This window comes from Leptodactylus fuscus, chromosome 5, assembly GCF_031893055.1.
Source record: "Leptodactylus fuscus isolate aLepFus1 chromosome 5, aLepFus1.hap2, whole genome shotgun sequence".
NCBI lineage: Eukaryota > Metazoa > Chordata > Amphibia > Anura > Leptodactylidae > Leptodactylus > Leptodactylus fuscus.
This window is the reverse complement of record NC_134269.1, coordinates 186,196,863-186,324,255: the sequence shown is the minus strand read 5'-3', so window position 1 is coordinate 186,324,255 and position 127,393 is coordinate 186,196,863. Positions and strand designations below refer to the sequence as shown.

Sequence of the window (127,393 nt, the reverse complement as noted above, 5' to 3'; positions counted from 1 at the left end):
GGTTCAGTTGCTGTGATGAGGGTAAATAACATTGTGTGTCCTAAAATCTATACACAATATACTACCTGAAAGAAGGCTGAAGACAACAAGAGCAACAAGATACAGTGTGTGGGGGGGGGTATATAAACATAGGAAATAAACTAAAGAGGTGGCAGTCTAGGTAGCCATGGGAGCCCCTAACACCCTGGACCACTATTACCAGACAATGGCCACATCTACTAACACTGGTGGATTATATGCCAGGCTAAATAAAGGGGATTCTTGGAGTGATTTCTGCCACATTTATTGAAAGACGCAGGACTCTACATAAATGCGGTGTATATATAAGAATCTCATACACATCTAATATGAGCCAGTGAATGGGACTGAGCTTGCAGTACATTTTTCAGCCACTACACAGCTCTGGTACACTACGGATCGGTGCGAGTGTCAGAAGACATCTTCAATTATTGATGCCCTTGAATACTCCTTTAAGGCTAAACAAGTAGCTGCAATTACACTACAATGATTGCCTGCCTGAAAAGCGTGCGTCCTGTATCAAGTAGTCAGGACTGCAGGAAGGCGTGTTATGTGACTGCTCTTGCTTCTTTTGAACAGCTTAGAGGCCTACTACAGGGGAGGAGCTTAGGTGAAGCGCCCCCTGGTGGGCCATGTGTAAGAAGGGCTCCAGTGCAAGACACAACTTTATTGGAAACACATTGCAGAACTACAGTATAATGAGACTGGAGATCTCAACCTATGAAGGAGTTTGCACCAAAGTGGGTCTATACCATGTGGCCATACAGCTATGAGAAATAAAAGTGCTATACCCCAGGTACACCAGGACTGTCACATACACCTCCATTTTAGCCAAGATATACATATTTTGTCTCTGGCCTTTGGTTTGTTAAGCACATTTCACGTTCATTTTTATTTTCACTATATGAGGTTCAAATGCATATTTCATTTGGTTTTCCCTAGGAAGTGAGAGATTAGCAAGATCTGCGCAGTAACATCTGTATTTATTTCCATCCCAAACATTTTTGCTTGATTTTTTCATCAATACAACCAGGGGTGTAACTGCAGATGGTGCAGTGGTAGCAGGAGCACCATGGCCATGTGTCCTAGAAGGCCCTTTGCCACATAAGAAGACTCCAGTATAAATGGCACATTGTCCTTCTGCCTGTCCAGAGAGTCAACAGTGTAACATAGAACAAGAGTAGAACACAGGAGAAACACAGAACATCACCAATACAGAATATACAGTATGTGAATGCACCATAAGACATAGAGAACTTCCAAATTAGGTTGTCTTCTGCTGGACCTTTGAACCATTATTGAATCAGAGCCTTAGTCCACCAGTGGATTCTCCATTTCTCTGGTGTCCTACTGTCATGTTTTTGCAACAACAGAGAATTATGTAAAAGTGGGTCATTGACATCATTGGAGTGTCAGAGATGGAGAGGACTGGGGCCCCATCATTGGAATGGCAGGAAGAAGAAGAAGAGACAAGGAACGCTTTATTTTACACTATTTTCTGTTGACCCCAAATTAGTTCTTCCTTGGAAAATCCTTAATCATAGAAAATATCTTCATATCAAAAAATCCGAGGCAGACTGTCACCTTGTAGAGAAAAAGAGGGAAAGCCTCGGGGTGCGCACTGCAGCAAATCTTTGTTAAGCAACACCCCTAAACATAATACTTATGACTTGCAGTACTGCTTTTTACCACCATCATTAGTTAGCGCTCTTCATAGGTACCAATGCAACAGCTCCACCAGTTCTACAATCATTAGCAAAGACAAAGTTATGACTATAAAGTATCCACCGGCCTACAAGGAATGATGTGAATGCTCAGAGGAAATATAACCCATGGTACTGGGAATATTGTTATGCAAAATATAAAAATGGGACAATTCGGATGAGGTTACGACACTGGACTTATGAAGTCTTTCATACTCCGATCCAAAAAAGCACTCAAAAATTACAAGTTTGTGCCAATGGTAGTTTACATTATGTTTCATATTAAGACTCAAGCGGCTACAAGTCAGCTTCATTATGTAGATAGAATATGACGGCAGATGCCAACCTCCGACCCCTCTTACACTGCCCTTTACTGGAAAGGATCTCTTATATTCCCAGACAGGAGCATTACCATCTGTCCATGGCTTAATGTCAGTAAGATGGCCTTAGTGTGACTGTCGCTATGGACAGCAGAAAGCCCTAATATCGATGACCCTATGATAAAGATGTTATGATCCCGCATTGGGGCAAATGCAGCTACCGGAATGAAAAAACATGTAATAGAAAAATTGGAAATTGCAATTGCCAAATTGGATGTGAATAATAAAAAAAGATGCCGAGATACTATGATACTGGAAGTTTTATAGGAAACTTCTCATCTTCATCCACCACAGCTTCTCACAAGACGTCCCCGTTTCTATTCCTAAATGTTACTGGAAATTTAGGATAGCAGGTAAGATATCAGTGCCATGCGGGTATAGTAAGCAAGTACGCAAAATAATGTCACTAAATACACACACGAGTTACCCTGTACACACCAGATCCCATAGCACAATGTCTCCTTGGTGATGAATATTCCTAAAGAGACCATTTTGGATGAGGTATAGATGTCAACGTTACTACTAGAGATGGGCGAACCTCCCAAGTCCGCCCAACTCCAATATAAGCTGAAGTTGCCCATGGATTTACACTAGTGTTGTTATTCAATACCCATATTCTTGTTTTTGATACACTACAGCAATACACCACATCTGTCTTTTGGTTGTGTCTATTGCAGCACACCTCTATTAATGGAGTGGAAAAGAGTTGCAATTCCATGCACAACCTGTGGACAGGGGTGGCACTGTTTTCAGGGGAAAAAAAACACCATGTTTAGTAGAGATGAGCGAGTACTGTTCGGATCAGCCGATCCGAACAGCACGCTCCATAGAAATGAATGGATGCACCTGGTACTTCCGCTTTGACGGCAGCTGGCCGCTTAACCCCCCACGTGCCGGCTACGTCCATTCATTTCTATGCGAGTGTGCTGTTCGGATCGGCTGATCCAAACAGTACTTGCTCATCTCTAATGTTTAGTAATCCTATACCACCCCTTAAAAAACACATAAATAATGAACTTTATCTTCATGAGACATAGTAATCATTGCCACAATAAAAATGAGCATTCCAGCAAGGATTTGGTTAAATCATTAAGAAAATTTTAATGAATGAATTTGCCAGTAGCAGATCGTTAGCTCATTAATTGAAATGAAGACGTTATCTCAACAACAACCTCCATAACAAAGTATAGCATTCACCAGGTAAAAAAATGCCCCACCCCTCCCCAACCCCAACATCTCCCCAAGCAAAAAATGACAAGTGTCCCTCTACAGTCGAATATGTCATTAGCTGTGCAAGCTCAAATGTTTAGAAGACCACTAACTGAAAACACAACTCTCATACCGCTCATATGGGTACTTTGTGCCATGGATGGCAGTGATTATAATATTCTGTATATTATTATCTCTATGTGGAACAGGGCAGATTGACCACATTCATTGGTTCCAATCATCCTCATACAAAACCCCACAGCGGTACCTCAGTGCTCGAGGAACACAAGGTCATTGATATCAATGGTATCACCAGTGCCAAACTCGATGGTTGACGATGAGGTGTAATATTGTGGTTCCCTATCAGCCCAACATCTGAGGGTCATAGCTTCGAGAAGCGGGGATTCATTAAAGGGGATGACAGTCTTTAAAATTGACTTTTCACTACTACCAACACTTACAAGTTTGCACCCTCTAATAGGCGCTACTCCACTGATTTTGGCACAGTTGAATTTTTTTCTCTAGTCCCCCACCGTTCCTGAGCAATTAGTGCTCTTAATTAGGCTCTCTACTATCAAGTGGGCAGTCCTCGGCTAATACAGTCAAGGACTGCCCACTTGACAGAAGACAGCCCAATTAGAATATTAGGTGCTGGAACTAACAGCACTTAAGGCTCAGGAATGGTGGGGATTAGAGAAAAACTTCCAACTGCAATGGAATCAGTGGAGCGCCACCTATTGAGGAAACAAAGAGTTGGAGTTCATGGAGGTGGTGATAGGTCCTCTTTAAATACAAGTTCTGTAGGTCATATATTTAAAATTTTAAGTAGACAAGGGTATTTTGCAAATTTTTCCTGCCTTTCCAACGTACTAACCAAGAGGTTCACAACCTATACTAGTTTGCAACCTCGTAAGAACCACAAACTATCAAGAGAAAAAAAACTTATACCGATGGCCTACTAATGTGACCCTTAAGGTGACCATACAGATCAGCCAATCACACTACTGAGTATTGGGGCCCCCTGACTCCACAACCAAATAGCAGATGTTTGGGGAAAAACGGGGACTGGGTAGAGTTGGATTTCAACATGCCCAATCCTTTGTTCTCATGGGAACTAAGCCTGTGGGCAGACGGCAGATTTACCCTTCTCACAGCCACCATGCTCAGCCACCATTTATATGGCGGTATTTGGAAGAATAGCTGTTACCTAAAGAAGTGGTGTCAGCTAGCTCAAGTGCATTGCTGGTGTTATCTGCCAGATATATTGCATTGACTTTGGTAGATAATAATATGACATCCTTCATGGTACAGTGTACAATATTAGCCAGATTCAGAATCCCTAGAGCCATATGTAGCTCCCTTCTACGGGCTGGGGAACACTGTGTTCACCTATAGATCCTTTTGTGCTACCTAAAATTCCAAAAGTAACCATGGAGCATAGGTTATGGTTTTGTATGAGTAATTGGAGAATTTGGTCCTTGTTTCTACAATTTGTAGACATTCACGCTGTCTATCAATGACTTTCTCCTTAGGGATTCTTAAATTTGATGATAATGGCTCATGCACATGAATTTTTTGTCTTGGGCTATAAAAGGAGATTCGTAGAGGGGCGTGAACTGTCCAATTTCATATACTACAATGTAAGTTCAATGGAATATTTTAATGCACAGGGAATCCATTGGCAGTGTTGGACTGGGAATCCTTGGACCCACCATATAAAATGATTCTAGAGGCCACCCCCCAAAAAACACTATGAAAAAGACCATAGTCCTCTCAAATGTGGCACTATAGAAAACTAGCTTGACACTATCTTACGGAGCCTGTACAGTAGTGCATGGAGACCTATGTAGAGGAAGTGTACAAGCTATGTGTGCTGCTATATAGGTGTCTCTACCTTATTGGTGAGCCCTATGAGTGTGACTAAGTGGTTACCCCAGTAGTGTGATTTACTTAGTTGTCTAGCTATAGGGGGAGCAGCGGTAGCAGTCGCTGCCATGCCCTAGACCCAGAAGGGGCCCCTAAGGTTCCTCTGTTACATAAAATATCCCATTATTCTAAATGCCACAAGGTAAGATGAGGCCCCATTACAGATGATGCATTGAGGCTCAAGAGCGTCACGTTACACCTCTGTACTTACTATATTAAGGGGGCGTTCACACTACCGTCGGTGTCCGACATGTAGTGTCCGCTCCTAGTGTCCGCTCAAAATCTGGCACGGACATTAGGAGCGGACACTAGCTGTGTCCGTGACACCTGTCATGTATTTAAATGGGCATCGGGTGCGTTCTTTTGCACTCCGTGCCCTTCCTTCCCTGTCCGCAAGTGAAGATGTCCGACTTCTCAAGCGGACAGAAAAACCCAACATGTAGGGTTCTTCTGTCCGCTTGAGAAGTCGGACATCTTCACTTGCGGACAGGGAAGGAAGGGCACGGAGTGAAAAAGAACGCATCCGATTGCCATTTAAATAAATGACAGGTGTCACGGACACAGCTAGTGTCCGCTCCTAATGTCCGTGACAGATTTTGAGCGGACACTAGGAGCGGACACTACCTGTCGGACACCGACGGTAGTGTGAACGCCCCCTACGTTGAATGGATAATAATTAGCACTTCAGGTCCTGACTGTCAAAGTGAGGATAGCACAGTGCCCATTTCGATGGGGGTGTCTCACTTTTCTTTAAAATTTTGAGGTCATAAAAATACAAACGGGTAGGCAATGTGTATGTTTTCACTTTATGGTATCACTTTAGGCTTTAATATTCTTCTGTTCTGTTTTATTAAACACATTAGACAGTTCTCACCTTATTAATGAATTAATGAAACCGGGAACCTTTTCAGAGTGTTTCGTTATTACAATGAAAATCCATGACCATTTTTGTAATTTGTAACCAGGACCATCCTACATGGTTGCTTCTACAGTAGTAATTTAAAGAGAACTCACCACCTTCCTCACCTCCAACTGTTTGCATCCTGTACCCTAATTCTGGTGCAGTTTGACATTTTTCTGTAGCCCACACCATTCCTGAGCAATCTTTGTTGTTACTTTCAGCATCATTATGCTCTCTGCTGTCATTTGAGGGGGGATCCTTGTCTTTCTGCTCCAGTCTAGGACCACCCACCTTGCACTGGAGATTATTATTGTGCTGAAATTAATAGAACTTATTGCTCAGGAACGGTGTGGGTGAAGGAAAAAATTCCAACAGTGTTGGAATCAGTGGAGTGAAGCTTATTTAATGATGCAAATAGTCAACGCTGTTGGAGATGGTGATAGGTCCCCTTTAAGCCATTAAAATAGACCTAAACAACTTATAGATGAATTTATAACACCAGTGGGAACTTATCCTTTTCTATATTAATCTGTAAGAATGCAGACACTCAGTACACACAATATAAACATACATTCACTCAGAATTAGTATCAAACATGTATACAAACATCCATATATAATAGTAAAACAATATTCTAATGCGTTTAGATAGGACTAGATCTTAGCTGTAAAAAATCATGAAATCCAGGATCTTTTTGTGTCATTTTACTGACAATTTTATATTCTTTATGGATACAGTAATAGAATTTTTTTTTTTTTACAATTTAGTAACAAGGCTTCAACTTCAATAGCCTATAAAATATTATACAAAGTACTCTTTACATTGAAGCAAACCCAGTTCCTTCAGAAATCTTGAATACTATTTCTGTAATGAAATCACATATAATAATCAGATATAAAGATGCACTTGTGCATATAAAGTACTCGAATTCTTGGCAGCTCTTAAAGTTCCATAATATTCTTATTACACTTATTATTTTTTGCAATCGGTCAATATATGTTATTCTTTGTTCAGTTACGGCTTCGAGAGGTCGCTGATGATATCACTGCCACAAAATCAACTGCAGAATGAAAGAATTAGAACTAAAATGACATGAAGATTTCTCTTTTCTGATAAAATCCAGAGGTAAAGCAAAAAAAAAAAAAAAAAAAGAAACACCGTAATAGAGATTACAAGAAAAAATCATCAAAAAATAGAGGATTCCTTTTCTTGGCAGTATTGTGTTGTTAGTGAAAAGAATCTTCCGTTGCTGCTGTACAGTCCGTGTCGACAACTGTTTCTTCTGTAGTAAAGAGGCGACCGAGGCTTGAGTGATGGACTCATGTAGGAGAGTGTACAAAGGCACACCAAGTAGATGGGGCGAGTCAGTATTAGAATATTGTGGTTTCGTACTTGGTGCTAATCCCCCTTTTTGTTTCTTGCCCTGGTTCAACGATCCAAGGGAGATTGGCGAGAGTCTTTTGATCAGGCTGATCTATCTGTAGGAGTGAAGAAGAACAGAGGTTATGTAGGTGATGGCGGTATTACATGTGGATTATTTGCATCGGGAGACAATCTAATCTAGAAATTGAAGAAAATTGTGGTTTGACCTCAATGGGTCTGACTCCATGGGCGGACTGAGGCATAAGGCTTTGGTTAGTTTTTTCCAACTAAAGTTCCATGAAGATCTAAAAATTCTTCATCCTGGTCAGAGATTTATCAGAAGACCACAGCAGCAAGAGCTGTGTTACTTATCTACCTACACTCCAGTGATGAGTGCAAATAAGACCCAGACTTGGCTCCATTGCTTTCCTCAACATGGCTATGCCTTGCCTGCAGATTGAGGTTACCTGACACTCATTCTTGTGCTCCTCACCGTAATCTTGACATTTTATTGACCTTAATCTTAGTCTTGTTACTGGACTTTGCTCCCCACTCACCCTCTGATCCTTGATTCCAATCCTTGACTCCATTCTTGCCTATACTCCTGTCTCATCCTCTGGCCTTTTACATACCAACTTCTCTCCTTGTCATGACCCTGTGCTCCTCGCCTGGCTATGCTGTGGCTTCCGTTGCTACTGCCCCTAACTGGTCAGAGGTTTCTCAGAAAACAACAGCAGAAAAAGCTGTGATATTCATCTCCCCAAACTCAAGCAATAAGCCCCAGTAAGCAGCCATGGCTCCACAGCCTTCCTCAACATGGCTATGCTTTGCCTGCAGATTGAAGTTCATTATTGTCTTGTGTTCTTCTGCTATTGATTCTAATTTTGATATCTAAGTGACCATAATCTTGGTCTTGTTCCTGGCCACTGCTCCTGCTTCACTTTGGGGTTGTTTGCCTGGTTCTACACCTGACTCTCATCCTTGACTCCATTCCTGACTCACATCTTGTCTGCTGGCCGTTTACATCCTATTGCCACAAATTGGTCACTAACAGTAAAGTCCATTCCATCTTGCAGGGTTTAAAGGTGAAGAACAGGGATATGTTAGAGCAGAGCAAAGCAGGCAAACTATCTCAGAATGATTGTTGGATGTTTCTTTGAAGTGGTTTCAAAAGAATTTTTTTCTGTGGTTCTACTATGGTAATACAACTTAGGAAACCAACCTTAGTACAAATCTTATTCTTGGACATAATCCAACCATGGCACTACCTGCCTACTTGGCCTAGATTCATTGGTATATTTTAGGGTTCTTCATGTGCCTGGGTACTTACCGTTGCCTTTCGAATGCTGACTCTGGGTTTTGGGATAGGTTTGGTGGGCTTGCTGTCAAAACTTTCTGGAAGTGTTGAGGAATGTCCTCCTTTTCTGGCCTGTAGTGCAAGCTGATATGCGACTTCAAATGCCTGTCCTAATGTCAAGATGATCTCGTATGCTAAATTCTAAAGAGAAAAAATATATAAACAATGATATATACAACATATAAAGTCATTTCACTTTCACAAAATCTGTTTAGCAAATTTCCAGAAAATGAAAAACCCTTAACTTAGAAATTCAGGTATGGGCTGAAGGGCAACTAGTCTGTGTAACTTACCCCACCTTAATATACATCTTTACATACAGTAGTTATACACTACTTGGAACTCGGATACAGCAAAAAGTGGGTTCGTGGGGAACATTGTGTGATCATGTTATGAGAGACTTACCCTCGGTTCACATCTGCGTTTGGTAATCCGTTCGGGGAATCCGCCTGGGGACCCTCTGAATGGACTACCGAACGAATTGGCAAGCAGCGTGCAGTGAAAGCACACGGACCCCATAGATTACAAGGGGGTCGTGTGCTTGCTGCGAGATCTCTGCATGAGTCATGCGGACAGGAAAGTAGATTGTGAAGTACTTTCATGTCCACATGTTCTGTGTGGAGATCTCGCGGCAAGCACACGGACCCCATTATAGTCTGTGAGGATCTGTGTACTTTCACTGCACACCACTTGCAAATGTGTTTGGTATTCCATTCCATGCGGACTCCCCTACACGGAATACCAATGCAGATGTGAACGAGGCTTTACTGGTCTAATAGGCCATCCTTGAGCATCTTTCTAACTGATGGAAGTCCCAATGGTCAGAGCACAACTGATCAGACATTTTTGCTGTAGCATAAATATGCCCAATAGAGATGAGCGAGTAGTATTCGATCAAATACCTCCCCGCCATAGGTATCCTTGTAAGCGGCCGAACACCAAGGGGTTAAACGCATCAAATATTCAATGCACTTAACCCCTTGGTGTTCAGCCGCTTACACGGATAGCTATGGCCGGGAGGTATTCAATAGAATACTACTCGCTCATCTCTAATGCCCAAAATAATAGAAAAAGAATTCTAAAAATAGAACTAACCACATCAAAAGCTGTGAAGACATGACAGTAATGGAGGTTAGATTTCAAGTCTTTTGTGATATATGCAAAAGTAGAGAGGTCTTCAGGATCCTGGGCAGCACATGATATATTGCGGATTTCATGTTCAGCGATGATCGTCTGGAGACAGTAAAACAAAAGTCATTACCGTACTTGCACAATCTAAAATCCTAATGTAAAATAACACCGAAAAAGAATTGCAGGCAAGATTTGCAAGGTAAAGAAAATTATCCAGTTTATAAAATTGATGGCCTGTCTTAAAGGGGATGGGACATGAAGGACACTTATCCTCTATCCACAGGATAGGGAATATGTTGGATCACTGGGGAGACGACTTCTGGAACTCCCAGCAATCTGTAGAATGGGGGAATGAAAGTTCACGGTCCCTGCAGCCCCATAGCAGTGAATGGAATGGTAGTCGCACAAGTTGCTCCATTCATATAGAGTCTTTAGGGGAACTTTTGGTCTCCTTCTTCTAATCGCTCAAGTATCTGGTGGTCGGAGCCCTGCTGATCTGACTCTTATTCTTATCCTGTATCCTCATTTTACATTGATGCGAATCCGACTGTCTGATCCCCAAAAATCAGTGAGCAGCAGCATTACTAAAAGTACCACAAATGAGCAGTACAGTGTCTGGCATATAAATAATGCTGGAAGCTGCGTGGTTGAGGGAACAGCTGATCTGTGGGGGTCCCGCCAATCAAAAATTTGAGGCCTATCTTAGGCTAAAGCCCCACATTGTGGAAATGCAGCTTTTTTTGTTGCAGATTTTGTTGCAGTTTTTTGAGCCAAAGCCAGGAGTGGATTGAGCAGAGGGTAGAAGTATAAGAACTTCCTCTATATTTCCCATTCCTTTAGTAGCCATTCTTGGCTTTGGCTTAAAAAACCGCAACAAAATCTGCAACAAAAAAAGCTGCATTTCCGCAACGTTGGGCCTTAGCCTTAAGGCCAGGGTCCGACAGGACGGAAACACAGCGAATTGCTCAAGGCGTAAACGCCACGGGAAAAATCGCGGCGTTTTACAGTACGAGCAAAGTGGATGGGATTCCAGCAAATCCCAGGCCCACTTTGCGATAAAAACCACCATGCTGACACACCGTGTTTCCAAAACTGCTGCAGTTTTGGAAATTGCAGCATGTCAATTATACCTACAGAAATACCGGCGGTTTCCCCATAGATATAATTGTAACAAAGTCTGCAGAGGAAAATTTTGTGAACTTTCTGTTTAAAGCGCTGGAGGAAGAACTGCAATGCGTTCACGTTTTTTTTTACCTATTGCTTTCAATGTGTTATGCGCGTTTGCATTAACACATTGAAAGTAATAGCCTCCCATTGAGTTCAATGGGCAGCACGCGTAAGACGGAACCCATTGAAGTCAATGGGATTCAGTTTTACAGCGCTTCTTTTTTACACGAGTTTTGAGGCCGAATCAGCGCCACAAAACTCCATGTGAATGGACCCTTCAAGGTTTTTTTTTATACAAATCTGGGGATATAAAAGCTACTGCAGTGGATGGGGAACCCATGTAGCCTGTTTGTATTTAAAGGGATTCTACCATTAAAAAACTATTTTTTCTAGGTAACACGTCGGAATAGCCTTTAGAAAGGCTATTCGTCTCCTACCTTTGGAAGTGCTCTCCGCCGCGCCGTTTGTTCGAAATACCGGTTTGTACCGGTATGCTAATTAGTTCTCTCGCAGCGATGGGGGCATCCCCCAGCGCAGATGATGCGATGGGGGCGTTCCCATTGCTGCTCGAAAACCGACTGCAGCACCACCTCTATGTTCTTCTGTAACCTCCCCTTCCTTCTTCAGCTTGATGTGTGACGCCTGCGCAGTACGCTCTGTTTGGCGAAGACTTCAAGGAACGTACTGCGCATGCGTGAAATTGCGGTGTCGGCACTATGAATGCGGGCATGCGCAGTACATTCGGCAACGTTCACCGAACAGAGCGTACTGCGCAGGCGTCCGACATCAAGCTGAAGAAGGAAGGGGAGGATGCAGAAGAACATAGAGGCGGCGCTGTAGTCGGTTTTCGAGCAGCATCGCTGCGAGAGAACTAATTAACATATCGGTACAAACCGGTATTTCGAAGGAACGGCGCGGCGGAGAGCACTTCCAAAGGTAGGAGACGAATAGCCTTTCTAAAGGCTATTCCGACGTGTTACCTAGAAAAAATAGTTTTTTAATGGTAGAATCCCTTTAATGTAATAGAAGTGCAGCTGCAGTTCCCCAGAGCCACCACTATGTGGGGGCTGCAGCCTTTCTCCTATTACATGTATAGCAGGAGACTGTTTCTGACCCCCATCTAATGCAGCAGTTTCCAGTAACTAGAAGCTGTTGGAACAACTGATCTATGCAGGATCCAAGTGTCAGACCCCCACAGACCACATACTGTCCTGTAGAATGGTCATCAGTATGAAAAAATTGTTTGGTGCCAGGAAACCCCTTTAAGGATAGGCCATCAACATTACAAAGTGGAGAACCCCTTTAAGGCTATGGAATCAGTAATAGTATAGTGCCAATGTAACGTCATTTGAAGATCTCATTGGTAACTAGTGGTATTGGGTCCACAACTAGCCTAGGACAAGAGAAAGGGGTCTAATTATTTACAATAAATAGCACCCCTCTTGTCTAAAACTGTTTCTGATATTGCAGTTGAGCCTCAGTTAAGTCAATGGAGAAGAGAGGTAATACCTGACACAGACCATGGACAAAAGTGGCGCTGTTTCAGAAAAAAAATTCTAATTCCAAACAATCCTTACAGCAATGTCAGTGGGAAACATATGACATAAATCCACAGGATCTGATAGATATTGGGACATAATGCAGTTGACTGGAGAACGGCGCCTGTTCATTGTGTTCCATGATCATAATAAATGCCATTTGAAGGTTGGAAGATTCTACTGATCTGATGCAGAGATTTTATGTCCCAGGAGGGAATGTTTCCGTGACTCACAACCTGGTTTACAGCGTACAAGGCAGGTTTGGAGCTGTGTGCTGCGTGATAGCATTTGTATGCTGCCTGTAATGGGCTCCGTGTGACGCTCCCTCACCTTGAGGGGCTCAGTCAGGCATTTACGCAATGACAAATTATTTCATATTCCCTGTGTGCACAAGGCTCGTCTGCAGAGCTGTGATGTTTAATGAAGCGTATTGGTGATCTGTGGATATTATGATAATGCATTTACCTCATTATGAATAATAATATGGTGGCAGCACAGGCTGAGAAAAATGGGATACGATATATGGCATACCCTAGAGGATGCTCTGGTAGTCAGTCATATTATTAAAGAGGAGCTGTCACCCGATCTGTAAAGCCCAATGACATAAATCATAGGATCGGTGCTGACACCTCGAGTATTTTGGCATTTTGTTTATCCAAATCCATTCAGCCATTCCAAAGATATAAGCCCTGTGTTGATCCAAATTATTGAGCAGTAGCACTGCATAACATACAGCATACAGAGAACCCACCCCCACACATACCGCAATGTTACCACCCACTTGGTTAGTAGACCCTAAATTTGCATTAACACTAAAAGGGCTTATATCTTTGGAATAGCAGAACGGATTTGGATAACCAAAATGCTCAGGGTAACAATGCCTATCAGATGATGTATGTCATTGGGCTGCTCAGATCTGATGACAGGTCCTCTTTAAGGAGTTTGTCTCACCCCAACAATCCACTGCCATATTGGAGGTTATTTATTATACATAAAAAACACCATAAACATTAAAATTCAGACTTCATGTTTTCTGTTCATCTCACCTCTCAAGAACAAAGAGAAATAAGAAAATGATCAAAAAATCTCATGTACCCACAAAATACAAGGCGTCGTAAAGCTATATTGAACTAAAATATATAAAGTTATGACCGCAGGAAAGCAAAAAGAGTTAAAATGCCCATAATGCACCGAAGTTATATGGCAGTAATATTTATGTCAGCCATACATTCAATGACTATAATAAAAAAAGTGACAATTTCAGGAGGGTGTTTGCAATTTTAATGTGATTATTAGGGGTTAATGCATATTTTTATTTGTAGGATAGAGGATTTCTCTCACCTTATTAGCAGCGTCCATAAACTTCACTCCTTTATAAGAAACCGATAGAATAATTGTTGGAACTTTCTTCATTTGTTCTGTTGATTTCTGAAAATACAGAAATTGGGGTTAAATTTTGTAGAAACATCTTTTGTAAAACTGATTCTGAAATTGTAGATAATGGGATGTCCATATATACTATTCAGTAGATGAAACACGACATTAGTAGGAATATGATATATGCATACCCTGTCACCAAAGCACAGAGGATGGACAGACTATGGGAAAACAACCAAAGCATACTGTATATCAATTTTAATGGATACATGGATATCGTCTGCCATGTTCCAGTATTGCAGGATATGTTTGTACCAGTAATAATAACCATTATAATGTGAATTATCATTACAGATTAGAGAGTATAAGAAGGGGTTAAATCATTGTGTTCAGTATGTATCACTGCTATGTCAGTAAACACTATATCACAGGATACACTTTGTTGTTCATTTGATGAAAAAGCGAAAAATGCATAGGGTAATAGGGAATACTTGGGGAAGGAAGAGGGGAAGCAAGTATAGGAATCCCAGAACCCCCACATAAGTGGACACTACTCACTATTACATGATTGGTTCCTGCTAGTTATACTATTGATCAGAATATTATTTTTAATGTATATTTATCAATATTAATGTGTATCTTTGCTGACTTCTCCAAACACTCTGCAGCGATTGTGAGTTTACGGTATTCCTTCGGTGATCCATTTAAAGGATTTGCTCCTCAGTGTGTAAATTCAAGAATATAATCTGGAATCATAGAAAGGAGCGCTCTATATTTATTATTACCTTCATTATTACACACATTCACTTCAATATGTGGTTATAAGTAGAGCACAAGAAGTCTTAAGTTACTTCATCCCTTTACTTCCTCCTTGCCAATGTAAGCTACAGAAGTATAGTGTGAGAGTAAGGGAGAGATTGCTAAAATAACTTGAATATACGGTTAGGGCCAGAAATATTTGGACAGTGACACAATTTTTGCGAGTTGGGCTCTGCATGCCACCACATTGGTTTTGAAATGAAACCTCTACAACAGAATTCAAGTGCAGATTGTAACGTTTAATTTGAAGGGTTGAACAAAAATATCTGATAGAAAATGTAGGAATTGTACACATTTCTTTACAAACACTCCACATTTTAGGAGCTCAAAAGTAATTGGACAAATAAACATAACCCAAACAAAATATTTTTATTTTCAATATTTTGTTGCGAATCCTTTGGAGGCAATCACTGCCTTAAGTCTGGAACCCATGGACATCACCAAACGCTGGGTTTCCTCCTTCTTAATGCTTTGCCAGGCCTTTACAGCCGCAGCCTTCAGGTCTTGCTTGTTTGTGGGTCTTTCCGCCTTAAGTCTGGATTTGAGCAAGTGAAATGCATGCTCAATTGGGTTAAGATCTGGTGATTGACTTGGCCATTGCAGAATGTTCCACTTTTTTGCCCTCATGAACTCCTGGGTAGCTTTGGCTGTATGCTTGGGGTCATTGTCCATCTGTACTATGAAGCGCCGTCCGATCAACTTGGCAGCATTTGGCTGAATCTGGGCTGAAAGTATATCCCGGTACACTTCAGAATTCATCCGGCTACTCTTGTCTGCTGTTATGTCATCAATAAACACAAGTGACCCAGTGCCATTGAAAGCCATGCATGCCCATGCCATCACGTTGCCTCCACCATGTTTTACAGAGGATGTGGTGTGCCTTGGATCATGTGCCGTTCCCTTTCTTCTCCAAACTTTTTTCTTCCCATCATTTTGGTACAGGTTGATCTTTGTCTCATCTGTCCATAGAATACTTTTCCAGAACTGAGCTGGCTTCTTGAGGTGTTTTTCAGCAAATTTAACTCTGGCCTGTCTATTTTTGGAATTGATGAATGGTTTGCATCTAGATGTGAACCCTTTGTATTTACTTTCATGGAGTCTTCTCTTTACTGTTGACTTAGAGACAGATACACCTACTTCACTGAGAGTGTTCTGGACTTCAGTTGATGTTGTGAACGGGTTCTTCTTGACCAAAGAAAGTATGCGGCGATCATCCACCACTGTTGTCATCCGTGGATGCCCAGGCCTTTTTGAGTTCCCAAGCTCACCAGTCAATTCCTTTTTTCTTAGAATGTACCCGACTGTTGATTTTGCTACTCCAAGCATGTCTGCTATCTCTCTGATGGATTTTTTCTTTTTTTTTTCAGCCTCAGGATGTTCTGCTTCACCTCAATTGAGAGTTCCTTTGACTGCATGTTGTCTGGTCACAGCAACAGCTTCCAAATGCAAAACCACACACCTGCAATCAACCCCAGACCTTTTAACTACTTCATTGATTACAGGTTTACGAGGGAGACGCCTTCAGAGTTAATTGCAGCCCTTAGAGTCCATTGTCCAATTACTTTTGGTCCCTTGAAAAAGAGGAGGCTATGCATTACAGAGCTATGATTCCTAAACCCTTTCTCCGATTTGGATGTGGAAACTCTCATATTGCAGCTGGGAGTGTGCACTTTCAGCCCATATTATATATATAATTGTATTTCTGAACATGTTTTAGTAAACAGCTAAAATAACAAAACTTGTGTCACTGTCCAAATATTTCTGGCCCTAACTGTATTAGCCAAAACAAGACTCACAAATTATTATTAATTAAGAGGACCCATTAATATTTATGTATGAGTGGACATACTTGGTAATGATGTCCTGAGATTACAGCAGCCTCTGCACAGATATCAGCAGTAGAGATGAGCGAACACTGTTCGGATCAGCTGTTCCAAACAGCACGCTCCCATAGAAAAGAATGGAAGCACCTGGCACGTACACTTTGCCGGCGGCCGGTCGCTGTGCCAGATGCTTCCATTCATTTCTATGGGAGCGTGCTGTTTGGAACAGCTGATCCAAACAGTGTTCGCTCATCTCTAATCAGCAGTACAAATGTGGATCAATAAATACTTGACAAAAAGAATTGCAAATTTTGCATACTGGAGCAAACAGAGAACGTTGTGGCATAGCCAAAGCCAAACATCCTATATAAATTCTCCATTTTTATTATAATTTTTTTATTACTATAGTACCAACATAATCTAATTCTAGATTGTGATCACTCACATTGGTCCTTGTACCCATCAATGCTCATAATCTTAATTCCAAATTAACCTACTAGTATGTTTTTGGAGTATGGGAGGAAACCAGAGTACCTGGAGGAAAACCATACAAACAAACAGTGGCGTAACTAGAAATGGCTGGGCCCCATGGTGAACATTTGACATGCCTCTCCCTCCCCCCCCCCGACCGACGCTGAAGACCCTGCCAGGCCCCTCCCCCACATTCCTGCACACACTATTATGCCCCATAGTAGCTCCTGCACAAAGTATTATTTCCCTTAGTGGCCTCTGCACACAGTATTATTTTCCCTAGTAGCCCTTGCACACAGTATTATGCCCCATTGTGGACACCCATGAACAATTATTATACTCTGGGGTCTTTACAGACCACTATTATGCCCCATAGTAGCCCTTGCACGCAGTATTTTTCCCCATAGCAGTTCCTTCACATAATATTATGCCCCTGCACACAGTATTATGCCCCATAGTTGCCCCTGCACACAGTATTATGCCCCACAGTGGCCCCTGCACACTGTATTATGTCTCATAGTGGTCCCTGCACACAGTATTATTTTCCCTAGTGGCCCTTGCACACAGTATTATGCCCCACTGTGGACACCCATGAACAATTATTATACTCTGTGGTCTTTTCAAACCCCAGAATATAATGATCGGAAACCTAGGGGAGAATAAAACATAAAAAACACTGTAACTTATCTATCTCTGGCTCCGGTGCGGTTCCTGCTGATGTCAGCCATCTTCAATGACATATGGGACATCACTTGACCCGGGATTCCATTGTGTTGCACACATGGTGGTTCAGTGGTTAGCACTGCAGCCTTGCAGCGCTGGAGCCCTGGGTTCGAATCCTGCCATGGGCAAAAACCATCTGCAAGGAGTTTGTATGTTCTCCCTGTGTTTATATGGATTTCCATCCCATACTCCAAAAGACATACTGATAGGGACAAATGTACATTGTGAGCTCTATGTGGGGCTCACAATCTACATTGAAAAACTGGTCCCTGCTGGTTATACTTATCAGTATACTTACTCTTAATGCATATTTATCGAAATTAGAGTTTAACTCTTTGCTGACTACTCCACACTCTCTGTGATTGTAAATTTAAGGTGTTCCTTCAGTGATACAGTTAAAGAATTGCACTTTAGTGTGCAAATTCAAGAATATAATCTAGAGTTTAGAAAGAAGAGCGCTCTATATTATAATTAGCTTCAATATGGGATAGACTGTAGAGTACAAGAAAAAGACTGTTTGTTTGCTCCAGTATGCAACGTCTGTAACTCTTTCTGCCAAATATTTAGGCCACTTGAATTAGTGCAGAGGCTGCTGTAATCCCAAGACATTAGTGAGCTTGTTCTCTCATACATTGACTTAGTAAATAAGGGGGTGTTCACACTACCGTCAGTGTCCGACAGGTAGTGTCCGCTCCTAGTGTCCGTTCAAAATCTCGCACAGACATTAGCAGCGGACACTAGCTGTGTCCGTGACACTTGTCATTCATTTAAATGGCGATTGGGTGCGTTCTTTTGCACTCCGTGCCTGTCCTTAAGTGTCTGTTTGTAAAGATGTCCGACTTTTCAAGCGGACAGAAAAAACCTATATGTCGGTGCACTCGGAAATCGGATTTCCCATCATTTTCCCCTGCTGAAGAGCTATCGGTGCTGTTATCATAGCTCTTTAGTGTCAGAAGGGCGTTTCTGATAGTCTGTCAGGTACGCCCCTCCTAACAGTACTGTCCATAGCTCTGTACTGTGAGCGGTGAGGAACGCCACCCCAGTACTAGACTATGGGCGAGTACTACTGTCAAGAGGAGGAGGGGGCAATCCTCACCGCTCAGGGTCATGGCTGGTGGTTAGGAATGCCCCCCTACAGTACAGAGCTATGGACAATACTGCGACGAGGGGCGTTCCTGACAGACTATCAGAAACACCCTTCTGACACTGAAGAGCTAGAGTAATGGCACCGATAGCTCTTCAGCAGAGGCACATAATGGGAAAGCTTTCTAGTGGTACATTACACCCAAGAACATGAAAGGTCCTCTTTAAGAAAAACTAACGGCACCGATATTTCAAGCACTGGGGTGCACACTGGGAAAACTAACATGCGCTGAATTCAGTGCACTGTCGGATTTCTAGCAGTATGTAAAACCTCACATCTATGAGGACATGACATGAAAGGTCCTGATTAACCACAATACCACAATGTAAATCACATGCTAACTTGAATATCCTACCCAAGCCAGGAATCGCAAGGTATTTATTATTCTATGTGAGAGAACATACTTGCTATTGAAGTCCTGAGCTTACAGCAGCCTCTGCACTGTTATGAGCAGCCTGGAGTGCACTAACATGGGAGAGGTACTACAGTATATTGGTGAAGTGGACAAGGATGACCGCGCTTCTTTTGGATCTTTGAATACATAGGAGTTTCTTACGTCACAGGAGCATATATATGTACTTATCGGTATACCGAGTATATTTGGCAGCGTTAAACTTGGACGACCGTAGGTAGATATTTATTTACTTATTTCAGATCAATCTGAAATAAGTAAATAAATATCTACCTTTTGATTTCAGTCCCGAGTGAGCATGTTTAACCACCACCTATTGGTATATCCAATACTTACCTGTAACATGGGAGAGGGGATGAGTGGCAAATATGAAGTCGGAAGCTTGCAGAACCATTGACAGGACTGGACTATAGGTCTATAGTATGCGTAACATGGCAAACAAGCTAATAACTTGCAGAACCATTGAATGGACTGGACTATAGGTGTATAGTATGCGTAACATGGCAAACAAGCTAATAACCTATTTTAGTGAGGTCTACACAAATGACTGCGCTCTATACAGACTTGGTCCAGTAAGGTACGGTACATAAGGATGTAAATGTACCTTACTGTCTTTGATTCAAAAATGGACGGATTCTTTTAGTCAGCCTCTTGTTTTATTAAAACATATAGTTACGAGGCCAAAAACTACCTTGCGTTTCAGTGACTGTAATTTATACAGTCTGATATTCTGCAGGCGTTGCGCTCACGCTGGTATCTTTTCCCAGTGGGATGCAGTTTAATTTGCCTGACTCCAATATACATGCACAAAATCTATTTTAACAAGAAGCCAATTAATTTACAAGTATATTTTTGGAATTGGGGAGGAATAAGGAAATAATAACATTAGCCACATTGTATCACTCCGGGCTGTTTAGCTTCATGGGTCGCCATTTCTTGTGTTTTACCAAATGTCATAAAGTGTTCCACCTGCTTTTATTAAGGACCTATTTCCCACTCACAGGACATTAGCTGGTCCTTTTTGCTCAGCTAAGAACTACTGTATGGCGTTATGCATATGGCCGAGTGCGCTGTCTGAGAGGGACTCCGGTGTTCCGTATTGATAATTATAGAGGTGGTTCTTTCCTGCTTCATGAAATCGGAACATAATCCCCCATAAAAGTGACTGTAGCACAGAAGGTACTCGGATGACGCTTGGAGGTCATCTGAGTGTGATCAAAGCGCCTTACTTTAAAGAAATCAGCACCCATTCAGCCTGCATACTCTGTCATGTGCAAGAGTCCTAACAAGGCCAACAGAAGCTGCCTAAAGGATTTGCCTAGAGAGAAGAATCCCAAGAGTTATGCTTTTTTCACCCTTATCCCTGCAAGAGAATATAGACTTTCCCACCAGTAATCCATAGGTCAGTAGAACAGCTGGCATGTAGATATACAAGTCACCACATCATGGTATCAAATCAATAAGTAGGAATTGTATTCAGACAGTGCACTGGTCAAGTCAGGCAGAGTTCGGTCAGGAGCGATAGGCAGGATGGGCAACAGACAAGTAGATGTCAGTAACACAAGCCACATCAATAGAAACAAATACACCTTTGCAGAGATAAGAACCAAAAGGACCTTATTGCTCAGGCGAGGAGCCCTTAAGAAGCCTTGGGCAAATAGTATTCACTGGCCCATGAGAGCAAGGCAAAAGAAGAATGTCAGTGGAAATCAGGAAGCCAACCATTTGGATACTCCCAGTAAAAACATTTTAGCAGCTATTTTAGAGCTGAGATTTACCTGTTAAAAAAAAGTCACACACATACAAAAAAAATAACTAAATCACATTTGGATTTGTTTTTTCATTAGCATCCCCGGGGTCAGGGGTCATTGTCCTAACACAACCACACAAACAATTGTTAGGTGCAATATCTCAATGCAACCTTGTGATGTTTATGTTACATCACACATGTTACTGTGTTGCCTTAGGTCTTGTGCACACATCTGTTTTTAGAACAATGGAAGGCAGTGGATACATACACAAGTCAATTAAAAAAAAAATAGGACATGTCTTATTTTTTGTCTACCCTTCCCAATACTTTTTTAATGGTTACTGCTTTTCATCCAATGTATCCATTTCACAGACATAAAAAGCAGATTTGAGGGGTGGGTCAAAAAAAAAAAAAAGTTGTGTTTTTGGAAATCACAGCATGTCAATCATACATAGGTAAACGCCAGCGGTTTCCCTATAGGTACAATGGAAGCAGAATGTCCACAAAGGTTTCTTCTGTGGACTTTCTGTGAAACGCACTGCTTGAGAAACAGAAATGCGTTGTCACCATGGTTTTTCCCATAGCATGTTTTTGCGGTGGTCTTCTACATGGGGCTTTTACCCTATGAAGGGTCAGACATTGACTTATATTCCAGTTACCTTCCAGCTTTCCTCTCTTTGCATACGGCAAGCTAATTTGCATAGCTTTTTCCCAGATGAGCGCTGCATGGTCTAAGATGTCTTGTCACTCTCCCCAAGGTGAAACAATCCCCCCAGCTACACCATGAAGAATAGTTTTTTTCATTTTTTATGCCATTAATAGTATAACAAATTCCCAATCCACCATGACTATAACTCTAACTCTATATAACAGTGAATGTTAAAAATACTAAAGATTAGAAGAAAAAACTAATTCTCTTCGCAGCGAACAAAGCCAAGTGTATTGGGAATGCGGCTCCATCTTTAATGCACAAGGACTAATCAAGATCATTTGTCTGAATTAATCTTTTGAAAAGAAAAACAGAGCGCCCCCCGGGGGTTGGTATTATGGGACGTCACCTGCTTAAACCTCCAGCGAATCTTGTTTCTATTCAATCTCTGGCTTTAATAAACCCACCGGATACTTTTCCCTCAAAGGAGCGAAGAATGAAAGTAATAGTATACAGCACCATAATGAAAATCAATGCGTCTATAGTGCTTTGAAAGGAGAGGGCCTGCGCTTGAACCCCGTTTGGGAATTGTCATAAGATACATTGATTTTTTTTTTTTTCACCGCGGCGGCCAATTGTCTCCATTTCTCAAAGTCAACGGAGAACTGAGCCTGCTCTTCACATCAGTCTATCCATAATACTGGCAGCTGGCTGTGTATGCATTATGTAAGACAAGACGTCTGGATAATATAACATGATAATGGGACAGGGCCATACAGAAAGCAGACTCTTCCCTTTCTTTCTATTTATAGATATGGATCTCTTTACCTGTAAGGCCTCAAGCACGTGACCATGCCCATTGTCAGTGTGCTAGCCAGGTTTTTCACATATGGGTCACATATATTCTATGGCCGCATACACATGCCCATGTATCATCACAGATCTGTGTATGGGGTAAAACTCAACAGGCCCTATTCCTGTCAGTGAAGTAAATTAATGGGTCCATGAAGGCACCATCGTACGATCCATGTGCCGTTCGTGGTGCTCAGACATACACGCAGGCGCTGAAAAACCACCCTGCGATAGCCATTTTGAAATGTGTTGTATCTGCACTAGTTTTCACGTATCCCTCATAAACTTGACTCTATAAAATAATATATATATATATATATATATATATATATATATTCATTCAATTTTATTTCAATTTCTTATTTTTCTATTCCATTTTAATTTTAATTTCAATTTTCTTCATTAATTCATATTACCGGTAATTGATTTTAATACAACCGTGAGATAGGGGCTTAAAAAAAGGGCCATAAAACATCCTTCATCTGAGAAGAGTCCAGGTATATTCACTTGTCTCTTTTTGGATGGAGAGAGAAAACGGTCAGTTAAAAAAATTGGACACGATCTATCTTCATCCGTTATGATGGACCCAATATAAATAAATGATTTGTAACGTAAAATGGATTGACGTCCCAGCGATGGATCAGTCAGTTGGGTCAAATAAGAACAACAAATGACATTCGGCCATCAAAAATGAAAAAAAAAACAAAAACGGATAGAAGCTAAATAGATGCTCAATGGCCACCAAAAAACAGATGTGTACGTCCATTTTTCTTAGACATTAGGTCTGTTAAAAACAGAATCACCATGTGTCCTGCCTTAAGTAGTTTTATTTTATCTCCTAGTAGTTGCACAGACCGAGCCAGATATAAAGGCCAAATCATGAAGTCCATGCAGAATCTATGGGAGCCCTGGAGAGAATGGATCATACCTGGTTGGCCAGAAAACTAGCACTGGGATATACTCTCCACTTGTTGAATTACTAAAATTCCAAATTCCAAAAATTTGCAGCTTGTACCTTTACATAAAGATATTTTGAGTAAATATGAGCAAGCTTCAGATTTCCAAATCCCAAGCATGTTCAATATATTGTGGGAAAAGTCTTATGAATTGAAAGGGTGAAATACTTGGCAAATCTGAAGTACAATTCATGGCAAAATCATCATGTCACATGCCTAAGATTTGGCCAAACTTTATGTTTGGACTTAGCCCAAGCTCTGTTTCACACTGATGCATTTTTTTGCCCCTATATTATGGCCAGATCTATGATGCTGGTAGTTGGACGTACAACATGGATTTATGATACTGCATACCTCCCAACTTTTGAAGAACCGAAAGAGGGACAAAATGTGCAAATTTAGCCCCACCCACTTTTGTGTTGACTCCGCCCACTCGTTAATTTTTCATGTGCCCGCACACAGTATAATCCTCATACAGTCACCCGTAAATTATATGTCCCCCCTCTATCTCTTCCCCAGTTTCATATACACCCTTCATCTGCCCCAGTTTCATGTCCCCCTTCCATCTCTGCCCCCAGATTCATGTCCCCACATCTCTGCCCCCAGTTTCATGTCCCCTCCATCTCTGCCCCCAGATTCATGTCCCTCCATCTCTGCCCCAGATTCATGTCCCCCCAGATTCATGTCCCCCCTCCATCTCTGCCCCCAGATTCATGTCCCCCCATCTCTGCCCCCAGATTCATGTCCCCCCTCCATCTCTGCCCCCAGATTCATGTCCCCCATCTCTGCCCTCAGATTCATGTCCCCTTCATCTCTGCCCCCCCCATTCATGTCCCCCATCTCTGCCCCCAGATTCATGTCTCCACATCTCTGCCCCCAGATTCATGTCCTCTCCATCTCTGCCCCCAGATTCATGTCCCCACATCTCTGCCCCCAGTGTCATGCCATCCTCTCCATCTCTGCCCCCAGTGTCATGCCGTCCCCTCCTTCATCTGCCCCCAGTGTCATGCCGTCCCCTCCTTCATCTGCCCCCAGTGTCATGCCGTCCCCTCCTTCATCTGCCCCCAGTGTCATGCCGTCCTCTCCATCTCTCCTCCTTCATCTGCTCCCAGTGTCATGCCGTCCTCTTCATCTCTGCCCCCAGTGTCATGCCGTCCTCTCCATCTCTGCCCCCAGTGTCATGCCGTCCTCTCCATCTCTCCTCCTTCATCTGCCCCCAGTGTCATGCTGTCCTCTCCATCTCTGCCCCCAGTGTCATGCCGTCCTCTCCTTCATCTGCCCCCAGATTCACGTTCCACGTCCACATTAAACTTACCTTCTCCTCCGCTCCCTCGCTGCTCTCTGCGCGCCTCTCTCGCTGACACATGCGGCTGAAGGAAGGAGCTGACACAGGTCAGCTCCTCGCTTCTCCGCTGCGTGTCTCTCTCGCTGACACGTATGCAGCGAGAGAGACACGCAGCAGTGAAGCGAGGAGCTGACACGCTCCTTCCTTCAGCCGCATGTGTCAGCGAGAAAGGCGCGCAGCGGCGAAGCGAGGAGCTGACCTGTGTCAGCTCCTTGCTTCAGCCGCATATGTGTTCAACTCAGATCTGCGTCCTCTGGACGCAGATCTGAGTTGAAATCGGGACATACCTCCCTCCAACCGGGACCATGGGACATGTCACCCAAATCGTGACTGTCCCGCGGAAATCGGAACGGTTGGGAGGTATGATACTGGTAGTCTGGGCACAGTTTACAGCTGACATACAGGTGCTCATATTACACTTGCATGAAAATTGATTGTAGCAAAGAAGGAAGTGTAGAATGTAATCCTGCTGTAAAAATCGGATGGGGACATCCGGACCTCCTGTATCCTGTGATACGACTATACTATATCTTGGAACTGCCACTTTGAGGAATTCTGGTCTCCATGTTTCAGGGTGCTCTGCATGGACCTTAGCATAGTCATTGTTTGTGAGGCCATTATGGCTGACATTATATAGGCCGGGGATATTGAACATTTCTGACGGCGATGATGATAAATCTAGTTGTCACTTGCTGTGTGGGTCTCATGGGGACATTGGCTTTGAGGTTGATTCCTATACTTAAAAACGTGTATGTTTTTCTAGCACAGTATAAATTCGCTGCTTTCCTGTTCATACTTGACCTCTGATATTTTGGTCTAACACCTTTATTTTCAGAAAAGAGCATAAAAAGGTGCGAAACACAACACACTTGTCAAACCATCAAACCAGAAACCAGGTCATCCATTTTCTGTAAAATATTTTCAGCACTTTTTCTACCACAAATCATGAGTTATTGCTAAGCAACCAAAGTGGCTGCAATTTTTTTAGGCATATTTATATTTGGACGGGGGTACTCTGTGCCAACAGCCTATCCATCACAGCTCCAGACAAACAACGCTTAAAGCTACAACCATCTTCATTTATGTAATATATGTATGCAGAGGTATAGCTAGACTTTTCCTTATCTGGGATAGATATTTAGTTTGTTGCCCTAGTCTTGTGTCTTAATAAAATGGCCAATGTAGATTGACTCGCTGTCACTCTCCTGGCATTGAGCACCAAGGTGCACTAGTGATGAAGACATGAATGTGACGCGGGAGAAGAGGTGGTCCAGAGAAGAAGATGGAGGCGTTGCTGGAAAGTTTTCGAACAGCACAGGGGAAGCCCCCTGTGCTGTTTGAGCGCAGGAGAACACCCCTAGTGCTGTCTGAAAACTCATTTACATATGGAAAGAAGATATTTCTCAGGAATGGCGCAGATCAGAATAATAAAGGTAAGAGAAGAATAGCCTTTCTTAAAGGGATCCTATCATTAAAACACAATTTTTTTCTGGTTGACATGGAGGAATAGCCTTAAGAAAGGCTATTCTTCTCCTACCTTTAGATGTCTTCTCCGCGCCGCCGTTCCGTAGAAATCCCGTTTTTTGTCGGTATGCAAATGAGTTTTCTTCCAGAACTGGGGGCGGTCTCCAGAGCTCAAACAGCACTGGGGGCGTCCCAAATGCTGTGAGAGAACTCTCCATCTTCTTCAGAAGCGTCCTCTTCACATGTCTTCTTCCGGCACAGGCGGCCAAACTTGTAGGCCTCGGGCAGAGCTAACTGGAGAGTTTTCTCGCAGCATTGGGAACGCCCCCATTGCTGTTTGAGCACTGGGGACTGCCCCCAGAGCTGCAAGAGAACTCATTTGCATAACGACGAAAACTGGATTATATACCGAACGGCAGCATGGAGAAGACATCTAAAGGTAGGAGAAGAATAGCCTTTCTTAAGGCTATTGCTCCGTGTCAACCAGAAAAAAATTGTGTTTTAGTGATAGGATCCCTTTAAGACTATTCCTACGTGTACTTAGTTAAAAAAGGGAATTCTAATGATAGAATCCCTTTAAAGGGGTTGTCCTGGGCGTAATAATTTATCAGGTTCAGGGATTGCTGATGATGGACCCAGGGTTTCCATTAACATCACGACCCCTGGGTCATGTGATCTGAAGCAGTGCTCTGCCCCCAGGTCGCTCCTCCTTGGGATAGATTTTGTTTTTACAGATGCATATTCGATTTATATTCATCCTCATTGCAAAGAAAATCAACTATTTCCCCGGCAACAAAATTCTAGTAATAATGAGCAAAATATCAACTGATTTCAGCAGTCAAGGAAAATAAGTGCCCCCCTGCTGGTTTATTTTATATTGACTTTGCAATGCTAATTGTGTTAGTTCATTTCCGGTAAAAGGCAGAAAGGAGAACACAAATGGTACTTTCCTGACATGCTGAAACGGGTACAATGCCCCATCGTACTGACTGCAGAATATAGTCAGATGTGTCCATATTATACACAAAGGTATCATCGTTTTTAGGTAAAAACTGCATACTTGTGAACAATACAAAGATCTGGATCTCAGCTGAGGTGGGATTTGGGCAAATCTGTAATAAATGTTTATCAGGTTGGATGCATTGGGTGATGGAATGAGGGTGGGGATTACAAAACCAGTAAATTCCAGAGCATGGCTACTCAACTGGTTACAGTGGCCAACCCGGCCCCCTTGCCACTTCTTAATGACGATGGTCGGTAGAAAAACTAATCTCCCAACCGCTGCCCCTTTTGCACTGTTGTATCACAGTAGGAGCAGAGCAGGGATTGGCATTTGTCTCTGCTACCTAGTCAGTAGCAGTGTGAATGTGTCTATGCTGCTGTATAGGCAGAAGGGGCAACTGCAGAAGACGTAATGGTGCTATAGCAGTGTAGAAGGGATAGTGATTGGGAGATCAGTCTTTCTTATGACCTCTGTCAGTGTCACTATGAAGAACCAAGGAGGCAGTTTTGTGTTGACCCTCTACACCCAGGCACATGGTTTAGTAGAGGGGGGATTAATGGAGTGTTAAACTGAGTGGGGAAACAAATGAAGCAATATACTGTGCAGGGGCACCAACTGGGCACTATACCATGCGGAAGCACAAGGTGCACAATGGAAATTATCTGGGGCTAGTATGGGGGTATTATATTATATAGGGGGCACAAAGGAACATAAAACTGTGTTAGGGCACTAATAAGGTAAGAAACTGTGTAGGGGTCCCAATAGGACATTACACCATATTGAGGACACTAAGGTGGCATTATCCAGTTTCAGGAAACTATGGGGCTATATACAGTGTGAGGGCAACAATGAGGCATTATACCATATTGAGGCCACTAACCAGGAATCTTAATGTGTTGAGACACTGAAGGGACATTATGCTGTGTGGGGGCACTAAGAGGGCATTATACTTTGTGTGGGCACCAAGGAGGGCTCTATTATTGTATGGGGCATGAGTGGAACTGGGTGGGTTTTAAAGGGACCTGGGCAGGACTTAGACAGGGTTAGAGGTGTAGCAATTGCACATTCATCACCTATGCTGTAAATATTGGTAATGACTCCTTGTTGTCCAATACCAATATGACTCTACATATGGAATCACAGTACAATGGAGATATTGACAGCATTACTTTGCTGTATTAAAGTACCATAAGATAATACAAGGAATACCCATAGCCCAATAATATAAAACCCAGGGGACTTTTTTATTTTTTAAATGCTCAGAATATACTCACTTTACTTATCACAAGTCACTTTGATTTTTGATACTTTCCAGTCCCTGCTGGTCTCTGTTTTCCAGCTTTGATGAGCCAAAGCTGCATTTGGAGCGGGGACTACTGTTGTGTTGAGATGTCCCTGCTACAGCCAGTGCTTGGCTACAGCAGTCCCATGTCCAAATGTCATTGATGGAGGCCAGGATACAGAGACCAGCAGGGGACTGGGAAGTGTTAGAACAGAACAAGCGGGGAATCACTAAGGTGTATGTTACTTATTTTATCATTTCATAGCATATGTAGAGGTATTAAAAAGTGTTTTGCATGTCTGGATAACCCATTTAAAACCCAATCAGAATCAAATCCACCACAATTCATGAATGCAGGCAATGGACAGTGCTTTGTAGCCATATTTACAAAATTGATTTTGACGTGCTCGGTAGCATATTACCAAATTACCAAAAAGTGTGTACACGTGGTAGGTGCATCATGAAGCTGACAAAATGTATGATTGTGATCTTGTTAAGGCCCAACCAATATAATAATTGACGCAATAATTGGATAATTGTCAGGTTAAAAAACTATATATAATATACAGTATATATATATATATATATATATATATATATATATATATAAAATATATAAATATATATATATATATATATATATATATATATATATATATATATATATTTCTATTAAAATAAATCATGTTTGATGTAACCTACCCTCATTTTCGAGCAGGCATCTTGTGTTGATTCTGTTCCTCTTAATTCCTTTATCAGCATTGATCCTAAATACTAAAAAAGAAATAAATTTAGGTGGATGATGAAAACATGCAGCAGAACATATAATGGAGTTGTCCGTGTAAGACAGAGTGCTAGCACGTCAATATATTGCGAAATAAATATGGTGAATGGAATGACGCAATCACTGGAGAAAATCCAACTAACAACAAGACTAAAAAAAAAGTTAAAATACAACATACCACATCACGTTGTAGTTACAAAATATCGATCAACCCTGCCAGTCAGCAAGTCAACTACAGCGCAAACCAAATCTATTGATAGTTTCCTTGCTCCATAGAAATTATTATGCAGGGGAAAGATATAAAGAGGGGAGATTTATCAAATAAAAAGGACAAAAAGGACAAAACTAGTACAACCAAAAACAGTGGCGTGATCCATGATGACCAGTCAGATTCCCAGTATCATCTTTTTACGGTAAACTGCAAATGATAGCAGTGATCTGACTAGTTGCTATGGAAAACTTCCTATTTTTCTCTTGCACTAGTTTTTATAAATCTCCCCCATTATGTAGGTTACAGAACTGACATACGGGTATGTCATAAGTGAAGAAGAAAGACCAGTCTCTAACGATATGTTATCACCTAACACTAGTGATTGTGGCAAAATGCCCTAATATATAGGCTAGGTACAATTTATGTTACTCTACAATTCATTGCCACAATTCGTTTACCATATGTGAACCCCATTTTTGTAAAATATAATACTAAAGTAGTTGTAAATTATAATGGACAATTGTGAAATTACATGGTACCGCGATGGGGTCTGCATTCATCCCTTCTGTTTGATCAATGTAATATTTATGAAGGAAATTATGTTCCTATGATAACAGATAACATACAGTATAATAATGCCCATCAGCTTCGACAAAACTGTTGTACTTGGGGTCAATCTTAACAAGACATCTTCTGATTTTTTTTTTCTCTTTTTACCTAACACGTAACAAAGTGAAGTAAATATAAGTGCACTATATACCTTTATCATCTCAGACCAGGAACACTGGGGGTGAGCAACGGGTTTTAATATGGGTCCATACTTTCCCCCAAATGGCATGCTCTAAACAAAGAAAAACATACTAGACATTTTCTGAAACTAGACAAACAAAGGAATCCTTTTTATTTTTTTTGATGGATCAAACAAAATTTGTGTAGAAAAATAACAATTACCCTAGAGAAAAGGCCTTAAAGCATCTTGCCCCTGGCCATGATTAACATGCATTTCCAATGGTGTACAGTTACCGTTCCATGCTGTGTGATATGACCATCTCATGGGTTGACAAATTAGGAATTACTAAATGGCCACCGTTCAATTCAAAATTTTTTATTTTAATCATAGCAAAATTTTTAGCTCTAGGCGGGTCATCTCTAACAATGAACATTATGGAGGGGCAGTGCTTTAAAGGATACAATTTTTTTTACTCAAGTAAAAAAATAAACAAAGGATATTTTACTTTTATTTCTCTGGATCTGTATTTTAAATTTTTGCTTAAATTTTGATATATTGGTACTAATAGAATTGACAATTATTACTGATCTGCTCTGAACACCCAATTTCGGCAAAAGATTCAATCTTCCAGAGAAATAAGTTGGTGGTTAGGTTGACCCATCACAGCTGAGAAGTCAAGCAGTGAAAGGTGTCAAAGCAAGAACTTCACCCCGTTTTTGTGTTTTTAGTTTAAAAAATATTCATGTCTTTTCTAAATCCACATGGGTTTTGTGTGTCTAGGTGAAAATGGTGATCTTCAGTGCATCATATAAATGTGACGTGGGTAAAATGGTTTTCACATTGAAGTCACATTCCTTTTTATCATTGCCGGAGGACACTTGCATTGAAATAAAATTGACCGAGGAGAATAAAATTAAATACTAAGTACGGGAAAATGAATCAGTGAAATAAAAATTTTATACAATTTGAATCGTCTGGATTATTTTATTGTACTAACCTTTCCGACTCACAAGTAGTGGATTTACGGCAATGACGTAAAGCAATGTGGTCATCAATCATCATGATGTAGCCCATTTGGGAGTTTTTATGAAGTCTGGTGAAGGATATATAAGATGTAACCCATAGCAGTCAATCGAATTATGGTTGACATTTATCTTGAATGGCCAGTATCTATGGGTTACAGCTTTTTTTTTGTGGTTGACCATCAGTATTCATAAAAGCTCATGCTGTGTTAATGAATACCCGGCAGCTTGTGCTTCATTCCAAGAGTAGAGATAATGTAAAGGTTCTCAGTTCAAGCAGGGATGCACTGGCACTGGTGGTGCCTTCCCAGGATGAACCCAATGAGAATGACCCTTGAGGGTGAAGATCTGAAGGAGGTAATATGCATAACAGGGGATGGGAACAAGGAGTCTGTAGGAGCAAAGGAACTGGAGGATCACAAACGGAAGAGGAAAGTGAGGTTGGGTAACCAGAGTCCTGGACAGGAGAAGTCTAAAGATAAAGTGCCCAAAATGTTATCTACTATAAACTAATGTAAAAAACTTTTGGACGGAATAAAAAGACAATATTAATAAACAGCATTAATACACAAGGATCCATAGAATTTAGTAAATCTAATATAACTTTGCATGGATCCATCAAATAGACCCTCACCTTAAATGAATAGTCACCCTTGAGCTCCATTTTGTTTCTTTTTTTTAATCTAAATAGTCCAAAGTTTGGCAATGAATAAGTCCAAGTCCTTCACATAGACAAAAAATTAAAGGTAGTCTGTCACCAGTACCCAACCTTGCAGATTGGCTGGGGTCACCTGAATTGAACAGTGTTTTCCCCTTGTGAATCACTGCTTCTGTTGCTGAGATATCTGTTTTTATCAATACTCAAATGAGCTCTTTGGTGCAACGGGGGCGTTATCATTGCTCCAAAGAGGTAAGAGCCAACACCCTCATTGCTCCAAAGAGCTCATTTGCAGGGAAAAAACACCATTTGATTCAGGTCACCCGAACCTACCTACTTCCAGGACTAGGTTGATATGCTGGGATCTGGTGACAGACTCCCATTAAAGGGAAAGACCAATAACAAGCTATCCCATGTCCACTGGATAAGGGACAGCTGCTAGATTGGCAGGAGTCACAAATCTGTGACCATCACCAATCACGAGAATGAAATTCTCCAATTCTATGGAACTGCCACAGATAGATGTGTATAGTACCCAAATGCTCTTTGACAGTCTTATGGACAGCAATGAAGAGTTAGCACACACGCACCACCAATCAATTCAAATGGGAGGACTTGGGACCAGTGGATTTTGAGTTCCTCCCATGTGAATGGATCCATTGAACAAGGGATAACTTGTTATTAGTGGAATACCCGTTATATGAAAAGATTCCACATACCTGCAGCCACCATTAGAGGGAGTCAATGAGCACATAATAATACATAATAAAATAGTATGTGGAAAGCTCCCCCAAGCATTGGCCCATAGTAGTAGTTCTAACATTTAAAGGGGGTGTTATCATCTCACAGCTGCTGAGTGGAAAAGTGCATGCCCATTTACTCCTGTGGGACTTTCACAAATAGCTTTTTTTGAAATTCCCTTAGAAGTAAGTGGAGAGGGCCGAGAATGCACAACCTCATAGTGGGAGCAAGACCGTCAGACGATCCTTGTTTTTGGCCTAGGTGCCGATCTCAAAGGTGGGATTAAAGGTTTATCTGAGATGGGAATACCCTTTTAACTTTACGTCTAGACAGAGGAGTAAGGGTGAGTTCACACGGAGTAAAGTACCGCGTGATGTGGCACGTATACGCTGCGTGAGCTTTTGCGGGCCGTATACGCTCCCATTTCAATGGGAGCCGGGATCGTATACGCGGCGCTATTTTGCGGCCGCATAATCACGGCTGCAAAATAGCACCGCATATACCATCCCGGCTCCCATTGAAATCAATGGGAGCGTATACGGCCTGCAATATCTCACGCGGCGTCTATGTGCCACATCACGCAGCACTTTATTCCGTGTGAACTCACCCTAAGACAGAAAAAGGAAGCCCCAAAATGAATCAGAACAGAATGTTAAACAGTATCATGGTAGGTATTCACTTATATAGTGGGGGCAACATGATAAACCAGACTGATAACCATGACAGTATAGTCTTTCCACTTACTAGTGAACATCAATTATCTACTGGCATTCATTGTAACTTCCAAATGGCCACCATTACTGTCAGAAGACAACAGGTGGTCTCCTACAGGTCTTGTTGATTTAAGATTTAATTTAAGATGTATTAAATGTCACTACTGAAACTTGTCATTCATACCAGTTCTTGTCCATAGTCAAATCATTTTCTATATATTATATATAGCATACTTAGATAAAGCCATAGATAAGCATCATTCACATTACATGTTAAGACAAACCTCTTCTTGTTCCCTGTGCGACAGCTGTCACTTGTAAGCTCCTTATAAAAAACAGCTTCACTACAGGGAGAAAATCATCCTATTAAAGGCGTTGTCCAGGATTAGAAAACATGACTTGCTTTGTTCCAATAACAGTGCCAAACCTGTCCCCAGGTTGTGTGTGGTATTGTAATTTATTCACTTCAACAGAGTCAATCTGCAATACCAGACACAAGCTGTGGATAGGTGCAGCGCTGTTTCTGGAAGAAATTAAGCATTTTCATCTAATCCTAGAAATATACTTTAGTCATCTCCTGTTTTGACTTATGACAAGGAGACTTATGACAAGGAGAGAAAGACCTTATCTCTGTCTTATCATTTTAGGATCTTCCCTAGGTTGTCTCTTTGAGGAAGTCCTTGTAGAGTCTACTACATAATCGGAATACAATTATTATTTATCACACTGATAGCAAGAGTACACTCACCGGCCACTTTATTAGGTACACCTGTCCAACTGCTCATTAACACTTAATTTCTAATCAGCCAATCACATGGCAGCAACTCAGTGCATTTAGGCATGTACACATGGTCAAGACAATCTTCTGCAGTTCAAACCGAGCATCAGTATGGGGAAGAAAGGTGATTTGAGTGCCTTTGAACGTGGCATGGTTGTTGGTGCCAGAAGGGCTGGTCTGAGTATTTCAGAAACTGCTGATCTACTGGGATTTTCACGCACAACCATCTCTAGGGTTTACAGAGAATGGTCCGAAAAAGAAAAAACATCCAGTGAGCGGCAGTTCTGTGGGCGGAAATGCGTTGTTGATGCCAGAGGTCAGAGGAGAATGGCCAGACTGGTTCGAGCTGATAGAAAGGCAACAGTGACTCAAATAGCCACCCGTTACAACCAAGGTAGCCAGAAGAGCATCTCTGAACGCACAGTACGTCGAACTTTGAGGCAGATGGGCTACAGCAGCAGAAGACCACACCGGGTGCCACTCCTTTCAGCTAAGAACAGGAAACTGAGGCTACAATTTGCACAAGCTCATCGAAATTGGACAATTGAAGATTGGAAAAACGTTGCCTGGTCTGATGAGTCTCGATTTCTGCTGCGACATTCGGATGGTAGGGTCAGAATTTGGCGTCAACGACATGAAAGCATGGATCCATCCTGCCTTGTATCAACAGTTCAGGCTGGTGGTGGTGGTGTCATGGTGTGGGGAATATTTTCTTGGCACTCTTTGGGCCCCTTGGTACCAATTGAGCATCGTTGCAACGCCAAAGCCTACCTGAGTATTGTTGCTGACCATGTCCATCCCTTTATGACCACAATGTACCCAACATCTGATGGCTACTTTCAGCAGGATAATGCGCCATGTCATAAAGCTGGAATCATCTCAGACTGGTTTCTTGAACATGACAATGAGTTCACTGTACTCCAATGGCCTCCACAGTCACCAGATCTCAATCCAATAGAGCATCTTTGGGATGTGGTGGAACGGGAGATTCGCATCATGGATGTGCAGCCGACAAATCTGCGGCAACTGTGTGATGCCATCATGTCAATATGGACCAAAATCTCTGAGGAATGCTTCCAGCACCTTGTTGAATCTATGCCACGAAGAATTGAGGCAGTTCTGAAGGCAAAAGGGGGTCCAACCCGTTACTAGCATGGTGTACCTAATAAAGTGGCCGGTGAGTGTATATACCAAGAAAAATTAAAGCCAGATCTGAACAGGGAACAGTACGTTACATTGGAGAAACCTGGAGCTGTCTGCTCCATGTCCTGCCGGCAGCCGGGGCATTAGTACTTTGTACCTGCTGCTCCCTGAAGAGACCATAGTGGACAAGGCGGGAGCATTATAATATGGAGCCACATGTAGGGGGACATTATACTGTGGGGGCCATATTGAGGAAGGCATTATACTGTAGGGGCTACAAAAGGGGGAACATTATACTGTGAAGCCCATCATGAGAAGACATTATACAGTAGGAGCCATAATGAGGAGACGTTATACTGTGGGAACCATGATGAGGAGGACATTATACTATAGGGACTACAATAAGGGGGGCATTATACTGTGAAGGCAATGATGAGAAGACATTATACAGTATAAGGGGGTGTTATACTGTAGGAGCCATAATGAGTAGGACTTTATACTGTGGGGACCATAATGAGGAAGACTTTATACTGTGGGGACTACAATAAGGGGGGACATTATACTGTGGGGACTACAATAAGGGGTGACATTATACTGTAGGGACTATAATAAGGGGGACATTATACTGTGAAGGCAATGATGAGAAGACATTATACAGTAGGAGCCATTATGAGGGGTGTTATACTTTAGGAGACATAATGAGTGAGACAGTATACTGTGAAGGCCATAATGAGGGGTGAGCGGGATATTTTACTGTGATGCCATAATGAGGGGACATTATACTGTGGGGGACGAAATGAGGAAGAGATTATACTGTAGGGGCTACAATAAGTGGGACATTATACTGTGAAGGCCATAATGAAGGGACATTATACAGTAGAAGCCAGAATGAGGGGACATTATACTGTAGGGGACATCATACTGTTAGGGCCATAATGAGGAGAAATTATACTGTGGGGGGTCACAATAAGGGGACATTATACAATAGGAGTCTTAATGAGGGGACATTATACTGTGTTTGAGGGCAGCAATGAGGAGGATATTGTACTCTGGGTTTATAATGAGGGGGACATTATACTGTAGAGGCTACAAAAAGGGGGTCATTGTACTGTGTGTAGGCCACAAGAATGTATGATATAATGTCAAGATCACTAAAGGGGTTCTCTACTATGTGGGAGCACAAAGGGACATGGGTACAAGTGGGCAGGGTTTGAGGCAAGGCTTATGATACCATAATTCGCTGATTTTGTTCTTATCAGTCCTCTGAATTTTGAGAGGTTTGTCTTGAAAATATGGCTGATGTACACACGTATTTCCTGAAGTGCAACATTCCCTTTGCAGGGACCCTTAGGGACTTCTGTCATCATGCTCCTCAAAGCTGCAGTCAGAAGAATTTTAGGTGTGAATGGAGACAAGATTACTTATAAAAGAAGTAAAGCTATAGAGACGATGCAATGGAACTATAGGAAATGAAGGGGTTACTTTAGCTTTTGCTAAAAATATTCTTTAAATCCGCAAATCCACAGTCAGAGACAGTCATGTTGGTGCAGCGTAACCATTAAAGATAAAATGACAGGAAACCAGAACTGCATAGAGTGGCATCATTCCAGCCGGCAGGGTCAGACGGAAACATTAAAGCGAAGGGACCTGGACTACCAATTTCCGCGTGTTACAATCCCCTAATTATACGAATGGACATTCACGTATTCTATCTCTTTCTTAGGAGATTGCATCATTGACATTTAAGAATGAGCGCCATTCATTGGCTCTGAAAGCCTATTTATTTTCCGGAAACGCATCTGCAGCTGCGGAAAAAGAGCAGTCTGAAATAATTAGGTCACTTCTTTATGAAAACATACACAGCGTCGTGTGAAGACATCGCTGACTGAGCTCATGGGATCTTCACCGGCGTAGACAATACTTGGGATATGTACAAAAGAGCAAGACCTGCAAGACTCCCAGCTCTCCCAGACAGTCTCTGAGATGTGAGAGCAACAAATCTACCGCTACCCAGTAAAGTCTGAGAAATGCTGGTAGTTGTAGTGCAGATCGTCATAACTATATGCTTTAGTCATGAAGTGAGCTCCTCCTTTGCAGCAATTTTAGTTACATCAGAAAATTGCATAATGTCGTCTAATGGTGTCACTGGGATTATGTGATTAATCTGCTGACAATGCCTACAGAGTCTTAAAAAGGGAGTATTAATCTGCCACCACCTTGGTACAAAAACTCAGCTCACAACTGTCAGCTGTGACCAATCCATGTATTTTAGCAGCATTTCCATTTCCCTTCCCTTCTGTATCTGGCCCACACCACCATGAAGACTTGTTCACAACACGTCTATGCACACAAGCTTCCCATCATTCCCATCCGCTGTCAGTGCACCTGCATGGTAGTCAGGACCCTTTTTTGCCACCTCCTTCACTATATGCTTCTGACCAAATTATATATTTGTCATGAAATGGTTAATTTTTTTCTTTCTGACAGTGAAAGGATGTGTATCATAAATCTTCTCATTCCAGTGCACCAGAGAGCAGGGGGAATAAATTTACAATGCACAGACTGACAGCCATCAAAGAGAATCAGAAAGGAGATCAAATAAGTTTATTCAGCCCTTGTGTGGTGAGGGTGACCTGTGGGCCCTTCTGCCTTTTGGGCCCTGTTGTGACCCCAATAGTTATGCCAGTGCAGGGTTATTTTATGATAATTCTTGCTTGTATATGAAGTAATCTTGATAATGATATAGCACCGGCATACCAAAAACAGACATCTTAAAAACTATGAGAAAATATTACAGAGGTACGTTCATGTTGGATATTTCAGGAGCCACCTCTGCAAATATGTGGGGATAAATAAGTTGAAAATCAATTTCTACCCACTGGAGTAATCCAGGTAAAAAAAAAGTGGTGGGGTACTGTCCAGGTATACAGATGCTTTGGCAGTAGTTATTCCCTAATTGTTGGAACCCAATGGAAGTGAATGGAAATCGCCACACATTCACAAACGCCGTGAGTCCGAACTCCCCCATTCCCTTCATGGGTGTGATTCCTTCATCTATCACGCATATCCTATGGATATAAATAACTGTACAAAAGGGGAATACCCCATTTATTTTGACTTATATTTAAAAAATCCCTTTTAACACTGTATGGTATTAACTATTATTGTCATTAACCCCTTCTGTCAATGCACAGCAGTAACTTCTAACCTTAGGAATACTGTTGGCTGGAAAATGCAACACTCGTATAATCTTCAAAAACTACAAAAAAAAAAAAAAAAAAGTTTGGCGTGGAAAAAAATGTAAAAATGGGAAACGCATTTGGCTGCAGAATCCCTTTTGTTCCTGGGTTGGCAGAATTGCCTGGAGACTATATCAGCGCTGCCTTAAGGAGATTAGAAATACCTGGTATTTTTGGCTTTTTATTTTTAGACTTGCAAACGTCATCCTTGCTATGTGTGTCCAGGAACGATTACAGGTTTCGATGGGGGAGAAATCTCTGCACAGTAACCTAAATACCAGAAAGTGGGAAACCAGGGAACTCTACAACTACAAAACAATGTCACTTTGTTATGATGGAGTAAGGGGCACTGGAACCAAATAATGTGACACTCACAGACACCAATTTACTATACATCCCATTATAACTGATAGGTACCCATCAACTGAAAGATTACAGCTTAGGGGTCCTTTGATATGTGCACTTGGTTGCAATGGCGTGACTTGAGGGGGTGCAGAGGGTGCAGTCGGACTCGGGCCTAGAAACCTTAGAGACACAAAAGATGTCTTTTCCAAATATGAGGAGACCAGTACTATAAAAGTTAATTTATAGTTGAGGGGCCTTGCACAGATTTTGCATTGGGGCCCAGGAGCTTCATGTCACAACCAAAGCTCCCCCATATGGGTATCCTATCAGGGATCAAAGAGCATGGTTACTGAATCTGGACCCCACATTTGAGCCAGAAGAGAAGCTCCTGTGCTGAGGGACATGAGGTTATCCTTGTAATACGTATATAACAATTAATCTAGATTTGTCTACATGGCAGCCATTGGAGCAGAAATGACAGGCTGGTCATGGCTTTAACTAGACAAATGAGCTGTTTGGCAGGGATTTTGGGACAACTACTAGGGGTGTTCACCTGAGGCTCTACATTATAGTCTATGGGCTTCTTACTCAACTTAGAATAGCATTTTTCAAAAATAAGTGTCCTCCAATTCTAGAAAAACTGAAGCCCACTCTGTGAATATCAATGAAGGTGCATGATGCTTATGCTAATAAGTAATCTCAGAAAACAACCATACCTTAGAACACTTCACTAAATCAAAAGGTTATTAAAAATATGCTAAAGTGTCCTAGATTTACCCAATGTGCTTCTACATGATGAACGCTCCTGTTTTACATATGAATGGGAAACTGGCGGATTGTCTGAAAAAGAAGTTGTGCTATTATAGATAAAACTTGAGAGTCACTAAGTAAATGAAGTTAGAAATATACAGGTAACTGTGTAAAATCACTGAAATCGGTGCTCTAAATCTATCTATCTATCTATCTATCTATCTATCTGTCTGTCTGTCTGTCTGTCTGTCTGTCTGTCTGTCTGTCTGTCTGTCTGTCCGTTATTCTGTATTTAGCTCATATCTATTTGTATGTCCCTCTGTTTACACCCCTGCATTACTCTGCTTCATCCCCCTACCCCCTCAACTTTATCTACCACCCAGGCTCAATATTCTCCAAACAATTTAAAAGTAACCTCCTCCTGCATAATCTGTCTCCAAGACTTTTCTTGTGCTGCACCAGCTCTCTAGAATGTGTTACTCTGGACAATCAGATGAATTCCTAACATCCTCATTTTTAAGTATGGTGTGGGCCCCGAAAACACATTTTAGGCAGGCCTATCACATTCCCTAATCTGATTCCTTTCCTTTCACATCTTCTTCTACATTATTTCTAAGATCCTTATCCCTTCATTCCAAACTTTCCCCCATAATCCGACACTGGCTCATGCAGCTTTATGTGCATCGTTCCGTTTTCTAGAAAAGATGGCTGGACCATAGATAGATATAAATTTATTCTATGCATCTGTAAATTCACATGCTGCTGATTTTTATCCACATATACCAGAGCTTTGTTCCGAGCATCACCCCCAAACTGTGCTCCTCAGTTCCTCAGTATAGTTTCTTCCCTCTTGAACCTTATTGGAAGCTGATTGGGAATGGGAGATGATCTGCAGTAACCTGGCACAGCCACTACACAATGAATGGCGCTATCTGCTTCCAGTTCTCTGTACAGTTCCAGTGGCTTAGAGTCCCTATCATAACACTGTTTGTGGTTGTAATAAAAAAATAAAAAATCTTAATACTTTCCTAGAGATGATTCTGATGAACCACATTAGACTCATTCCTGGTGTTCACTGAAGCTGGAGAATACCCCGACTTCACTCCGCATGTACCTGAGGTCCTGCACATGCACAGTCAAATTGGCAAGTACAACAGCTTCAGTAAAGAAGTGCTCAGGCACCATGAGTAGGGGGCTTTTTGGGACACTAAGCTACCAGTACAGGCTAACTTTAAGGCCGGGTTCACACGAAGTGTTCTGGCTCGCCATTTGGTACGTAGACGCCACGGGAGGATTTGCGGGCCGTATACGCTCCCATTGTTTTCAATGGGAGCCGGTACCGTACACGCGGCGCTATTTTGCAGCCGTGATTTTGCAGCGGCCACAAAATAGCGCCGCGTGTACGGTACCGGCTCCCTTGAAAACAATGGGAGCGTATACGGCCCGCAAATCCTCCCGCGGCGTCTACGTACCAAATGACGAGCCAGAATACTCCATGTGAACCCGGCCTAACAGCTCTACAGTTTGTATATCTTCCACAATAACACCCATATGCACCACTACCACCAGAGGAACATCACAATAAGGTTCTCAGATCTAAAAACATTATGTTTCTTATGTACTTCCCTTCAACCAGCACTAACACTCAATCCATAATCTGCATGTACTATAGAAATAAGTGAATACAAGAAGTAAACATATGTACAATCACAATAGCCTCAAAAACAGCTTGAGAAAGTGCTAGTTGTCTTTTCAAAACCAGAAGCCAAGAACAATTTCGGCTATTCATTCTGACAGCCGCATAGTAAATAAACCCTGTTCCCACACCGCATTTAATGAGTCGCTTCAGGCCTACATATTGATGTCAACAAACACTGTACATTTTCTTTCTCCGTCTACCACACTAAGGTGGTGGGAGAAATATGCCGTACTGTACGAGATAAATCCTATTTAGTAGATGCTGGTCTTCACTTTTCTACTCAGGTCTTACCAGCCAGAACATGGTGAGGATTGATCTCACTATTGGTTACATTTCTTAAAATTTCCACAACTGATCTTAAAAGGAGTGTGTCACCAGTGATCGTAAAAGGAGTGTGTCACCAGAACCCAACATATCAACTTAGGGTCACTGTTTGTGTCTTTTGAATCGCTCCATTGCCGAGATATTGCTGGTTTTTCTGCCTTGCAAATGAACAATGAAGGTGTTGCCATTTCCCTACTCATGTTGCATATTCACAAAAAAACCGCAATATCTTCAGACAGGAGGCACAAAACAAAAACACTGTTTGATTCAGGTGACCCTAACCTATCTTTGTTGATATTCTGGGTCCTGGTGAATCCCAGGGGAGTTGGATATGTTTCTAAATGACAGATTTGTGCACACTAGAAGTATACTCATGAGGCCCACCAAATAGTTTGAGAAGTGGCCTGACCCAACAAAACTCCTTCAAAGGGAACCTGTCATGTTATACACGTGTCTGATCTGCAGGCAGCATGTTATAGAGCAGAAGGAGCTGAGCAGATTGATATGTAGATTTGTGGGAGAAGTTTGAGTAAAACTTATATTTCATAGAATTAAATACATGCTTAGGTTCCCTTTAAGGGCTAGTTGACACAGGGCAAAATGGTCAGGATTTTGACGCAGAACACGGGGCAAAATGCTCAGGATTTTGAGTCGGAATCTGTGGCAAAATCCTGCCGCCTCCCATTGAAATCAATGGGAGCCGGTCATTTCCTTCTTCCGTGAGCAGTTTGTTCCCGCTCATGGAAAAAAGAAGTGAGCTGCCCTTTCTTCAGGCGAATTCCGCAGTTGAGTCAGCCACGGCGTCCACCTCGCAACATCACCCTCCGGACTAGGCCCATTCATTTGGCCTAATCCGGAGCGGAAAGGCGCAACGGAATGCCAGTGCACTTCAACGGCATCCCGTCGCAGCAGGCAGAACCCTGTGTGAACTAGCCCAAAGGGATATGTCCTAGAGCAAATTTTTAAATACTTTTTTTTTATCAAAATGATTCAAAATTCCACATCTGGTTTACTAGTTCTAGGAAACAAAAACATCCACGCTCCATCTACCCTGATGAAAGTAAACGGGGTCCACTAAAAGAGTGCTAGACACATGATGTTAGGTAAAAATTTAGCACATATTAGGACAAAAAAATTGTCTAAAAAGCAATGGTACCAAAAGAATGCAAGATTTAAAGTTCTATATATTGACTATTCCACCTTAAACATTTGAACGTTTTCCTTCCTCATCTCAAAAGCCTGGAAAAAAAAGACTCACCATAGGAAATGCAATAGATTTTGTTTTTTGTCTCTCATACAGAGTTCAATTTAACCCACCTAAAGGAAATTTTTCCAGGATTACAGCATGAGATGAAATTAGTCTTTGGAAACCAAGACTTACCTAGTGTATACGGAGCTGTGGAATAAAGCAGCCATAGTTATTGTCAATTCCAAAAATTACGTAATTCCTGAGAATATTAATCTGGTGTCAAGGTACCTACTAAGGAGGAGAGAAAAAGAGCAGAAGATGTAGAAATACTTACATATGCTTTGTAATCACACGCTTGGAAGATGAGCTTTTCTGGATGATGTTGCCAGTACTGAAAGGGTATAGAGCCCGTGGTTTCATTGGGGGCTCGTAGGCTGATAGAAGGTTGATCTCCCCAATCTCCTGTCTGAAAATCATATTTACTCTAAAAGTAACAAGTGTCAGTTTAGTTCATTGTACAATTCTTAAGGTTCATACACGGAACACCACAGACTATGGCAGAGGTCAGCGGTTGTTGGGTCTACACAGAACCCAAGCACGAACCACATCTCAACCACAAGCTGAAGACCATAGGCTTTTGAAGACAAGTACAGAATGCTGCATGCAATACGTAAAGGGTTGTGAAAGTTTTTATCCAAGAACTGTATGAAGAACAAAGAGGGTTTTTATGATCGATAGAAAGCTTATCATTAATACTGGAAATGGTTCGGTAAAAGTAGCAAATCAGCAGAATGTCTAGGAAACATCAGGCAACAAAGGTCGAGATACTTAGTCATTTGTTAGTTCATCTAAAAAATTGGTTGTTTTTCATTTCTGATGGACTTTTCTAATCCCTGCAGTTAAACTATCTCCATATAATGTCCTACAAACTACTTTATTCATCTCAAAAGCCTTATATTTCTCAATGGATGGTCCTACAGTCTTTAGGTGCCTATATACAGCACAGACCAAAAGTTTGGACACACCTTCTCATTCAAAGAGTTTTCTGTATTTTCATGACTATGAGAATTGTAGATTCACACTGAAGGCATCAAAACTGTGAATTAACACATGTGGAATTATATACCGTATATACTCGAGTATAAGCCGACCTGAATATAAGCTGAGGTCCCTAATTTTACCACAAAAAACTGGGAAAACTTATTCACTCGTATATAAGCCGAGGAGGGGGGGAGGGGGGGAGATGCAGTAGCTACTGGAAAATTTCAAAAATTAAAATGGGCGGAGTTTTTGGGTGCAGTAGTTGCTGGGTGCTGAGGAAGGGGAGGGGGTGTTTTGGTTGTCTGTCTGCCCCTTCCCTGAGCTTGAGGACTGTTTTTTCTTCCCCCACTTGGAATTCAGTCTGGCTGAATATAGGGTATCTGCAGTGCTCCTATTGGTAGCCCTTGCACCGCATAGGGAAAAGGGCTGTGACTGCTGTGATGGGGGTTACTATGTGATTTTTTAAATCAGCTTGCCTCCGCCCCATGTTTTGATTAGGTCATATCATAAATAAAAGTGAATTTATAAATTGACTAGGGGGCACGTGGGTCAGGCACTCACCCTCCAGCAGTCGGTTGTGAGGAAACGGCTTTTCAGAACCCAGCGTTATGGCAGACCTGGAAAGGCTCATTTTCGAAAAAATGCAGGCAGGCGGCAGTGGATGGCTTCAGGAGGTCTTCAACCGGGCTTCTGCACAGCTGCGGCCTGGTGAAGATGTAGGGTCCCACGATCCCCTGGAGGCTCCTCGGCCTTCTACTAGGCCTCATCGTCGGGTTCGGCGGCCTGCCCGCCTCAGCCCCAGCCCGCCGGCGCGTGGTGGTAAGCGGAGTGTTCCGGCGGGGTCTGGGGCTGGGGGGGGAGCATCCTCCGGGCACGTTGGGAGCAGAGGCCGCCGTCCCCGTCACGCTGGGCCGCAGCCGCGGCCTACCTCTTTACCCGGCAGCCCTCCTGGGGCATGCCGGAGCCGTGTCCACAGCGCCACCGGAAGGTCTCCTGCAGGAGCAGGAGGCGAAGATCTACACACTGCCAGGCTGGAGCCTGGTAGTAGTTCTTACCGCCCCGTCGGCGTGCCGGCGGCCCTGCCGCGCGCGAGATCCCGGCCTCCTGCAGGAGCAGGAGGTGAAGCCGCGCCCCCTACCAGGCCGGAGCCTGGTAGTAGTACTTACCGCCCCGTCGGCGCGCCGGCGGCCCTGCCGCGCGCGAGATCCCGGCCTTCTGCTGGAGCAGGAGGTGAAGCCGCGCCCCCCAACAGGCTGGAGCCTGCTAACAGCGTCCGGCGCCATCTTGTTGGAGACCACGGGGACCCGTGTCATCCAGGGGGCGGAGCCTCCTCGGCAGCCGTGGCCACGCCCCCTGCTAGGCCCAGCCAGGTAGGCCGCAGGCCTGAAGATGCCGTCACAAATCACCGCGGGGATCGCCAGCCTCCCTCAGGAGTGGGAGGTGAAGCCCAGGTGCTGGAATCGGGTGAGCTGTGTTTACCCGGGGCAGGTGGTCAACAGCCCCTGCCTCCGGTTGGTGGGGATGGGCGGTCGGCAGGTCAGGGGGGGGGTGAGGCCTACTCCACTAGGGATACTGATGCGGGGAGCTTAGACATGATTCCCCCAACCCCTCCCCCCCCTGCCTTGTCTCTCCCCTCGTTGCCACCAATGCGACACACCAGTTCCCCCAGTCAGGGCCGTCTTGAACTTCACCATACGCACTCCCAGCCCCCTCGGTACCCACGCTCCCCAGGTTCAGAGGTTACCCGGGCGGGTTCGCCCTATAGGAGGAATCGCAGGCATTCTCGGGGTGGTGATACTGGAGGGCGTTTTTCGGCGGGGTCTGGGCGCAGGTCCCGTTCACATACCTCCTCTCGTTCTTCTCTTTCCTCAGGGACCAGCACTTTCCACCATCACCGTCGTCATAGGAGGGAGGATTCTCATCACCGTTGCCACAGCCGTTCCCGTTGCTGTTCTCACCGTTCTCCCAGATCGCGCAGCCGCCTTTCCCAGGGACATGGGAGGGCGCATTTCAGAGGTCCTTCTCACGCTTCACATCGAGGGGACAGAAGCCACGCTGCGTCCCGCAGCCCGCAGCTACCTCGTTCCTCTCCGTCAGCCACATCCAGATCTCGCCGCCCTGCTACCGCATCGGCTCAAGATTCGACGACTGGACCGCAGCAGCCTGGGACGGTCACGGGGACCAGATCCGACGGTGAGTTGACTTGTCTCCCAGCCTGGTTGTCCCTTGCTAACCCGTCCCCAGGAGAAGATCTCGCCTCCTTTCTACGGCGTATTCTAGCCACTGTAGAAAATTCCCCCTCAGATAGAGTCCCGGGGGAGGGTGTCGGCGGCCTTGCGCCTTCGCCGGCTCCCTTTCCCACGGGTTTAACGTTCAGGGATTCGATTTTCTGTGGGGTCTCCCCGCTCGGCACGCATGTGCCGGCAGAGACCCGGGAGAAAATCGTTTCGGGTGAATACATAGATATCTGGTCCCTGTTGTCTACTGACCATGGGACCGTTGATAAAGAACGGACTTTTGAGAGAGGTTCGGACAGGAAACCGAAAGTTGCAAAGACTTTCGGTAATTGGCTTCAGGCCTTTGCGATTTTTGCGCACATCATGTGTCAGCACCATCCGGGTAAAGGCCCAGAACTCTTTATCTATATGGATACTATCTATGGCGCCCACAAGCTGCACGGTGGTGCAGCTTGGTGGCGTTATGACGAGGAATTCAGACGTCGGTTGGCTATGTCCCCAGCCGTCGGCTGGGCATCTAAGGCTATGGACGTCTGGGTTCATCTCATCCTCTCTCAGAAGCCCCAGAAGTCCTTTCCAGCGGGTTCCGGAGGCTCTTCCTCCGGTCAGGGCTCCATTCCCCACAAGCCGACAGGATCCTGTTGGCTTTACAATGAAGGACACTGTAGGTTCTTCAACTCCTGCAGATTCCGGCACGATTGCTCGATCTGCGGGGGTAATCATGCGGCCCTTAAATGCTCACGTCGGGGAAAAAATCTATCCAAGCTGGGTTCTGCCGGCGCAGGCGAGAACTCCGGTGAGAGGCTCGGTGCTTCGGCAGTGGCTAAAGCTGTACCCGCAGAAGCGGGATGCAAGGATGCTTGAGGACGGCTTTAGTCTCGGTTTTGTCATCCCGTTTGAGGAGTCGCCTGTCTCCTCCTTTTCTGGTAACCTTCGTTCTGTTTTGGCTGACGAGCCTTTGGCTTGGGACAAGGTGATGAAGGAGGTTGCGTTTAACCGAATGGCTGGCCCGTTTGACGAGCCACCCTTTCCTAACTTCAGGGTTTCTCCATTGGGTTTAGTGCCCAAGCGGGAGCCCGGTAAGTTTCGCCTTATTCATCATTTGTCCTATCCCAAAGGGGAGTCGGTTAACGATGGTATCGGTAAGGAGTTGTCGGCGGTTTCTTACACGTCTTTTGACAGGGCCGTAGATTTTGTCCGTCAGGCCGGAAGGGGTGCTCTGTTAGCAAAATCGGATATCGAGTCTGCGTTCCGATTACTCCCCATTCATCCTGACTGTTTTCACCTCCTTGGCTGTTCATTACGCGAAAAATTTTTCGTAGACATGTGCTTGCCAATGGGGTGTTCTATTTCGTGTTCTTACTTTGAGCTTTTTTCCTCTTTTTTGGAATGGGTTGTGCGCTTTGAGACAGGATATCAATCCATTTTGCATTATTTGGATGATTTCCTTTTCGTTGGGCCGCCGGATTCTCCAGTTTGCGAATTTTTGTTGCGTTCTTTTCAGTCGTTAATGGCGTCGTGCGGGGTTCCCCTTTCCAAAGAAAAGACGGTCGGGCCTTTGACCTGCCTTTCTTTTCTCGGCATCGAGATAGATTCGGTCGCCATGGTTTTTCGTTTGCCCGTAGACAAGCTAGATCGCTTAGTGCATGAAGTTGATTCGGCCGTGCGTTCTAAGAAGGTCACTTTGCATCAAATGCAGGTCCTGTTAGGTCTCTTAAATTTTGCGTGCAAAGTGATCCCTATGGGACGTACCTTTTGCCGTCGTCTGTCCTTGGCTACTAAAGGGGTTGCGCAGCCGCACCATTTTATTAGAATTACTAGGACGTTGCGTGAGGATTTGAAGGTTTGGCAGCGTTTTTTGACGTCTTTTAACGGGCGTGCGGTTTGTCAATCTCAGTTCGTGGCTAATTCCGACCTTCCCCTTTTTACAGACGCCGCGGGGAGCGACGGTTTTGGGGCGGTTCTGGGCCGGAGGTGGTGTAGGGCCCAGTGGCCCCCCTCCTGGGTTGACAGGGGTCTAGTTAAAAATCTGGCACTCCTCGAGCTGTTTCCTATTGTAGTTGCCGTGGAGTTGTGGGGACGGGACATCAGCAATTGCCGTATATGTTTTTGGTCTGACAATATGTCGGCCGTGCAGGCAGTGAACAGCTTATCCTCCTCCTCTTTGGAGGTGTTAGCCCTTCTTAGGCATTTGGTTCTTCGTTGCCTGCAGGCCAACATCTGGTTCCGTGCCCGGCATGTTCCAGGTACTCAGAATGCCATTGCTGATGCCTTGTCCCGTTCTAACTTTCAGCTTTTTCGCTCTTTGCACCCATCAGCGGAGGAGGAGGGGACGCCATGCCCGTCGGCCTTGTGGACCTTGTTGGAGACGATTTGATGTCCCTGGTTCAGAAGTCAGTGGCCCCGTCCACTTGGCGGGGTCATGTTGGAGCTTGGCGGCAATTTTTGTCCACCTCTGGCGGTTCTTTACCCGCGGAGGATCACCTTTTGGCTCAGCTGGTCTTATCATTTTTAGCTTGTCTTCGCGATCAGGGGGTCTCGGCCGCCACGGCGGCGCGGAAGCTCGCGGGGATTGCCTTTATGTTTAAACTTTTGGGTCGTTGCGATGTTACGAAATCATTTTTAGTTAGGCAAATTCTGAAGGGATGGCGGAAGGAATCGGGCCGCCGCGATATGCGTCGTCCCGTTTCCTTTCAGTTGTTGGAAAAATTGTTGCATGTTCTTCCCAGTGTGTGTGTTGATGAGAGTGAAGTCCTTCTTTTTCGAGTCGCCTTTTCCTTGGCTTTCTTTTGTGCCTTGCGGATTGGTGAGCTCCTCCCTTCTAGTAAATCTTCCGGCGGGGGCCTGGCTATTGGGGACATTTTTTACTCGGAGTCAGAGGTTCGTATCTGTATCCGTCATTCCAAGACGGATGTGTATGGACAGGGGTCGTGGGTTCCCATTCGCCCTTCAGGGTCACTTTTTTGTCCCGTGCGTTTAGTTGGGGAATTTTTAGATCGCCGTTTTCGGTCTCCGGTGTTTTTGGTACATAGTTCGGGCCTTCCTCTAACGCGCTTTCAGTTTTCGGCGGTTTTTCGTTCCGCTCTACGTTTTTTGGGCTTTAATCCGGGAGAGTTCGGCACTCATTCATTCCGCATAGGGGCGGCCACTACGGCCGACCTTTGTGGTTTGGGTTCGGAATCCATTAAGAGATTGGGTAGGTGGAAATCCGATTGCTTCCGCCGTTATGTTAGGCCGGATTTGATGCTTGTGTGACCTTTTTTCGTTGTTCATTTTACGTCTGTTGTTTTTTGTTTTCTTTTTCAGGTCCGTCCCCTGTCTCTGTGTGGATCCTGGGCCATTCTTACGTTTTTTGGGCTGCGCGCAGAGCGGCGGTGCGTCCAATTGGCCTCTCCCTTGGCCTCACCGGTATTTCTGTACACTGGGTGGGCATTAGAGGCCTTAAATGGGTGCAGATCCTAGCGGAGGTTGCGAAGATTAGCTGTCAGGTCTCAGGGACGGTTGTTTTAGTTGTCCATGCAGGGGGGAACGATTTGGGGAAAGTGAAGCTCGGTGACCTAATTTCGGTCATCCGTCAAGATTTCACTCGTCTGTCGGAGTTTTTTCCTAGGGTCATTCCTGTGTGGTCTGAAGTTGTCCCCAGGGCTCGGTGGCGGGGCGCTCGCTCACATGCTGCGCTGGAGCGTTCCCGGAAGGTTTTGAACGTGCGAGTTGCCAAGCACGTATGTGCTTTGGGCGGTGTTGCTATTAGGCATGCTGAGCTCTCTGGGGACAATAGGGATTTGTTGCTGCCGGATGGGGTTCACTTGAACCCCATTGGTCTGGACATCTTCCTGTCTGCTTTGCAGGATGGTGTGGAGAGGGCCCTCCTTTTGGCTGGTGGGGTTGGTCAGAGCCAGTTGTAGGGGGTACACTGTCTCCTCTGTGGCGGGTGTGTCCCACATTCCGTGGGACGAACAGCAGTTTAGCAGTCCTGCTGTCTACCAGCGGACTGATTTGGAGGAAGACAAGAGGAAGACAGTATTGGGTTTATTTTTGTTAATTTACGTTAATAAAAGCTGTGGCCAACCCACTTAAACCACATTTAATTTGTCCTGGCCTTATTTGGGGGTTTTTAGGGGCGGAGGTTTTTTGTTCTTGTAAGGTTCATTCTCAGCAGTCTGGTAGCCCTTGCACCGCATAGGGAAAAGGGCTGTGACTGCTGTGATGGGGGTTACTATGTGATTTTTTAAATCAGCTTGCCTCCGCCCCATGTTTTGATTAGGTCATATCATAAATAAAAGTGAATTTATAAATTGACTAGGGGGCACGTGGGTCAGGCACTCACCCTCCAGCAGTCGGTTGTGAGGAAACGCCCGCCCACCCTTGCCCTCGCGGTATATTGTTTTCCTTGGTTTTTTCATTCTTTGTTGTCACAGCAGGCGGGTGTGTCCCACATTCCGTGGGACGAACAGCAGTTTAGCAGTCCTGCTGTCTACCAGCGGACTGATTTGGAGGAAGACAAGAGGAAGACAGTATTGGGTTTATTTTTGTTAATTTACGTTAATAAAAGCTGTGGCCAACCCACTTAAACCACATTTAATTTGTCCTGGCCTTATTTGGGGGTTTTTAGGGGCGGAGGTTTTTTGTTCTTGTAAGGTTCATTCTCAGCAGTCTAACTCCTTCCCGACGGAACAGGAGCACTGCAGATCCCCTATATTCAGTAGACCGGGCACTTTCAGCCACAAGGATACCTAATGTGTATGTGTTTCACAGTCATTTTCTACTTTTGTATGTATTCTAGGGAAAGGAGTGATTTAGAACTTTTATTTATTTATTTATTTTTTAATCTTCTTTTTTTTTTTTTTTTTGCTGCACTATTTTATGGGAGATTCTATACATTAATATTGTGGCTGGTCATAGACCCCCCCCCATCCTAAAAAAAATTAAATAAATAATAATTTTTTAAAAAAAATTTTTTGTTGACTCGAGTATAAGCCGAGGGGGGCTTTTTCAGCTCAAAAACTGGGCTGAAAAATTCGGCTTATACTCGAGTATATATGGTACTTAATAAAAAAGTGTGAAACAACTGAAAATTTGTCTTATTTTCCAGGTTCTTCAAAGTAGCCACCTTTTGCTTTGATTCCTGCTTTGCACAATCTCAGCATTCTCTTGATGAGCTTGAAGAGGTAGTCACCTGAAATGGTCTTCCAACAGTCTTGAAGATGGCATCCCAGCAATGCTTAGCTCTTGATGGCCCTTTTGCCTTCACTCTGCGGTCCAGCTCACCCCAAACCATCTTGATTGGGTTCAGGTCTGGTGACTGTGGAGGACAGGTCATCTGGCGTAGCACCCTATCACTCTCCTTCTTGGTCAATTAGCATTTACACAGCCTGGAGGTGTCTTTGGGGTCATTGCCGTGTTGAAAAACAAATAATGGTCCAACTAAACGCAAACCGGATGGAATAGCATTCCGCTGCAAGATGCTGTGGTAGTCATGCTGGTTCAGTATGCCTTCAATTTTGAATAAATCCCCAACAGTGTCACCAGCAAAGCACACCACACCATCACACCTCCTCCTCCAGGCTTCACGGTGGGAACCAGGTATGTGGAGTCCATCCGTTCACCTTTTCTGCGTCGCACAAAGACACGGTAGTTGGAACCAAAGATCTCAAATTTGGACCCATCAGACCAAAGCACAGATTTCCACTGGTCTAATGTCCATTCCTTGTGTTCTTCAGCCCAAACAAGTCGCTTCGCTTGTTGCCTGTTCTTAGCAGTGGTTTTCTAGCAGCTATTTTAGCATGAAGGCCTGCTGCACAAAGTCTCCTCTTAACAGTTGTTGTAGAGATGTGTCTGCTGCTAGAACTCTGTGTGGCATTGACCTGGTCTCTAATCTGAGCTGCTGTTAACCTGCGATTTCTGAGGCTGGTGACTCGGATGAACTTATCCTCCGCAGCAGAGGTGACTGTTGGTCTTCCTTTCCTGGGGTGGTCCTCATGTGAGCCAGTTTCTTTGTAGCACTTGATGGTTTTTGCAACTGCACTTGGGGACACTTTCAAAGTTTTCCCAATTTTTCGGACTGACTGACCTTAAATTCTTAAAGTAATGATGGCCACTCGTTTTTCTTTACTTAGATGCTTTTTTCTTACCATAATACAAATTCTAACAGTCTATTCAGTAGGACTATCAGCTGCATATCCACCTGACTTCTGCACAACACAACTGATGGTCCCAACCCTATTTATAAGGCAAGAAATCCCACTTATTAAACCTGACAGGGCGCACCTGTGAAGTGAAAACCATTTCTGTTGACTACCTCTTGAAGCTCATCAAGAGAATGCCAAGAGTGTGCAAAGCAGGAATCAAAGCAAAAGGTGGCTACTTTGAAGAACCGAGAATATAAGACATATTTTCAGTTGTTTCACGCTTTTTTGTTAAGTATATAATTCCACATGTGTTACTTCATAGTTTTGATGATGTGAATCTACAATTTTCATAGTCATGAAAATACAGAAAACTCTTTGAATGAGAAGGTGTGTCCAAACTTTTGGTCTGTACTGTAGTCAAATCAAGCTGTCCATTTTGTAACTATCTTACATATATATAGGGCTGTGCTATCTCTATCTGAACATATAAAATTGGGAGAAAGATGGATCAGGTACATACTCAGGTATATACTCGAGTACAAGCTGACCCGAATATAAGCCGAGCCCCTAATTTTACCACAAAAACTGGGAAAACTTATTGACTCGAGTATAAGCCTGGGGGGGGGGGGGATGCAGCAGCTTCTGGAAATTTTCAAAAATTAAAATGGTAGGAGTTTTTGGGTGCAGTAGTTGCTGGGGAAGGGGAGGGGATGTTTTGGTTGTCTGTCTGCCCCTTCCCTGAGCTTGAGGACTGTGTGATTTTCTCCCCCCTCACTTGTAATTCAGTCTGGCTGAATATAGGGGATCTGCAGTGCTCTTATTAACCCCTTCCCGACGGAACAGGAGCACTGCAGATCCCCTATATTCAGTAGACTGGGCACTTTCAGACACAGGGATACCTAATGTGTATGTGTTTCACAGTCATTTTCTACTTTTATATGTATTCTAGGGAAAGGAGGGATTTAGAACTTTTATTTATTCTATTTTTTAAAGCTTCTTTTTTTTAACTATTTTATGGGAGATTCTATACATTTATTGCGGCTGGTCATAGTTAAAAAAAATTTTTGTTTGACTCGAGTATAAGCCGAGGGGCGCTTTTTCAGCACAAAAACTGTGCTGAAAACTCAGTTTATACTCCAGTATATACGGTGTGTTAAATTTCAAGATGCCTAATCCTTTGTTCTCATGGGTGATAAGCTGCATAGGTGTATGGCAGTGACTTACTTGCCTCTCCACATTGAAAACACAAGCATGTTCGGCCAATGAATAGCTGTCAACCTAAACAGTGGTCAGCCAATAGCTAATGAAGATAGATGGGTGTCTGCTGTACTTGTATCCAATTCCTAACATGAGTAACTTCCCATCTGCTTCAACCCAAGAAAGTTCTGTATGAAAGGATGGCAAATGTATTACCAATGGATGAAGGGATTCTGTACAGTAAAAGTAGTGACTCTGTAGAATATCTGCCATGAGTGGTAAAATCTGTGCATTTTGTATCTCTCAAGCCATATTTATCTTAATAGATGGTGGTGTGGTGGATGTAAAATCTATTCTTAACCATATGCTGGTAGATACTTTCCTATGATACAACCAAGATTTTATACACCTTGTCCGCTGTCAGACAAAACATTACCAAGTTGGATCTTCATTTATACGGAGAGATACCTGTGTTTCTTTAACAAAGTCTCAGATTGCAGACAAATGTGTGTCTAATATTGAAGTTCATCCCCATTAAAGTCAATATAGTTGAGTTGTAATACCAGACATAGCCTATGGGTGAGAATGGTGCAATTTCTGGAAAAAAGTAGACTTTTTAATGTCTTTTGAACTCAAGAGGTGGAATTTAATTTTAAAAAAATCTTGTATTTTTTTGTGCCAAAAATCCACCAAAATAGGCTACTTTCTTCATGAAACACTTTATAGAAATTCATGGTCCATGGTCATGTGACTAGCACACAGGTGCACAGCACATTAATCAGACATCTGCCTGGTAATCAGCTGTGCACCCGTGTGCTCATCACATGACCATGGACCGTAAATCACATGACCATGGACTGTAAATCACATGACCATGGACCGTAAATCACATGACCATGGACCATAAATCACATGACCATGGACCATATATCACATGACCATGGTCAGAGTTTTATCCTCTAGAAGTAACAGAATGAATAACAGCAAGCCGAAATCTAGAAAACTGTGAGGAATTGATACAGAAAGTATATTGGAAAATTGTATATCTCTTTATTGTACATTTGTGTGTCAATATTGGTCTGAAAGTGGCCAACCCCTTTAAGGCTATTTTTAATGGACTGTTTTAACTATTTGTATCTGGTTGTACAGACGGACAGACCAATACAAGTCAATGGGTCTGTTTTTAACATTTGTCAAAATGGATCTGCATGCTTTTGAAAGTCATTAAAAACCAGATGAGTGAGTAGGGTTAAAAAATTTACAAAGTTCTTCCGTTTTTTTTCACTGCCATGTACATGTAAACGAAGTTTATGAAAGGCCCATGCTCAGACTACTTGGGGGAGATGTATGAAGACTGGCATTATTAGTGCCCGTCTTCATAACTCCTGAGCCAGCACCACCACGCAGAAGGCCAGCAGAGACATCAATACCATCTAATAGCTGGCTTAGATTTAAAGAATCATTTACACCAGATTTCCATACTCCCTAAGCTACAAAACTGGTGTACAAGGCATAATAAATCTGTCCTATAGCACAGACTTCAATTCAGTCTGATCAGCAAAATCGTAGTAACAGGCAGGTATATGATGTTTGGAGCCCTTCATAGTAATACTTTCCAGGCATTAATATTAAACACGCTTACATACATGTAAGCACATGGTTATTGCTGGGCTTTCTAAAACAATTGCACTGAAGCAGCAAATATCAGCATGCATCGTAAGCATCCTCCATAGTCGCACGCTCATTTCATGCTAGGCATTAGCATTCACCAGGACGTGATCAGGCAGTGAGATGTACGTAGCATTCCAGCGAGCGGAGAATAATTACACGGCAGCGTGATCGGGGCAGGCGGAGTTTTATCTCATTTACACATAGAAGCAAAACAAGATGACAAGCCAAGCCATTAATTATACCGTACATCTGCAAATATTCTAAGTGCACCAAGTCATTATGAGAAAAATATCTTAGAAAGCAGAATCTACCAGGGATCCAGGTATGTCAGGCCGCATGGCCCGCAGCAAGCTGTAGAAGAGCCGTCAGGCTGTTCTTGGAGGATTCTGCTGAGTATTACATTTATCGCTAGTACCAAAAAAAGCTATTGGACCCCATATTGATACTGGTTTAATAAAAAAAACAACTGCGCCATTACTAAAACTTAGTTTTATATCATATATATGTTCATTACGCTGCCAACCCAAAAGATGATATATCCAAGGAAGACACTGTACTGCTTAAGCCACTGCCTCCTTTATTTGTAACAGGAGGTTTTTCTCTTTTCAGTCTACAACATTGTACGCTTCTTACTGAAGTTTTGTAAGAGAAAAACCTTCCATCAAACAGTAGAGTGGCCCTGCCTGTAACATTGCTAGGTGTGATCCTGGGTAAAAAAACAGATGTGGGGATCCCCTAGAAACCTCCTTATTAGTAGTCACTTCAATGAGGTGACACCACAGTGAGACAGCCAGTTGAAAGCCAATATTAACTTACTGACTGGGTGAGGGGCCCTAAAAACCAGGAAAGCCAGTTAAGTTGACTTCTCTGTAAATCACCAGCAGGAGGTCATGCAACTGAGGTTAAGGATCCCAACACTGTCTGAGCTTTCATCCAGAATAGGTGGCTTTGATATCCCAAACCTGTCTTTTCGAAAACCACCCATCTCCGTGAAATGGCTTTAGCGCATCACAGCATGCACCACTGTCGTCAGTAAAGATGGGGACACTACAGCTCACTTTACTGCACAATAGGCCGAAACAGCGCTGTCCATAGCTGGGAATCTGTTCCTCTATAGGGTGGTGTACAGAGTGTACTGTTCTCCTAATTACATCCTGGAGAATAGATTTGCATATTTTTTACCCAGAATCCCTAGCGGAGCAGGAATGACTTGTAAGTCTCCGTACTGCTTATGTAGGCACACACTCTCCTTGATGTGTACGATTATCCCCTGACCCTGGTCTATAGTCTCTCACTCTGCCAAATCAGTATCCCTACGCTATGCTGAGGATGGCCCAATAGGCCGAAACAGCGCTGTCCATAGCTGGGAATCTGTTTCTTTTGGAATAGAAATACTAATTTGGCAATTAAATCCGCATCATGATTAAATAGACTTTTTAACTGAGTCATGCATGATGTTAAGGATGCTGCCCTCTAGAGGGCGGTGTACAGAGTGCATTGTTCTCCTAATTACATCCTGGAGAATAGATTTGCATATTTTTTACTGCACTCTTATTATCCGCACTGAGCACAAAATACAAGCGCTGATATGCAGTAGTGGACTCCCAGCAATGGGTGCCTTTCATAGAGACAGGTTTGAGACCCCAAACCCCAGTTGCATAATGGGATTGCTGGTGGTTTAGTGGTCACAAACGAGCTGACTGGTTCCCTTTAAGGATTAATCTATAAAGCATTAGGTAAAAGGGATTTTTACTAGATTACAAAAAAGGTGTACATTTATTCCAGAAACAGCACTGCCCTAGTCCATAGGCTGTGTCAGGTATTGCAACTCAGTCCCATTGACTTGAATAAAAATGAGCTTTACACTATTGGAAAGTATGGAAACCTACAAGTAGGTCTATTATGGGAAAACTTGTTTTAACGGGTGGTCCCATCTTATTCCACTTCCTTAAGCTAGGGGAAAGCTTGTGGATCAGTGGGGTCCAACACCGCAGACTACATCAATCTTAGAAAAAGTTACCCTCTATCAGCTATGAATAGGGAATAACTTGTTGAGATGAGAATACCCCTTTCTACTTGAAAAAACATTGTTACACTTGAGACTATGAGTCACAACGCCACGTAACCTAATCACAGGCCTCAGTGGTTCCTGAAATCAGACACAAGACCGAAACACAGCAGGGAGTCACGCTGGAGCCCAGGCAAGGTGAGTAACATTGTTCTTTATGTTTGATCACCATCCATGGGCCTTCACTCAATACGCATTGGGTCTGAAGAGACTTTCGGACATATTTGGTCCAAACAAGATTGCAGAGAGAACCTCCCAAATATATGTGAACCGAAACAACCAACGTGAGAGCAAACCATGAATGCCCGAATTTGGTAATTTTTCGATTAATCGCCCAGCCCTAATAGGAGTCCTACCTACTGTCCTCCCAGACATGGTGTAGGGCAAAGAAGGGGTAGGCAATGTTAAGGTTTATCACATCTGATCTTTTTTTTCCCCCAGGAGACAAGCCGCTTCCACTGAAAAAACACATACATGCTCAGGCGAACCGAGTGTGCATGTGTGTGGGAAAATGAGGAATAGCTCTCGGTCAAACAAGTGTTCCGACATCTATTGAAGGCGTATGAGCATCTTTAGTTTACGACAGACTATACAAATATTCTACCAGGCACATTGCCATAGCCCAACTATAGAACATTGCATCTGTACTGACTCAGTGTATATTATACCACTGCAGTGGAGCTGGAGGCTAAGCTCCAGATATATGATGATTTACATTAATTTCTCATTTGATTGTCATTTCCCAGAGATCATCAAAAAATATCCTCAGGAAAAATATCTGTGACCCATTTTATAATGTGTAATGACTTCTGTTAATAGCCGAGCATTATACTATATATTAAGTCCAATATAAATGGCATCCAGGAAACCATCGACTTATAATTAGACGGTCCATTAATAATATCGTCACAGATAATAGTCTAAACTTTTTGGCAAAGGAAAATAAGCTGCTGACAGACTCCTCTAGGGGGCACTCAGTTGAAATCGAACAATCTGATCCTTGTCCGCTCTGACATCTGCTACTAAAGGATTTTGGAAGGATCCAAAATATGTGCAGTGACCAGCTGTGGTAGGAATATCAAAATGTTAAAGGGAGTCTGTCAGTCGATCCCAGCATGTCAACCCAACCCTGCAGATCAATAGGTTAGGGTCACCTAAATGAAACGCTGTTTTTCCCATGTGAATCATTGGTCTATTCATGATCCCTATCATGAGAGTCATGAACACAGTGTTTGGGAATTTGAGGGTGTGCAGAAGGTTCAAGGCTCAGGAGTCTTAGGGACGCCATAAGATGTGTCCCACAAAAGGTAATAGTTAGAGATGAGCGAACAGTGTTCTATCGAACACATGTTCGATCGGATATCAGGGTGTTCGCCATGTTCGAATCGAATCGAACACCACGTGGTAAAGTGCGCCAAAATTCGATTCCCCTCCCACCTTCCCTGGCGCCTTTTTTGCACCAATAACAGCGCAGGGGAGGTGGGACAGGAACTACGACACTGGGGGCATTGAAAAAAATTGGAAAAAGTCATTGGCTGCCGAAATCAGGTGACCTCCATTTTAGACGAATAGTGGATTTCAAATCCGGGTCATATGAGAATGTGAACTTTGTGACTATGAGACAGGGATAGCTGTACAGGCAGGGATAGCTAGGGATAACCTTTATTTAGGGGGGAATGTTATTAAAAATAACTTTTTGGGGCTCTATCGGGTGTGTAATTGTGATTTTTGTGAGATAAACTTTTTCCCATAGGGATGCATTGGCCAGCGCTGATTGGCCGAATTCCGTACTCTGGCCAATCAGTGCTGGCCAATGCATTCTATTAGCTTGATGAAGCAGAGTGTGCACAAGGGTTCAAGCGCACCCTCGGCTCTGATGTAGCAGAGCCGAGGCTGCACAAGGGTTCAAGCGCACCCTCGGCTCTGATGTAGGAGAGCCGAGGGTGCACTTGAACCCTTGTGCACCCTCAGCTCTGCTACATCAGAGCCGAGGGTGCGCTTGAACCCTTGTGCACACTCTGCTTCATCAAGCTAATAGAATGCATTGGCCAGCGCTGATTGGCCAATGTATTCTATTAGCCTGATGAAGTAGAGCTGAATGTGTGTGCTAAGCACACACATTCAGCTCTACTTCATCGGGCTAATAGAATGCATTGGCCAGCGCTGATTGGCCAGAGTACGGAACTCGACCAATCAGCGCTGGCTCTGCTGGAGGAGGCGGAGTCTAAGATCGCTCCACACCAGTCTCCATTCAGGTCCGACCTTAGACTCCGCCTCCTCCGGCAGAGCCAGCGCTGATTGGCCGAAGGCTGGCCAATGCATTCCTATGCGAATGCAGAGACTTAGCAGTGCTGAGTCAGTTTTGCTCAACTACACATCTGATGCACACTCGGCACTGCTACATCAGATGTAGCAATCTGATGTAGCAGAGCCGAGGGTGCACTAGAACCCCTGTGCAAACTCAGTTCACGCTAATAGAATGCATTGGCCAGCGCTGATTGGCCAATGCATTCTATTAGCCCGATGAAGTAGAGCTGAATGTGTGTGCTAAGCACACACATTCAGCACTGCTTCATCAAGCCAATACAATGCATTAGCCAGTGCTGATTGGCCAGAGTACGGAATTCGGCCAATCAGCGCTGGCTCTGCTGGAGGAGGCGGAGTCTAAGGTCGGACCTGAATGGAGACTGGTGTGGAGCGACCTTAGACTCCGCCTCCTCCAGCAGAGCCAGCGCTGATTGGCCGAATTCCGTACTCTGGCCAATCAGCACTGGCTAATGCATTGTATTGGCTTGATGAAGCAGTGCTGAATGTGTGTGCTTAGCACACACATTCAGCTCTACTTCATCGGGCTAATAGAATGCATTGGCCAATCAGCGCTGGCCAATGCATTCTATTAGCGTGAACTGAGTTTGCACAGGGGTTCTAGTGCACCCTCGGCTCTGCTACATCAGATTGCTACATCTGATGTAGCAGTGCCGAGTGTGCATCAGATGTGTAGTTGAGCAAAACTGACTCAGCACTGCTAAGTCTGCATTCGCATAGGAATGCATTGGCCAGCCTTCGGCCAATCAGCGCTGGCTCTGCCGGAGGAGGCGGAGTCTAAGGTCGGACCTGAATGGAGACTGGTGTGGAGCTATCTTAGACTCCGCCTCCTCCAGCAGAGCCAGCGCTGATTGGTCGAGTTCCGTACTCTGGCCAATCAGCACTGGCCAATGCATTTCTATGGGGAAAAGTTAGCTTGCGAAAATCGCAAACTGACAGGGATTTCCATGAAATAAAGTGACTTTTATGCCCCCAGACATGCTTCCCCTGCTGTCCCAGTGTCATTCCAGGGTGTTGGTATCATTTCCTGGGGTGTCATAGTGGACTTGGTGACCCTCCAGACACGAATTTGGGTTTCCCCCTTAACGAGTTTATGTTCCCCATAGACTATAATGGGGTTCGAAACCCATTCGAACACTCGAACAGTGAGCGGCTGTTCGAATCGAATTTCGAACCTCGAACATTTTAGTGTTCGCTCATCTCTAGTAATAGTGCCATCAAAACGGGGTGTAACTTGCGGGATGTACAGGCTACTGTTGCACTTTGGTCCAGGAGCTTTAGTGGATCAGAAAGTGCTTATCCCCTATATGAGGAGAACAATACATTATAATTGGAGGAGGCTTGGACAGATTTTGGCCCAGGAGCTTCATGTTATGCTTTTAGCCTATATTATTATATGGGCCCCTAATATGCTTCTGTGTATCCCAATTTTCATGTCCATCACATGCTGTGTTATGGAGGGCATTTGTAGAGAACATACACTGTGGCACACAAACGTACAGGTGGCACAGACTTTACTATGGATCTTTTTTGATAAGATATCACGCGGTGGCAATTTAACCAATTGTAGAAGTTCAGGTTAACTCTGCTATCTATCTATCTATATCTATCTATCTATCTATCTATCTATCTATCTATCTATCTTTCTTTCTTTCTTTCTTTCTTTCTTTCTTTCATCTATCTATCTTTCTTGCTGTCTGTCTATCTATCATCTATTTATCCATGATTGACATCCAGTAACACATGAACATATAGATGTAGCTTCAGGTAGAATTTTCTTCTGTAGAATTGTGGTAAATTTGGAAATGTTATTACCTGAGCCATCTGTCTTTCAAGCTTTGATCTTGGTATATCATCAAAGTAATTTTCATTTCTTCTCCGCCGTCCATCCCCTTGCATCATAATGTGGGAAAAATCCAGCGATCCCCCAGTCGGATACAGCTTTGCGGATTTAGTGACTGGAAACAATGAAAATCTATATTAGCAAATTGATGACAAGTTTTCTTCCTCTTAGAGATACAGGCAGATAGGAAGAGATTACCAGGTACCGTATATACTCGAGTATAAACCGGCCCAAATATAAGCTGAGGCCCCTAATTTTACCAAAAAAACCTGGGAAAACTTATTGACTCGAGTATAAGCCGAGGGGGGGGGGGGGGGGATGCAGCAGCTACTAGAAAATTCCAAAAATTAAAATGGTCGGAGTTTTTGGTAGCAGTAGGTGCTGGGAAAGGGGAGGGGGTGTTTTGGTTGTCTGTCTGTCCCTTCCCAGAGCTTGAGGACTGGGTTTTTTTCCCCCCATTTGGAATTTGGGTGCCAATTGCAATGGCGACGGCTCTGGAGCAGAGCGGCGCCATTTTAGCTACAGACCGCTACAGACTACAGCCACCGTAGTTACAGACACGGGGGCGATGCTGTTCATTTCAAACTACAGAAGTACTTACGGTACTTCTGCTAGAAGGCCCCGGTACTTCTGCCAGGAGCGTGGCGATGCTGCGGCCCGGCACCCACCCCCCGTGTCTGTATGCCGGGTCTGTAACTATGGTATTACCGTAATGACTCGAATATAAGCCGAGGTGGACTTTTTAAGCAAAAAAACTGTGCTGAAAAACTCGGCTTATACTCAAGTATATCTGGTAATTGCTTATAATACAATTCCATTCTGTAATAAAGAAGTTCCAAATATTGAGCATCCTATTAAAACACATTAAAGGGGTGACCTGATGTCCTATTCTATGACCAGGGGTGGACATACCATTGGTGCAACATGTGCAGTTGCACACAGGTCCACTGCCACCCTAAAGTTTCTTCCTACTGTCTATTAAACTTAATATAAATGCCTGTGCTATTAAATGGCATGGCTCGCAATTACAAATACATTGTGTGAGAAGCTGACAGGTAGAGTGCTGGAGTCACAATATATATCCCCCAATTCCTGACCTATGTGTGGTCATGAGCGGGTCTTGAGTAGGCCTCAGCCCCAGGTGTGGATCCTGGACTCATTACTGGCCCATAAAAGACTGCAGAGTTTACACTTCAGGGCAGATCCTAGGAGTGAGAGGAGGTGTCTTGGTCTGTCCTGGAGAGCTGAGTTTTGGTGAGACCAAACTGGGAATTTTGTTTGCTTGTGAAGTAAACCATATGTACAGTTAGCCTTATTCTGTAATAGTTAGAGCTCGGACAAGCAGGAGTTTTGATATGACATTTGCCTGAAGTTAAGGCTGTATTTTATTCTGCTTATTTTTGTACCTACAGTCATGGCCAAAAGTTTTGAGAATGATACAAATATTAATTTTTACAAAGTCTACTGCTTCAGTTTTTCTAATGGCAATTTGCATATACTCCAGAATGTTATAAAGAGTGATCAGCTTAACAGCAATTACTTGCAAAGTCAATATTTGTCTAGAAAATGAACTTTATCCCCCAAAACACATTTCAACATCATTGCAGCCCTGCCTTAAAAGGACCAGCTAACATCGTTTCAGTGATTTCTCCATTAACACAGGTGTGGGTGTTGATGAGGACAGGGCTGGAGATCAATCTGTCATGATTAAGTAAGAATGACACCACTGGACACTTTAAAAGGAGGCTGGTGCTTGACATCATTGTTTCTCTTCTGTTAACCATGGTTATCTCTAAAGAAACACGTGCAGTCATCATTGCACTGCACAAAAATGGCCTCACAGGGAAGAGTATCGCAGCTAGAAAGATTGCACCTCAGTCAACAATCTATCGCATCATCAAGAACTTCAAGGAGAGAGGTTCCATTATTGGCAAAAAGGCTCCAGGGTGCCCAAGAAAGACCAGCAAGCACCAGGACCATCTCTTAAAAGTGTTTCAGCTGCGGGATCGGGCTACCAGCAGTGCAGAGCTTGCTCAGGAATGGCAGCAGGCAGGTGTGAGTGCATCTGCATGCACTCTGACCCAACAACTGGAACATATGCAAACTAGGAAAAAGCAATGGTCAGAAAAAAAAAACAATAAATACACAAAGTAATATAAAAATGTAAATTTATGAATTAAATATAAAATCACAGCTTTAATAATACAGCAGGGCAAGATGGAAATAGCCAAGGACAAACAAGACACTGGGAGTAAAGCAGAACAGTCTGATGGGCACCAAAAATATAAAGTATCACAAGTAAAGTATTATAATAGATATATCAAATGAATAACAAAACATGTCAGGGAAACCAGTTAAAAAATATATAAGTATCTGGCTAGATAGTAAAGTATAGGAAATGCCAGTAGTGTGACAAGGTTCATGGATCAGGGTAAATCTCCAAATAATATCTCAGTTATATGTGCTATGCTTAAATAATTACAGATATTTGTAAGCCGGAAGAGAGAAAGAACCAGCTAAACAATCAAATAGATAGTGATAAGCCAGCATAACGTAGGAAACGATCCCCAATCAAAACGCAATTCCCATATATACCCAAAGGCATAAACCATACAGGCATCGGTAAAACCGCCAGAGAGTCACTGCACAATTACATTGGTTTATCTGAGGTCATGATGCCAAATTACTGGGCCCAAACACATAGAAGGACATAAGTGGACGCATCCCTACGCGTTTCGCCGCAATCGGGCTTACATATATCTGTAGGTCTTTGTTTATTTATTTTGTTGTTTTTACTAAAACCTGTTTGTCTGCACCATTGATTCTCTGTGATAAGATATGGAATAAAAGGGGTCCACATGCTGTTCCTGCACCCTAATGTCTAAGTCCACCACTGCCTATGACCTACATATATAATTATCATAAAATATAAAAATCCATTATTTATCCGTCTACATTATAAATTCAGGAAATATATCAATGTGGGTTTTTTATATATAGATTAAAATAATTTTTTTCCAATCTGTTTTTAATTTTTGATTGTAGATTTTTTTACTCTGTTTTCTGTACAAAATTATTTGGGCGGCCATCATGCTGCAGCTTTCCTTTGCTCTATAACAGCATTTGGTGATATGCTTTACAGCATAATTTTCACAGCAATAGTCTGGAGTTGACGCATTGAGGCTATTGGAGAGTTTTCGAGACATGTTTTTTATGGGGTGGAGGAGTAGATAAGCTATGACCGCATCTATTGTCAGTAGTGGATGCAATGATGGGTCAGTGATGTTATCTATAAAGGAGTTATCTTCTATTGTAATCCTATCTGTGATGTGAATAAAGTGACTGCTACAAAGAAAAATCCTACAGAATTGGCAAGTGCCAGTCTTTGTGGCTTATTAGTCTTCTTATATATAAAAAAAAACTAAAAACTTGCGAGTCTTCAGTAGGTTATACCTTTTTTAATGGCTAACTCATAATGATGACAGAATATAACGTTTCAAAGCTCTTTGGCTTCTTCTTCAGATATAACTAAGAACAATTTCTGAAGGCTGTGCATATTTATGTACAACAGGACACATAGGGATAGGATTTCAGGAGGGAGGGGGAGGAGAAGAAGAGGCTTATTAGTATAAACATGTAGACAATTCACAGTTCCCAGGTTCTTATCTTTTTGGCTGTCTTAGTTGAGTGATTTCTATAGCATGACATGAACCCATGTGAGACATTCATTCCATTCTCCAGAGTGTTAAATAGGGTCTTGCTCTTGTATTCATGAATCAGTCTCTGTTTCTTCTTAGGCATAGTGGCCAGATTGACGTAGAAAATTTACAATAAAATTATCAAAAATTCTTAAAAATATGCTTAAAATAAAAACTTAAGAAAGGTGATTTTCTGGTGACACTTTTTCTTTAAACAAGATGCTCATGAAGGGTTAAACAACTGGCTGCAGTACTGAACAGGACAGGTGGGTGGCACTTCAGATTCCCTGTCAACATTGCTAGCATACAAAAAATGGGACTCATGGGCAACAAAAATTCTGTAGGTTCCTCTACCTGACCCTATTTTTAGCCATTTTCTTTATAACCCGTCTGTGCACTGATTGATCCATATAATAACTAAATACATTCATATGGTATCCAAATACTGCCCATGTAACACTGCCATATGTTTTCTACACAATAATGCCATTCCGTAAATATAATAAATATTCCCACTAAGTGTCTACATACTACTGTATATACAGCTTAAGGTTTTAGGGTTCATTTTCATCTATTCTCATTCAGAATGGACAGTGTAATTGTTCCCATTACATTCTCAGTTTGCTCCTGACTGTCTACTCCTTGGGGAAAACAGGATGAACAACATGTCCACCATTACAGCTAGCATAACTTATCAGACATGTACAATATGATATTCTGTTGGAGCAGTAATGGTGGCCAAATTGGTTTACAAGATTCCGGGGTAAAGTATCTCTAATATACAGTGTTGAACAGAGTCACCATGCTGGCGTACACAGTATAGGGAACTGTAGGGCTCCACATGGCTCAGTACCACCCACATGGGACCCTTATGGCTCTTTCTATTGATTGCATGATTTATCATTAGAAGGATTTCAAGGATTTTTCCAAGATAATTTTTTTCCCTGAACTATGAGAATGGTGTAAAGATAAAAATAAAAAGTCATGAACACTTTTGCTGATCTCCTTGCCAGTCCCTTTCTGACAATGTCCAGGTATCCGTTACTCACGTCTTCCTGGTCCTTCCTGAAATTGTTTGCTCTGCCAATCACTGGATGTAGCGGTAACTCGCCTCTACCAGTGATTGGCTGAGGAGGATCTCCAGACATTTCCTGTGTGTCTCAAGATACCAAGAAGTAAAGACCAGCAAGGAGTGTGGGAGTGATTTGCTGAGGGTGGGTGAGTACCACACTTACTTATTTTTTATGCCATGCTTATCATTTTGGCACTTTTTGCCACATCTGGTTTTAGACCAATATTTTTTGATTTGTTCAAAAAAGGGAAGTCGCTTCCTGGAAAGGGGGGTGGTACAAATATGGCAAAACGCACCAAATTGCTTAAAAATTTAGCCAAAATGTTTTCTAATAGTTGGGTTAATCTTAGACAAAAAACTTTAAAGATTTACCATATTTATCAACCAGCATCTGCCACTGTGATAAATTTGGATCATTTTTGGACAGCCTAAATTTGGGCTTTCTATATGGGTTTATATGGGGTGTATATGGGGACAGCCTAAATTTGGGCTGTATGAATAAGGTTGGAATGCTGAGGAAGGCTATTCTAGGGTATTAACTACAATTCCTACAAGAATTTGGTGTTTTATCGTGTGGACTGCGCATGCTCTCCTGTACAAATGAAGAAATCAAGCCCACGCATGCGCAGTCATATTACACGATCGCAGAATGGTGGCACCCTACTGCACATGCTCGAAATAGCAAAGAGAACTACTGGAAGACATCTCCAGCAGCAATAAGACCACACATCTGGTTAGCTGGGGGCATTTAGAGGGTCCGCTTAGATAAACAGTTAATTTTGGCTAAATGATTCAATGAATGTTTATGAGGCTGGTTTATGAATACCCCTGTAAACGTCTCAGCTGACATTCGTAGATCATGTTGACTTATATTCTTGTCTTCCAAATAGTCTTGGGATAATTAAAGAAGCAGCAGTAATTATATAAGCCACATAACACAGATCTAATTGTGCCCATGATCTTGTCTCATTCCTATTAGATTTACTGAGACCACTCCATAAATCATAATGTTCAGCCAAGAAGCAGGAGATTCACAGAATTCATTAGAAATGTTGCTGGAGAGAAGAAATAAAAAATTTTTAAATTGAAATATATATATATATATATATTATATATATACAGAAAGTGTCCATACACATTGCCTTAAAGGGGTTTTCTGGGAACCCCTCCCCCCCCCCCCCACACACTTAAAAAAGAAAAAAAAAAGAAGGTATTTTAGTGCTAGTAATGGGTTAACAATTGCACCAAAATACCTTTAGCAGTTTTGAGTGATTATTGGCTCTCTCTGGGACCTCCTAGTATCCTCTACATCTGTTTATATACTTGCCGCTGTCTTAGCCTACAACTCCCATGATCCCCCTAGAAATACCTGTCCCACACCCCTTCCCTGTTTCCCTAGCTAACCCACAGACTACTAGCCCTATCTATATACCTAACTACCTACCCCTCCCCCCCCCCCAGTGCGCAGAAGGGCAGTATAAGTGAAGCTTCATTTCCGGAAATGCGGAACGTCACCGGATCATCAGAAAATGTTCCTGGTGGTGGTCACATGATCATTCCAAGATTATTTTTTTAATTAAGTCAATTAGAAGTGAGGTCGGGAAAGGGGTTTAGTTTAGGGATCTATTTTCAATTTATCCTAGACAACCCCTTTAAGCGTGAAATACACAGCTATATACAAACTCTGAGTTTTACAGACACAAAATGTAGCATCCGTACCAGTCTATTGTACTCTTCTGTACCTCTGTATGTCTCTGATCTCATACAGAGGTATACCAAATACATATAAAATACACGACTTTATTATGGCACCATACAAGTTCTAAATTTTACAGAGCAGAAATCCTTAGCAGTCTGTGGTGCCATACTGTACCTCTGTATGTGTAAGGATTGGAGTCAGGGTCAGGCAGTGCAAAGTGACACAGATGGGAAAGCAACACTGTGCAACTAATGACAAAAGGGGTCGCAGGCCCTGCAGCTATAACTATGCTGTAATATCTGAGATGAGGCAGACCAATGCACTTCCTAATTGAAGTGCGCCTACCAAGGCTCCTGACACTTCTATCCGGCGGCTAGGATAAGGGGAGAGGAGGCCCTGAAAGTCCTAGGGACTGGAGTCACGGGGCTCACACCTAAACAGAAAGCACAGTGTAACTGCAATGCAAAACAAAAGACTAAAACAGCATGGAACCAGGGAGGACCGCAAGTCCCAGCAAGACACAGAAGAGAAGGCGAGGTCAGATGAGCAAGAGGTCGAGCCAGGAGATATAATAAAGGTACCAAATCAAAAGACAAGGGATAGTCAAAAATACAAGCCGGGCAGATTAACCAAGAGAACAGACCGAATATTAACAGACAGGGAATCAGACTGAGCAGAGGAACCAGTAAACACAAAGTGAATGGCTGGCAAGGATCCATGCCTGGGTGGGGATTAAATAGCAGCAGAGAACACACCTGATGGCCAATGGCATGGAGACTGAAGGTAAGGAAAAGATTAACCCTTAATCACCTAAGCACACCCAATAGAACTCCTAGCACGTCTCCCAGGGAGACGCCGCGCAGCAAGGAGACCGCGGCGACTCCGTATCCTGACAGTATGTCTCTGATTGAATACAGAGAGATATTGAAAATCTACAGAATCCAACAAGATTAACTTTATTGTCCACAGCCCCTATGCAGATCAGTGTGTCTCCATGGTAACAGACAAAAAATCCTTGGGATTCAGATAAAAATGAAGTCAGGGCATAGTGGTTTCCACCCAGGACATTAGGACAACACCTGAAATCCAGGACTGTCCTGCTGAACGATTGGAAGGTATGTTCTTGTCAGCCATAGCACAGAGTTCATGTTATATATGCTCTCTGCGGAAGCTAACAATTTTTTAGGTATTGTATAATCTGATAGATACATGTGAAAAGTTGAGATGTAAGAATGAAAAATGAACACCCACTTGTCAGCTTATTTGAGATATAAGAATGACACAGCACATTGAGAAGATGATATGGCATCAAGGAGAATGGTAACATCCACTTGTCAGTTTCATCACACATTTACAGGAGGAATAACAGATAAAAAGAAGATGACAAGGTGTCAAGGAGAATGGTAACTCCCACTTGTCAGTTTAGTTATGCGTTTCCAGGAGGAATATAAGAGGAATTGTAATGTCCCGGTACTGCTCGTCCCATTCCCTTTAATAGTTCTTGCAGATCGAGATGGTATGGACATTTGCATATAAGGTAAAGAGTTTCCTTCCCCTTCATTCCTTCTATATATTTACCAGTGTTTCTATTTTACCAGATCCAGCACACAGGGGGGTCTATTAATGTGCCATCTTGTGGATGTTTTTGTGAACTACACCTGCCTATACTTTGCCATTGTAATTTGAGTTGCCAGTGTACAGGAATGACCAGTATGATCAGGTGACCTTCAGGACCAATCAAGCTCCCTTGACTGGCCTGGAGGAGGAGGAGTTACAGCCCCCTCTAGGGGTTGGGGACCTTTTGTCTGGTTCTTTGAGTGGAGCTAGCTGTAGAGAGCAGCACATGGAGAGCGGAAAAATGGCAGCCAAGTCTGAGAGCACTTCAAACAGAGATGTCTTTTCTTCTGTACTCAAGATTCTCCTCAGAGAGTGTTTTCCTCTGAAGCTCCAAGCCTACAAGCACTAAAGCTACGGACCTGCTTATCCATACATCTGGGAACCTCACACGTATCTCTCTATTCAGGTAAGTCTTTGGGACAAATCTATATTTAAGAAGCCCATAGCTAGTCTGGCAGAATTTGAGGGTCTCCCGCTCCTGACAAATTGTATTCGCTCTTCTACATACGTGTACCCAGTTTGTTGAGGACTAACCCCCTGGATACAGGCCATCTTTACAAGTATATACAAGTTTAACTACCCAAGCAACTACTAATTAAACTATCCAAAGCATTCCTGCTCTAAACTCTATCACCTGCTTAACTGGACACTACCTACAAAGATCGCTGTGTTGTATGTGAAGAATTACTCCATACGTACATTTGTATTACCTTGTCCTGCTAGTAAAAGAGCAACGGCTACCCCCGAAACCTGGTTGTCTGTTGTCATTGTCAGATATCACGTGGGGGTGGGTAGTCGGGGACATCAAAAAGGAGATTTTGTGCACATTTGGGACCCAGGGACCCCCTGAAAGCCAGCCACATCTGATATATTAGACTCCAAACAGTAAAAAAAAAAAAAAAAAAAAAAAAAAAAAGGGCCAGCTGCATCCAGATTGACTTCAATTTCCTCGGTACTCCAATATATATAAAATATAACTTTTATTCCATTTTCATTAAAAAGTTACATAGTAACTAAACGCATGTTCACAGAAGACGGCGACGCGTTTCGGGTATGTCACCCTTCTTCCCAGAAGACATACCCGAAATGCGTCGCCGTCTTCTGTGAACATGCGTTTAGTTACTATGTAACTTTTTAATGAAAATGGAATAAAAGTTATATTTTATATATATTGGAGTACCGAGGAAATTGAAGTCAATCTGGATGCAGCTGGCCCTTTTTTTTTTTTTTTTTTTTTTTTTTACTGTTTGGAGTCTATTGATACTGACGGGAGGAGTCCACCTGTTTGCCTAAGCTCTCCAGAAGACTTTTGTATCAAGAGATATATGGTGAGCTGGATATTTCTATTTTTTCTACATCTGATATATTACCTGTGATACCAGCCCTGGCCCTCCTGAGTGTTACAGAATGATAATGAGCATAAAAAAATGCTTTATATTAGATGTGTTATATTAATCTGAATGTATTTACTAAAGTGGACATGTCAGGAGAGGTGACCAGTCCTCTATTAAGCGGTTTCCAGGATTACAATACCATGTCTACCTTTTCTGTTTGGTTTTTATCCAAAACAGCACCACTCATCTCCATGGGCTGCTTCTGGCATTGCAGCCCAACCCCATTCACGTGAGCTGCAATATCAGACACCATCCATACATAAGAGGTGGCGCTGTTCCTAGAAAGAATGAAAATAAAAACTTTCAGAATCCTAACTAGAATTCCTGGAAAACACTTCAGCATTTCCAATGACAGTCTGTCTGCTGACATTACTTACGATATTACCAGCGCAGTCATTACCACGCGTAGAAACAACCCATCCTGCGTCACAACCCATAGTCTGCACAGTACCTGGATACGTGGCCTGTGAAGGTCACTGATGCTCATTATCACATATGTGGGAGTAAAATTACATCACAGTCACCAAGAGGAGGCCGAGTCAGCGGCACAAGACATGTCAATCCACGTACACCTTATCATGCCTAATTATTGTATTAAAATCAATTAATGACAGGGATAGAAGGGTTAAATCAGTTATTATTTCTGAGCTGGGTTATTTCGGATGGGTTATTTTGGATATGGGGAGGAATTTGCGCAACACTTTTGATCTCCCATTTCTATCAGTAAATGGAAACATTTGCAGATAGACTTTAAAGGGATTCTACCATTAAAATGCTTTGTTTCCTCGATAACACATAGGAATAGCCTTAAGAAAGGCTATTGTTCTCCTACCTATAGATGTCTTCTCCGCCGTTCAGTTGAAATCCCGGTTTTCTTCAGTATGCAAATGAGTTCTGTGTCATCATTGGGGGTGGGCCCTAGAGCTGAAACAGCACTGGGGGCGTCCCCAATGCTGTGAGAGAACTCTCCAGTGACGCCTCCATCTGCTTCAGGAACCCGCTTCTCTGCGCGTCTTCTTCCAGAGCTGGGTTTCAACCTTCTAGGCCTCGGGCAGAGCAGACTGCACGTGCCCGCGGCCATAAGAAAATGGCCACTTACGCTTACTGTGTAAGCACAGCGATTATGAAATCCATCATGGCCTAAATGCTGTTTCTTGACACATAATGGTAAAAATTAGAACAGAGGAATCATGGTGGCTCAGTGGTTAGGACTGCTGCCTTGCAGCAATGGAGTCCTGGGTTCAAATCCCGCTAGGAACAACACCTGCAAGGTGTTTGAATGTTCTTCCTGTGCTTGCGTGGGTTTCCTCCCATATTCCAAAGACATACTGTACTGATAGGGAAAAATGTACATTGTGAGCCCTATATGGGGCTCTCAATGTACATTACAAAAAAAAATTGGAAGAGCATGTATGGAACCTGGGGGGTAAGTAAGACTGTCTGTTATGTTTACTCCTCTGCTTATTTTATATACTTCAGACTCCTGAGTATAATAGTAACACCCCAAATTTTGTGTTCGATTAACCCTATGTATGTGCCACTGAGGGACATTATACTGTGTGTAGGGGACCACTGTGGGACATTATACTGTATAGAGTGGTCACTGTGTAACATTATACCATGTAAAGATGCCACTGTGGGACATTATAATGCAAGGATGGGCCACTCTGGGACGTTATACAGCATGGAGAGACCACTATAGAACATTATACTACAAGGAGTGGCCACTATGGGACATTATACTACATAGAGGAGCCATTATAAGACATACTGCCTGGAGCAGCCACTGTGGGACATTATTCTGTCACAGGCAGTGGCGTAACTACCGCCATAGCAGCGGAGGCAGCTGCCACAGGGCCCGGGACATTAGGGGCCCGGTGACAGCCGCTACCGCTGCTATCATTATACTCGGGGGTCTTTGCAGACCCCCAAGTATAATGATCAGCTGATCGGGAGAGGTAAGAAACATAAAAAAACATGTTACTTACCTCTCCACGATCCTGCCTGACGTCCTTTCTGACGTCTCTGACATCACATGAACCCGGCCTGCGTCCCGGGTCATGTGACGTCAGACGTCATTAAACAAGGACGGCAGAGGAGAAGGCAGTGGAGAAGACCGCGTAGGAGCCGGAGACAGGTAAGTAACAGTAGTTTTTTATGTTTTTCTCCCCCCTGGGTCTCCGATTATTATACTCTGGGGTCTGAAAAGACCCCAGAGTATAATAATTGTTTATGGGTGTCCACAGTGGGACATAATACTGTGTGCAGGGGCCCCTATGGGGGATAATACTGTGTGCAGGGGCCCCTATGGGGGATAATACTGTGTGCAGGAGCCCCTATGGGGGGAATAATACTGTGTTAAGGGGCCACTATGGGGCATAATAGAACACGCAGAAATGCATAGGAGGGGGTCGGTCGAGGTCTTCGGCGTCGGCGTCCGTGGGGGGGGGACGACATGTCAAAAGTTCGCCACGGGGCCCCGCCATTCCTAGTTACGCCACTGGACACAGGGATCTTTTGGAATGAGTGGAGGGGGACCCCAAGTTTTCTGAACAGCCCGGTACCCATAGTACCCTTTATCTACCACTGTATGTATGTATATATATGCAATCAGGGGGGAAAAAAATCCAGAACAGAAGGAGGGGAACTCTGGATTATGAAATATCGGACTATCAGAATTTCTAGATGATCAGATTCTGGATTTAGGGTGTTTTTCTCTATATCTATTGATCTATATTAGGAATGATGTGACCTTTGTTTCCGGATGAATAGGAATGAGCAGTAAGGAAAAGATTTATTAATTTCCCCCACAGATTGCCTGACAACAGCAGCTGCAGACATGGAGGGAGCGCTGCCATGTGTCTGACATGCCTATAGATAACATCGCTCATCCTGCCTGCCAATCGCTTTCAGCTCTGGCTCACCTTAGAGAACGCAGCACCAGCTCGCTTTTTGGCACACCTACTCTACCCATTTTAATTTTACATCCAATTTGTGTAAGAGCTTACTCCCTGTGTATGGCACAAGTTAATAGATGGCACGCAGACATATGCGATGTTTGGACAGAGTCCCAGGGAGGGCCTGGCTGCATCTGTCACTCTTTGGAGAAATAAACTGTGGTTTGTGCCCTTGAAAACAGCTTCTGCTGCCTGGCATGGGATGAAATTGAGGGTAGTATGAATTAGCTGATTCAGGCACCAGGTGGGCATCGCCCCAATTTGAACAGTGTTGGCCGCGGGCCGTAACTGTGCCCATCAAAAGCTTATAAATTACAGGCCGTTTACTAGAAAGGATGGACACTCAATCCTCATGATATATTTAATTCTATGGAGCAAGACTAATACTTAGATTTTAATTAAAGGAGCACTCCGCTAGGGTTGCCAACCTGAATTTTAATTTTTCCTGTGCCGTCCTGGATCATCCACCATCTAAGCTATGTTTTCCTCTCTGATTTGGTTCCTATGCATTTTCATGGGCATCTTTGTAGCCTACATTTGCCATTATGCATCTGGCTTTAAAGAGGTCAAATGGGTGGAGTCATAGGCTAATCATAAGTCTTTTACTTGTGATATGTTTCTCCCTGACAGTTCTTACAAGCAAGAGACAGGAAGGAGTTGTATGAAGCTGCAACTCATAGGATACACTGAAGATTCTGCACACAGCACTCACATATAGTACAGACAGGAAGTATGAGTCAACGGAATTTTTACTATAAAGGATGTACACTCAATCCTGATGATCCATTTAATTTTATGTAACAAGACTAATACTTAGATTGTAAGTATAGGAGCACTCTATCAGGGCTGCCAACCTGAATTTTAATTTTCCTGTGCCATATCATACTGCACTTTGTCTGTTCCAAGTCATATCTAAGGGCAGCAATTGACAGAACTTTTATGTGATGCAACTTCAGCCTGTCTACCCAGCATCGATCTTGGTTCTAGCTGACAGCTCTTACTAGCAGGAGGAAGAGGAGAATTGTGTGAAGCTGAAACTCAAAGGATACACTGAAGATTCTCTACACAGTACTCACATATAGCACAGACAGGGAGTATGAGTCAAGGGGGATTTAGAACTCTGAAGCTACTAATTGTATGGATTCATCTACTAACTGGGGGTTACAAAACTTTTGTCAGCAGCAGTCTTGGTTGGGGGGAGGTACACCAGGCTTGGTTGAGCAGAGAGGTGTCAGAATGAACTGATGATGTTATTCTGTACTTCACAGGAAGTTAACCACACAGAAGAAACTGACATCCTGTTTATGCAGGAGATTATGCTCTGGATTGGTAGTCAGACTGGTTATCATATAACATATCTCAATATTTACACGGATTGATTTCTGTACTGGTCCTATGATGGATACATAGGTGCCGGCAGTAAAGTAAATATTGTATCATTTTACGATCATCCAATTATTTTCTAGAATATCTGATAATTTTCCAATCATCAACATGCATTAATTCTGCATTCAAGGAATGTTAGTATATTTCACTTGACCTATGGCCTTTCTCAACAGGTCTATGTTGGCACATACTTGTTCCATCAAACAGCAATTCTGGAACATCTTTTCTTAGAATTTCAATTCCATTGGTCTCTATGTTATTCTCTCTGGAAATCATGAGAAAATCCACAAATGGTCATTACAATTCTATTTGTTTAAATGGATGTGTATTATACACTCTTTCTGACTTTGTTAATACTGATTGGACTGTGTGACAAAGTGTGGGAGACACCCCCCCCCCAACATGATGACAATGTCAATCAATGTATTTAGAAATTTCTATGAGGAATAACACGTCTGAGACGGATTGAGACTTGTACCTTAGCTATTTCCAATGTTTGTATTTAAATGAATGAAGTGGGGCATGACTGTGTTAAACTGCTACATTAAGAATATGGGTGAAACACGCCTTTCACAGGATCAGTGCGGGGTCTACATCAGACCCCAATTAATCAGCAATATAGAAAGAGGACAAATATTTTTTTGTGGTAAAACCTGTGTGAGAAGGTGATAGGCAGAGTGCTGGAATCCCAGTATATCGCCTCCCGATTCCTGACATATGTGTGGTCCAGGATGGGTCATGAATAAGCTGTGGGTCATAGGAATGTTACTGGGCCATAAAAGACTGCAGAGGCTGCACTTCAGGGCAGATCCTGGGAGCAGAGGAAGTGTCTGGGTCTGTCCTGACATTGAGAGCTTTGTGTTACGGTACAGTGGTGTTTTGTCATTTGTGTGGCTGGTAGTAAGCCACACGTACAGTTAGCATTTTCTGTTTAGTTAGTGCTCAGAGGAGCAGGTTTTGTTTTGCCTTTCTGCCTGAAGTTAAGGCTGTATTTTATTTTGCTTATCCTGTGCCTGATGTAAGGGTTGGTTTATTTTGCTGGTTTTTTTTTTAAATAAACCGGTTTTTGCTGTAAGATTTGTTTCCCTGTCTCTGACTGGTTGGGTCCGCACCCCTGCTCTTACTGAGCTACCGTCCCCACACCTGTTTAATCATATAATATTAGGCCTATGAGGATTTGGAGCTGTGTATAAAAAAAAGGAGCACCAAGCAATATGAAGCTATATTAAAACATAGGATCAAAGATGGAGTAAAAGCACGTAAGTGTCATTATTCACGTGCCTGTCATCCTTACAATCTCTCCTTATACACCTTGTCTGCTTTCTGTTTCTGGAATCATCTTTATTTGGCAGGTTTTTCATTTCCACAGATTTGGAACAGATCGAAAATATCAGTCGACAAGTGTATCATTTTTAAGGAATGAATTTCTAACGTTCTATCTGAGCAACCTATTCGTAGGTCTGAAAGCTGTCACTCGGCTTGTGACTCATCGCTGCAGGCAGACACTTCTTCCTATTCCATGCTCCCACACACCTCCTCCTCCCTCCAAACTCTTACTGTCCACCTCGTCTTTCTTCCCTTACAAATGTCTACTGTCTCCTTGAAATCCCACCATATAACCTTTCCTGTAGTCAGTCCCAGAGGGGAGGGGCATAAACACATTTCTATATGGCCCTTTATCGTTTATCAGATTTTTGACTAGAGGTCTAGAGTTAATATAGTTATAGCTGAAATGTATATAAAAATGCCCCAATCCCTCAGCAAGGCCTAAGGGGTCGGGGTATGACACAGGGATTCCCTTTTGAACTCCCTGCATGACTACGGTAGTAAAATGAAAATGTTCGTTCTTGTACCGTGTTAGCCAGTGGGTTGGAAATAAAAAAACAAAAAAACTTGAGAGTCTTCAGTAGTTGATACCTTTTTAATGGCTAACTCATAATGATGACAGATTACGTCGTTTCGGAACCTCTTGGGTCCTTTCTCAAGTAAATTTAAAGCATTTCTGAAGGATGCATATTTATATACAAAGAGGGCACATAGGGTGTTAGAATTCCAGGGGGAGGGGGGGGTGTTGTTAGTAATTGGTGGAGACAATGTAAACACTTACAGGTCCTTATCAGTTCACAGGTTTCTGTAAAGTGACATAAAACCATGTGACAAATTTAACCCCTCTCCAGTGTTTGAAGCAGGGTTAAAAAGGTATCAACTACTGAAGACTATCAAGTTTTTTTGTTTTTTTATTACGGTAGTAAAATCGTCCAAATAGGCTGGGACCTAAGCTTCCAACCCTTCCCTCCCACCCCCCCTACCATTCCTGTAACCAATAAAGACGCTGACACCAGGGCTGGAAGTAAAGGCCACAGCGACATTTATTTAAACTTACACCTTATATGAATAATAAATTAGAACCATATGACCATAAATATCACATAATTAACATATTAAATAACATCCAAATAACCTGCCTATATAAAATCTATGATGAGCGAACAGTGAAATGTTCGAAGTTCGATTCGAGTAGCTGCTCAATATTCGACTGTTCAATCGAATATCGAACCCCATTATAGTCTATGGGGAAAAATACTCGTTAAGAGGGAGACCACTATTCGACTCAGGAGGGTCACCAAGTCCACTATGACACCTCAGCAAATGATGCCAACACCTCTGGAATGCAAATGGGACAGCAGGGGAAGCATGTCTGGGGGCATCTAACACACCAAAGACCCTCTATTACCCCAACATCACAGCCTAACAACTACACACTTTACACACTCAATACAACCTCTCAGACAGTGGAAAAATTGTTGTAAACATTCTTTCCTTACCAATTGTGTGGACAGAAACACAAATTTTAAGCTAAAGAAACATTACCAAGCACCCCTTTAAATCACGTTGCCCATGACAAACACAGATGGAATAGGCAATGGGAAATCCAACAGTACTCATATTGTGTGTGTGTAGGGGGACAACCTAATGTAGAAGATCCACATGCTGAACTGGCCTCATTACTGAACAAGTTCAACCAGGATAATCAGAGTTTTGCACCAAACTCTGCTGGTTACGGGCTGAATCCACCCTGATTTCCCCAAACTCTGCTGGTTAGAGGCCGAATCCACCCTGATTTCCCCAAACTCTGCTGGTTAGAGGCCGAATCCACCCTGATTTCCCCAAACTCTGCTGGTTAGAGGCTGAATCCACCCTGATTTCCCCAAACTCTGCTGGTTAGAGGCCAAATCCACCCTGACTTCCCCAAACTCTGCTGGTTAGAGGCTGAATCCACCCTGATTTCCCCAAACTTTGCACTGAAGACCCTTTCAGATAGCACGCTGGCGGCAAGACAGGGCAGCACCTCGAAGGTGTATAGGGCAAGTTCAAGCCACAGGTCCAACTTCGACACCCAATACATGTAGGCCACTTTTTTGTGGGTACACACCGTGACAACCTGGATGAAGCGTATATAGCCTTAGAATTAGAATGTATATCCCACTGATTTTTTGGGGGGAACACACCGTGACAACCTGGATGAAGCGTATATAGCCTGAGAATTAGAATGTATATACCACTGTTGTTTTGTGGGTACACACCGTGACAACCTGGATGGATCGTATATAGTGTATCTGGGCTGAGAATTTCAGTGTATATCCCTTTAGTTTCAGGGGGGAGCACTGTTGAACCCTGGATTAAGCGTATATAGGGTATATGGGCATACAATTTCAGTGTATCCCACTTAGCTTAATCCCCACCGCGGAAAGCTGGGTTGCGCAGATACAGCCTGGCTTAATTACTGTGAATCCCACTTTGGCGTTTGTGGGTAGACATTGTGCCGAGCTTGTTTGAGCTTCTCCCTTTAGTGTAGCTCTTAAAAGAGCTGTTGTGGTTCTTCTTCTTTGCTATTCCTGCCTAGCAGAATCTAAAACCTATCTAGCCCTCAGCAGATGTCTCTCTCTAACTAAGTGCAAGCACAGAATGAATCGGAGCTGATGCCGCCTGTTCGTTTGAATCAGAGGTCACATGTCCTCAGCAGCCAATGGCTTTTTTCTAGTTTTTTTCATGGCCTCCATTGTCATAGTTCCTGTCCTACCTCCCCTGCGCTGTTATTGGTGCAGAAAAAGCGCCAGGGAAGGTGGGAAGGGAATCAAATTTTAAGTGGATTTGCAACGCGGTGTTCGTATCGAATCGATAATTCTAGACCCCAGAGTATAATACTGTGGAGGACCAGGAGAGTTGAAAAAAAATAAAAAAACATTTATACTCACCTTCCTTCACTGCTTTTGGGCCTCCTCACTCAGGCCTGTAATTGGGCAAGAGCAGTGACATGTCATGACATCAGGGTGCTCAGCGTACCCATGTGACTGCTAAGATCCCCCAAACAGTATTTTGATCTCTTAGACCCCCTCACACAGTATACTGCCCCCGTAGAGGTCTGAACAGTTGCGGTAGTCCCTGGTGTGGATTAAGGAGGTACTGGACGTCCAGACATTGACACCTTGGAGCATGAGCTCATTGGTCTGTAGAGCAGAAGCAAGGAGTGTGGACAGATAAGAATAAATATCACCCATTACGTAATGAAATAATAGCTAATAAAAAAATAATACTGTATTTTATGGACTATAAGACACACTTTGTTTCCCCCAATTGTGGGAGAAAAATGGGGGGGGGGTGTCTTATACTCCAAAAGTGGGAGTTGTGGGGTAGTTTAGCATCAAAGGTAGAGGTTTCCTGGACTTAACAGAGGTGTTGGTGGCGCTGGGTGCCAAATAAACAGCAGAGCAGGTAATGGCAATCCAAAATAAGTGGCTTTATTCAGCTTGTAAGTGATAACAGGAACAAAAATAACAAAACAGCCTAGCCCACACACAGGGCAATACCTCACTTCTTGAACCCTGAGGCCGGGTTCACACGGAGTATTTTGGCTCGTAATGTGGTACGTAGACGCCGCGGGAGCTTTTGCGGGCCGTATACGCTCCCATTGTTTTAAATGGGAGCCGGTACTGTATACGCGGCGCTATTTTGCGGCCTCCGCAAAATCACGGCCGCAAAATAGCGCCGCGTATACTGTACCAGCTCCCATTGAAAACAATGGGAGCGTATACGGCCTGCAAAAGCTCCCGCGGATTGGGCTCCTTCTGGATTTCAGTCTTCTTGGGACACACCACCTGTCTCCAACTTGTACACAGTGCACTTGATCCTTCAGGTCACTAGCAGTACTCTGCTGTGTGCACTCCCAATGGAATTGAGCCCCTTTCTCTGGCATCGGTGTGGTCAGAGTCCTTTTCAACCCTGTTTTTGGTCTACAGCGCCCTCAAGGCTCACACCTTCACATATACAGTATATATATATATATATATATATATATATACAGTCCTATGAAAAAGTTTGGGCACCCCTATTAATCTTAATCATTTTTAGTTCTAAATATTTTGGTATTTGCAACAGCCATTTCAGTTTGATATATCTAATAACTGATGGACACAGTAATATTTCAGGATTGAAATGAGGTTTATTATACTAACAGAAAATGCGCAATATGCATTAAACCAAAATTTGACCGGTGCAAAAGTATGGGCACCTCAACAGAAAAGTGACATTAATATTTAGTACATCCTCCTTTTGCAAAGATAACAGCCTCTAGTCGCTTCCTGTAGCTTTTAATCAGTTCCTGGATCCTGGATAATGGAGGATTATGTAGATAATCTGTTTTCCCATAGTCCAAACAGCAGCACAACAGATGGGGTATTCCTGCCCCTGCACGCAATTAGGACAGGTGGAACTTTTGCTCAATCAATAACCTCCCCTATAAGAGGTCACCAGACCTCCCCCTCCACGTGTTAATTATAAAGTATAAATTTCAAAAAAACCTTCAGAATGTCAAACCAAATAAATAGGGAGGGAGCTTTGTGCTGCTGTTTGGACTATGGGAAAACAGATTATCTACATAATCCTCCATTCCCCATACGTCCAACACAGCAGCACAACAGATGGGGAGGTAGCAAGAAAAATCCCCCTAGGGTGGGACTTCCTGACATACTGACGTCAAAACTGAGCGACCAAAGGCAGTTGCCTCCTCGCTAAACCTATCTAGTCTATAATGCCTAACAAAGGTTAGGTGAGAGCTCCAGGTTGCCGCCGCACAGATCTGGTCCAGGGAGACAGCATGTCTCTCTGCACAAGAAGCGGCAACCGCACGGGTCGAATGAGCCCTCACAAACCCAGGCGGCGATAGTCCCTGGGTACAGAACGCCAGAGAGATGGCTCCTTTGATCCATCGTGCCAAAGTTGTTTTGGATGCTCTACATCCCTTATATCTGCCTGCAAAATTTATTAGCAGGTTCTCCGCCTTCCTGAAGGACCTGGAACGTTCCAGGTAGATCTGCAAAGCCCTCTTCAGATCTAGGGTATGCCACCTCTCCTCCTCTGGGGAGGAGGGGGATGCAAAGAATGTAGGTAAAGTAATTGTATGGTTAATATTTTGACCTGAAGGGACTTTTGGTATAAACCCCGGAAGGTATCTTAACTGTACCCTGTCTGGAAAGAACAACAGATAGGGTTCCGAGGCTGCCAACGCCTGCAATTCCCCTGTACGTTTAGCCGAAGTAACGGCTAGCAGAAACGCCACTTTGTATGTAAGAAACTTTAACCCCACCTCTTGTAGGGGTTCAAAGGGGGGCCCACAAAGCCCATGTAGTACCGTGGCTAAATCCCATTGTGGTACTGGGAACTGCACCGAAGGTCGGAGCCTAGTGGCCCCTTTCAGGAATTGATTTATCAACGGATTCTGAGACAATCTGACCCCCAGTACGGCTGAGAGGGCAGCTATGTGTACCTTTAGTGTTGCTGGGGTGAGACCCTTCTCCAGCCCATTCTGCATGAACTCCAATATTGAATCTATTGGTGTTAATGGGCGCTGTCTCTCCGCGCACCATTGCTGGTAAATTCTTCCAATTCTCAAATAACTTCGATTTGTGGATTCTGCCCTCGCACAGGCCATAGTTGTTCTCACGGCCTGTGACAATCCGTTATGTCCGTATAGGGTGCGGTCAACCTCCAGGCTGTCAGGTTGAACCTCTTCAGGTTCTGGCATAGCCGCTTGTTTTGGGTTACCAGGTTGTGAAGAAGTGGAAGCCTCCAGTAATTCCCTCGACTCATCTGTATGAGGTGGGTAAACCATGCCCTCTTCGGCCAGAACGGGATGATGGCAATCACCGATACCTGGTCTTGCCTGATCTTGGCCAATACCCTCGCAATCATGGGAAGTGGAGGGAAGATGTACGCCAGCCTGAACCTCCAGGGTATTGATAGGGCATCTACTGCCAAGGGGTTGTCCTCCTGGTAGAGGGAACAGAACCTCTCCACCTTGGCATTGTATTGGGTGGCCATCAGATCCACCTCGGGGAGACCCCACATCTGAGTTAGTTGCGCAAACACTTCTTGGTTGAGGGACCACTCGCCTGACACCGCTTCTCCCCTGCTGAGCTGGTCTGCCAGCACGTTCAGGTGTCCCCTTATATGCACCGCATTGAGGTGGCTTAAGTTTCTCTCTGCCCAAGCAAAGATCTGATCCGTCAGTCTGAGAAGAGAGGTGGACCTTGTCCCACCCTGTTTGTTCAAATAAAGGACTACTGTAATGTTGTCTGACCTGATCTTTACCGCCTTGCCGCGGAGCTCCTGGGCAAAGTGAAGCAGGGCTTGATACACTGCTCGCAACTCGCGCCAATTTGATGACTGGATCTTCTCTGATTGGCCCCATGTTCCTTGTGCTAGGGTCTCCCCCAGATGCGCTCCCCATCCGACCAGGGAGGCATCTGTTGTCAACAGGGTCCAGTCGGGCTGGACCGTGGACATACCGTCTTTCAGCTGGGACCACCATCGTAGTGATCGACGGGTACTGATGGTCAACTGGACTGGCTTCTTCAGCCCTGTGGGGCTGCGGCTCCAGACCTTGAGGATCTCGCTTTGTAGTGGCCTCATATGCCATAGCGCCCATGGCACTGCATCTGCAGTTGCTGACATTAGACCTAGGACCTTCATTGCGGTTCTTATTCGAACCCTCCGTGTGACCGCCAGATGCTGCACCGCCCGACAAATCTTCTCCTTCCGAGCCTGAGGAAGAGATATCTCCATCCTCTGAGAATCCACAATGAATCCCAGAAACTGGATTCTGGTGGTGGGGACAATTCTTGATTTGCTCCAATTGATCATCCAGCCTAATTCCTCTAGGAAGGTAACTGTGGTCCTTAGGTGGGCAGCGAGAACCTCTGCTGAGTGGGCCTTTAACAGCCAATCGTCTAGGTACGGTATAATAAATACCCCCTGGAGCCGAAGTGCTGCAACGACCGGAGCCACCACCTTTGTAAAGGTGTGGGGGGCCGAGGAAATCCCAAACGGGAGAGCCGTGAACTGCAGGTGACACAGCGTCCCGTTCAGCACAACCGCGATCCTCAAGAACCTCCTGTGTGGCGGAAAGATCGGGACGTGCAAATAGGCGTCCCTTAAATCCAGGGTGACAAAGCTGTCTCCCTGCTGCAGAAATGGTATCACAGACCTGATAGTTTCCATCCGGAAACGAGACTTGAGGACATGCTGGTTGAGAGATCTTAGGTCGACCACCATCCTCCATCCCCCTGATGTCTTGGGGACCAGAAACACCGGAGAATATACTCCGGTCGACCATTCTGCCAAAGGAACTGGCTCTAGAGCGCCTTTGTCCAGGTATTCCTGAACGGCGTTCTCTAGAAGGATCTGCTTCTGACCAAATAATACACGGGTACTCACAAATTTGTCGGGTGGAAGAGACACAAACTTTATTTTGTAGCCCGTCTGCACGAGCTGGAGGACCCATGGGTCCTGGATGAGACGACCCCATGCTGCTGCGAAATGGGCCAGCCGACCTCCCACCGGTAAGGGTGCTGTGTCTCCGCGGGAGGGGAGCCCAAAGGGGTTGGCGTCAGAAGGAGGGCTTCTTTTTCTCTTCCCCGCGAAAGGTGCGTTTACCTGCTCCTCTGCCCTGGATCCCCGGGCGTCTTTGAAAGGAGCCCCTGGCTCCATATACTCTGGAGAATCCTCTCCCTCTATATGATGGACCGGGTCTACCTCTGGCACCTTGGGGGAGACTCTTCCCCTTGCTGTCAGCCATCCCCTCCATAATGACGTCCAGCTCCTTCCCAAAGAGCCTACCTGGTTCGTACGGGAGTGCACATAAATTGTACTTGGACGTATTGTCCGCTCTCCAGGGCTTAAGCCACAATGGTCGTCTTGCGGCCGTCGCCAACGCCATGGACTTTGCTGCAATTTTTACATTATAGAGCGCCGCCTCTGCTAGATAATCAACAGCCATGGATGTGGAGGTCAGAAACGTCAGAAGGTCGTCACGCGGAACGCCTGCATCAATATCTCTGCGAAGAGACGTTATGTTTCCCCGAAGAAACTGGACCACCTCCCCTGTTGAGATTCCTACTGAGGCCTGCGCTGCTGCAGTTGTATATATACGGCGCAGAGAGCCCTCTGCCCACCTATCCATTGCGTCCTGGAGATTGGATCCGTCATCCGAAGGTAAGACTGTACGTCTTGATAATTTAGACACGGCCATGTCAACTCTCGGGGTTGGCCCCCAACGATTAAATTCCGCGTCTTCCACCGGAAAGAGTGTACGAAATTTCTTAGAAATCTGAAACGATTTCTCCGTTCTCTTCCATTCCGTCTCCATACATCTTGAGACTGAAGGTTCTACCTTAAATGCTCTTGGGGCCCTTGGGTCCCCCTCCTCGCCCCTATCTAGGCGTACCAACTTCAATAATTTCGGCATTTTTTCTAATGAGAAAGATGGACCTGAAACATCCGACTCCTCATCCGAAGAGATCTCATCCAACACCTGGAACTCCTCCCCCCTAGGGGAGGGGACAGAGGGGAGATCCAAGCGCGGTCGTTTAGCTAAGTGGGAGATAGACTCCTTCATCTCCCTCATTGAGTCTTTCACAAACTCCTTCACCCATGACATCGCCTCCCCAATTTGCGACTCCACTGGCTGTGAAGCCCGGCATTGGCGACAGCGGGAAAAATCATAGTCATCCGGCAAGGGGGTCTTGCAATCCCTGCATGGTAAATGCCGGAGCCTAGGCGCCGACCTTCCCCCACGTCCTTCAGACACCGAGGATGAAGAAGACATCTATAAGGGAAAATAACCTTTGTTTTAATATACCTTACCATACCCCCTTGCTGGAAACCATAGGGCGACTACTACCTTCAAACTTATTGCAAGGTCCTTCCAATTTCCCTCAGAATGTGTCAGCAATCACAAACCACTTCTGCACTGCATCAGGTCCCAGTGCAACTGAGTCTTAAATACCTCCCAGAGGGGAGGGAGATCAAGCCCCGCCCCACCACCAGGTGGGGAAGGATTCTGTGCATAATAATAATGATAATGATACGTAGTAATATGCCTCTTACCTGCTGCTTTGTATGAGGGGGAAACCTCCCCTCCAACACATACTCACACTATTTCCCCCCCCCGACCCTGAATGTCAGGGACGGAGGGGACACACGGCCGGAGCAAGGGAGAGTGCACTGCGCCTGCGCCTCTCCACTGCCGAACCCAGCTGACCGGAGCGCGGGCGCGCGCCTAGGAAATCCCCCGGCCGGACGTCCACAGAGAACCAGCGAGCGCACGGAGCGACATCCACAGGCAGAGAGGCTAACAAAGCTAAGTTCTTACTATCACAGGGGGAGAGGACACCGGCCTCCCCCCCCACCACCTGTCCCTGTCCGCAGGACAGAAAAAAACACGTGGAGGGGGAGGTCTGGTGACCTCTTATAGGGGAGGTTATTGATTGAGCAAAAGTTCCACCTGTCCTAATTGCGTGCAGGGGCAGGAATACCCCATCTGTTGTGCTGCTGTGTTGGACGTATGGGGAAAGGTATTTTGGACAAACAATTCAAGTTCAGTTAAGTTAGATGGTCGCCGAGCATGGACAGCCCGCTTCAAATCATCCCACAGATGTTCAATGATATTCAGGTCTGGGGACTGGGATGGCCATTCCAGAACATTGTAATTGTTCCTCTGTATGAATGCCTGAGGATTTGGAGCGGTGTTTTGGATCATTGTCTTGCTGAAATATCCATCCCCGGCGTAACTTCAACTTCGTCACTGATTCTTGAACATTATTCTCAAGAATCTGCTGATACTGAGTGGAATCCATGCGACCCTCAACTTTAACAAGATTCCCGATGCCGGCATTGGCCACACAGCCCCAAAGCATGATGGAACCTCCACCAAATTTTACAGTGGGTAGCATGTGTTTTTCTTGGAATGCTGTTTCTTTTTGGACGCCATGCATAACGCCTTTTTTTATAACCAAACAACTCAATTTTTGTTTCCAAAATGAAGCTGCCTTGTCCAAATGTGCTTTTTCATACCTCAGGCAACTCTATTTGTGGCGTACGTGCAGAAACGGCTTCTTTCTCATCACTCTCCCATACAGCTTCTATTTGTGCAAAGTGCGCTGTATAGTTGACCGATGCACAGTGACACCATCTGCAGCAAGATGATGCTGCAGCTCTTTGGAGGTGGTCTGTGGATTGTCCTTGACTGTTCTCACCATTCTTCTTCTCTGCCTTTCTGATATTTTTCTTGGCCTGCCACTTCTGGGCTTAACAAGAACTGTCCCTGTGGTCTTCCATTTTCTTTCTATGTTCCTCACAGTGGAAACTGACAGGTTAAATCTCTGAGACAGCTTTTTGTATCCTTCCGCTGAACAACTATGTTGAACAATCTTTGTTTTCAGATCATTTGAGAGTTGTTTTGAGTAGCCCATGATGCCACTCTTCAGAGGAGATTCAAATAGTAGAACAACTTGCAATTGGCCACCTTAAATACCTTTTCTCATGATTGGATACATCTGGCTATGAAGTTCAAAGCTCACTGAGGTTACAAAACCAATTTTGTGCTTCAGTAAGTCAGTAAAAAGTAGTTAGGAGTATTCAAATCAATAAAATGATAAGGGTGCCCATACTTTTGCACCGGTCAAATTTTGGTTTAATGCATATTGCGCATTTTCTGTTAGTACAATAAACCTCATTTCAATCCTGAAATATTACTGTGTCCATCAGTTATTAGATATATCAAACTGAAATGGCTGTTGCAAACACCAAAATATTTAGAACTAAAAATGATTAAGATTAATAGGGGTGCCCAAACTTTTTCATAGGACTGTATATATATCACCTGGCACAGAAACAGAATGTACCTGCTCATTTAATGTTTCTTACGGAAGCAATTTTCTTTGTTCCCCGATCCGCCATCAGTTCTATTTGGAGCATCAATGCGGAGCAATTTCATTTAATTAAATTCAATTAATCCTCCCATTTGGAAGTGCGTGAAGTACAGGCCTTCTCTGTGTTATTACCTTTCAGACTGTGTATTACAATATCTTGTACCAAGTATGATCATCGGAGGAGCTCTTGTTGTTAGCTCTCCATAGAATTTTCTACATTTATCTATTTTTAGGTGCCACCATGACCTGTCTTAGCCTCAAGTGATGTAGGTTTTTTTCTTACTCCTTGACAGTCTCTTCTTTTGAGCTAATGACATTTTTGCAGCAAACAACACATTGATCCAAGTTGCTCACTGAAGGTTGCTATGGAGTAATGATCATAGCAACTAAAAAGAGAAGAGCCGCAAAAGAAATTCTTATCGGTAACCCAAAGATCACACATCATAAATGGTCAAAAAGAAGTGCAAGAATATTCTTCTTAGTTTGTGAGCAATGATGCACGTCCTAGAGATTACATGTTATAGAAAGGGCCTTCTGGCACTCATGGAAATAGGGCCCACTAGGAAAGACAGAACTCTACCGACAGCAAAAATACTGTATGTACCTATACTATATAGAGAGCCCTCTGGGACTAATGGAAGTTGGGCCCATCAGGAAAGACCGGACCTATCCACATGGTAAAAATATGTACCTATACTATACAGAGAGCCCTCTGGGACTAATGGAAATAGGGCCCATCAGGAAAGACTGGAAGTAAATATCTTAAAGGTATTGAATCACCAAAAATTTTCATATCTAGTATATTACTTCAATGCCAATCATATGGAGATCTTACTATTGAAATCCATGCGAATGAGAAAGAACTCAGTAAAGGAAGTTTCTCCCATTGGTTCTTCTATGAAGACCTTCTTATCAAACCATTATGGTCAAGACCCAAATAAGGGAGAGCTAACAGGAGCCAAAGTGACACACCACTTTATTCTTGCCATTACCTCTTCATTCTAGTGATCAGTGGTAAAGTCCTAACAGCTACAGACTACCAAAGCACAGACCCCCAAACTCTTTTACAATAAGGAGCCATTCACACAGCAAAAAGTGAAGAGGAATTCCATTTTCAGGTTGCGAGCTACCAGCGGCAGAATGCCAGATGAATGGGCCTAATCAGTGAGTAGTCTCGAACCGTTCGAGAAGGACATTATATTTTCAGTGTACTGCTGCGATCTCTGTCTCCCTTCGGAAACAATGGGAGGCACAATCTGGGTGTAATCTGCCACTGATTGGGGGGCGGGTCTGCATCAAATTCCTACGTGTGAAGACCCCCTAATAAGCACCAGAATTCCAGCAGGCCTATTTGGAGAAGACAAGGAATTATTATGTCATTTAAAACAGTCTTGAACATGTTCTGTATAGATGGACACTGAGGTAATTATTCTATACAGGGTTATGGAGAAGGTCATTATATGGTGTGGGTGCCACTACTGCGGCATTATATTTTGTACTAAGTAGGCATTATAATGTGTGAAGGTACTATGAGGGCATTATACTTTGTGAAACAGTGTTTTTGACTTATATATAGGGGTGTTACTTGTAAACATGGGACCTGTTATATGATTAGTTTGTGGCATGTAAAAGGGGAGTAGCCTAAAATGCCTAATTTAACTTCTATTCAAATTGTACATTTCATGAAACCCTGCCCACTGTATATCTTACTACTTGAAAACCATGGCCAACATGCCTAGTGTTGGGAACTATAGCTGGGGGTGGCTGGTGTCAAAGATTCAATTTTTGATAAAACCTGGCTATAATTGGTTATGCAACCCAGCCCGTAGATAGATAGATTTGGGTAACCTTGTGAATTGCTGCCTCCATTGCTGAGATATCACTGTTTCTGCAAATGAGCTCTTTGGAGCAATGAGGGTGGTGCTGTTTACCTCTTTGGAGCAATGGTAACGCCCCCATTGTTCGAACATTGTTCTAATTGTTAATTTGCATATTGACTAAAACAACTATATCTCAGCAACAAAGGCAACGATTCACAAGGGGAAGACACCATTTGATTCAGGTGACCCTAACCTATCTATCTATGGGGTTGGGTTGATATGCTAAGACTGAACTACTACAGTTGACACCATCTAATAAATCTGTCCCTGATATATCCATTGCAGTCTCAGGCCTTACTATAACTCCTAGGCAGCATGCCCGTTGCCTCAGGGTTTTGTTTGATTCAGACGTTTCCTTCACCCCCCATATTCAATCACTCGCACGCTCATGTCACCTCCACCTCAAAAACATCTCCAGAATACACCCTTTCCTTACCAGAGATACATTAAAGACACTTATTGTCGCTCTTATTCACTCTCGCCTTGACTACTGTAACTCCTTACTAACCGGTCTTCCCCTTACTAAACTCTCCCCTCTACAATCTATTCTGAATGCAGCGGCCAGGCTCATCTATCAGGCTAGACGCTACAGCGATGCCTCTGGTCTGTGCCAGTCACTACATTGGCTGCCTATTCATTATAGAATATAATATAAAGTTATCACCTTTCATCCACAAGGCTCTCCATAATGCCGCACCTCCCTACATTTCCTCCCTCATCTCTGTCTACCGCCGAATCCGTGCTCTCCATTCACTCAATGACCTAAGACTTACATCTTCTATTATCAGAACCTCCCACGCTTGTATACAAGACTTCTCCAGAGCTGTACCACTTCTCTGGAATGCTCTACCCCGGACAATCAGATTAACTCTCAATGTCTACAGCTTTAAGCGCAAACTAAAGACACATCTTTTCAGACAGGGCTATCACAATTCCTAATGTAAACCCTTCCGTACCGTAATTAGAATCCCTAAAATTAACCCTCTTCTGTTCCAGCTCCCACATTACCCCACATGATATGATGCCATTTCAGGCTAACTCTATATGTCCAAGCACCATCCACATGTTAAAGGACACGACTGGTGACGGCTCATACAGTTTTATGTTTGTGTAATGACAGTAACCTCTATTACAAAATTGTCTGACCACTGTATAAGCAATGCTACCTCCAATGCCGCCCCTTCTACTAGAGATGAGCGAGTACTATTCGAAACGGCCGTTTCGAATATCACGCACCCATAGGAGTGAATGGAAGCGGTCAGCACACAGACTTTACTGTCGGCCGGCCGCTTAACCCCCTGCGTGGCGGCCTTGTCCATTCATTCCTATGGGTGCGTGCTATTCGAAACGGGAGTTTCGAATAGTACTCGCTCATCTCTACCTGCTACCTCTTGTGTCACCCCCTCTACCTCATAGATTATAAGCTCTTGCGAGCAGGGCCCTCAGTCCCATTGTGAGAAATGACTTTCTTTGTAATGTATCTTTCTGTCTGTATTTGAACCCTACAAATTATACAGTGCTGCGGAATATGTTGGCGCTATATAAATAAAATTTATTATTATTATTATTATTATTATTATTATTATATGCTGAGTTATGGTGAAAGACTCTCTTTAAGTGCTCCTTTGTGGTTCTTAGTTCCTGAATCCTTATATATATATATCAATTCCAAAATGTTATGAAATGAAGAGGAAACCCCATTGCCCCTAAAGACCTCATATATAGCTATTATGATACTATTTTTCCATTATACAGCACAGCTGCCTATAGCATGTACACACAGCTGGAAGTGAGGGCCACAGCTGTTATGTATCCGGTCTGGAGACCCACTGCAGCAGACACACTATGCGTATAAAGCTATAGTAATCATTTTTATGATTTTTCTATGAGCACCCGTAATACTCGTAATCACATATAATTAATCAGATTTTTGACAGTTTTTTGACCAATTACATCCAGTTCTATTCATTTAAAGTGAACCCAAAACATTGAAAATACAATCTAATCTGCAAGGCAGTATGTTATCGAGCAGGATGAGCTCAGCCGATTGATATATAGGTTTATTGGGAAAAGAATCAGCATAACCTGCCATTTATTCATCCATATAACTGCTTGTCTTGGATTTAGGAGTCAAGAGGGTGGTCCTACTCAGCGATTGACTACTATTTTTTGTATGCTTACCCACACACAGCTGCAGTTACTGGAGTAGAACCACCCACTGGACTCCTAAACTCAGAATGTCCAAAGACTTAAATAGTAGGACCAGGGGCGTAACTACCGGACATTAGGGGCCCGGTGACAGCCGCTACCACTGCGGTTTTTTTTCTTACTAGGCCGTTACCGACTGGAGTTACTCCAGCCGGTAACAGGCCCTATCTACTTACCGATCAAGGCAGGGGCCGGGATCGGTAAGTGACGCTGCGGGCCCCACAAACACTATTATTATACTCGGGGGTCATTTCAGACCCCCGAGTATAATGATCGGAGGTCCGGGAGAGGTAAGGGAACATAAAAAATAGTGTTACTTACCCGTCCGGGCAGGCTTCAGGCCTAGTTGTGTGACGTCCATGACGTAACATGACTGGGACCTGCGTCCCAGGTCATGTGATGTCCCGGAAGTCATTGAAGATGGCCTACACCACCGAGGAGTGCAGCGGAGCCGTTGATAGGTAAGTGACAGTGTTTTTCATGTTGGCCCCCTCTTCCCCCCGGTCTCCGATTATTATACTCTGGGGACTGAAAATAATTGTTCATGGCTGTTTACAATGGGGCAAAATACTGTGTATAGGGGCCACTATGGGGCGTAATATTAAGTGCAGAGTCTACTATGGGGTGTAATATTAAGTGCATGGGCCACTATGGGGCGTAATACTAAGTGCAGGGGCCACTATGGGGCATAATAGTATGTGCAGGGGCCACTATGGGGCGTAATAGTGTGTGCAGGGGCTACTATGGGGCATAATAGAGCACGCAGGAATGCGGGGGGGGGGGGGTCGGTCAGTGGCTTTGGCGTCGGTTGGGGGGGGCCATGTCAAAAGTTCGCCACAGGGCCCCACCACTCCTAGTTACACCACTGAGTAGGTCCACCTACTGGACTCCTAAAATCAAAATTTATCAAAGACTTATATAATAGGACCACCCACTGGACTCCTAAACTCAGAATGTCCAAAGTCTTAAATAGTAAGTCCGCTCACTAAAATCCTAAATCAGTTTATTGTATACAAAATTATTTTAAAATGATCATAAAATCAATAGGCAGATGCAGATGGAATCGCCAGACAAACAAAAGGACACAAAGAAATAGTCCAAAGAGCACAGGTGTAAATCTTAATAAAGTCTCCAGGTGATGCCTACATATACAAAAGTAGTATATAGATATCATATGTATACAAGGAAAAGGCACAATCCTAAGTAGCAATATCACAGCTCATATAAAGTATAAATGTGATTTGGAAATACCAAACCAAACAGGAAGTAAAGAAATAAACCCCCTAGTTCCAAGATCCATATAGTAAATACTGCTACATCTATTTATTCTGGTAAATTTAAATAGTAGGACTGCCCAATGGACTCCTAAACTCAAAATGACCAAACACTTAAATAGTAGGACTGCCTCCGGAACTCCTAAATCCAGAATGACCAAAGAGTTAAATAGCGCCCACTGGACTCCTTAACTGAAAATGACCAAAGACCTCAATACTGGGACCACCCACTGGACTCCTAAACTCAGAATCAGCAAAGACTTAAATAGTAGGTCCACCCACTGGACTCCAAAATTCAGAATAATTAAATCCTTAAGTAGTAGGACAACCTATGGACTACCTATAGTAGGACTGCAATATGGACATTTGGTTGTATTGCAGTCACATGTTCTTATGCACAGTGGCCATTCTGAAGAAGATGAACTGCAGTCTAAAGTATGGATATAGAGAAGATTCTAAATAATCAGAAGTGAAATAAGTACTGGAACTAAGGCTCTGTTCACATCACGAATGTAATGTAAGTTTGGCATAGTTGGCTTCTAAAACTTTTACAAAGTCATCCAAATGATTTTTCTTTTTTAACCTGAAGCCCTGCCACATATATATATATATATATATATATATATATATATATATATATATATATACAGTCCTATGAAAAAGTTTGGGCACCCCTATTAATCTTAATCATTTTTAGTTCTAAATATTTTGGTGTTTATAACAGCCATTTCAGTTTGATATATCTAATAACTGATGGACACAGTAATATTTCAGGATTGAAATGAGGTTTATTGTACTAACAGAAAATGTGCAATGTGCATTAAACCAAAATTTGACCGGTGCAAAAGTATGGGCACCTCAACAGAAAAGTGACATTAATATTTAGTAGATCCTCCTTTTGCAAAGATAACAGCCTCTAGTCGCTTCCTGTAGCTTTTAATCAGTTCCTGGATCCTGGATAAAGGTATTTTGGACAAACAATTCAAGTTCAGTTAAGTTAGATGGTCGCCGAGCATGGACAGCCTGCTTCAAATCATCCCACAGATTTTCAATGATATTCAGGTCTGGGGACTGGGATGGCCATTCCAGAACATTGTAATTGTTCCTCTGCATGAATGCCTGAGGATTTGGAGCGGTGTTTTGGATCATTGTCTTGCTGAAATATCCATCCCCGGCGTAACTTCAACTTCGTCACTGATTCTTGAACATTATTCTCAAGAATCTGCTGATACTGAGTGGAATCCATGCGACTCTCAACTTTAACAAGATTCCCGATGCCGGCATTGGCCACACAGCCCCAAAGCATGATGGAACCTCCACCAAATTTTACAGTGGGTAGCATGTGTTTTTCTTGGAATGCTGTTTCTTTTTGGACGCCATGCATAACGCCTTTTTTTTATAACCAAACAACTCAATTTTTGTTTCCAAAATGAAGCTGCCTTGTCCAAATGTGCTTTTTCATACCTCAGGCAACTCTATTTGTGGCGTACGTGCAGAAACGGCTTCTTTCTCATCACTCTCCCATACAGCTTCTATTTGTGCAAAGTGCGCTGTATAGTTGACCGATGCACAGTGACACCATCTGCAGCAAGATGATGCTGCAGCTCTTTGGAGGTGGTCTGTGGATTGTCCTTGACTGTTCTCACCATTCTTCTTCTCTGCCTTTCTGATATTTTTCTTGGTCTGCCACTTCTGGGCTTAACAAGAACTGTCCCTGTGGTCTTCCATTTCCTTACTATGTTCCACACAGTGGAAACTGACAGGTTAAATCTCTGAGACAACTTTTAGTATCCTTCCCCTGAACAACTATGTTGAACAATCTTTGTTTTCAGATCATTTGAGAGTTGTTTTGAGTAGCCCATGATGCCACTCTTCAGAGGAGATTCAAATAGGAGATCAACTTGCAATTGGCCACCTTAAATACCTTTTCTTATGATTGGATACATCTGGCTATGAAGTTCAAAGCTCACTGAGGTTACAAAACCAATTTTGTGCTTCAGTAAGTCAGTAAAAAGTAGTTAGGGGAATTCAAATCAATAAAATGATAAGGGTGCCCATACTTTTGCACCGGTCAAATTTTGGTTTAATGCATATTGCACATTTTCTGTTAGTACAATAAACCTCATTTCAATCCTGAAATATTACTGTGTCCATCAGTTATTAGATATATCAAACTGAAATGGCTGTTGCAAACACCAAAATATTTAGAACAAAAAATGATTAAGATTAATAGGGGTGCCCAAACTTTTTCATAGGACTGTATTTAAAACATAATATTGCTATTGCAGCTACCAATAGAGGGAGCATGGGATCTTACTGCATACTGTCACAGTAGGGAGGATTTATTATGACTGGTGTATTGTACACCAGTCTTAGGGTGCTTAATACTTGAGTTTGGCTCATCCTCCTGGTGTCTTTGCCTCTAGTCGAAAATCTACAGTACTGGCGTTTTAGAAAGTGGTGAGGTCAGTGCAAAAAAGCCTTAAACAGTCGCAAATCAACAACTTATGACTATATTACACCAAAAAGTAATGTAAGCCCAATAGTGCATTTCTCCCAGTATGTGGCAAACTCCATTACCCCCTCTAGTGGTGGCGACACATAACCAGAACATAGAACATATCCCTTTTACTAACCTCTTAGTCACCAATCATGCCATAATCTGCAATAATGGTAACCTTTAATATGACAACCAAAGAGTATAGCTTGGCTCCTAAATCGTTAAATTTTTGAGTGAAACGTGTAAGTACATTTTTTAATTTTTTAGCTGACCCTTTGGGGTCAGTTCACATGAAATTACCCAACAAAAGAACAGTTAAATTTGAATGGGCAGATAGAAATTAATTTGTGAAACAACCTTGTTCAGATGCCCTGTGTGAATATACTCTATAAGGCTAAGTTCATACGTGAATTATGTGTGGCGAAATTTGGTCCGGAAAAAAAACGCTTCCTAATTTTTGGTAAAAACTGCTTCAGAAAACGCCAGGCGGTTTTTCCTTGCCAGGCAGTGAATGGACCTTAAAAATCGTGTTGCGGTTTTTGCCAAAAACCACAACACTTTATTGGCGATAACCGCAACGCGGTTTCCGCCTCCCATTCACTTCTATTGCCTTCCTGAGGTGGAATCCACCTCAAGAAAGGTCATGTCGAAAGGTCAAGAAAGAACGGTAGCGGTCTCCATAGACCACTATTGTGAGGGGGCGGATTATGACGTGGATTCCGCGCCATAATTTGCCCTCTCTGTGCCATTGTAACAGTACCCTCCAAGACAAAAAAGGCAACCGATCTCTTGTAGATAGCTCATCTCTTCTGACAATTGCTGACCTTGTCAGATAACTAGTCCAGGCTTCTACAGAACAATTCTTGAAACCAGATATAACGTAACGCACAAGACAATGATGGATAAGGGTTACTTTGCTGTTTTTAACCCTAAATTTCCCATCAATTACAAAAACAGTCCGTCTCAGCCCCTGTATTTATCCAGTCTTCTTCCGCCTAACACCTACATTGTTCGACAGCCCACTCAATGCCAAGTGACACAATACACAATCATTTCTGTTCCTTGAAAGCTCGCACAATACGGTATGTAAAACACTCATTATGGTTATGACCAGGGATATACCATCAGAGATGTGTTACTACTCGCATTCACATTCATTATGGTGCCCCCTGCACTATATAAATGCAAGATAATCTGCAAGTATTGGGGAAGAATAACCCTTTAAGGCTTAGCCCTGCCAAGAAACACATAAGTGTTCTTATAAAAGACCATGATCACGAAATAAAAGTTTCATTGTAATCTAGAATAATACTGCACTACGTTTCACCTCTCGGGGTATATGATACATAATTGTGTTCATGGGAAACTATTTTTAGTCCATGCCTTAGACCTTTAAGTTATTACCAGGGTAGGAAATCCCAAGACACGCAGATTTATTGTAGAGCAGCCAGAGAGGAAGGTGGGCATGCACATGTTGATGGGAGGAGGTTATTGTAGCAAGAATATCATCAGGTCACATGGGCTATGAAAATTATTAGGTCAGTCCATCATATGCGATGTAATAGAAAGCTGCTTATAAGAGGTAGATGCCCCCCCGGTTACTGGGCCCCTAGGCAACAGCACAGCTTGCACATATGGTATGTGAGTCCATTGGTCACCACTAGAGATGGGCAAACGTATTCATTCCCAGCCAGGTTTGACCTGAATATTCCAAATTGTTCGGTTTTTAACAAAACTGATCAAATGGGGATTCATCTCAGATGAACTAAAATGGCCACCAGAGTATAATAGGTGGAGGCCCAGGGGAGGTGAAAAAAAGAAAAATCTTTTATAGCCACCTTCCTTCATCTCCATTGCGCCTCCTCACAGTGTCTGGTGCTCTCCTTGTGATGTCATGCACTTAGGGGTCAGTGCTGAGGGTCACAGCGGTCAACTGGGCACGCCAAGCCTCATTATGTCATGACACTTGCTGTGCCCATGTGACCCAGGACGCCAGACGTCACTGAAGGGACTGCTGTCAAAGGCGCTGCTGTCAAAGGCGCCGGAGGCGCCATTTTCCCGGCGGCGCATGGGCGCCGCCATTTTGGCAGGGATCGCCGGCTCCTGGAGCATGCTCCAGGGCCGACGTCATGTTGCCATGACAGCTGGGAGCCTTGTTAAAGGCTCCCAGCCGGTCTGCAAATTCTCTCTTTTGCAGGCTGGTGTATGCAGCCTGCAAAAGAGATGATGATTTTTTGCAATGCATTGCAATGCATTAGCATTGTAATGCATTGCATTAGTGATCAGACCCCCTGGGGTTCAACACCCCTAGGGGGTCTAATAAATGCAAAAAAAAATTAAAAAAAAAAAGTTAAAAAAAATATAAAAAAATATAAAAAGTATTAAAAGTTCAAATCACCCCCCTTTCCCTAGAACAAATATAAAAGTAGTTAAAAACTGTGAAACATATACATGTTAGGTATCCCCACGTCCGAAATCGCCCGCTCTACAAATCTATAAAAATATTTTTCCTGTTCAGTAAACGCCGTAGCAGGAAAAATAGTCAAAAGTGCCAAACCGCCGTTTTTTCACTGTTTTGATTCTGATAAAAATTTGAATAAAAAGTGATCAAAGCAATAACATTTCCCGAAAATGGTAGAACTAAAAAGTACACCCGGTCCCGCAAAAAAAGGCGCCCTATGCATCCCCGTACACTTACGTATAAAAAAGTTACGGCCGTCGGAATGTGGCGACTTTTAGAAAAAAAAAATTTTAACACCGTTTTAGAATTTTTTTTAGGGGTCGAAATGTAAATAAAACCATATAAATTTGGTATCCCTGGAACCGTACCGAAACACAGAATATAGGGGACATGTCATTTTGGCTGCACAGTGAACGCCGTAAAACCAAAGCGCGTAAGAACGTCGCAGAAATGCATTTTTTCTTCAAATCCACCCCATTCTGATTTTTTTTCCTGCTTCCCAGTACATTATATAGAATAATTCATGGTAGCATCATCAAGAAAAATTTGTCCCGCAAAAATTAAGACCTCATATGGCTCTGGGAGCGGAGAAATAAAAAAGTTATGGGGTTTAGAAGGAGGGGAGTCAAAAACGAAAAACGAAAATCAAAAAATGCCATCGGCGAGAAGGGGTTAATCAGGAAAATAGGGGGAAACTCCAACACTCCCATTGAAATGGATGGAGCAGTGTGTGTCCTTCCCAAAAGCATACAGTCATTTATGCATAGTTATTTCTTCCATTAACTGCACTCTACCCATGCACAGTATTCACTATTTATCCGGTCACTGTGTTGCTGTACCCATGTACCATATTCACTATTTATCTGGGCACTATATTACTTTGTTCATGTACAGTATTCACTATTTATCTGGGCACTATATTACTTTGTTCATGTACAGTATTCACTATTTATCTGGGCACTGTGTTGCTCTGTTCATGTACAGTAATCACTATTTATCCAGGCACTGTGTCGCTCTACACATGCACAGTATTCACTACATATCTGGGCACTGTGTTTCTCTGTTCATGCACAGTATTCACTATTTATCTGGGCACTGTGTTTCTCTGTTCATGCACAGTATTCACTATTTATCTGGGCACTGTATGGCTCTGTTCATGCACAGTATTCACTATTTATCTGGGCACTGTGTTTCTCTGTTCATGTACAGTAATCACTATTTATCCAGGCACTGTGTCGCTCTACACATGCACAGTATTCACTACATATCTGGGCACTGTGTTTCTCTGTTCATGCACAGTATTCACTATTTATCTGGGCACTGTATGGCTCTGTTCATGCACAGTATTCACTATTTATCTGGGCACTGTGTTTCTCTGTTCATGCACAGTATTCACTATTTATCTGGGCACTGTGTTTCTCTGTTCATGCACAGTATTCACTATTTAACTGGGCACTGTGTTTCTCTGTTCATGCACAGTATTCACTATTTATCTGGGCACTGTATGGCTCTGTTCACGCACAATATTCACTATTTATCCGGGCACTGTGTCGCTCTACCCATGCACAATATTCACTATTTATCCGGGCACTGTGTTGCTCTGTTCATGTACAGTAATCACTATTTATCTATCTGACACCCCCATCAATAAGCAGTTCTCAGCAAGAGAATGGATCAGAAGGTAGACAGCTCCGTTTCTGTGTAGTGGTCAGAAGATGTTACTGCAGATCTATTCCTATTAACTTGAATGGGAGCTAAGCTGCAGTGCTCAGGTTATTCACTACACAGAGAACAGCGCTGTCTGCTTCCTGCTCCATTATTTTATTTTGCTTTCTTATATAGGAGCAACAAATTAAACAGCGTTTTCAATGGGGGTGCAGGGTGTTAGACCTCACAATCTGATATTGATGACCTATCCTTAGGTAAGGTCATCAGTGCTTTAAGCCGGGAAAATCCCTTTAATTATAGCCAATGAATATAATAATAGGCTATAAACCACATATTCTTTCACTGTTTACTATGACTTGCAGTTCTATAGCCAAATATCCCAATTCACCTTTCACTTCTTCTGTGATAGAAAATTCGAGCCTTTCATTGTGTAAAAGGGAAGTTTAATTTAGACCTTCATGAGTCAGTACAAAAATCTATTTATAACCCACAAACAAGCATCTTTACACTTCAGTATCCTGGCCGGGGAAGCCAGCCTGCACAATGGAGTTCAGTAGAGCTATAATTTTCAATGTAAAATTTTTTACAGTGTAAGGCTCTGTTTGCAGTCCTGGTTGGGCTTTCCCTTCGGTGTTCGGTGTCACTCTTAGAGTTACAGGATAAAACATGGCTTGACTCCAAGCTTAGTCAATGGGATGTGTTTGTCATAATTTGAATCTATTGTTCGATCCATCTGGCACAATATCAAGGTTTCTATTGTAAAAGGAAGCCATGATGCCAAGGTGAAAAGAGCCTAAGTTTTTGTATTCAGGCTGGATTCCAACATGGTATGGAGGAGAGCCAAATGATAAGGACCAATCGCTCCTTGGGAGCTACAAAGTTTCCCTTATATAATACAAAATAATGGGCAAACCTGGTTCCCTATATGGTGCTCTCCATTTCTTCTAAGTGTTAATAGATTAGGGACATGAGGGTTTGGGGGGCATGAACCATTTGTTGAGGTTTCTGTGAAAAGAGTCTAGACAGAATTATACGATCCTGATATGTAATTCCAGATCTGTACTAACCATGTACAGAACTATACAGTTGTAGTAAATGGAAGGAATTTTTCTGATGTTTACCTTTAGTCCAAAAACTCCATCATATGTCATTGTATAGCTAAACATTAGAAGGCTTTGTCCATTGGACACAATTTTTTCAAAAACATCCATGTTCCTATTGTGGCCGTCAGCTGTACAGGAAAGTGCAATCTATGAAACAGAAGACAGGAGGAGATGCATCTATCGCCTCTCTTTTCCTTCTCCTATTAATTTTCCCTCTCAGCGACAGTAACACGGAGATTACTAATTTCCCCTCGCCCCTCATGATATCTCCTGAAAGCAGTTCTCCACTCCAAATACCCATATATTAATAAATCTTATGTGTTTCAGCTTGGTTATTATGTTCCTTAAACTAATAGGGGTTGTCCAGGTCAACAAAAAACTATTTTCATATACCCTATTTGAAGTTCCAAGATGCTTCAGGTTGTCCTCTGTTCAGGATCCTCATCTCTTGACCAAAGTAAAGAGCAGCTACAAAAACCATCTCCATCTCCCAGGAGGACCTTCCCGCTCCTGTATTACACAGATTAACCATTAATTTCAATGCGGACTGTGTAATTCTTAATTTCTCCTGCGGTGGCGCTGTAGAAAAAAGTTACTGTTAGGTTTGCCCAGAGCTTACTCTTAAATTCTGAGGTTCTCAGCAGAATACTTTGTGATCCACTTATTTACAGGGACCTTGCTATCAAGTCACCACTGTCGAAACTGGACATCCCCTTTTACAAGAGACTGGCATTTTGTTTTCTTTGTTTAGTTGTGGCATCCATTTTTTACAAAGGCAACGAGAGCAGCCATATTGGCTGTCTATTTTGAACCAATTTGGTTCCATTTCCTGTTGCCTTTGCAATAAAAACCTGCAAAATATCTCTGTAATAGAAACATAACCAGCAACTTTCAGCTGTGACAGTAAGGTCTGATTTATTAATTTATGCGAACCTTTACATTTTAGGTGGAAATCCACCCAAAAAAAGAATCTGTCACCAAGTCTGAAAAGCCCAATGGCATATATCATCTGCATTTCAGTGTTTTGTTTATCCAAATCCGTTCAGCTATTCTACAGTTATAAGCCCATTTTAGCATTCATGCAATATGAAGTTTACTAGCCAAGTGGGCGGTAACACTGCATGACATACAGTACATAGAGACCCCACCTCCTGAGACACCACAATGTTCCTGCCCACTTGGCTAGTATATCCTAATTTACATCAACTCTAAAAGGGCTTATATCTTTAATATGGCAGAAACGATTTGGATAAACATAACACAGAAATGCCTATCAGACTTTCCAGGGATTTTCTGACCTGGTGACTGGTCCTCAATGATGTAACAAGAAGACAGACAATACCGCGCATGTGCCTAATACGGCCCAACTGGCGCATGCGCAAGATATCAGATAAAGAACCTGGGCACTCTCTATGGGCAGGGGATGTCAATCATTGTGTAAGGGGCAGAGTTCGGTGGCTAGCATTTATATCAATGCAAGTTTGGTTGCTATACCCTTAAACCAAGCACAGTCTATGGATTTTATGCAGTTTCTGTTTAGCTATGTGGGAATTGGGCCATCACAGCTATTATGCGCCATAGTAGTTGCCACGTCAACTACCCTGTTACTTGTATGTAGCCGTAGTCTAATACATTTTCCATAGTGACAATTTAATACACAGTAGACTGAGCTTTCATAGTTACATTATATAACAGAGATTGTCGGGGTCCCAGAGCACTCGATGTGTGATTTCATTTTCTAACCTTCGGTTTCAGAATCACAGCTGGAGTCTGAATGTGATGATACGGCTGCGGCAACTGCAGAATAATGGCACGATGCACACACATCTCATCAGCTCATTTCATCACAAGCTGAAAAATATGGCAAATAAATCTTTTCCTTGCTGAATACTATTATGTTATATGTTACACCGAACAATCCGTTATAAGCGGTAAGCAGCGAATGACCTTCACTGACCTTGTATTCTTAGAGTTAAGCAAATGGGATTTTATCTTTAATATTTTAATAGATTATTTCTGTTTTAAGAATCTGGTTTGTGATGGGCACATCTATGGGCTAGTTGGGTGTCTATATTGTGAGATTTTCCATCATATATGCCAACTGTAGCCCTTGATATCACCACTCCAATGGTCTCTTACCTTGTCCTTTCTGTGTAATGTGACATATACACTCACTGGCCACTTTATTAGGTACACCTGTCCAACTGCTCATTAACACTTAATTTCTAATCAGCCAATCACATGGCGGCAACTCAGTGCATTTAGGCATGTAGACATGGTCAAGACAATCTCCTGCAGTTCAAACCGAGCATCAGTATGGGGAAGAAAGGTGATTTGAGTGCCTTTGAACGTGGCATGGTTGTTGGTGCCAGAAGGGCTGGTCTGAGTATTTCAGAAACTGCTGATCTACTGGGATTTTCACGCACAACCATCTCTAGGGTTTACAGAGAATGGTCCGAAAAAGAAAAAACATCCAGTGAGCGGCAGTTCTGTGGGCGGAAATGCGTTGTTGATGCCAGAGGTCAGAGGAGAATGGCCAGACTGGTTCGAGCTGATAGAAAGGCAACAGTGACTCAAATAGCCACCCGTTACAACCAAGGTAGCCAGAAGAGCATCTCTGAACGCACAGTACGTCGAACTTTGAGGCAGATGGGCTACAGCAGCAGAAGACCACACCGGGTGCCACTCCTTTCAGCTAAGAACAGGAAACTGAGGCTACAATTTGCACAAGCTCATCGAAATTGGACAATTGAAGATTGGAAAAACGTTGCCTGGTCTGATGAGTCTCGATTTCTGCTGCGACATTCGGATGGTAGAGTCAGAATTTGGCGTCAACAACATGAAAGCATGGATCCATCCTGCCTTGTATCAACGGTTCAGGCTGGTGGTGGTGGTGTCATGGTGTGGGGAATATTTTCTTGGCACTCTTTGGGCCCCTTGGTACCAATTGAGCATCGTTGCAACGCCAAAGCCTACCTGAGTATTGTTGCTGACCATGTCCATCCCTTTATGACCACAATGTACCCAACATCTGATGGCTACTTTCAGCAGGATAATGCGCCATGTCATAAAGCTGGAATCATCTCAGACTGGTTTCTTGAACATGACAATGAGTTCACTGTACTCCAATGGCCTCCACAGTCACCAGATCTCAATCCAATAGAGCATCTTTGGGATGTGGTGGAACGGGAGATTCGCATCATGGATGTGCAGCCGACAAATCTGCGGCAACTGTGTGATGCCATCATGTCAATATGGACCAAAATCTCTGAGGACTGCTTCCAGCACCTTGTTGTATCTATGCCACGAAGAATTGAGGCAGTTCTGAAGGCAAAAGGGGGTCCAACCCGTTACTAGCATGGTGTACCTAATAAAGTGGCCGGTGAGTGTATGTGCAATGTGACACGTATGTTCACAGTATTTCTGCAGCCAATCACTGGCCTAAGCAATGACATGCCATGTATGCAGGCTATCACCAATGAGGCCAGTGACTGACTTCAGCAGTCACATGTCTATATACGATAATGTATCCAACAAAACCAGAGGGGCCACCAGAACAGCTACACCGGAGCAGTCGGAATATCATCAGAAGTTATTTTTTTTATTTCTTTGGTCATTTTTTTTTTTAAATAATGAACAATCCCTTTAAGGAATTTCTAAAACCTACTTGGGTCAGAACCCTGGGTTACCTGCTTGCAGCGTTGTACAGGTAAACTTGGGCCCAGCCAAGGAAATGAGTGTAAGGGCTCACCCTCCATCTATACTGATCTGTCATGTCCTTTTATTTGCACACTTACATATCATCTTTATTATCCTTCATATCTAATAGGGTATTTGTAATAAACCCATAAAAATAGACGCTTGTTGCAAGTGACTGGTACAATTTGGGTTACAATCTGCCGGATGTTTTGGGCACATATAAGTCTACTAGCGAATCCTCTATTTTTTTGGTGGGCCAGTCCATGCATTCCTGCTCGGTGATCTTTTTAGAACAGACTGTTGCTTTGACCAGTTTTATGAAATCGTCAGTAAACAGATCTTGAAAATACAGAGCCTTTGCAGAAGTTCTCAAAATTGCAAGGAAAATGATGGACAGCTAGTACTCAACTTTAGACACCAAAAGGAATGACACTTATACAAATGTCCCCCCTGGGAGGTTTTGTGGGGGTTCTTTGAGGAATAGGCATATAGCAAGAATGGTGATTAAAAGGTCTTAGATGATAGAGCGGGTATTAAAGGGATTTTCTTGGACTTATAGATTGATGACCTACCCTTAGGATAGGTCATCAATTTATCATTTGCTGGGACGTCCACAGATCAGCTAATCGAAGATGCCGACATATTATAGTGGCTGTAGTTCCTAATGCAGCTCAGCCACATTCACCTTAACGGGACTGAGCTAATAATGCACCATGTGTCCAATGAACGTGATGTCATCGGCATAGAGAAGAGGCTGTGGTTACCCCACCAATCACATTCTGATGACCTAAAACAAGAGCAGTTCAACAATAACTATGTCCCGCAAAACCCTTTTTCTAGATTTACACAATCCTGATTTTGCAGACCTACGGGAACATGACATACTGTATATGCGTAAGGGTCCTTGTGCATAGGCTGATAAACTACCCGTAATGACCGGTGATCGGCAATGTAACAGGCGGATCAGCATTCATCTGCTTTCCTTTCACATTGCAATTTTCGGGAGGACTTTGAATAATCGTCCATGCGATTGCTCACTTGCCCCCTCCACTTATAGAGTTCCATTGTTTCCACACCTCCCAATTACGTGAAAAGTGCTGCCAAAAAATGAGAATTTTTATGCCCGCATCAAAGATATAATCAACACCAATTGAATGTTTTATCATATAATGTAGGGATGGTTATAGTGGGCAACAATGAGAAGCGTGCCTTCATGAGACACAGACGTATAGAAGAAAATAGAAGAGTCCTTTTTAGACTGTCCCCACACCGTTAAGTGGAAAGTTTCCACGCCCAGAAAACCCAGTGTCAGGACAATAGTTCACCTGCTGTCATATTCAATGATTGCTCGCCTGCCTTCCTGCACATGAATTTCTACTTTAGAAGCCGGCGGTCTATAAAAGATTTAGCATTCATGAAAATGTAATTTTGAATCCTCTGCTGCAGATTTTTTTTCCACTTAGGTAACATTCCTGAGTCATCACCACAGTCGATACCAGTCAAGGAACGCGTTCTTACGTAAACGGAACAAAGAATCCTGGAGGATTAGGAGATGTAATTGGTAAAATACTTTAGAAGGAAAACTTTCAAGATCGACACAGTTTAGGAAAGATGAAAGGAACAAAAAAGAAAACACTAGACCACAAGGATAAAACGGATCATGGGTAAGGTCATGGGTACCATAGGGTCAATTCTTGAATCTGCTTTAGAGCCTAAGGAGAGTTTAGAAAGTGTTGAGGTAGTGGACACACTTGTGGAGGCCCAAAGGTGTTCATATAAGATGAGGGCACTCACACAGAATTTAAATTGGGACCAGTGAGCTTTTCATTCCACCTCTGGTCCCAGATCAGGTTGGCCACTTGGGTCAAGTGAATTTTCGGAGTCTCCTCTGCAACACTGACAGTCACTGGCTTCAAGAAGAGGGTAAAAGATTGGAGGTGTCATGAACCATCATCAATATCAGACTGACCCACCACAGTACCAAAGGAACTTCCGAGGGGTCCAAGCTCTAACACAATATTGGTCGAGCAAAAGACACCCAAATTTAAAGTGTACTGTGGTCTATTTCCTACTGATTGTTGGATGATAGACCCCCGAAACACTTTATCTGGTGGGCTCATGGAACCTCAGGCTGACTTTGAGCGAAGGTGTTATGAACCATCATCAGAAGAGGTCATCAATATTATTGGCTTAGTCCGTCAGCCTACCAGGTTACCCTCCTGTGAGCCCAGAACACAATGATGGTCTACCAGAAAGCATCCAAATTTACTGTGGTTCAAACGATGGGCGCCCAAAATCATTTTAATTGGTGGGCTCAAAGAACCTCAGTCCAACACTCAAGGTCTTCATTTTGATCCTTCTTGATCCTTCTGTCACACCATCACAATTTTATGACTTAATTTTCTACAGGTAAACCCGCAAAGTCACAGAGACAGATACACAAGGAGTCACCAGGGATCTGCACTGGTCACACATTGCATGACACTAGAGCTGGCTATTTCATTGATACTAATGCTGTTTATCCTGCTGCGCCCAGGGGCAATGTCCAGAGTAAAAAAAAAAGAAAAATAATGGATTCACTACAATTTATGTTTTACTACTTGCTACAGGTTAACAATCTGGCTGGTAACATATGTTGTTGGAAGTGACCTGGGGCAAGTAGTCACGTCAAAGTAATTCTAAGCATAGGCGTTCAGAGAGCTCATAATGTGAATATATACTAGGGAACACTTTTGTAGTTTTATTTAAATAAGTAAAAAATTAATTGAGCAGTGTTCGAAGTTATTACTACAAGGAGTCGCATTCAAGAGCTCTAGGAGCCACACTGAGACTCAATTCACTAACATTAGTGAAGGAGTCTCTGAGCAACCTGTCAATCTTTGGTCATATGACGTGAGTAGCGGTCAAAGTCGCTGTGTAGCCCTAGCCGTAATTACTCAATTATGTATGCAGTAAGCTCTTGAGCACCCTCTAGAGGTGGGTACAGACACCTTTTTATCACTCAACTGTGGGGAATTTATTGAAAGCTCCGCTCCAAAATTGTGATGAAAAAAAAACTTCACAAACTTTGGAAAATGCCTTATTTTTACAAACATTTGTGTCTTTTATTTTAAGCCATGCTGTCCGCTATAAATAAAAAGTGGTATTGGATGGCAGGAACTCCCACAGACATACAAATTTACTATAACTGATGATAGATCAGTTTCGGGTGCAAATTTACGCTAGCTCATAGCTGACATAGATTTGACATTCTGCCACATAGGCTGCCAGATGCATGCAACCCTCTTAATAAATTCAGCATATTTTATTCCATATTTTGTTGGTCATCATATTGGATCAGCTGTTCGAAGATGCAGCGATCCTCAGTCTTCTGATTCACAGGCCATGTGACATCACTTTCACCAGTCGTTTGACCAGTTGGTAGCTCAGTCCTACTCAAGTGAATAGGGCTGAGCTGCAATACTAGGCGCAACCACTATACAATGTATGGCGTTGTGCTTAGGAAGGAGTGAAAAGGTCTCAGCGCTCACCCAAACAAGCTGAGCATTGGGGGTTCCAGTCGTCAGACTCCAAAAATGTGATAAATGGGCCACTGTGGATCCTCTGGGGCAGGGTCTCTGGGTGCTGTATATTATGCACTTGGTTAGCAGACACTAATTTGTATCAACACTAACAGGGTTTATATTTTAGGAATGGCTGATTCCGATATCCAAAACACCAAAATGCTCAAGGTGACAGGGTTGATCAGATGAGATATCTTATAGGGCTTTATAGGCCTGATAAAAGGACTCCATTAAAATAACTACTCAAGCCTTGCAGCACTGGAGTCCTGGGTTCGTATCTGACTAAGGGCAACATCTGCAGAGTTTGTATGTTCTCCCCGTGTTTGCGTGGGTTTCTGTGGGTACTCTGGTTTTCCCCACACCCCAAAGACATACTGATTAGGAATATAGATTGTTAGCCTTACAGTGGCGTAACTACCAGGGTAGCAGCTGCCACAGGGCCCGGGACATTAGGGGCCCGGCGACAGCCGCTACTGCTGCAGGTTTTTTTCTCCAGCCAGGAATGGGCCCTGTTTACTTACTGATCCTGGCAGGGGCCGGTAATTGACGCCACAGGCCCCACAATCACTATTACTATACTCAGGCGTCTTTTCAGAGTATAATGATCGGAGGCCCAGGAGAGGTAAGGGAACATAAAAAACAGTGTTACTTACCTCTTCGCACTCCACTCCATACAGACATCGGGCCTAGTTGTGTGACGTCCCTGCGTCCTGGGTCATGTGACGTCCTGACGTCATTGAAGATAGCCAACACTGCTTAGGATTGCAGCGGCGCCAAGGATAGGTAATTGACAGTGTTTTTTTATGTTTGTATTCCCCTCAGTCTCCGATTATTATACTCTGGGGCCTGAAAAGACCCCAGAGTATAATAATTGTTCATAGGTGTTCATTATGGGGCATAATACTGTGTGCAGGGGCCACAATGGAGCATAATAGTATGTGCAGAGGCCACTATGTGGCATAATACTGTGTGCAGGGTCCACTATGGGGCATAATATTGTGTACTGGGGCCACTATGGGGCATAATACTGTGTGCGGTCGAGGTCTTTGGCGTCAGTGTTGGTTGGGGGGGAGGCATGTCAAAAGTTCGCTATTGGGCCCCTGCCATTCCTAGTTACGCCACTGGAGCCTTATATGGGACTGTGAATGCCAATCTCTATAAAGTGCTGTGGAATATGAAGCACTATATAAATAAGCAAAATAACTAACTGAATACTATATGCATATTAAAAAAATAAATATAAATACATAGCTAGAAATAGATATAAAACATCAAAATGCATTGAAGGAGCAGGTACACTTAAAACCTACTAAATAACATACTGTACACTTTGTGTAGTGCACCAAATAAAATATATCCAGGGGTAAATGAAATGGAAATTGACAGCACCGCTGAAGTGCAATTCAAGTGCGGAGTGTGGAAATGGCGTTATGGTGCTTAAACAAAAGAGGTCATTTGGAGGTGATAGAGACGGTTAACTCCATTCTCATGTCACACATAAAATGCTGCACGTCTGGAGCGGCAGACAGCTACAAAGACAGGCACTGACATTGGACGGACCCGGCTTGTTTACTATGTATGGGTCAATCAACACAGACATCATAGAAACACTAACCATAGAATGCTGCGTAAAAGTAAATGAACCTGTCGTAAGTGTAAAACTGGGACCGAGGCAAGCAATGATGCTGGCGAATATACAATTGCAATGAAACAATTTAATTACTCCATGCCTGTTAGTCGCTGACTATGAGCGATCGACTACTATGTATTCAGGGAGATGAATAACATCAACGGCGACTTAATCCCCCCAAATAAGAGAAAAATCACCGGCATCAGCAGCCTGCTCGCTACTATTTGCTCTGCTATTGTTAAGCTGCTCTTGTTGGTTGTGTCAATGGGGAAAACACTCATTTCAAGGTCATTTTCTACCAATGTCATGATAGGATCACAGGATCAGGAATAAACTTCCTATTCGCCGCCACAGATTTGATGCTTTGCTCTGAGCATCTATGACCTGTTACCAAGGGCACTTGTGACCCATCGTCTACACAGGGAGGGGGAAAGATGCTGTAAGCAAAGCTAATATCCATGAGAATTCAGCCTGGAAACTAGTGACAGTGCGTGATTTATTTTATACCTCGTGCCTCATTAACATGTGAACTTAACTAGGGGAGCGTTCATACGTGGCAGATTTTGATGCAGAAATTTCTGCAATTGAAAATCGACCCCATTCATCTAATCGTCCCCATTCAATAGGGTTGTTTTGGAGGCCGTCACATGGATTTCTGCAGACTCCATTAAGATGAATGGAAGTGATTTGTAGTCAGAGAAATTTCTGCAATAATATCTGCCACGTGTGAATGCACCCCTAGTTGTGCTTACACTTTAATGAGACACGAGGCATAAAATGAATCATATGCTGTCACTGGTTACTAGGTTGTGTTTTCATGGATATTTGCTGCAGTCAAGTAAAGAGAGAGTGATGGGGAGGAGTAAGCGGTGGTTCTGGAGTGGCAGGGGAATATATGGGTGAGTAATGCTTCATATTTGCTCAGCCCAGGAATCCCATTAAAGGGAACCTGCCAGGCTATTTGGGACCACTAAATCACCAGTATGCTATTAAGTAGCTGGGGTTAAGGGTCCCAAACCACGGTATCACACTGTAACTCATTGCCACTATCCTTAGCAAAAAATTTGTGGTTCCCGATGTCTGCAGAGGTGCATGCGCATTGCATGCAGTGAAGCTGTGGTCAGTGCACCTCCACTTTGATTTCAGTGAAGCCGCAGTGTACTGACCTCAGTGTCACCACACACTATGTGCATGCGCCAGAATCTCTCAGAGAACTCATCTCAGCAGACACTAGGAAACTTCAAGTTTTGGATCCTAAGGATGCAAACAACGGTCTGATAGACCTCTTTACACCTTGTAGGAAGTTTCTTTAAGGCTAACGCCCCACGTTGCGGAAACGCAGCTTTTTTGTTCCATATTTTGTTGCGTTTGTTTGAGCCAAAGCCAAGAGTGGCTACAAATGGAATCTGACTTACCCGTATTTTTCGGACTATAAGACGCACCGGACCATAAGACGCACTAAGGTTTTAGAGGAGGAAAATAGGGAAAAAAAAAAAATTTAAGGAAAAAAAATTGGTGAAATATTTAATAACCTAATAATATAATATTTCACCAATGTAAATAGAACCGGGGGCTTTCGGACACAGGGATACCAAATGTGTATGTGTTTCACAGTAATGTTTTTGTTTTATATGTATTGTAGGGCTATGGGGGTGATTTGAACATATCTATCTAATCTATCCTATCTATCTATCTATCTGTCTGTCTGTCTGTCTGTCTGTCTGTCTATCTGTCTGTCTATCTATCTATTCTATCTAATCTCATCCATGGATGGAAAGAGACACCCTGCAGTGAAGCTATGTAAGAAGAGAAAAAGGGGCGGGCCAGACGGGTGAAGGAGGTGTGGTTTTCTAAGCAAACTTGAAAACACACCTCTTTCACCTGTCTGGCTCGTCCCTCCTTCACTGTCTCTCAGATGTCGCTTCTGCAATGAAGCCACACAGGCAGGGAAATAGGGGCGGGCCAGACGGGTGAAGGAGGCGTGGTTTCAAGTTTGCCGAGAAAACCACGCCTCCTCCTCCCGTTTGGCCCGCCCCTCCTTCCCTGTCTGTGTGGTTTCATTGCCGGAGCCAGATCTGAGAGGCAATGAAGGAGGGGCGGGCCAGACGGGAGAAGGAGGCGTGGTTTTCTCGGCAAGCTTGAAACCACGCTTCCTTCACCTGTCTGGCCCGCCCCTACTTCCCTGCCTCTCAGATCTCGCTCCTGCAAACACGCGACACAGACAGGGAAGGAGGGGCAGAGCAGGCAGGCACCGTGCTGCTCTTCTTTTCATTCGCACAGACGGGACACAGACGCTGCGCACGCTGCATTCGGACTATAAGACGCACACACATTTTCCTCCCATATTGGGAGGAAAAAAAGTGCGTCTTATAGTCCGAAAAATACGGTATATAGAAAGTTCTTATACTTCTAACTTCTGCTCAGTGTAGTCCTGGCTTCAGCTCAAAAAACCGTAACAAAATCTGCTACAAAAAAAAACTGCGTTTCCGCAACGTAGGGCCTCAGCCTAAAGGAACAATCCAAGAAGAACAGGTACGATATGGACCTCATATATCAAAACTAGCTGAAGCCCCACATTGTGGAAACACAGCTTTTTTATGTGTTGCAGATTTTGCTGCGGTTGTTGAGCCAAAGCCAAGAATGTCTACAAATGGAATTGGAAAACTATAGTATAGATATAGATATACTAGATATAGTATAGTATAGATATATATATATATAGATATAGTATAGATATAGATTATACTGTACTATATATACTATTTTATATTTCTACCTTTTGCTGAATCCACTGCTGGCTTTGGCTCAAAAAACAGCCACGAAATCTGCAACAAAAGCCTCAGCCTTAGGACTTTCTCACAGGAATGATTTTTCTGTCCCTGAAAAAAATGGACAGCACTTGCCGCCATTATAGTGAATGAGCCACTCAAACGTCCTTTTTTTCCACAGACAGTAGTGCGGGAGACATGCACTATTTTTTTCTCCTTTCTCTACTTGTCTCGGCCATGCAAATCTACAGGGGATATTTATGAAGACTGACATATTGTACACCAGTCTTCATATTCCCAGCAGAAAGGCCACCTCATTCATGAAGTAGTTCCTCCGCTGGGTCGTGCGCCTATGCTGGAATCTATACCAGCACTATAAACCAATTGTCAGTGAGTATTTGCGCCAGTAAATTGGCGTAAATGACATGAAATGTAGCGCACCTCCAACACTTTTCATGAAAGTGGCCGTGGAGACGCAAAATTTTTTAAACCAGACGCAACCGATGTTTAAAAGTTGTAAACTCGAGATTTGTGCCTTTTATAAGTCAGAAACAAGGATATTGTCCACGTACTGTCCGTGTTTCTTGCAGGTACATCTGTTGTTTTTTTTTATGAACGCAAAAAAACCCCAAAACGGATGGCAAATAAGTTGGACACAGATCAAAAAGGAAATACACTAGGAGGTGCAATGTAAGGGTCCATTCACACGGAGTAACGTGCCGCGCGACCTGGCACGTATACGGCGTGTGAGATTTTGAGTGCTGTAAAAGCTCCCATTGATTTCAATGGGAGCCTGGATAGTATGCGCTGTGTTATTTTGCGGCCGCAAATTAACGCGGCGCATACGATCCAGGCTCCCATTGAAATCAATGGGAGCTTTTACAGCACTCAAAATCTCACACGCCGTATACGTGCCAGGTCACGCGGCACGTTACTCCATGTGAATGGACCCTAATAGTAAGACTGTCCTTGTTGCCTATAGAGACCAATCAGAGCTCAGCTTTCATTTGCTAACTTGCTCTGGCAAAATGAAAGCTGAGCACTGATTGGTTGCTATAGGCAACAAAGTCAGTCTTAAGGCTTGACAGTTTTGATAAATGAGGCCTATATAGTGTTGTGCCTATTGCAGGGCCTGAGGGAACCATACATGACAAAGATTCAAAGAGCACTAAAGATAGATCTCCTATGCCGCCCCCTCAGGTCTCGCACTAAAGTATAACACAGTGGGCCTCATTTATCAAAGCTGTCTAAAAGAAGGCCCGTTATGTTGACCATAGCAACCAGTGAAAGTGACTGGTTGCTATGGGCAATAAAACAGACCGTCATGTTTTTTTCCCCACATTGTTTTTCACAGAATCCTCTGTGGCCTTTCTGTGTCAATTATACCAATAGGGAAACCGCCAGCATTTCCGTAGGTATAATTCACATGCTGCGATTTCTAGAACCATGATGGTTTTTGAGATAACAGTATGCCCTCTGCTTGTATTTTTCCGCTATGTGTAGATGGAATTTCCTAGAATTCAAAACACTTTAAAGCAACTATAAAAGTTTTTATGTAACATTTCTGCCACAGGCCGACCGCGGCATTAACCTCACGTGGGGCCCCAGACTTAATAAGATTTGTCGAATTTTTGGAAGCAGACAAATCCTCTTCAGGTTTTTTTTTTTTTCTTATGGTAGAGTTGGAAGGGACCTCAAGGGCCATCGGGTCCAACCCCCTGCGAGTGCAGGTTTTCCTAAATCATCCCAGCTATATGTTTATCCAGATTCCGCTTGAAGATTTCCATTGATGGAGCGCCCACCACCTCCCGTGGCAGCCTATTCCACTCTCTCACTACCCTCACTGTCAGAAAGTTTTTCCTAATGTCTAATCTGTATCTCTTTCCCTTTAGTTTCATCCCATTGCTTCTTGTACTTCCTTGTGCTAATGAGAATAGGGTAGATCCCTCTGCACTGTGACTACCTTTCAGATATTTGTAGACTGCTATTAAATCTCCGCTCAGCCTTCTCCACGTTGTGGAAACGCAGCTTGTTTTGTTACAGATTTTTTTGTGGTTTTCTGAGCCAAAGCCAAGAATGTCTACAAAAGTAAGGGCTCGTTCACATCTGCGCCCGGTCTCCGTTCATGCAGGTTTCCGTTTCCTGCACAAAACAGAGCAGGAGGCGGAAACCTGCAGGACTCTTTCATACCCATTCATTTGAATAGGTTTGAAAGATGTCCGGCCGTGAGCGCTGGTGAGCGTTTTATGCTTTTTTTTTTAAATCGGACCCAGAGTTGGACATGCAGTACTCTGTGTCCGGTTTTAAAAAACCGGTTTCGCAGCGGAGCGCATAAAACGCTAACCGGTGCTCACGGCTGGACCCAGTCTGACAGCTTTCCGTCTTCTGCATGCAAAGCTGAGAACGGACTCCGGGCGCTAGTGTGAACCTAGCGTAAAGGGAACTTAGCGTAAAGGGAAATATAGGTTAATAAATAATAAAAGTTCTTATACTTCTACCTTCTGCTCAATCTTCTGGTTTTGGCTCAAAAAAAACCCAACAAAATCTGCAACAACCTGCAACATGGGGCTTTAGTCTTAAAAGCTAAAAAAAAAAAAAAAATCTTTGGGTTTTACACAAGCTATTGGATGAGGTTTTAATAATTGGTCGCAAATTTTTCTTTATATGTTTTTGCGTGGATCATTCTAAAGAGAAACCATGAGGAATTTCTCGAATAAAGGTTTCGATGAGGTCTCCCACTGATTTTGAAAGCTCGGTGTGGAATTTGCGCCAACATGTCATTTCTTAATTTCCTTGCCACTCATTCTAAAAACTACAGAAGTAAAAAAAAATAGTGCCTATTGAACAGACGCTGTGGTTTTCTGTTTGAAAACACTGTGTGTGAATATCCTTCAGGTATCAATTTTTCTTGGAGTTTTCCTTTAAGAGTTTGAGGCTGGATTCACGCAAGGTTTTTTTTTTTGTTTTTTTTTACAGTAAAAATGCTTTTAAAAAGGTTCTGGTCATGTTACAGGTTATATAATAAGAAAATATGAGCATCCTTACACACAAGGTGTTTTTTCTTGTTCTTTTTTATTTCTGAGAGCTTTTTGCTGCAGCTTGCTGTGGGCATGACATTTTTTCAGACGACGTACTATTGATTTCATTATAGGAAAAATGGTATAAAAACGCACAGCAATGCAGGTATTTTTATGGCTTTTTTTTTTTTTCAAGAAAAATATGCAGTGAAAAAACTGTGTGACAGTAGCCTAAAGAACTGCCACATAAAGCATGTAAGGCCTCATAAGGCCAGGCATGACGTAGCGTAAACGCCGTGATTTTGCTACAGTGGAAACGCCGCAGCAAAAAACACAGGGTTTTACAGTCCCTGCATAGTGGATGGGATTCTAGCTAATCCCATCCAAACATTGCAGAAAACAATCTGCAATGGAATTGCGGCGGTTTGGAAAAAAAACGGGTTTTTGCAAATCGCAGCATGTCATTTATACCTAAGGAAACGCTGGCGGTTTCTGTATAGGTATAATAGAAGCAGAAATCTGCAGAGGAAAACTGCGGACTTTCTGTGAAATGTGATGTATTTCCACCACGGTTTTTCCCGCAGAGCTTTTTGGCTGTGACTCGCTGAAGTGGATTTTGCTACAGATTTGCTGCAAAGTCTACAGCAGATTTTTTTTTCTACTGCAACATCCTGTGTGAACTGTATTGTAGCTTTCAAGAGAACCAACAATAGAAAGCATTGTCTGCTTTAACTCCAGAGAGAGCGCCACATTTGTCCATGGGGGTTATCCCCTTTCAAGTGAATAGAGTTGAGATCTACTACCCCTCACAGCCTGTAGTCAAGAGTGGCATTATTTATATATATTTTTCTAAGGGCTTATTCACACATTAGTCAATAGGTCAATAATTTGCATCAGTGTTTGCAATCCAAAAACAGGAGTGGAGACAAGAAACAGATAACGTACAATGGAAACATTTGCACCTGTTCTATGTTTTTCATCTGCCCTGGGTTTTGGATTAGAAACATTGATGCAAAACACAAATGTGTAAATATGGCCGGTAGTGAGCTTGGGTCCGGAGCACATGTTGCGAAAATGCGCTTTGGCTGCAACAGAAACACAGCAGCAAAAAAACCGCTGCATTTTACATGACCTGAATAGAGGATGGGACTCTGACTGATCCCATCGACACATTGCAGAAAAAAGCTGCAGCCGAAATGCTGCGGTTTTAAAAAACTTCAGCATGTCCATTATACGTAAGGAAACGCTTAGGTATAATAGAGGCAAAAAGTCTGCAGAGGAACACTGCGAAAAAAACTCAATGTGTTTCTGCAGCATTTTTTGGCTGTGGCCCACTACATGGGACCCTGCGAAAAGAAAAACCGTGTAAATGCATCACCTTTTTTCGCATTATTTTTCATTGCATTTTTTCAGTGTTTTTCTCTCCTTATTAAATCTATAGGGAAAATGTTAGCGTTTCTGCAGATATAATTGACACGGTGTGAATTTCAAAAACGCAGCTTTTCTGCAGTGGGTTTTTTTCTTGCAATGTGTGGATGCAATCTGTGGATGGGACTAGCCTAACTTTCATTCAATAAGTTGATACTGTAAAACGCATTTCCCTGGGGAAAAATGCTTTCGAAAAGCTATGTTTTCAAAAACACAGAAAGTCCATTTTACCTGCGGAAAAGCTTGCGTCTTCTCTATAGATTCAATAAGGGAAGAAAAAACGCACAGAAAAACAAAGCAAAAATTCTGTGGAAAAGTGTTTTTGAGCTGGGATTTTGACCAGGGATTTTCTGGTCCCAAATCGATTTTTCATATTGAGGACTCAGTCTGTGATCTGTAGCGGTACAAGACCCGGACTCTGGGTGTCGGAAGCTGCCAGTGGACTGGCAGTGCATTCAGCACTGCTTCTATTCAAATAATAGGAATGGTGCTGCAACTCCCTGCAACCACCACTATGTAATGGACGGGCTGCTGCGTTGCTGCTAATACTTCTATGGGAACAGTGCTGTATGCATTAACAGTACACTAGCAGGCTCTACTGCTGCAACAGTTGATCTGTGCAGGGTCTGGGTGTAGGACCCCGATAGATCACATACTGATGAACTATCCTGTGGATAGGTGATCAGTATGAAAAGACGACTTGAGCCCGGAAAACCCTTTTAGGCTAAGGTCCCACACAGCAGGCCGCAGTGAAAAAGCACTGCAGGAAAAAACACAGGCAAAGCCTCTGCAGACTTTCTGCTTCTATTCTATAGGAAAATCACCAGGGTTTCCGTAAATATAATTGGCATGGTGAGATTTCCAAAACCTCAACGGTTTTGTAAATCTTAGGATTTCCGCAGCGCAAATTTTTCTGCAATGTATGGATGGGATTCACTAGAATCCACTTTGTATTGACTGTAAAATGCTATAGTTTTGTCACAAGGGGCCTTAAAGGGAGTCTATCATTTGAAAAACCACATTTTGAAGAAATGGTGGAGAGAATCAAAGGCGTAAAGGTAGGAGTAGAATGGTCTTTTTAAAGGCTAGTCCGACATGCCTTTAGTTGAAAATAAGTTTTTCAAATGATACACTCCCTTTAAGGCCAATTCTACACACTTTTGTCTGCCACTTGCATGGCACTGTCAAAGATTGCCCTGCAACTCCTTCACTAATCTAAGGAAATGGAGTCACCTTTTAACCCCAAGAATGCTACAACTGTGTGCTTAAAAAAAATTGAGATCTCTGGATTTTCTATTTACGATTAAAAAGTTGTGTTTTCAATAATAAAAAAGCAATAGAAAAGCAATAATGAATATCATATATACATTGAAGTTATTAAATATTAAGTAAAAGTCATGGTCACAGCATCCTCAGGGTAGCAATGTGATTCCATTCACTTACATTAGTGACGGAGTCGTAGCACCACCCAAATGTGTGGCATAGCCCCAACCCAATACAACATTTCTATCTGATTTCTCTGGGTTTATGGGGAACCCTTCATTTTTTACCATCATGCCATCTACACAAAACCCAACTCCTATGATTTGTAAGAGTATTATGAGATCTTCTGCCTCAAAGTCGTTCCCATAATATGGCAGTGGGTGACAGTGTCATAGTCGATCCTGAGCCCATTGAGCGTGACCTCATGCTGCTTATAGATTGTAAGCTTGTCAGCAGGTCCCTCAGTCCCATTGTGTGAAGTGATTATTTCTTAGTAATGTATTTTTTGTCTGTATTTGAACCCTACAAATTGTACAGCGCTGCGGAATATGTTGGCGCTATATAAATAAAATGTAGTATTATTATTATTATATTAGGCTAAACATGTATGAAAACCCACATTAGAGACCAAAGTCTCAGCCTCAACTTTCTGCTGCAGAATCCAGTAGGTTTTTCAGGTGAAGAACTGCCTTAATATCCAACAAATTCCTCTGTGTGAAAAAAGCCCTAAGGTACCATGCACACAACCATAATTTTGGTAATAACCAATAGCATACAGACCTATTAATTTCTATGCCCCATTCACATGGCGATTTTTTTTTTTTTACAGATCTGTGTTGCAAAACCTGGACCACCTCTTATTCCCATCCATTGGTAGGGTCCGGGGAAAACAACTGGATGACAGATGAGGGTCCTAAAAGGAGATCTCCCCTTTATTGTCTCAGAAGTCCCTACGACTTGATATGACTTTTCTCCCCTTTTAATGATATCTGGTATATAGGAAATAGCAAAACTGCCACATATCATACATACAGTGATGTGCAAAAGATTTAGGCATGCTGGATTCTGCAAAGTAAGAAATACGAAGAGAAATACGAAATGTAAATCCCACCAATATTTGGTGTGACTTTTGTCTTCCATCAATTCTTCTCAGTACTTGTAGACAGTTTTTGAAGGAGCTCGGCAGGGAGTTTGATCCCGCCATCTTGGAGAGCTAAGCACAGATCTTCTGTGGATGTAGGCTTGCTCCAATCCCTCTGTCTCTTCATGTAATCCCAGACAGACTGGATGATGATGAGATCGGGACTCTCTGGGGTTCACATTATCACTTCCAGGACTCCGCCAAACGGCAAAAGACACACCAATTATTAATGGGAGTTATATTGTTATTTTCTTCTATTTCTAAAAGCATTCATACTCACCACTACCACCACCACCTGCCTAAAACTTTTGCATGGCACTGTCTATGTAATTTATATAAGATATATATTAGTCATATCATATTTGCAAACTTTCGATTGGTTGAGCTTCATGTCATACAATGGGATGACTCATGAGAAAATAATCTTTTGTATATAAGGAAAGTAACAGCAATGAATTGGAGGCATCTTGGTGCGTATAGTTCAGAGGGGTATACTTTGGGTAATAGGTGATAAATGGTAGACTGTTGGGGGTATGACCACTGGGACATCCATAAATGTCACTATGAAGAACCCTACCCCCCCCCCCCTCCTCCTCACCACCACCCCAGTTGCAAGATCATGGCTAAGGGACAACTGAACAGAGCTGTGGTCAAGCATGTCTTGGTCTTAGAAGATGGGAACAGGGACCCCCATTCTAGTGATCAGTCATTCACCAATTGATTTAGCATCTATCACCTATTGAGTGCAGGGGTAATAAATGTTTCTGGCTAGAATATCCCTTTAACAGTTGACGTGTAATTGTCAACTCTGAAATTCCAGCACTGAAGTCCTCGGGCTTAACCACACCTGGGACAATGTCTCCAAGAAGTTTATATGCTTTCCTTGCATTGTCTTGGATTCCTCCTTGTTCCTCTCATACCCAATAAACATACAGATAAAGCAAGTGGCTCCTTGGTCCTCTGAAATTGTCCCTAATGAGTGTTTACTGTGTATGAAATAGGAAAACTAGATGTGTGAACATGCACCAATGCCAAGGATCCTCATCTGTGTATAGTCCTATGGAATATGTTGGCGCTATATAATGAAGATCACAGGTGTAGTGCTGTCGTATACTAAACAGGTAGTTTGCCAACTTGGATCAAAGTTAGAAGTGCAACATCTGGGTCATACACCCCTCACTGTGCCACGTGAACTTTCCAAAGTGCTACATGAGAAGGTGATGAGACCATTACTAATATCCAGATGGTGCAGACATCATCACAAACCCATTATCATTCCACTGTCTAATGAAGATATCTCGCCCCGCTCTGATCTATCTAATGCTCGCTGCGTCTTCTAATACATAGAAAGCCAATTTAATGGGTTTTACGATGTCCGCTTCCAAATAATTGACTATTCTTCATGTGCATTTTGGTTCCATCTTGCTCTATCAGGCCTGAGTCCTAATGAATTTGTGATATTCTCATTATCAAGCCCCAAAACCAAAGCACCGTCCAAATGCCATTGGAACGCATTACGAGATAATCATATTATATAGCAATAGACTGGGGGAGGGGATACATGCCATATGTATAGGAAGATTTTAAATATAGACATAGGGCCTTGCCGTTAAGGCCATTCACTATAGATGATGTATTGTTATGTAGTAGCTATACGTGCATATATGCTTATTTAACCCCTTCCCTCCCAGCCTCACATTATATTCTGCATGCCTCCTGCCTGCTGGGCAGATCCAGATGTATCACAGATCATCATGTATCTTCGCTGAGATCCCATATCCCCCCCCACCACCACCACCCCCAAAGTTGCACAAGTCGTGTACAGATATGCAACCCACAGACCCATTCCACATTGCAGATTGTTACAGTGTTACTTACCACCCCCAAGAGAATGAAGAAATCCAATAGATCACAGAGGATCTTCAGCCAAAGCAACAGGGCAGGATCCAAATATTTACAAGGTATCAGTCATGTATCTAGAAATATCAAAAACACAACTAGAAAAAAAGGCTAGAAGATGTCAGCTGAGTCAGTGCAGGGCTGGAGCAGGATGCATAGAGGGCGAGCGGCTCGGAGCACACGGGCACACGTGAGCTGGCCTGATCCAGATCCTCATCCCCTTCTCATACAATAAGGTTACTGAATGATCTCACATGCAGGAGAAAAAAAACGCATCTATTGCATTCTCCCCAGCGCCGTATATGGCAGAGGCTCGTCACACAGCCAGGCTGCTCGGATGGAGTGTCTCTGCCTGCTCTGTTTCTATGGATATAGGCTGTCAATCACAGCAGTGCGCTCAGGCTCCACACAATACGGTAATGGCTGACTGGTAGAGGGGATGCAGGGATGGAGTCGGGGGAAGGGGGAGCGGGATGTGGAGGTGAGTGGGAGGTGTGCAGAGAGGTGGATGGATGTGAGGGGGCAGGAGATGGGGTGCAGGGTGGCACTGGGGTGGGGGGGGGGGTAGATGAACAGGGTGCAAGGTGGTGTGTGCCAGCACCAGAGGACTGGTATATACAGGTGAGCTGATGGATGTGATGTACTGGGTGTATATAGATGATAGCATGTACTGGTATATACAGGTGAGCTGATGGATGTTATGTACTAAGTGTATATAGATGATAGCATGTACTGGTATATACAGGTGAGCTGATGGATGTTATGTACTAAGTGTATATAGATGATAGCATGTACTGGTATATACAGGTGAGCTGATGGATGTTATGTACTAAGTGTATATAGATGATAGCATGTACTGGTATATACAGGTGAGCTGATGGATGTTATGTACTAAGTGTATATAGATGATAGCATGTACTGGTATATACAGGTGAGCTGATGGATGTTATGTACTAAGTGTATATAGATGATAGCATGTACTGGTATATACAGGTGAGCTGATGGATGTTATGTACTAAGTGTATATAGATGATAGCATGTACTGGTATATACAGGTGAGCTGATGGATGTGATGTACTGAGTGTATATAGATGATAGCATGTACTGGTATATACAGGTGAGCTGATGGATGTGGTGTACTGGGTGTATATAGATGATAGCATGTACTGGTATATACAGGTGAGCTGATGGATGTGGTGTACTGGGTGTATATAGATGATAGCATGTACTGGTATATACAGGTGAGCTGATGGATGTGATGTACTGAGTGTATATATATGATAGCATGTACTGGTATATACAGGTGAGCTGATGGATGTGATGTACTGAGTGTATATATATGATAGCATGTATATAGTGCTGTACTGGTATATACAGGTGAGGTGATGGATGTGATGTACTAGGTGTATATAGATGATGACATGTATATAGCGGTGTACTGGTATATACAGGTGAGCTGATGGATGTGATGTACTAGGTGTATACAGATGACAGTATGTATATAGTGATGTACTGGTATATGCAGGTGAGGTGATGGATGTGATGTACTAGGTGTATATAGGTGATAACATGTATATAGTGGTGTACTGGTGAGGTGATTGATGTGATGTACTAGGTGTATACAGATGATAGTATGTATATAGTGGTGTACTTGTATATACAGGTGAGGTGATGAATGTGATGTACTGAGTGTATATAGATTATAGCATTTATATAGTTGATGTACTGGTATATACAGGTGAAGTGATGGATGTGATGTTCCGAGTGTATACAGATGAATACATGTATATAGTGCTGTACTGGTATATACAGGTCAGGTGATGGATGTGATTTACTGAGTGTATATAGATGATAGCATGTATATAGCGGTGTACTGGTGAGGTGATTGATGTGATGTACTAGATGTATACAGATGACAGTATGCAGGTGAGGTGATTGATATGATGTACTGAGTGTATATAGATGATGACATGTATATAGCGGTGTACTGGTATATACAGGTGAGGTGATGGATGTGATGTAATGAGTATATATAGATGATAGCATGTATATAGTGCTGTACTGGTATATACTGGTGAGGTGATGGATGTGATGTACTGAGTGTATACAGATGATGGCATGTATATAGTGTTATACAGGTGATGTGATGTATTGTATGTATATACAGATGATAGCATGTATATAGTTTAATACAGGTATGTACAGGTGAGGTGATGAATGTGATGTACTGAGTGTATATAGATTATAGCATGAGTATAGTGTATAGGTATGTACAGATGATATGATGTATGTGAGGAATTGAGTATATACAGATGGTGTCATACATATAATGCTGTACTGGTATATACAGGTGAGATGATGTATATGATGTGCTGAGTATATACAGATGATAGCATGTACAGTATATAGTGCTGTACTGGTATATACAGGTGAGATGATGTATATGATGTGCTGAGTATATACAGATGATAGCATGTACAGTATATAGTGCTGTACTGGTATATACAGGTGAGATGATGTATATGATGTGCTGAGTATATATAGATGATAGCATGTATATAGTGCTGTACTGGTATATACAGGTGAGGTGATGGATGTGATGTACTGAGTGTATACAGATGATCGCATGTATATAGTGTACTGGTATATACAGGTGATGTGATGTGCTGGATATATATAGTTGAGGTGATGGATATGATACTGTATTGGGTGTATACAGATGAAAGCATTTCTATGGTGCTGCACTGACATATATATATATAGGTTAGTTGATGGATATTTACTATGTTTATAGAGGTGAGCTGCTGTGTAAGGAGTACTGGGTATATTCAGTTAAGATGTATTTGATGCTACACATGGTGCTATACTGGTTATACACAGGTGAGGAGATAAGGGTATATAATGTATAACGCACTGTGTACTGGCTATATACAGGTAATATATGTATATTAGTTGATTTATTGTATATATATTATATACAGATAATATGGGTGTATATGTTGCTTTATTGTATATATACACTTAATATAGGATAATATGTTCCGTCACAGCGCATATATAGGCAATATGGCTGTATATAGTTTGTTGCTTTATGTTGTTTGCTGTGTATATAGGTAATATGGATGTATATGTTGCTTTATTGTGTACATACAGGTAATATAGGTGTATATGTTGATTTACTGTGTATATATAGGTAATGTGGATGTATACATTGCTTTATTTTACATATACAGGCAGTAGAGGTGTATACGCTGCTTTATTGTGTATATACAGTTAGCATTATATAACATGCTGTGCTGGGTATATACAGGTAATATAGGTGCATATGTAGCTATACTGTGAATGTGTATGTAATATTGGTGTATATACCATGTATATACCAGTAATACAGTTGTAGATTTTCCTCTACAGTCTATATACAGGTAATATAGGTGTACGTTTTGCTATACCATGTATATACCAGTAATACAGTTGTAGATTTTCCTCTACAGTCTATATACAGGTAATATAGGTGTACGTTTTGCTATACCATGTATATACCAGTAATACGGGTGCATATTTTCCTCTACAATCTATATATAGGTAATATAGGTGTACATGTTGCTATATAGTGTATATACCAGTAATACAAGCGTATATTTTCCTCTACAATCTATATACAGGTAAGGTGGGTGTGTAAGATGCATATGTATGTGTAGTGGGTATATGCCAGTGATGGGGATGTGTGTACATCTAGTTGTTGTTGGGGAGCGGTCAGCCCATCCATATTTCCTATTATATAATGGCTGCAGTCAGTCAGTCACACAATGGCAGTGTGGGTAGTCGGCTAGTACAGAAGCACATGGAATCTTTTGTGCAGCCCACAGTGATTCACATGATGGCACCGAGTTGCTCCCCCACACGTCTTGATTGGCATCTTCAGAGATAGAGATTTGCTGAACAGATTTTTTTCTTTCTGTTTTTTCACTTCAGTCTCCTGCACATTTCTTGTGCCCGTCCGTCCTTGACCTCTATGTCTTCTCCATATGACATTTCTCCGTATTGATCCGTCTGACATAAGGTCTAATGTAAGCCTTGGCACTGAACACTCTGCACCAAATGCTTCTACTATAACCTACTGTATATTCTAGAACTAAGCACCAATTCAGACTTCCTGTAAAAGAGAACTTTTTTGTTACCACGTGCAATCCAATGTAAACTCAGACTAGTAATAGATGCTTCAATTTTCTTGTAAAAATCAGACGGACAATACACAGTCTGAACACTGCCATATTATGTAGTCAGTGGTCGAATTCACACCAGTTACTTTATAACTCAGTGTTCAGACTGTGTAGTGTCTGTTTTACACTCGGACAGTACCCAGATGTGAACGCTGATCATGTGATTGGACCCTAAGGCCCCACATAGCGAGCCGCAGCCAAAAAATGCTGCAGAAAAGACTGCGGCGGAAACGCATTTTGTCTTTTTCCGCAGCGCTTTTCAAAGAAATGGGACAGATTTTTTAAAGGGGTTATGCCATGAAAATTATTTATGCCCTATCCATGTTGATGCGTGCCCATCACTCCACTGATTTCAATGGGTGGAATCATGGGAGTAGCGCTTATTGTAGGATGGACATAGTTTGAGTTGGTGGTTGTGGTGAAAAGTCTCCTTTAAAGGGATTCTGTCATTAAAATCAAATTTTTTTCTGGATCGCACATAGGAATAGCCTTAAGAAGGGCTGTTCTTCTCCTACCTTTAGATGTCTTCTCTGCACGGCCGTTCGGTAGAAATCCCGTTTTTTTTCCTGTATGCAAATAAGTTCTCTCGCAGCACTGGGGGCGGTCCTTAGCACTCAAACAGCACTGGGGGCGTCCCCAATGCTGCGAGAGAAATCTTCAACGCCGCCTCCATCTTCCCCAGGAACGACCTCTCTGCGCGTTTTCTTTCAGAGCTGGGTTCAAACTTCTACCGATGCGCAGTCAGCTCTGCCATCGGGCCTTGGGCACAGCCAACTGCGCATGCCCGCCTGGTGTAAACGGCCATTTTCTTGTGGCCACTTACACAGTAACCTGGGGTAAACGGCTACAAAAAAATGACCGCGCGCATGTGCAGTCAATTCTGCCTGAGTCCCAAAGGCAGAGCCGACTGCGCATGCGTATAAGTTTGAACCCAGCTCCGGAAGAAGACGCGCAGAGAGACCGTCCCTGAAGAAGATGGAGGCGGCGCTGGAGATTTTTCTTGCAGCATTGGGGACGCCCCCAGTGCTTCAAGAGAACTCATTTGCATACAGACGAAAACCAGGATTTCTACCGAACGGCGGCGCGGAAAAGACATCTGAAGGTAGGAGAAGAATAGACTTATTAAGGCTATTTCTACATGTGATTGAGAAAAAATGTGATTGTAATGATAGAATCCCTTTAAAGGGAATATAGTAGAAGCTGAAGAATGTACAGAGCTGAATGTGCCATTAAACCTTTTTAGAATAGCTTTATCCGCAGTCATAAGTTATGCAGAATAACACTGCAATAAGTCACAGCTTTATGACTACATCAATGAGAGCTTGCACACTTTTCTAATATAATATATACTTTGATTCCCACCATTTTCAAGATTTCGTTTTGCTGTCACAAAAAAGGAACATTCTTTGCCTTTTTATTTGTTTTGTATGAGCTATCTATATGTAACAAACATACTGAAATATTGTATTTTTATACACCAGAGCACATACAATAGTCTGTTACTTTTTGTTTTATCTTTGTTATGTAGGCTGTGACAGATTCAGCAGAGTCATCTCACTGTCACCTAAAGCACAGGAGGGCAACACTGTTCTATCCACATACATAAGCTTGTCTATGTAGCTTCTCTGTCTTCTCATGGGGTGGTCTGTCTCTTCCTGGAGAATGTATTAGGGCCCGTTTACATGTATGGCAAAATACACGTGTAAAAATAAGACTCCCATTGACTTCAATTACATTTTACACCTGTGTTTTGACGTGTATTTTGATGTGTTTTTTTACACATGTAAAAAAATGTCATTGAAGTCAATAGGAGTCTTATTTTTACACGTGTATTTTGTCAAAGTACACGCGCGTTTACTCCGTGTGAACGGGCCCAAATATTCTGACCACTAAAGGGCTTTTTAATTGATGACGTAGTCGTATGATAAGGCATCAATTGAAGATTTGTGGGGTCTCTGGTGTCACACTGTTGTAAAAAGCAGAA

General features: G+C 43.0%; 1 protein-coding gene across 4 annotated transcripts; it reads right to left on the bottom strand.

The window, feature by feature from the left end:
- Window positions 1-6,502: 6,502 nt before the first annotated feature.
- Window positions 6,503-121,641, bottom strand: ANKS1B (ankyrin repeat and sterile alpha motif domain containing 1B). Of its 4 annotated transcripts, none has more exons than XM_075274912.1 (9): window positions 121,169-121,641; window positions 61,571-61,713; window positions 43,423-43,572; window positions 30,518-30,598; window positions 29,465-29,536; window positions 14,034-14,120; window positions 9,952-10,089; window positions 8,830-8,997; window positions 6,503-7,615 (listed from the first exon to the last, which is right to left on the bottom strand). In XM_075274912.1, the coding sequence occupies exons 2-9, from the start codon at window positions 61,655-61,657 to the stop codon at window positions 7,508-7,510; spliced, it is 891 nt and encodes a 296-aa protein (XP_075131013.1). In that variant the 5' UTR covers window positions 61,658-61,713; window positions 121,169-121,641; the 3' UTR covers window positions 6,503-7,507. The 4 variants fall into 4 exon arrangements, with proteins under 4 accessions (XP_075131013.1, XP_075131014.1, XP_075131015.1 ...); XM_075274913.1 differs by having other exon boundaries at window positions 43,423-43,554; XM_075274914.1 differs by lacking the exon at window positions 30,518-30,598.
- Between the last annotated feature and the right edge of the window lie 5,752 nt (window positions 121,642-127,393).

What these genes read in the sequence shown, in the direction of transcription:
- ANKS1B (XM_075274912.1), bottom strand. Translation starts at nt 61,657, where the DNA reads ATGATGCAAGGGGATGGACGGCGGAGAAGAAATGAAAATTACTTTGAT. An exon ending in ATGCCTGCTCGAAAATGAGG is followed by an intron (nt 14,121 to 29,464) that starts GTAGGTTACATC and finishes CTGTATTTTCAG; the next exon opens with AAATCAACAGAACAAATGAA. An exon ending in TTATGGACGCTGCTAATAAG is followed by an intron (nt 10,090 to 14,033) that starts GTGAGAGAAATC and finishes TACTGTCTCCAG; the next exon opens with ACGATCATCGCTGAACATGA.